The sequence below is a fragment of the Lathamus discolor genome, chromosome 3 (assembly GCF_037157495.1).
Source record: "Lathamus discolor isolate bLatDis1 chromosome 3, bLatDis1.hap1, whole genome shotgun sequence".
Lineage (NCBI taxonomy): Eukaryota > Metazoa > Chordata > Aves > Psittaciformes > Psittacidae > Lathamus > Lathamus discolor.
The window spans coordinates 35,989,789-36,133,967 of record NC_088886.1 but is presented as its reverse complement, the minus strand read 5'-3'; the positions used below and the strand labels follow the sequence as shown (position 1 = coordinate 36,133,967).

At 35.2% G+C, this 144,179-nt stretch overlaps 3 long non-coding RNA genes across 3 annotated transcripts; 2 read left to right on the top strand and 1 right to left on the bottom strand.

Moving 5' to 3' along the window:
* Window positions 1–58,467: 58,467 nt before the first annotated feature.
* Window positions 58,468–71,430, top strand: LOC136010921 (uncharacterized). The gene is made up of 5 exons (XR_010611068.1): window positions 58,468–58,591; window positions 59,856–60,044; window positions 66,583–66,661; window positions 70,574–70,699; window positions 71,292–71,430. It is a non-coding gene; the product is annotated as an uncharacterized LOC136010921 (long non-coding RNA).
* A 4,256-nt stretch (window positions 71,431–75,686) lies between these two features.
* On the top strand, window positions 75,687–82,658 carry LOC136010922 (uncharacterized). The gene is made up of 4 exons (XR_010611069.1): window positions 75,687–75,753; window positions 76,922–77,262; window positions 81,341–81,402; window positions 82,488–82,658. It is a non-coding gene; the product is annotated as an uncharacterized LOC136010922 (long non-coding RNA).
* A 2,175-nt stretch (window positions 82,659–84,833) lies between these two features.
* On the bottom strand, window positions 84,834–105,914 carry LOC136010923 (uncharacterized). The gene is made up of 3 exons (XR_010611070.1): window positions 105,903–105,914; window positions 101,806–101,911; window positions 84,834–84,883 (listed from the first exon to the last, which is right to left on the bottom strand). It is a non-coding gene; the product is annotated as an uncharacterized LOC136010923 (long non-coding RNA).
* Window positions 105,915–144,179: the final 38,265 nt, after the last annotated feature.

The window sequence follows — 144,179 nt, the reverse complement described above, 5'->3', positions numbered from 1 at the left end:
AACATTATATGAAAATATACAAAAATATCCCCTTAAAATAAATTTTCAATAATATTAGCATGCTCTTGTGGACCCTGTTCTGCAACCTTGAAACTGCACTTACATTCATAAAAGACATAGAAGTCGGTTCTTCTTCACCTCTGAAATACCCAGAATGCCTTGGGCAGGAAAAAAAAAAAAAAGTAAGAATAAGATTGTTAAAAGTTGCTGTTCTTTAGTTTACTTCAGAGAGGCCGATTCCGTCAGGGTCTGTGGATGGTTATTTTTATTCATTCATTGCTCATTGACCAGGATAATCAAATAGAATATTCCATTTGCTTCCTGCTGTTTAAGTGCCTAATTCAAAGCTAATTGAAGTCAATGGGCAGACATTTGTAGACTTTAATGGACCAGCTGTAAGCTTATATCTACCCTTGTTGTGTAAGTTATTTTATTTATCCTAATTATTTTCATCTTCACACACACGCATGCATGTTTATTTATTTTACACACATAATCATTAAGTATTTTAAAGTAGTTATTAAAAGGTAATTCAAGAGAAAGATTTACATAGATCTGTGACTATGGCAATAGCATATATATATATCTTAACAGTATTACTTCGATATCCAGTATAACAGTTATCATCATAAAAACATATTTAAATGACAAAGTTTGTTACTTCAGCTACATGGGTAGAACTTGTGCTATTAATGTGATTATATTAACAATGTATACATATTTATGCCTTAATGCATCACTTTACAGCTACTATGAATACAATATACCCTGAACAAGAACCAAAGTACATAAGATTCTTTATCTTCCGTAAAAAATCCTTAAAATAATCTCAATAGTGTTTTCCAGCAAAAAACAAAGAAAAAACCCAAAACCTACAACAAAGCAAAACAAAGAGTGCTCCCCAACAACAACAACAAAAAACAACCAAACCACACAAAATAAGCCACTTATAAAAAATACCCATATATTTGGTTTTCTGTATATTAAAGCATTTCCATTTAAAACATGTTCTTCCTCCCACTTGTATCCAAAGGTATGAACTTATTTCCTTAGAACTTGGTTCTAAGGCAACCAGCCTGCTAATTTTTCAGCTTTTAATCAATCTTATCAAACTGAGATAGGGATTGAAATCAATATATTCTGTCAGGGTTGATGTCTCTGAAGTAGAAAGGATTCTGGAAGCATGATGTGAAACAGTATGTTATGCAATATGCATTAATAATTTGTATTCACTTCTGTTTTCACTGCTACCGATGTTTTCTGGCATTTGTAAAATCCTTATGGTGCTGAAAATTCTAGTGTCCCTTCTTGTGAAGGTTTGACTCTTGTGTGAAAAAATTACAATCTGCCTTTGTACTTTTCTCAGAGGTTTCTTTTCTTATGTTTACATTTTGAGAAACATCTGTATGGACTGTAGAAAGTTACTCTTAGTGAATTCGTTATGGTTTTGGGTCCAAGAATTTGATATGTATTCCTGACGCAAAGTAAAAAAAGACAAATGCTAAAGCATAGTAGATGAGGCTCAGTGACCCTGCTTTGTCCTGTAAAACTTACAATAAGTGGAGAATTTTCTTACTGTAACAGCTTTGCATAGTCGCACACATCCTACTGGAAAGGCCATATTCACAGATGTAAGCAGAAAAGCAATGTTTCGTGGTGAACAGTCGTAACAACCATGACAAAGCACTGTGCCGGTGAGTTCTATTTTGTCATTGACTTCGATTGGTGTAAAGACAGGTCAGTCCCAAGTGTTTGGAAAAATCTTATTTTTCTTGTCATATAATTAGTTTGATTCCAAGCATATAATTACAATTCCATATACACTGTATTTGGATACTTAATAGCACATTACACAAGTTACATTTAATGTTTTGATATAATTTAACCTATGTGTCAATATTTAGCTCCTAATTAATGGCATATTTACCTCTCTTACATACATTAGTGTGCCGATTACGAGCTTAAACACCTGTCCCCAGCTCAATATTCACAGTGGAAATAAAATACACTGAACAGAATTGTCTATGTTGTAACTCTATCAAAAGCAATTAATCTGCTTCAAGAATATGTTTGATCCACTGCATAATGCAATACAGTCTGAAGTTATTTAATGGATATTTTCCTTTTGTGATTTTTATTGCTTCAACAAGTATTGTATATACACAGGGAAGAAGGAAATGCATTAGAGGTACTTTAGTGGTAACCTCTAATTTGCCATAGATGGATTATTTTCAGTTTGTCTAGCTTTTAGGGTTATTTTGGCAACAAATTTACATTTAAAACAAAGCCATCATTACTATAAATACTAAGAGTGTGCCTAACAGAGTGGTTTTTGTAACAGAATTAAGAAGTTGAATTTTAGATTTTTCATCAATCATTTGAGGAAGAATTTTGACATATGTACATTCAACTAACCTGTCTTCTGTCTCATTTCACCTTTCTCCATTTAGAATCATAGAATAGTTAGGGTTGGAAAGGAGCTCAAGATCATCTAGTTCCAACCCCCCTGCCATGGGCAGGGACGCCTCACACTAAACCAATGCTCCCATTTAGCTCTTGTTCTGTGCAGAGTATCTCCATCATCTAGAGTCTGTAAAGAATCTATCAATAATCCATCTTATCTTATTTTCCTGAATCATGACAATAGAGCTTTACTCTTACACACTTTTTCTTTTGGACTTTTAGTTTTAATGAAATCGCTCTGTATTTTCTTCCTCTCTGTGTGTATATGTATGCAATGTTATAGGAATATATTTTTAAAACAATAAATTTAGCACAAGCCCTTACATGGTTTTTATACAGAATCATGTATTATTTTTCATTCTTATACTGTTACACAAATTATTCTTATATTACAATATTGTATTGAATTTTCTATGAGTTTGATGCTTATTTAGGTAAACATATACTGCTGGTAGAGGACCATTTCACGTTATTGCATCATCATGATACTATTGAATTATGCTAAGACTTAATATCAATTATTTAAATATGGTAAGAACAAGCTAAAAAAAAGAGTTGATATATCCACCAAAGGATATTAAACACAGTGTTCTCCTGGACTCCTCAGCACTGCTGGCTTCTGCTGCCCTCAACACATTTAAAACACAGTGCAGCATATGTGCATGGGGAGCTGTGGCTGGCCTGGTCATAATCCTTCTGCTTTTCTCAGGACGTATTTCATAGAGAAGAACCTGCATTTCATTGCAGTACAAGTACAGCTTTAATGGCTAGTCTTCACCCTTGCTCCTCTTTCTCCACATGCTTTATCAAACAATTCTTGAGTCAGAGAACACAAAGGGGAAAAAAGCACACCCACCAATGCAGCAAAATTATGGAGCAGATCACAACAGAGATCATGACTGTTTTGCAATAGAACTGGCACTTCAGAAACCATAACTCTTTTGTTCCCCAGTGTTTCTGTTTCTGAAATGTTTCAGCAATTTTACAGACTTTTTCACACATGAGGAAAGTAACAACAGTAGAATCCGAGAAAGTAATTCACAGCGAAGAAGGAAAATAAATACACTTGAGCCTCAGCAAGTGAAAAGAAATTATTTAGACAGTAGCAGCATGCTTTTTAAAAGGCAACATTTATTTAATGGAATCTGATAAATACAAGCTGTATTATCATGATAGAATTCAGCTGGACATAGGTTGAAGAGAATTCAGCTGAATCCCAAGTGAAAAATAGACCAAATTGTTTCTGGCATACAATTAAAAAATGTTAGTACTGGAAATAAAACATGATGTAATGACTCTAATAGCTGTTTCTGTTAGGACTGGGGAAAGCCTAACCATAGAAGGAGATGCAAAAGAAAGATGTACGATTTAAACATAAGCGCACTACTATAAATATTGTCATAGCAGAAATTTACTTTTGGTTTTCTAAAATAGTAATGGAAATGTTAAAGTGAGGATTGAATTAACTCCCATTATCTCAGAGCCAGTGTGGATTTTGGTAGGACAAAAATGGGTGTGGAAGTTTAGCTTACCTTAGTTTACAGAGTTACTCCTGTTAATTTATGCTATGTTTAAAATGTTTTCCATCAGCACAAGTAAGATACCACCATCTTTTGTTACCAAAGATAGCCTGTCCAGCTCAACTGTACTACTCCTTGCATATCTGCAGATTTCTTGATTTGCTCTGGTGGCTCCTCAGCACTCAATCAACGTTTCTAATAGAAATGTTTCTATTTCTAGTAGAAAACCGTCTTCTTTATTTTGTATGTCTAGATGTCTAGTTCTGCTCTAGTTAAGTGGGAAGTATTTTCTTCTGAAAAAAACGAACCACCACCCAAACCATATTCCTTATTGGCAAAGTCCCATATTTGTTTAATAGAATTTTCTTTTTTCCACGCTGTCTTCTAGCCTATCCCTTTGGAGAAATGCATAAAAGGAAGCATTCAATAAAAGACTATCACCACAAATTAACACACCTCAAACGCTAAATATCAGGAATCAGGCATGCAGTTAATTGCTGACAGTTAATTCACAAAGGAAAACAGCTCACCAAAGTTCAGTCTCATCACAAATACATTCAAGAAATTATAATCTACTCATGATTATTCCATGTTGAGAAACAGACCCTGTACTCACTGAGTGAATTATTTATGGTGGATTGTTTACAAGTGCTACAGCAGTCATATGTTTTTCCTGGAATGTCACTGAAAGAAATGTAATTGAATTTCTCAGGTGCCCAGGGACGCTGTGGCTGCCTCATCCCTTGGCAATGTTCAAGGCCAGGCTGGACAGAGCTTTGAGCAACCTGGTCTAGTGAAAGGTGTCCCTGCCCATGGCAGGGGAATTGGATCTAGGAGATCTTTAAGGTCTCTTCTAAACCAAACTATTCCATGATTCCACAGTTCTATGAGATCAGAATTAGCTGTCATTGTCTCTAAAGTGTAATTGATCACAGTCACTTAAACTGCCTGTCTACAGGATAACATCAGAAAATGTACATTAAAGCTTCAGCCTGTGGCTAAGTATTCGTTGCCAACGAGAAAGATTGTCCCAATGGTGAGAAATGCAGCTCAAATCTTCCCTGATCGATTAATCACAGAGAAACAGGATCAATGTTTCTTCATTTCTCAGACTTTCCCAGAGGAATTCCCAGTGACCAAAAGGATGTACTATTTTCTCTTTTCTTTCTTTTTTTTTTTTTTTAACAGTCAATTTGATATTGGATTCCTAGAAAACTATCACTATCTATCTATTTTCACAAAAAACAGACTCTTCCTTGTGCTTTTAATTTCAGAAAAAGAAATCTTTCTAAACTAAAACTGCTTGAGTGTTGGAGTAATTGCTAAATATGTGGACAACCTCAAGTAACAGCATTCAGGGTGTTTTGAGAAGAAAACTCACTTTCTGGAACATTTTTCTGTCAGGTAAGGATTTCTATCAGGTGCAGTGCTGCTGTCTTACACAGGACATAAAGGAGGGTTTCTAACCATGTACCTCATATGTATCTTCTGTGACAAAAAGAACATTGTACACTGAAATAAATACCTTCCATTTATTAATGACACCTAATATACCACTCACTTATAAAAACAATTTACATACCCTCTGTTTTTTAATCTAAACGACACTGAAGAACACTAGAGAGCTCACAAAATATGTAGAGAAGCACTCTTTCTCTAGTAGGTCCCATTCTCCTTTTATTAGGAAGCAAGGCTGGGGTTAATGTAGCATAGAAGTAACTTTCTGAAAAACAGTATAATGCCCAGCCATTTCCACTAAGGCTTAAATGGTTGTTTTCCTTATTCCAAGAGGAAAACTAGGCTAATGCCACTTGCTTGATAGAAGCCATTTTCATTTCTGGTTAGTCACAGTCACTAGACACAGCTAGTCCAATTTAAAAAAAAAAAAAAAAAAAAGCCAAAGCAAACTGACCCTCACTGGTCTAACTCAAAGGCCTCAAAATGCATACATGTTAAACATCGTTTCAGTGTCTCCTCCTGTTTGTTTATTTGTAACGCTGAGCAAAAACCAAGTTCTAATCTTATGTATGCTTTTCCCAAATTATCTACACTTGCACTGTCGACTTCACCAAGCATACATGAAACATTGATCCATTTTCTTTTGTTCATTTCTTCTAAAACAACATTAAATGCAAATAAGTAATTTAAAACAACATGTTTCAATATTTACCCTTTTAATTGCTGTTCCTATACCTGCACATGACTGTATGGTAAAGTGAGCATGGGCAAAGGGGGTCTAGTCATGTGCTTAGTTATAAATAAAGGTTTGGTGAAAAATGTAGGATGCTTTTTTAAAGATGTGTGATGAGAGTATTTCCAGACCTTTGAGCGCAGCGTCTGGCACATTTCTAGCTGGAAGCATGGGATTTTTCTGACACACTCCTTCTGGTCCCTCGCTAACTACTTTTTAAATGGGATTCTTATCACAGCCACTAAGGACCTTTTCTGTCCTACTTACTTGCAGTAAGTATTTCTTCGCTCATGTGGAATAGTCCTACTGGCTGTAATGGGCTGACTTATCAGAATAGTAGTTACAGTGAACAAGGGAGCAGGATTAAACCATTAATGTTTCCTATCAGCCTCACACAAAAGTATATGCTTAATATTGAGAATGTAAAGAAATCTTGATCTTCCTACTCAGATTTTTTTAAGGTACTTAGAAGTGCCTTCTCAGGCAATTTGGCTTTCCAGAAGTTTTTTTCTTCTTCCTAGAATAAAGTGGTTGAAACCTAGTCTAGGATAGTCCATTCCTAGAAATAAAGTTTAGTGTGGCTGGATACCAAAGACTGTTCCTAAGAAGAAGAGTAGTTGGAAGCAGCCTGATGTACCATAAACTGTATCTATAAGTCAATCTCCCATGTTAAGTATCAGGAGATAAAAAGGAATAGATGCTCTCATAGATACAGTGAGGATTTTGTCTCACCCTTCTTTGGCTTCCATATGGTGTATATTGGATAAAATGACTCCCATGCCTCCCCAGAATATGGGAAAGACCATCGTAAGTATGATTCTGGACATTGGAAATGTTTGTTTAGATATTCCAATTTCGAAATATTTTTAGTATTTTATAATATGGCTGCTATGTATAATACATATAAAATATATATTATAATTTTACATTCTAATAAATATAATACTGGATACAATATAAGCTAAATATTTTATAATAAGCATACATTTTATAATATAGTAGATTTTATATTTATGATATAATTAATTTTATATAGATTGTATAATATAATAAATTATATATGCTTACATATATATAACGATATAAAATTCTGGTTATATGTGAAACCACAATCTGCCATGAAAATATTATTCAGTATCTCTGGCAGCCTTATATCTGGAAGACTCTGTGATTAGACAGTCAACATTAAATACACAAAGCATTTTAAATCAGCAGAAGAAAGTAAATGAGAGACATTGCTAAAACTAAAAATTTTAATTCCAAGGACAAATGTACCATTCCTGCTCTGAAAACTTTTCCCAGAATGTTCAAATATATAGTCCCATGATAATTTTTTTCACAACCCTGCCTTGTTGAAGATGATTGGTAAATGAAGCATAAAACTAAGAAGAGAGAAATACTATTTTTCTGTGAGTAAGCCATTAGAAAGACTGACATAAGCTACAAAAGGTAAACCTCTGATGGCAATATCTCAATATTGGTATTCAATATCTGAAGGGGGCCTATAAGGGTGCCAGAGAGGGGCTTTCATCAGGAACTGTAGCAGTGGGACAAGGGGTAATAGGTTTAAACTTAAACAGTGGAAGGTCAGGTCAGATATAAGGAAGAAGCTCTTCACCATGAGGGTGCTGAGGCCCTGGAACAGGTTGCCCGAGGAAGTGGTAAATGCTCCATCCCTGGCAGTGTTCAAGGCCAGATTGGACAGGACCTTGAGCAATCTGGTCTACTGGAAGGTGTCCCTGCCCATGGCAGGGATTTGGAGTTAGATGACCTTAAGTTCTTTCCAACCTTAATTATTCTATGATTCTGTAACATGTTTCACTCTGGAAGTACTCAAGAGGCTGAATAAACACTAATTCTTTACTCCATTTTTGCCTGTGTAGTACTGAACTTCTTCTTTTTGTCCTAGAAAGTCTGATTCATTCACCTCGTTGTCAGTTTAAATAAAGTTAAATGTCATGACTGTTTCCAGTTTTTAATTAATTTTCCATTCTGTTTAACAAAGCAATCTAGATGAATTAATAAAGTTTTTGTCTCAATGAGTTACCTTCTAGGTACTCCACTATCTATTGTCTCTCACTCAATTGGTTGGCTAATTACTTAATTTGCTTTATATATATGCTGTTTAATGCTTTTTGTCATTTTTCATTTATAAAATACGATTATTGCGGTCACCATTTTCCAGACCCTTTCCCCACTATATTTAGTTTAAAATATTTAACTAAGATGTAGTTTTATCCATTTAGACTAATATTGTCTTACTATGTTTTGAACATAAACAAGTTTAATATTTTAAGGAGAGAACTCCTGCTATTAAAGAAGTACTATTTCAGTGGCAGCTGGAAGATACAGACAAACATAAATGTGCAAAACTTACTTTTGTGTGTTTCATTGCTCTTTTTTGTTAGCATTATCCTTGCAAGATAAATAGTGGAACAGTGATAAACTCAGTAATAATGGCAGCATTAAATTCTTGGGCTCATGTCATGACACATAATTATTAGCAATCTAGCTAAAACAGTTTGTTATTCAGAGCTAAAGGGTGAAGCCTGGACTTTTTCTGTTGCTTCACACAGTGAAGATAAGTTTCTTCCTAAATGTAATAAAATTATAAATAACTTAGAATCTTATTTTGCAATGAATGAATTAAGGCAGTCATGTCAGTCATTACCCATTTTCATGTGTCAGAACTGGAAATTAAGTCCATTTTTAAGCTGTTTGGTGCCTAATTAGAACATTGATAAAGGTGACAAAAGGTGATAAAACTGCAGGTGTTTTTAAGTTGTACTTAACTAGTGAAAAATGTTTCTTAAAATCTTATTCTGATTCTATCAGAAACACAAGTGAATTCTGCATCTTGCTTCTTTGTGCTCTGAAAAAATTTACTTCACACAAGAAGTTTAAGAAAAAGCAAGAACTAAATTAATTATAAAATTCTTGCCTTCAATTTATACAGCTTTTATATACCATCTCTTCCACATAGGCACATGCAGTTCTATTGTACTGAAAAATAGTGCCAGAGTAAGGAAACAACCTCACCAAGCATTCAGCTATGGAAGAATCTGAAAGGATTTTGAATTCATACAGAATTACAATCAAAACTTAAAAAAACCCTTTTGTATAGAACACAGATAACAATATCACTTTATTTCATCCAGCATTATTAATATTATTTAAACTAGCAATGTTAATCAGCTTCAAATTTGCATTAGAATACCAGTATTCATTCTACACTTAATATTATCCTAAATTTTATTATTGTAGTTTGTCATCACTGGATCTTGCCACACACAGAGAGTTTTATGAATCTTCTTTTAAAGTTTATTTGTCTGTATATTCAAATAGCGCTTATGTAAACAAGATTATAATTTTTGGGAAGAATGGAGCTGAAAACATAGCTTGATTTTCCTCTTTTCACTAAACGGTGAACCGAGCTGTGTAAATAGGACTTAAGTAAAGCTGGATAAGAAAAGGTATTGCACACTTTATAACATCAATAAATAGGGGTGCATTTACATTCTGGTGTCTCTTGCTGCTCTGATGGTGCAAAGTGACCTCAGACAGAATTAAGCAACAAAGGAAAAATAATGAGATGCTGTTTTTTTCTGTTCAGGTCACAGGAGCTGAGCAGTATCAGGTAGTCTGGCTTACACCAGTAGTGACTCTCAAAATCCAATAGATGATATGCACACAAAATGGTTTTATCTTCTTCATCTACTAAAGATGTCTAAGCTACATAATACTAAAAATGCAAACATTTATGTTCTTTGGCAAGAAAAAGCAAAACTGGATTTCTTTGTGAATTAAAGAAAGGTTGAAACTATTTCCTTGTCTCACAAACACAGGGACCATATTCATTGGGGGCACAAAGCAAACTGCATTAAAACATTTTCTGGTTGTTAAAAAGATATTCCAAAGATTTATCTTAAAGTTCTTTGCAGAATCTAGTCTTCTTTATGCCAGGTACTGAATGCTTTGGAAAATCTGGGTAATTCAAAGAAAACATTCAGAAGTGCTAGTTCTATTATAACACCTAATCAGAATAAAGATCAAATTGGCAGTCTCTTCTATCTAGTTTCTCTGTCTGAAACTGCAAAAGGTTCTTGAGCTGTTGCTTCTCATGATTTGATTTGTTTTCTGTCATGCAATTATATTTTTAAAATTCTGTTAAGTAAAACGGAACATTACAATAAATTTAACCCAGTGTGACACTAACACATGATTAATATTACCAAATGCCGCTACTGTTGCTGCCTGCCTGTTTACCAGCTTTCAGCTCAAAATGGGGTATGAGCTTGATTCTTTCTTCTCCCCTTCAGAATTACTTCCATCCCTGAACTGTGAAAATAAAACTGCCATAAAGATATATGAAATAAAGATTTCACAGGTAATCTGCTAAACTGTGCCTCATTCATGTTATCAGATGGCTCTTTTGCCATCATTGATATGTTTGACATCTGTCACAAAAGCGCAGTGGCCTTTTCTCCTTTCATCTGTTAAAATCTCCATCACAAGCAGGCTCTGCTGACACTCAGGCTGTTATCTTGAAGACCCATTGACTTTTTAAAGATCCCTTACCCTGCTCTTTTTTTTTCTCACAAGTTGTTCCTACCAAAACCATGCTTCTACCCTTGCAGAGAAGAGCTATGGGAAATACCCCAAATATACACAACAAACCACCTGACAAAACCTGCTGATAGTAGTAAAAACCAAGAACAACGTGAGAGCGCCTGAGCACCTGCTCTGTGTGGTTGAGTGACAAGGATCACACTTACACTCCTCCACCATTTTCTTTGTCTGACATTTTCTGGAGAAAGCAGATGCTCAATTAGAAAAAAAAAAAGATCTTTTATTAATCATCAAGAAAATGTGTGCCTACTGGTTTGAACTGATATTCGTTTTTCCTTCATCTGGTTGAGCCTTTCACACTGTCTGTTAATATGCTGAAGTTAGCTAGTTTCTAATTTTTGCTCATTTAAAATGAAATCGGTTTATCAAAGTCAATGCACCCAACATGCAAAGATATCAGGGGGAATAAGGTCATTCATGAACCCAAGCGGATACCTTAGAAAAAACTTCTGTGAGCAAAACACCGTGGGAAGTAATTTAGTCCGGAGGGTTTGCAGAAGTGCAGGCAAAGGGTCTTTCTCTCTGTGGTTGCTGGAAGATATTAAATTACCCCATGCACCAGAGCAAATATCCACTACAGATTGCAGAGCGTCCATGAGGCAAAGGTGGCCTTGAGATTCCGTATCTTCCCTTCTCATCCACTATTAATTCTATATGTATTTTTTGACCATAGGAAAACTGATTGAAATGTCTTACAGTGCAATAGATCTACATAAAAGTTATCAGACTCCTGGGAGCAAACTGGCGTTTCTTATTCATATTTTTCCATACTTAGTGAGTCACTTTCAGAAGATTATTCTTGACATTTCTACATTTGTAGATTTTCATTCAAAATGAGACTTCAAAATTTAGATTCCCTTTCTAAGTAACCTTTATATCATTTTCTGACTATATAGGTGCATAAAGAAAGTAAATTAAAAACAAACAAACGAAAAGAAAACCTAATACAAGATCTGAATCATGCAACTTATTTTTTCCATAATCTGACTGTTCAGATATTCTATTCCTTCATCATAATAAAAAGAAATGTAAGTCTTTAATTTCTTTAATGAGATTAATCTTAGCAGGGAAAAGAAATAAAAGGAATACAACAACAGATCTGAATTTAAAGTGAAAAAAAAACCTTTTCACTTAAACCAAACCCTGCTGAAAGGACAATGTTTCTTTCCACCTGTCGTGGTTTAAACAAAGTCAGCCGTAAAACACGCAGCTCGTTCACACTCCCCACCCCCTCCAACCCCCCCCCTTCTTGCCCTCCCCTACTCCTGGAGGGATGGAGAGGAGAATCTAAACGAATTCATCTCCCATGGGCTGAGATAAGAACAGTTTAGTAACTAAGGTATAACACAAATCACTACTGCTACCACCAATAATAATAATGATGAAGGAAATAACAAGGGAAGAGAATACAACACCTCATCACCAACTGACCCAAAACTCACCCCATCCCACACGACTGAGCACCGAATGATACCTCGTCTAACCCCGCAGTGCCCTAGCCCTTCCGGGTAACTCTCTGTACATCCTGGGTATGATGTGCTGTGGTATGGAATACCTCTTCAGCTAGTTTGGGTCAGGTGTCCTGTCTCTGCTTCCTCCCGGCTTTCTCTCCTCCCTGGCAGAGCATGAGGCTCAGAAAGTCCTTGGTCAGACTAAAACATTTGTGTTATCAGCCCAGTTCCCAGGCCAAAAGTCAAAACACAGCACTGTACCACCTACCAAGAAGGAGAAAAATGACTTCTACTTCTGAACCCAGGACACCACCCTTGTTAAACTAAGGTATATCTAGTAATATATTAATATTTCATTAAAGAATTGAGGGCTTTGATCTTAAATGAAAGACTGAAAGGTGTTGAATTTTGAAGGAGGGAGTTAGAAACTATTTTCTCTTTTTACTTCTGCATTAGAATCCATCTACCAATGTTTAAAATGTTTTCAGCTATTCTTACTGTATCAAAGCTCACAAAACACGGACAGACAGCAGGTTCTGACACTGCAATGTAATCCAGGCATAATTAGTAACACCATCATTTTCAAAAGAAGTTATCTTGCTGTAGAACTTCGGACAATAACCACATATTCATCATTGTTGAGACCTATAGGAAGATATATCTGCCTTTCAAGGGCAACTTTATATAAACAACATTTATCTATAGACCGAAGAAAGACAATGAGCAAAGTCACTTCAGACCAATAACTTCACATATTACTGATAATTTACAGTAGCATTAATTATTCTCTAAAGTGGCCTGTTACAACATGGCAGTCTTTCACTTCTGCTAATGTACTACGTTTCTTCTTTTCTTATTAAAATCTATCTTTTCTCTCTTGGATGTAAAGCAAAGCATGCTACCAGCTGCCTGAACCAGTAAAGCCCAGTCTATCTCAGTCTTCTCTTGAGTGTTGCAGTTCTGTCCCTCCACTCTTTACAGTCTTTCCCAGTGGTCATAGAAGAGATTAAAAGTTCTAAGGAAAACTACGTGTGGCATGCATCTTCCAGCCACAAACAACTCAGCAGGGAGTTAAGTTGATTTACATTGCATAGTCATCCCCCAAGACCCATAAAGTAGAAAATCTTTGTTTTATTGAAGTGTACAAAGACTGAGGTAAAGATCAGTAGGCAAAAATTGTACCATAGAAAGGAGGGGAAGGGGGGAGGAAGAAAGAATAAGAAACAGTGCTGCTGAGATTCATCATGACCAGCATTACTGTTCTCAGCCCTTGCCATGCATGAAACCCCATGCAAAACTTGAAGGGGAGGGAAGGAACAAATCTTAAAGAAAACAACCAGGTAAAATGTCTGGAAAATGTCAGAAGAATAGTTCAAGTCTTAAGTAGAATACAGTAAATTCATAAGAGTCCTAAGTAGACTACATGTTATGAAAGATGCGGTTCTTTGCAAATGCCATTTTAATAAAAATCTTTTGCAAAACACAGCTGTGGAACATAATCATGTTGTTTCCTGCTGCTAGGGATGAATATGATGTCAATAGGAACTATACTTATTGGTCTAGGGTATAAACTGGCTCTTAACAATTTTTTTATTCAAAATTACTGGGTTCTCTTGACACTATGAGTTGTATTTTCAGTGTATATAATTTCTTCTGAATCCCAAGCACACATGTCTGTGGGAAGCATTCTCCTACAGAGATTGTGGGTGACATTCTGCCTTCATTTAATCCCAACCATTCCTACTGGAGTTTAAGAGCTCCAAATGAAAGAAGAATAGGTTATTTTTCCATTTAGAGGTTGTGTTGTGGTTTGGTTCCTCTCCCCCAGCCCCTCCTTTTATTCACTATCTACATTAACAGTACCTACATGCCCAAGGCCACAGGCACTGCTGCAAGTTAAGGTGCTCAGCTTTCAGGTGGTAATTCCTGCAAAATGTCCATAGGTTGCTCTTGACAACCACTGCTCCCAGGGCCAGAGGCTGGTTTATATTCTGTTTCCTTGCTTATTCTTGCCCAGTCAGACAGTATATCATGAAAAAATAAAAAAAAAGGATGCTGAGGTACACTAAGTGTATGATGGAGGCTCTTCTCACTGCAATGGACATTCTGCCTTTATCATCTGACCAGATTTAAAACAAACAGGGACATGCTTTTCCTTAGCTCTACCAATGAGATTTCATTTTGTAGCTGGACAATCTTCGTCCCTAAGGGAGATCCTCTACATCGGTATAGATTAGCTGTGGTCACTGCATAATTTGAAGCCCTACACATCTTGAAATCAGTTTTCTGCTATATAAACACATAAAAGAGAAAATCTCAGCTCAAGTTTCCTTATGTTTCTAAGCGGGTCTGAAGAGAAGTAGGATCCCCAGAGCAGTTTGGGATCTGCACCCCAACATCTTCTTTCTCCAAGGCCAGAGTGTAGTTTGTCCTGCTAGGACATGGAGTGGTCACACCCTTCAGGCTGTTTCAGCATTGCTAGTAAGATGAAATTTCCAGTTTGCTCTCCTCTTACTATCCTGACAGAATAAGAGGTATGCAGATATCATGAAAACAAAGTGCTTGTATTCTGCTGCCCTGGATGCCAATAGCTAAACTCAATCTAATACCTGTATATAGCCAAAATTTCATCATAAATACACATCATCTTGTTATAATCAGTTTTACAGGATGCTGGTCCTGCTGGAATCTCTTTTGGGAGTGATGACCTTAACACTCTAGTAGCTGCATCAACTGGTGGAAGTGGTGACCAGAACCTCTTTACTTCACTCTTTTACATGCATTTTCACTCCAAGCACTTCAGTATGAAAAAAAAAAAAACCAAACCACCTGCCTGCACCCAACCAAAATCTCTTCTTCATCCCTGTGCTGTAACTTTAGAGCTGTTCTGTAGTCAGCTGGGGCATTCCAACCTTATTTTGGTATCACAGAGATGGGAATTTGTCCTGCTCGTTTTGTAAATTTATTTCCCATGGCCATACAAACTAAATAGCGTGTTGTTTCCAGGAGCCCTGTTGTGTTGATTCCCCTCAGGAGTCAAGATGTGATATGTCAGTTGTTTCTGCCTATTACTTGTGCATTACTTACCTTTTAATGACCTTTCAGAAGTGTAGAACACATAAAGTTTCTTTATCCAATTATTCCTTGAAATATTTGGGTCATTTCTGCATGAACAGTATTACGATAAAGGCATCTGGCCTTTTGTTTTAAGTTAATTTAATCAACACTAGTTCTACTAAAATCAATTTATTTTTTATTAAAGGCAAGATTACTGAAAGTATTTATTTATTTATTTTATATTTTCAGATTATTTACTGTGTAACACAAAAATATATTTTTAATGATGTTAAATAATAAAAGATCATAGATGGAGTGTTTGAAAGAAAAGAGTCGCTTCATGTCCGCACAAAGTTTATTATCATGGTCTATGAAGTTAAGAATTTGATCAAGTGTAAAGATTAGACAGAAATGTGAAGCATCTGAATAAAAAAAGACAAAGGAGATAAGAATAATGCAAACAATACAAATGAAGTTAATTCTAGATGAAATTAATTTTTTTCTCTTTTTTTCAGTGGTCTGATGCATAATGCAATTTGTACCTAAATCAGTAACAACTAATCAAATTTCTGTTGTCCCCACAACCCAACTCTGTTTATGACATACAAAAATTTAAGAGGAAAGAGATTACACACACAGATATTTGAAATTAACTAATCAGATAGAGGAAAACTGGATTTGAAAGAATCAAACCAAAGCACAGATTCCCACAAAACTTCACACAAAATCTTAGTGACAAAGCAGAAAAGTCTATAAGCATTTCCTCATTCCAACATGTAAATCAGAGAAGAAATTGTATTTCCTTTTTCGTGATATGAAAAATGCTACAAATCTTTACCAGACCAGTGGTCAGTCAGGTCAGAAGAGAAAGCAGAGCTAAACAAAAATTCATATAGACATTAATATTTAGATATATTCAAAGAAGAATTAAAATGCTTTAGTGATACAAAATTAGCTTTCCATAGGCTGCTTCCTCAGTTACATAATTCATGGCTGAATTATCTTGAAAACTTTTCAGTTTATGAAATGTGAATAGTCTATCTTCTGAACAATGCTTTTGAACTGCCAATATAACAAATAATCCCAGAGTGGCTTTTGTGGTGAAGAGGAAAGCATGGGCTCTGTTCTGCCCCCACTGCGTTAACAGAAGTTTTGCTCTGGACTTAAAGGAAGATGTGATTTCATGTCTTTAAAGAGGGAAGAGAATCAAAGTGGGCACCACACAATACACAGATGTACTAGAAAGCAATTATGTATTGTAAAGAGTGAAATACAAGCCACTGTTCTTTTGGTGTAATTTCCCATTCCGTTTTATACCTCAGCTTCTCCCAGTTCCTGCATAATGAGTTGATGAAGCTTGTGTTGTCTCCATCGCTTTGTGATCTGCCATTCCGCCTGAGATGTATTATGTATACAAATTATTATACCTATTTAAGAAAACTTTTGTTCTGAAAAAATCTCATCGAAAGAAAGTATTTTTCAAATTAAATAATTAGCAATGCTATTTGATGTATGAGAAAACACACCTCTGCACTGGTGTGGTTACTGTGGTTACTGCCACACTGCAGTGGTTACTGCCACTGTGGTTACTGTGGTTACAGTGGTTACTGCCATTTCTTTCATGCCTAAAGAAACATGTGGGCTTGGAAAAATTTGGCTTTTAAAAGTTGTGACGTTATTAAACTTAATTTTTAACAGCTCCTCATCAAGTTAATTTTTTTCTTCTTCTTTCTTAAGATATCAACAATCAGACCTATTTTCAATCTGTATTTTAGTTTAGGTATTTTCATTAGTCTGGGCATACCTCTTGTCAGAAATCATTAGGAGAAAAAAAGGTGAAACAAACACAAAGTTACAAATAGCCAACATTATAATCAGTAAGTAGTTCTTGTAGCTTTTTCATAATTGCACTTCTGCTCACTTTTTACAGCATCCCATGAATCCCTGAGGCATCTGCCAAGAATTCAGGATTTTATTGAAGCTTAAACGATGCTATAATTTGCGGTTAGTTTATAGTGCATCTTTCATAATTATAAGCCAAATACTTCTATATTGAATATTTTATCATTATTTAGACACACTTCAGGCAATGTAGTATGTCTCTGAAAATGTAGCAGCTACCAAAGCAATGACTAAAATGACCATACTTTGCATAACGCCTGTGGTCAGAAACATTAAAAGCTAAATAATACAAAACATTAATGGTTGGTCTATTTCATGCATCTCAGCTATGTTAGCAGATGTAATAGTAACAGCTTCTTCTGTTCACAGTAAATTAGATACGAAAATAGCCTGTAAAAGATTATTCACAACAGCAATTAGCAGTTGCTGAAACTTGGAGCAGGCAAAGTATTTTGTAAACAGTAAGAATCCTGGTTTATTTCTAGAAGTTAATTCAGGTGAAGTACTATATTTCTGGATTCTGATGTTTTCCATGTTGTGGGTGGAATCACGGCTGTGGTAGTGACTGCAGCAGTTGATTGCTTGTAGCCAAAGGAGTTTTACTGATGTTGCAAGTGATGGCAATCTGTGTTACGTAAAGGATTTATAATTGGCAAGTTTTAGAAACAGTTAAGTGTAAACTGATTCAGCCTGGCAGGGACTTCTCTGCACCATAGTTCCAGCTGGCTATGAACCACTTAAATCAGTCGTGTGGATGCGTGCTTTGGTAATAGCATTTTGTGGTTTTCTCTCCTTAGTTTGGCAGACATATTTAATTCAGCCAGGCTCCATTTTGCTGATGCTTTGAGTTTGCTAACTTAGTTCCAGTCAGTTAAACTTGTTCCTTTGTGTTGCTAGAGACTATTCAGTGCAACATTTGGTCTGCAAATTTTTTGAGGAGAGGATGATGATAATCTCTCTGAACACCTATACCTTTTCTTAGAAATCTATAACTTCTTTGCAAGCTTTTTTTGATTAAATATCATGATATCAGGGAATAAAGGGTTAACATTGTGCTTAGTGAAGCAGAACCGTAGGAGTCAAATGGTGAAGCAGAATTGTAGGAGTTACAGCTGCTAGGCAGACTTGTAGTAGATAAGATTCATAATATTTAAGACATTCTTGTTTAAATAGTATCCATAGAAAGAAAACGAACAAAACATAACCAGAGTAACAAAATTTGCAAACCTGACAAGTTTCTGCTTTAAGACGCATAAAACCGGCTTTTACGGAACCTGGGGTTTGGATATGAGCCGAAACCCAGTCGAGCCTGTGTGAAAACAGGAGGTTACTCGTGGTGATGAAGAGGAACTACAGGCCTTCATCCTCACGACCCCCTAATGACCACCACCAGGAGACACTGAGCAGGTGCACCAAGGGGACGAATGCCAGAAAACTAATTATAATACTAGACGGGAATAGGTTTTGCATATGTATTAGGCGTGAAGCAATCTCATGTTTATATAATCATTGTAATATAAATGAACTGAGTGGCAAAAGAAAGGTGCACATGTTTTCGGAGGAGCAATCCCCATGCGTCTCAGCGCTGAACAAAGCATACCTACTTTACAACTTTAACGAGTTGTGGAGTCTATCCACGTATCAATCAAAGAATTGCTAAAGTCATCATAGGATGTCCTTTTATTTTAAAGCAAAAAAATTAGGTCATGCCGGCAAGCTAATTTTGAATCAGGAACAGAATTTAATATCTTTTGCTTCTCAGGCCTGAATTATAATTATTAAATTGCTACCTGAAATGTTACAGAAATTGAGCGCTAGGTTCTTGACATAAAAAACAACCAGTCTCAGAAACTATTAGGAAGGCTGAAGTCAGAGACACCATAGTGACTTACAGTATCAGAATAGATGGTTCTGACTTCGTTCTTAAAATTCTCTGTTACAGTTTATGGATGGACTGTCTGAACTCAGTATAATTTAAAACAAAAATGGGTAGTTCTACACTGGGCTTTTTTTATTTTCCTCCTTTTATTTTGAGGACAAATTGAAGGAGCAGCATAATTGTATAATGCTGTGATAAATCAGTCAATTTGCATCTGGCAGAATAAAATTAGCATTGCCATTACTTCATAATAGGGCATGGCTATGGCTATGGAATTGATTTCAGAGTAAGGCTGATCCATTACAATTTTGTTAATATACAATTTTAAATAGGATGCTGAATTGCTAATCAATGCAGTTAAAGAAGCAACTTAGAAAAAAAGACCACTATTGTTTACTTTTCTAATTGTGTCATTTCATTGGGCTTCCATATTAGGAATTTCATATAAATAATACCACAATTTCATTGTGGACACTTATGCAATACAAGGAGCAATCTAAGACTAAGAGAGAAAATTTTCATTCATTTTTATTCATTATAAGCTTCCATGATTCTTGGTGAACTGTGGGCTTGCTGTGAAAAGTTTGACAAATGCTGTTGTGATATTTCATACCCTAAATAAAATAAACTAATAACAAATGGAAGGAAACTTTAGTTAATTCCATCTTTGTAAAAAATACCTTTCAATTTGTTTCATTTAGTTGTGCATATTTCTTATTCTAAACTATATATAGAGTTCAGATTTATGAGATTTTCCTAAACCTGTAGTAGGGCTTAGTCAGAGGAATTTTGCTCCTTTTCTTATCCCTACTTCTGTCTCTTCTGGTAGAAAGCCCATACCACAAGAGATACTGCTATTGTGTCTTATCTCAGATACATGTTTAATTCAACAGATAAAGCTAATGTATGTGCATTCTTTGCTAAGAAATCTCTGTGATTATAGAAGTAGAGAAAATATAAAATTGGACTCAAGCTGCCCACAGGCTGGAAACTGAGTTCTTTTATCCTGTGTATAAGTTACTGGAAACCCTTCTCACAAATCTGCACTATCTATCTAGAACAGAAATGGAAACTCAATAATACAATGATGAATTCTTCTGGTTACCAGTGCCTTTCCTTTATGGAAAAAGAGAACAAAAGCTACCTCTTATTAGAGTGAGAAGGAGTTTTAATTAAAAAATAATATTTGGAAAATACTACCTTCTACATCATTTTGTTTTAGCTATTGTTTTCACAACACCTGTATGAAAGACCAAACACAAATAACAACGAAATGTCAGCTTGCAAAATTTCCAGAAAATTGATATTAAATCAATTGCTAAACCAAACAGAATTAAGATGTAACTGTAAGAAGTACATATAACATTTCTCTTCACCTGCAAGGTCCTCTTTAATATAGACAGCATAGTAATTAGTAATCATGTCTCCAACGAATCCCCACAATGAAACACTGCTCCAAAGTGAACAGAATATGTTCAGTCTCTTGGAAAAAATGTTGAATATGACTAAACAAGATTTTTGCTCATGCTGTGCAGTTTCATTAATCTAAGTGGGAGTCTCAAGGATATTCACAGAGAACGGTTGGAGTGCCTCTCTTGGGAAATACCAGCACTCCTCAAAGAAGTGATGTGAAAATCCTTTGCTTGGGCAATTTTCCATAACCACTGGGTTATTCTACAGGCATTCTTCCGAAATTGGTTGAGGCATTCAACTCATGTGAAAATAGACATGCCACCATCCTTTGTCAAATGTTCTTGAACTACACCCAGCAAGCAGGCTTACCAAAATAAGGTATTTCTCAGTGTGAATAAGGATGACAAGGTTTGGCTTCAGTATCATGGAACTATATTTGTCATTCTGATCTGCAATGACATGGGAAAAAGTCTATTGCTGCTAAGGATAATAACTGTTTTACTGTGAAGAACCCTGGCATTTAAACAATTTGCTGTGTTTCCAACCATTTTGTGCAGAGGATTTCCCTTCTCCCATCTCCCCCAAATAATTTCACAAGTTTTCCTTGAAAAGCACTGCGATATAGAAACCTAAAACACTATTTCCCATCACTGGAAATTTTAAAAAGCAAAACCCACTGTTTTTTCAGTCCTGAAAATTACTGCCATTTGCACCATATTTGCAAAACTGTTTCCTACCATCACAACCCCCAACTTGTACAAACACCTATCAGTAGATTTTAATGATCTGCTTCTCATGTCAAAATGTTATGGACCTTCAAAATAATCAGGCATCAGATTCTACTCTGTCTACATGCTGTCTTTCGGTTCCTGCCATTACGTATTTGAATAACTAATATTAGAATCATCCAGACTTTCAGTCAGTTAATATTTAATGTATATATCTCTAGATAGAAAGCTATAAATCTAAACATAAAAGGTACATTTAGAAAATGTTCTGACCAGCAGTTTAGTAGATTATAGGAAAAAGCAAAACTTCTATCTTGCTTCTGTATGCTTATGTAGCTGAAATCCTGATTCATACATTGAGGGGATCACACAAAACTTGCTATCAGGGAAATTCTTAATTCCCCTTTTAAACATGCCAGTTTTTTTCCAGCATTTGCGGTACTGGAAGTATCCTGATTTCCAGGTTTATCTCAGCAAAGAATAAATGTGTGCATGTCCCTTTGTCTGAGAAACTCCAATTAGGCACTGCAAATGGCAGCGGGGTGACAACAGTTCCAGAACTGATGAGTCAGCTCTCCAGTATGGATTTGCAAACCCTTGCTAGGTTACTCAGCCACTCCGTCTCTTCACAACCTGTCTCAAAACATGACTCTCACGTCATCTTCTCATTAGGGCTAAAGTCAGGCAAAGCTTCTGGTAATGTTCATGAAGGTCTATGGTTTGAATTTTTTTCATGCAACTGCAGATAACCTACAGGTACATGGATGAAAAATTACAAATATCTGAAAACTCAGATATAAATTTTTGGAGTTTTACTTAATTAGGAGTGAATTAGCTTTATCCTTTGACACAGTCTATCTTTCTGCTGGCCACTTATCTTTCAGGCATGGTGATATTTCTTCTTTTTTCTTTTTTTTTTTTTTGGAATTAAGCATGGTGATTTTTTTTTCCTGCAATTAAATGTCAGAAACACAGCACTGCACCAGCTACTAAGAAGGATTAAAATGAATGCTACTGCTGAACCCAGGACACTGGGACAGATGTATAGACAGATTTATACACTGTCATATATTCCCATTCTCCTGGTGTCTAAAAAAGAGCCATCCAGTCCCTTTAATAAAATAACTTGAGAACAGTAGATCAACTGGTCTTTCAGATGAACAGGCAGCATTTTGAATGGAAAATCATTATTTCTTCACTGTCAGGAAAGGGTAGACCAGTGCTTCAAGAACAGTATATGAAATAACACATTCTTGGCATATACAAAGAATGGATTAATAGAAGCAACATTTCTATGACTAGAAACTGTAAACAGAGAAACAAATGCTTCTTGACCAGTTTGTATTTATTCATTTGACATTTTTTCTACCTTTGTGTAATCAATTAAAACAGGACCATGCTAACAAATCTATCCCTTTGTGTTACTCTCCAGCAGAGAAATGAAATATCCACTAAATTACTCCAGGAAAGTCAAGCATATGTTTCAGCAAGGTGAAAGCATGCAAATATGAGGAGAGATATTTCTTAGATTTTAGTTAGAGCGGTAAAAATTCTGCTCTCCTAGCCACTTGAAGTCATGCTTGGTGCTATACATGTCACTTTCTGGGATTTTCCTCACAGGAAATCCTGACTTTCAGCATTATCAGGATTAGATTATCAAAAGGTTCTCTACTAGCAGACTCAGGAACTGCACAGCCTGGGACATCAAGTCATTCTAATTCTGCAATGACCTACTAATGAAAATTTTAACATACCTTTTTTATCCAGGGTAAGAGATGAGTGAATTTTGCATGCTCTAATAATGTTTTAGTCTGTCCTCTCTGCTCAGTTTTTAGCTTGCACATGCTTGTGAAGAAAAGGGACAACAGGGTTGTTCCCAGGAATTGGTAGTTTGCCATTTTTGATTCACTATTCAGTAGTCATAGTCTGCATACTGAGACCACATAGCTCTCTAACATCGTGCTATGAAGGAACTGGCTAAAAATATCTGCATAGATGCACACAAAAGAGTGCATCTGAAGTTTATTTTCGTTATGGAATACGGAGTGGGAGATCTGCTGGGGAGAGAGATTTTATTAACCTTTACTATTTGAGGTTGAATGTGGAAATCTGCAGGATCAGCCTGTTTTAGTGGTGTTTTGGTTCTGCACTTGAAATGCAAGACGATGAAAAAAAGGGAGATATTGGTAGGATAATATTCAAAATTTCTCACCTTTTTCTGAGGAACAAACAGTTATTTTAGGAAGTCTTCTTTAAAAAGTGCAGATCATGGAAAATGGACTATTCACTTTGTTGAACATATCTGAAAAACTGATGCCTGTGTGAAGCAAGCGAAGGCTTATATATAGGAATATTTCTTATTCCAGTTTAACGAAGTAATTCCACTTACTAAGTATTTTTCACACTAGTAAAGATGCCCAGAATTACGGAACTGCAGTGAATTATACCAGGAATTTTATAAACTGTAATTTTTGTCAAATGAGAAGCTTAGTACATGTTGTACTGCCCAATGTTTTCTCCAGTGTTTGCAGTAGTATTTCAGATGAGTTTCCAGTGAAACAGAGTAACATCTTTTTGTTCAGAAAGTCATCAAAACCAGTGGTCTTTATCAGCAAATTATTTTCACTTCTTTGGTAGAGTATCAGGGAGGAGAGACAGAGTGAATGAAACAAACAAAAAAGAGCTGTTTGGCAGAGGTTCTAAAGCAAAGCCTGAAGTGTATTTATGGTCATAATTCTGCACAGATCACCTGGTGCTCTAACACCGTGCTGCGGATCACAACATAAATCACACTTTAATTTTAACCTTTGCAATTCATCAATAGTTTCAATATCAAAAATAATTCAGTACTGACACTAATATCTGCAAAGGCAGAGATTCATCAGCATCTACAGGTTTACAGGTAGGTAGAATAAGAATGGAGGAGACGTAGTAACGGATTAGTTGGCCTGTCAAGAGGCAGAAAGATTCATGTTGTCTTCTCTATGTTTCTATCGCATGCAACAGCTATAAATAATGGCAACAGCTAATCAGACACAAGAAAGATATATGCTGCGACTGAAAATCAGTTATTTGTACCATCTAAGCTTTAAAAATCTAGCCACTGAAAGGTAATCCATTTAATTAAACAACATTTTGCTGCTTGTTTTGCATAGCCGTATATTTAAAGGATTTTATTTAAAACATACAAAATTACTTTGTTTGGTCATGGTATCTAAGTGTTTATGCAACTCCAGAGAAGTAGAAGTGTTTTTAGGAAAAGAATATTTTATTTGGCCAAATGTGGTGTGGTTTTGTTTTGTTTTGTTTTTTTCTTTGAACATGGTAAGACTGAAATTTGCCTAATTTTTCTGCTAAAAGTAAAAATTATGAGATTTGTCTGTTGTGAGTTTTCTCAGTTTAAATTTGTTCACTTTGATACTGGAATTTTTAAAAATAACATCTAAGAGTTTCAAGTTTGCAACAGCTCCCTGAATGCTGTCCTCCACCTTTAACCCAGCAATTCAATAAGATGAACGGCAACTAAATCCTCATTGTAGTTGTCACAGTGGCAGTGGTGGTGGTGGTGGTGATGGAACAGGGACCTGTAGATGCTCATGAATCTCTGTCTTTGCAGATATTAAGAATATTACTGGATATGACCACAAGTAAGCTGATTTAACCTTGAAGTAGACCTGCTTTAAGTGAAAGAGTGGATCACAAGACCTGCAGAGGTCCCTTCCTACCTAAATTATTCTATGATTCTACATGGTGACCTGTGGCTCTTGGTAAGATGTTTCATATTATCTCCTCCTTCTTTTTCCTGTTCTTTTTTCCCAAATCTGATTTTTCTGGATTACATCCCACAGAAGCACAATTGCCAGCTTGGGCTGAGAAGTCCTAAATACTTGATTTTACTCTGCCTTGTCCTTATTCATTCTGTTGACTGAATTATTTCCATCATACTTCATCTCTATATGGAGCTACTAATTCAATATTGATTACAGTATTAATCTCCCTTGTGATAAACTTTATACCCAGAATATTGACACATACATTCTAACAAGTTTGCGGTTTGTAGCGTAACGTCAGTATGCTGGAATGAAAGCACCATGACATATTGTTCTGCATCAATGTGTTTGTGAGTAAGCCTTCTTCTCTCTATTTCCTCTTCCCAGGGGCTACAGGGGCTCCTGAGTAAACTCTGAAACTGTTTGCTAGCATACCGACACACGTCCTTCAAAACAGTTGAAGATCTTCAAGAAAAATTTTTGGAAAGCTGAGATTTAAATGTAAAAACATGAAATGTACAGCAATGATTGATAGAATGGTATCTCAGCCACAGGTTTTGTTTTTCCCCTGCGTGGAATGCACCCTGCAGACTCTGCTAACATCTATAGGAGAGGTGAATCCCAGGTACAGATCAGAGCCTTTGTGAAGAAGTGGTAATAGGACAGAATGCTTGGGCACATAGAGGCTACAGCCTCCTTTCCTTTATAACCAACAAATATAGCTGAAATGGACTTTCAGAAAGGACCTAAGCTGTGATTTTTAAACTTTCAGTCCTCTGAATAAAATACTACTTATGATGGGCTTCATTACTTTCTCAAAGCCTGGCCATAATCGGAAGTAGGTAATGGAGGAGTGGGTTTTTATCATTTCTTTGAAGAAACACTGCATACTCACTACGTAAAACAGGAATTGTACACCACTTTTCTCTGATTTGTTACAGAAAAAAAGAAAAAAAGCATTAGAGAGTAAAGAGACTAATCTTGTTGAAACATTACATTGAAGCTAATGGCTTATGTTAGAAGAATATTATATTTTATGTTCAGGAAAGCAGTTTAGTCCATGACTGATATACAAGACCTGGACCTCAGAAATTTGAGTTCAGATTCTCCAATAATACTTTGTGTAGGCAGTTGAGACTGTAGATAATCAAGGACAGTCTCAGCCATAACCCCTGCTTGGATATCAAGGATCTTAACGTGATAGATCTTCGGTATGACCTACTGGTAAAATACAAATAAGAATATATCAGTACAAGAACTTTCAATGTGCAGTCCTCCCCCATGTAAAAAGAGATAAAAGTTATCCTCAGAGCAAATTCTGAATATTCATGGATTGGTATAGGTACTGCAGTGTGAGAAGTCTTCAGAACTGGGACAGATGTCAGTTTTATTGTAAGGTGGTTTGTTTTTTAAAAAAATCTTCTCTAAAGATGGAAAAATGCTGACCCTTCTGAAATTCCTCCAGTACCAGCCACTTCATATTGTTCAACAGCAAGATTACTAACTCCTACGGCTCTCTCTTTTTAAAAAGTCATGGAAATCATCTCTGCTCCAAAAGACTAGACCATAAATACCAGTGCATTAGATAAAGTCAATGCATCATTTCCCCTGTCATGTCCTACATCATTCGCAAGTTTGGCTGGAAACATTGATGGCAAATTCAGACTCTCAGCTCTAAAGCAGAGGTGTAGATCTTGTCAAGGCATTGAAAAGGAATAAGAAGTTGCTGAATGTACAAGAAAAATATGGTTTATTCTTGTGTTGTCTCCTATTATTTCTCCTTGACTTGCAATTTTAGTCTTTTAATTGCTTCTCTTTGGTTTTTTGCTCGCCATTTTTATCTGGAACCGTAATATTTGGTTCATGTTGAGATCAGCCCTCAAGAACACAACTTTTTTTTTTCCTTTACTAGCCACAAGCCACAGTTTTAAAATGTACTGCTCCTGCCATGGTGTATCTCTCCATACACGCCAAGGTAAAGAATTTTCATTGTACTTGAGCAATGACAGCAGATACTAACCTATAATAAGGAAAATACTGATAGCTGTCATTATTCTTTACCTTTTTTTGTTACTGATTGTTATTGAAAGAAATATTGTGTTAAATGCAATGGAAGAGTCTGTTTCCGTGTTCCCTAACATTTTTATCAGCAGTCCCTACCCTAGCTTGTAAAACATTTATTAAATCACACGTGAAAAGTGGAAGAATAATAAAAGGTCTTTTAATATTCTTTTCATTTATTGCAGCACAAACAGGACAATGTTCAAGGGTGAAGGAAGGGAGGAAACAGAAGCTATTTTCTCTTTCATTAGCTGCTTGAAAATCTATTACTCCCTGAAAAGAAACTTCAGTGGTGTCAATGATAGGACCCTGACAAATTCAAATCAGTCACAGGCCACATGTGCATCAATGTACCTCTGAAACTAGCTTTGACATAAATGGCAGCTCCAAGAGTTTTAATGAGTTCCCGCTGAAAAGTGTTCCCAAAGTTCAGTCCCTGCAGAAATCCAGGGAAGTCCATAGCAGTGTGCTAGCTGCCCACATGCATGGAGTGCTTGTGCATATTAATAGCTCACACTGAAGTACTAACACAATCTCTTTCAGCTTGTGCTCTATATGAAATGAATTTGTGTTAGATCCTGAATCAACACACTTGTGTTCAAAGCTCTCCTTAGGCTGTGGAAGAGTGGGTTTAAATATTCCAAGTAGCAAATTTCTCATATTCTGTTTATAAGGCTGGGGACAATCTAGCAATGTGAGAGACTAGTCATTCTAATCTCTTGCATTGTGAATTTTTAATTTCACTTACGGGAGTGGCTTTGCTGCAGACTTACTTGAAGGTGGAGGGGCTATACAGACAAATAGAATAAGCAGCTCAGAGCCCTGAAGCTAAGTCACTTTTGAGCACTGTCTGAAGCTAAGCTGAAGCTCTCTAGCCCATTAGCTTGCAGGAGGCTTCAGTAATGTTGACAGCTTTACCCTGTTTCAGTACTTGCAATCATAGCAGTATCATGTGTATCTTAGGATGGATGGTTTTACAAAGCTCTGCAGAACTTATTTCTCTAACAGAAGAAGGTTGTTCTTTAGCAGCCTTTCTATCATTTACTGTCATCAGAGCAGGGAGCCTTTTTCAGCCCCTTGAAAAATAGTAAACCTTCTTTCTCTACTTCCATCTGCCAGCCTCCTTCTGTTTTCTGTCTTCCCAGGTCTTTCCATAACAGGCAATCACTGCCATTGAGACAAAGCACTCTTTTTCCTTATATTGTAGAGACTGTAAAGAGAAAAAAAGTAAAAAGAAAAGAAAAAAAGAACAGAATATTTCTCTGCAAAGTGCACCTGTCTTTTACAAAGGATAAAATGCTGCTAGATGAGCTTAGTAACATTATTAAACAATCTGCAGAGACATATTTTTTACTTTTCCTCTTTGTTGGAAAAATTCTTAGAAGAAAACAATCCAGGCAGAGGGAGACACATAACCGTGTGCAATCTCAGACAGTGGGGTTACTTCTCCTCCTCACTAAGTTACCCTATTGCCTAAAATAGAATTTTTTTAGGGAAATGATATACCATCTATTTAAGTTTATACCAAAATGAGGGTATTCAGTGTTTGTGGGGTTTTTTTTTTGTTGTTGTTTAACAAAAGTTACTTATTTCTTTGTGGGGCTTCACTAAGCATTGGTGTGACAATCATAGTTAGTTGTCTGTTTCTGTCCAGATTCTTGATTAAAGAGCATCACCTTTACTGAAAAAAAAAAAAAAAAATAAAATACCCAGGCAAGTATCTGTTATAATATTTTATTCTTTGCAGAGATTTACTCAGCTATTGGGAATTTTAGAGAAGTGCATATCTGTATATCAAAGCATTTTACAAATGCTGTAGAGTAGAGAACTAACACTCTATTGATGCTTATTTTAGACTGACAGAAAAACTGAGTGATTCGCCTAGATTCCCACGGCAAAGACTGCCCTACCTCACCTGTACCATTATTATTTGGCTCCTATGCACATGTTCTCAGAAGGCGTATAACTGTAAAGTTCTTCAGAATGAGCAGAAAATGCTTTCACTAGTGTGGGATTTTTCACTTTCTTTAGACTGCATTAATAAAAACTCCCACTGCTGCCAGGGGATTCAGACGGATGGATGCAGAATGGTGTAGCAAAACCCATCCTTTATGGAGATAGATTCAGGATTTTATGTCTAAGAATGCCTTACAAGGGTAGTTAAACTACCTGAATAAACAGAATGAAAATTCAGAGTGAAAACTAACAAAATCCTGAAGTTTTCTTCAGAAATGGAAAATGACAAGGGAAAAAAATCCTCATTATGAAACAAAACTATGTAGACTATGTCAGAGAGAAGAAAACTTTTCTGTAAGAGAAGATGACTCTTTCACAGTCTTATTTTCTGTATCTTTGTTGAAAAGTCTCAGTGATGTTAGTTTAAGAAAAAGTGTTGTATTCTTTTTTATTTCTGTATTGTTTATACATTTTACCAAGAACATCATGAACTCTATTCCTTGACTCTAGTTCATTTGACTGTATCACATTTGAAAGTGAGACTGAGAGTTAATAACTGTATGAGAAGGGTCTTGTTGACCATTCCAGGACATAAAGGGGGCCTACAAGAAATCTTAAGGAGGACTTTTTACAAGAGCATGTAGCAACACGAAAAAGGGGAATGTCTTTAAACTGAAAGAAAGAAGATTTAGATTATATATTAGGAAGAAATACTTCACTATGAGAGTGTTGAGGCATTGGCACAGGTTGCCCAGAGAAGCTGTGGCTGCCCCATCCCTGGAAGTGTTCAAGTCCAGGTTGGATGGGCTTTGAGCAACCTGGTCTAGTGGAAGGTGTCCCTGCCCATGGCAGAGGGGTTGGAAAAAGGTGATCTTTAAGGTTCCCTCCAATCCCAACCATCCTATGATTCTATGTCTCAATGTGTTAATTTCTTTCTTTTCCTACGGGGTTGTACTTCTCAGTATAAGTAGCTCTTTCACAGTCGTTCCTAAAAGCCTGTTTGCATATTATCTATAGATGAGCAAGGAGGGAGAACTAGCTCATTTTCAAACTATATAAGAGAGAGTATAAGATCAGACACTTATAAACATTGATCTAATCCTATTTTTACTTTTCTAATTTTTCTCTCCCTTCATAAGGCTGCTAGATAACAAAAGTGGTCAAGAAATATGCAGTGTGCCCTCTGACTGTGCTGCCGTGAGAAATCCTTGATCAGTCTCTATCTTTTGTCTGGTTTGCCACTGTCCTTGATAACCAGAGAGAAAAGATTTCCAGAAGAAAAGCAAAATCAATAGGAAGCTTATCTGATTTTCAGTCATATGCCTTCCACTGGGCACACAATCATTATCTACCCGTCCTTCCTTCTGATAGGTTAAATTAATGGTTGAGAACCTGAAGTAAAGAAAAAACAAACACATTTTGCACTGTAAAATCCAGCATGGGGCATATTACTGGCGAAGGGTTGAAAAGGAAGGGAGGATAGAAAGATCTGGAGAGTTCAGAACATTGGATTAAGTCCAGGGATTTGTGGTTGAAAGTAGATAAATGCAAGGCATTTCTCTCAAGGGGCAGAGGAAAAGAAAAACAAGCAGAAATAAAATACAGGAGAGTAGGACAGAGAGCAGCAATGCAGAAAAGATTCTGAGAGAGACAGCAGGTAACAAATTAAATATAAGTGAAATGTGAGGCTATTAGGGGAAAATGCCACAGCTATTTTGGAGTGCATTCCTCATGAGGAGAGAATAGTGATAATGCATACTCCCCTAGCCTTACTGTGATTATAACTAGTCTATTGTGTTCACTGGGGGAGAACCACAGTGAATTAATAGTGCTGATAAGCTGGAGGTGTCCAAGCAGGAGGCAACTGTACACTTTCCCTGTTAACTGGGTCCTTGGAAAGTCACTGTGGTTTACCAGTGATCTATGATGGCCAGAAGAGACTTTAAAGGGTGCTGTGATGCCATGAGAGTTTTGAGAGCAAAGATACATTTAGTACCCAGACGGGCCTGTGATAAAGGTCTTTTGCATTGCTGTGTTGTTGCTGTAATTGACTCTTAAATTTGAAAGCCTGTGGAACAACTGTCTGATGAAAAACTGTGTGACCAAAAGATCATCAGAAATTCAAGAAGGAGAGGAATACCGGTGCAAGTAGGTGATATTTTCTGCACTACCCCAGATTTTCTCTCCTCCTCCACAATTCACACAATTTCATGTCACTGTTGTCATATCTAATGAAAGTATGAAACCAAGTTTGAGTTAATCAGGAATGTAAAAGAAATATTTCATTTTTCAGTGTGAATTTTTCCCTTCTTTGCTAATACATGTGGAAGATTTCAATTTAGGAACATGGAAGATACTTTAAGGACTTTCCATAATTCCGTTGGGTGCATCAGAGATGATTTGGTTTGTCAGGCAGATATGCTCTATAAAATCTGTACTATTTCATGACTTTTCAGATTATTTTCTAGTGTAATTCACATATTCATCTCAGATACTTTTAAAAGATTTCAGAAATTATTAATGGATATCAACATAGTATTAATCAATGCAGAGACCAAGTAATGGGTTATTGCAGCTTAATGAGAAACATGCAATCCCTTGCCTAAAATAAACTATTCTTTGAAAAGCTGGAGTACTTGGTATTGTATTCTGTAACAGCGTGCTAAAAACTTTCCTGCTCTCAATTAAGAATTTAGGAAAAAGAATCTCAAATCCTCTAAAATATCCTAATTTAAAATCAAACTAATGTCAAGGCTGTTCTTACATTTTTCATTTTAATTTTCCATGTTCTTTGAGATTTCCTTTCTCTTCCCTTCTTGGTCTATGCCGCTTCTCTCATCAACATCATTCCAACTCAAAGTGCCAGAGTTGGGGATGGAGGGGTTAGGAACCTCAGAAAGAAAAATCTAAGAAAAAAAATATCTTTGTGCTAATAAAAGGAGAAGATTTCTAAATCTTCAGTCATCCTGGAAATCACCTAGTAAGCTACAATATTTTTTTGATTAGAAATTACAATTTTTAAAAGATATTGCACTGATAAGATCAGTCAGTGACTCCAGTTGGTTCAGACATAGGATCATAGAATAAATAGAGTTGGAAAGGAACTTAAGATCATTTAGTTCCAACTCCCCTGCCATGAAGAGCCCCAACTTTCTCAGCCTGTCTTCACACAGGGGGTGGTCCAGCCCCCTTATCATCCTCGTGGCCCTCCTCTGGACTTACTCCAACAGCTCCGTGTCCTTATATTGAAGACACCAGAGCTGTACACAGTACATCTCAATACATTCTTGGTTTCAAGTTTATAATTATACTGAAAAATGCAGTAATATTCTATTGCGTGATAGATTATATTCTTATGTGTTATACATTCAATATTCTTGCATCCAATTTTTACAGTACTTTGAAAAGGATGAGGGTGCTGAAATCTACAATACCCTGCTTTTTCCAGCCTTTTTAGTTCTTAGTCCTTGAGGCAAAATATTTTTTTTTAAATCATCTCTCACATTTGTTTTCCATTTGAATCATGCTTTTATTACCATGAAATAAATGCACTCATATTATTCATATAACTACAATTTCCTTTGAAATATTTCTTGCAACTTAAAAGGCTATGATAGGGGATGTCTAAATTTTAACAGAATTTCTCTAGAGCTACAAAATTACATTATCATATTATTTTCTCATACTGATGTGTTGGGGTTTGGTTTGGGGGTTTTTTGTTTGTTTTGGTTTTTTTTTTTTGGAGGGGGGGGGTGTTTAATAAACATTAATTCTTGGTAATTCAGTCTGTGACATAAGTGAGACAGCATGTTTTACCAGAGCAGTTAATTCATCACTCTTCATTCCAAAGAGAAATTATATAATAAATTATTTAAAAGATTCTGTGCGACTGTGAGTAGGTGCACATTGGAGAGAGAAGAAAACTTTTAAAGTCTTTGCTATTCTTCTGACCAAAGCCTAATTTCATTGTCCATCCACTTATCCTTGAAGACAGTCATCAGTCCTTTGAATTGCTTGCTAGCAATTTTTCCTTCTCTGGAAGCCAAGACATTGTCCAAATATGAAATGGGGGGCCTTATCCCACAGAAGCCTACACCAGAGCTCAGCTATTGCTGCCATCATGGCTGTGAGAACAAGATAAGGACATAAATGTCCAAGCAGGGCTGTTCAGATCAAACTGCGAAATCTCCTGCAAAAGTAGAATAGCTTTGGCTGAAATGAACTCCAGATTGCTACCACCACTGCCTGGGTAGCTTAAAGCAGACTTGAATATTTCTAAATTGTACAGTAGTATTGTATATACGGTCTTCTTGGTATTTTGCTATCTCTTTCCATAATTTCTGTTGGCTTTGATAGGCATTAAATCAGCTTGCTGTTTGCCTTTGTATGCTGACTCATTAAAGATGTTGAGTCAGGATTAGGGAGCTGGTCTTGATGGAGCATTACACCCCACTGGTTTCATCCTCATAATTTGCTAATGTCTTTCTAATAGTTTATTTTTCAAATATTTTCTCTTAGACACTCAATTTTCATAGAATCATAGAATGGTTAGAGTTGGAAAGGACCTTAAGATCATCTAGTTCCAACTTCCCTGCCATGGGCAGGGATGCCTCACACCAGATCATGTCGCCCAATACTCTGTCCAACCTGGCCTTGAACACTGTCAGGGATGGGGCATTTACCACTTATTTGGGGAACCTGTTCAGGTGCCTCACTACCCTCACAGTAAAGAACTTCTTCTTTATATCTAACCAGAACGTCTCCCGTTTTAGTTTGTACCCATTATGCTTTGTCCTATCACTACAGTCCCTGATGAAGAGTCCCACTTCAGCATCCTTGTAGGCCCCCTTCAGATATTTTAAATAAAAATAAACAATATGCACTAAACTCTCCTTTTTGGAAGAAATTTCTGATCAATATTTGTTCTTATTCAGGAGGCGTTTTCTTCATTCAGTCTGTTGACATTTAAAATTCAATCAATTATAATCTCACCTCAGATTTTGTGCTAGAAGAATCAAGAACAACTAGTGTGTAACAGATAATAAAACAATTAGGAATAATAGCTTCTCTAGGTAATATACTGCTAAATAAAATTAAGCTTTGCATTAATTGTTTTGAACCTTTCTTACTGACAACTATTTCAACTCCAATTTCAACATGCAGCTCAAATTTTGCATGTTAGGAACAGGTTGTTTAACATTTTTAGCAAAAAAAACATTCTCTGGATGTTTTATCTACATGATTCACCTACTTGCACTTTTGTGAGCAAAAGATACTCTGACTGAATATGCCAGAAAAGACCTGGCACAATATGAAATATGTAATAATAAAATAATGTGAAATGGAGGAAAGTGAGAAAGAAGTCAATGCCTTATTGTTAAATTTTTTAAATGGGCATGTATTTGTGAGTAGGAAGGAAAGTGTTCCACAGTATATATCTAAATTAGGAGTCCTCAGTGACATAAACTGCTTGATCAAATATGAGATTTCTTTTATTTTTTTCAATAGGCAGTACACACAAAGAAACCAGGGTACTTCACTGAATGTGGTGTTTTTAAAAATCAGTAGTTTTACATTGAAAGAATCTTGAATGTTTTCTCAACAATCTATTGGGAGAAAAAAAAATGAGAGAAGAATATAAGGACATTAAATTGAAGGAGTCCTATAGTCAAAGGTTTTGTAAACTTTCATAATTTCATTATGAGCTCCATTGAGAGTATTACCACCTGAGTCAAGGCAATACATTTTTTTACTGGAAATCATTAATTTCTCCTTTCACAAAAAAAACTATATTCCTTCTGTAAAACTGTTCTTATTTGTCCCCCAAGTATCAATAATTTTTTGTCTTGTTTTTTTAGCTATCTTTTGAATTACAGATTAAATGCAATTTCTATAAATGTCCTCCCTAGCAAATCTCAGTTTTACCTGTTTGCCAGAAGAGCTAATCTCTTTTCCTCCTGTCTTTGCTCTTTACCTTCTACACTTCTTTCAGAGCTGATCAAATTGAATTTGCTTATGCACAATTTTAACCCATAATGTTTATGACATGATTAAGAAAAGTTTAAAAAAAAAATCCCCAACAACCCACAAAATGACACAGTTTAGCAGCCCTATTGCCTTACACTGCAGGTACATTTCAGGAACATTGAATGTAATCCCAATGAGACTGTAAAGGCCTCCTGGAGCTATTGGAATCTGCCTTAATAAAACTGAGTAAATATCTGTGTCTTGAAAATGTTTTACAACAAATTGCATTATAATTTTAAAAGAATTGCCTGTCACTATTGCAGTCTATAATGACAGTTCTCCCTGAAGACCCTTTGTAGTCAGCTTTCTGATTTGTCATACCATCTTCTAACACAGCATTATTGCTGAAGAAGTCATCGCATTATGGTATAATGAGGTGTCATTCTCATCGAGTTAAACTTGTGCATCAACATGTCTGATGAAGGCCTTTTAAAACCTCTTGCTGTGACCTTGGTGAAATTGTCCTGTGCTTCTACATATCCACATTTCTGCAGACCTTTCAGAGAACAGTTTTAACAACTGCTTACATATATTACTGCAACAGGCTAGTCAGAACTGTAAAGGTGTATTATCTTCAGGTTCTAACACAGCAGGTGTCACCTGTAGGAAAGCTCTTAAAAAATAAAACTGCATAATGAAAGAAAGGGGTGGGAGGAGAGGGGGTAGAAGGTTTGCATAATTACACAGGGTGAGACCAATCAGCTAATCTTGCTGATAAGCACAATTTGGATTTAAGCCAAATTGTAGCCTTGAAACAGTTTTAGTGCCCCAGTAGGTCATGGTTTCTGTCAGCAGAGGAGAGGTGAGTATAATCCTGATTTTTTTATGTTAGTTGCAGTCATGCCCAGGGCTAGAAGCAGAGAGGGTGCTAAACTGCTCCAGTTGCAGTGAGATGCAGCCTGATCAGCAGTTTCTGTTTCTGATTTCTGAGGCTTCCTTCTCTCCCACCATTACCCTGCAATCCATGGAGAAATCTGTAAGAGTAGCAGTGATTGAATTAGAGAACTGGAAGTTGAAGGTTTCTTTAAAAAGGGAAAGAGGTACTACAGACCTGTAAATGATCACAGGGTTACCATTCTCCAGCCCTTTTTTTTTTTTTTCTTCCCTTTGAAACAGTTTGACTAGCCAATGTTCTTTTCCTATTTTTCTCAGATCTAAGGTGCCTATTAGTAAATACAAATATACATATGCCTTTGAATAGACCTTGAGCATAAAAGAGAATCTCATCCTTTTTAGATGCTCTTCCCTGCAATAAATTATATGCAGGCCCCAGGCTGGCACTAAAATATGTGTGAGGCATTGGACATGTCTTGTCCAATTTGTTTTAAAATTTACAGACAAAAGCTACCTGAGCAGAGCATCTATTAGACCAGGCTTTAGATGGACTTTAAAGTATTGCTGGAAGCAGGCTTTAACAGAGCATGAGATTTGACACTTACTGCTCTCACATCTCTGTAACTTTGGGTTTTTTTTACTATATATAATCAAAATCCCATGTAGCTATTTTCCTCTATGATTTGACAAGCAGGCTAACATTAAGGTAGAAGTGTTATTTATATATGAGATGAGCTAAATATATTGCAAGCCATTTAAAAGAAAGGGAACAACAACAACAACAACAACAAAAAAGGTGATATTCTGAAAACTGCAAGCACAGTATATTATCATGGCTGCTGAAAAGAAAAAAATCCAGGGAATGGGTGTTGTTCATAAAGCATATTATTAAGAAACAAATCTGATGCTCTTTGAGTACAGCTATTACCACTTGCAGAAAATAGGTGATAAAATGAAATATGAAGAACCATAGACCCATCAGCTCCTGTCTAAAGCACATGAGGTTTCACTTTCATCAAAGTAAATAGCATGACATATTAATGGCATTTAGTCAAACAAAAAAACTAGTGGACTTTCAGCAAGGTTTTTCAGTCGCTTTTATGTGCAGAGTGAAATACTGTTTTCTAAAGTCTGAAAGAGACATATCTTGGCAATCCCTGGAAATCACTTCTGTGTTAAGTTGTGCTGTGATTTATATGCATTAGTATCAGTCCAGTGTCACTATAAATTAAATACTACTAGTCTCAAGATATCTGGGTAACTTTTATTCTTAATTTTCTTTTAATAGGTGTAGTGAGTACATTTATTCCTTTTTTTTCTTTTAACTTTTTTTGCAATAAAAGCTGACTACTTCCTCTTTCCATCAAACTTGCTGTATATCTACCTTTCAGATTAATTGTGCCATGATTATTTAGGCAAATGTGTAGCAAATAACCATCTGCTGTCCTGCTTTTCTATTCACATCTATTCCATGAATCTTGTAAAAAAAAGTTTGTAACAGATACATATTTAATAACAACCTATAATAAGAATTATCATGTCTTAATGTCTGGATGTGGGGGTTGTAGGGGTTTTTTTTATTTGTTTATTTTGTTGTTGGTTTTGGGGGTTTTTTTAATTGTTGGAGATTTTTTATATTGTGTTTGGTTTGCGTCGCGTTTTGTTGGATTTTTTTGGGGGTGTGTATTCAACGAAGAAGCGACTGAAAATTACATCCTTAAGAAATAATGAATTCTCTATAAGGATAACATGCTGCATTTAAATACTGCGTTTTGGTTTTTTAATAGTCTAATCATGTACATGTCTACCACTATGCATTTCTTAAGAGCAGGTAAAAACTATATTTCTATACCGTATTGAAGAGACTGTTGTCATATGTTGACATATTGCTGTGTTGAGATATTGTTCAACAGCAGGATTTAAATTAGAAGCTGGAATGTTTTAAATGTGTGAAAGATTAGTTCTGTGCTAGTGGAATATACATAGGATATTTTATCATTAGCTTATCTCTGACTCTCATGTCCATATACATAACTTATGTGACTATGTAAGACAGCCCCAGTAAAATTCATGTTTGACACAGATAATCTGAGACAAAACAATTAGAAAGCAGCACTCTTCAGATATTTCACAGTGCTTTTGTTTTAATGTCAATATCGTGAACAAATTGTAGAATGTTATATCACACTAAATGATGAAGTCTGACATTCGGAGATATTCTAGTTTTCCAAAGCCATACTTACAGAGGTGGACAGAAACACTCTCATAAGTCCTTCAAGGAATGCTTCTCTTTTCTGGAAGAACAGCCACCAAGAAAGGCGATATCTTTCATTTATACTCTAAATAGTAGATGCAGTTAAAGAGTTTTTCTTGTGGGTTTTCATGCATCATTTTGAAAGCCATTTGTCATTATAAACAGTTTGGGTTTGTTTGGTTTTGTTTGGTTGGTTTTTTTTATAACTAAACTTTGTGTGTAAATCAACAAAGCTGGAGAAAAACAACCTTTAGCTAAATTTCAACACTGTTACTAATTTTGATGGTAAAATGTTGGGCTTGAAGAAGGTACAAGAAGTTAGTGAGATTCTCCTCTTGGTCGAATGCAATAGCAACTTTCCCAACATATGTCTTATGAATGCTTATCAAATCTTAGTCTCTAAATTGTTCCACTGGGATCTCTGCATGTTATAGAGACTGACTCCTCAAGTACCTTACTTACATGCAGTGCAACAAACAGCTGTTATGATTAGCACAGCAATAACCTTGTATCTTCATGAACATCTTATTAATTCATAGAGCTGATCTTTGAATTATACATGATACTCAGAAATGTAGATTACATTGCAATATTCTCAGATATAAATTTGAAAATGTATTTTCTGCCATTCAGCATTATATGCTCAAGTAAAGAAGGAAAATGATGCTGAATGCCTGATTTGACTAGACATAAGACTGCTGACTTTTGCACCTGAAAGTCATCCCACGCCAAACAAAAACCAACAGGAGAGTAGCATTGATGTTGATGTGAAACTTGAATAGCCTAGAGATGTATTAAAACTCCTCATAAAAAGTGCTTCATTTTCTGTATTCTATTTTGAGATGCACCAGGGAAAGAAGCTTTTGTGAAAATGGCAGGTTTCAAATAATCTGTAATTACCTTAAATGTCATGATCTAACACATGTGTTTTCTGCAATTTTCAAAGCAAAGGGCAGACATCTCCACTCAAGATGAACAAACAAAAAAGGTATAGCCAAGAAAAGAATGATATCTGCAAGATATGCCTTAATTATAGTACTCTGTTATAAGAAAGCCTTCCACTGGAAGGGTTTAATTTTTGATACATTTAGCAATATCTTCAGCATTGAGGGCACAACTATATGTATATTTATATGTATATTTATATGTATACTTATATTTATTTCTTTACAGAAAAGTTATCAAAGAACAGGTTAATTTATACTAGAATAATGAACAGTTTGGGGGTTTGATTTTTTTTTTTTTTTAATTGCAGTTTACAGAGACTTTTCTGAACCTTTTACATTACAAACAATAAATAACTAGAAACACTGCACCTCATTATTTAAATTAGTACAGCTTTTAACAGTCTTCCTTATATCCAATCTAAACTTCCCCTGTTTAAGTTTTAACCCGTTACCCCTTGTCCTGTCACTACAGTCCCTGATGAAGAGTCCATCCCCAGCATCCCTATAGGCCCCCTTCAGATACTGGAAGGCTGCTATGAGGTCTCCACGCAGCCTTCTCTTCTCCAGGCAAAACAGCCCCAACTTCCTCAGCCTGTCTTCATACGGGAGGTGCTCCAGTCCCCTGATCATCCTCGTGGCCCTCCTCTGGACTTGTTCCAGCAGTTCCATGTCCTTTTTATGTTGAGGATACCAGAACTGTACACAGTACTTCATAGATAGAGTTAGGATAGAGTCTTACGTTGCTCATGAAGTGATCATTAACATAGGCATATTCACACTCATTTTGCAGTCCTCCAAGATTTGTGAAATATGTTACTTTAAAAATGACTGAAAGGTGATATTTTTCATCTACCTGAAATACAATAGAAGCTTTTCGTATGGCAGAAGCAACTAACATCCATCAGGGTCATAGATGCAGCACTAAATTGTAGGTTATCTAATGAATCATTGTTAATACTTTCTCAAAGGGTTGGTAGCCTTGGAAGGTTTCATTGCAGAAATTGTTCTTTTTGTGAGATACAGTGAGATCACAGCACTGGGTAACATAAATAATTGTATATCAGGTTTGTATCTAGCTCTCTCATAATCCATGACTATTTGACACAGAGGTAGCATACAATTTATAACAATATATCAGCTCTGTTTCTGCAAACAAGTGTGTATTAAGCTCATATTCTGTATTCACTCAATTTACTTGGCTTCAGACTGGAGTAAGGTACCTGTTATAAAACACCTGTAATAGCCACCTGGTAAATAGCATAATTTGTTACATAGCTGATAGAGGAAAAAAGGGGGTTTATGGTGGAGAGCTATATCAATAAGAGTTTTGGTTTCAATCATGAGTGCATCACTTTTATTTCTTCACATAAGGTGATAATGAAGAATGATGACCTCACGTCTAGACTTAAGCTTTTAACTTTGTTGCAGCTCTGGGGGCTTTCATGTTTTTCAGAAAGCAATCAATCAAGTGCCAAAAACTGTCTGGCTAATTACCTCTGAGACTTTCTAAAACTCTCAATTCTTTCCTCATAGAAATGAAGTATTTATAAATTGCTTTGTTGAAGCACAGCTAGGTTATAGCCTTATTCTCCCCTCCATCTTTCTTTGCTTCTGCTCTATGCTTATGAAAGCACTAATGTGAATCTCAGCACAATGTTTCTTTGTGTCTGAGATTACCACCACTGTTTCCTCCTGAACATTTTTGGAAAAACATATTTATCTCATGGCGTAAGACTAACAAGTATATCCAAGTTGTGAGTATCGTGGGGAGGTACCTTAAGAAAGTCTAACTGATGAATACCCAGTCACCCAAAGACCAGGGGTCACTCAGATCCAGTGAGGTGAATAGCATAAATTATTCATTTGACTAAATTTGAGATTTCTTAGAATTCTCTGTTAACCTATAAGTCACAGGTATGTCAAACAGAACAACATATAATCAAGCAAAATAAAAATTGGAAGGGACATCTAGAGGTCTTGTAGTTCAACTGTTGCTTCAAGTAGGCCAAACATCAGTGCTAGATCAGGGAGATCAAGACTTGCTTTGGGCAACCTAGCCCAATGCTCAGTCACTGTCACAGTCAAAAGTTTTTTGTTTATGTCCCTGTCTAACTTCTCAGTATCTATCTGCAATTGAGGCAGCATGGACTTTCTGTGCAAAGATCTCAGTAAGAGGCCAAATACTCAGAGCAGGTTCTTAAGGGTGAGCTACACAAGATGCTGTTTTACACCTTTATTTTAGCCCAGATACTTGAATGTATTGGCTTTTTTTTATTTCCTAGTACCTTCAAGAACTTTTGCATCCCAGAAAGAGAATATTTGTAAATGTCTCTGTCTTGATCAAAATGAAAATGCATATTTTGAAAAAAAAAAAAAAAAAAAGCCCTAAATATATGAGGCCAAACTTCCCCAGCTCATTTTGGGAGCTATTAGCTTTTCTGTAAGCAATATCTTTAGTGGAACAGATAAATTACAAGAGTGAAATTTTAGTCTTGAAGTGGTGTTCACACTTGCAAACTCTGAACAGTACCTCCAGTAACGAGAAATTACTTGAGTAGAAGGTGATCATGCTTCAACAGAGACCACTGTTAAAAGCTTTCATTTCATAGAAAGAACTTACCAAGGCAGAAACAAAACTAAGAACAAAGCATATTATGAGGTAAGGCTCCGCAGGAAAACCCATCTTTCTGCTGAGCTAGACAGACAACAAGCAAGACCCTCACAAGCACTTGAAATGGATGCTGAGACATCAGCATATATCAAAGCAGTCAAAGTATGATTTCCATATCACTGAAATGAATCATTCTGGACTCAAAACCTTCACCTAAAAAGCACAAACACTGTATATCAGCCAAAGAAAGAACTACAGTTATTAGAAGCTTTTGTGAATCATAGAATGATTTGGGTTGGCAGGAACCTTAAAGATCATCTAGTTCCTCTCCCCCTGCCATGGGCAGGTTTACCTTCTACTAGAACAGGTTGATCAAGTCCCCATCCAAACTGGACTTGACCACTTCCAGGGATGGGGCAGCCACAGCTTCTCTGGGCAACCTGTGCCAATGTTTCAGCCACCTGCAGAGTGAAGAACATTTGTGACATACAGGAAGAATGCTCCAAAACTAAAAAAAAACCAATCCAGTTTCTGAAAGGGAAACATCCGCTAGTAGAAATACTTTAGAATGGGTCAAGTGTCTTAGTCTCATTTGATATCAAAATGTACTGACATTACATGTGTTGTGAGTAGAAGAAGGTCCTGACTGATGTGCTCAAGTCTTCCCAAACTGTAGCCCAGCATCTCTATCAGAATGAAATTATATTTTTTTGCTCCATAGTTGGAAAGAAACTGTGTATGTGGAGCAAAAATATTCACATAATATCACAGTAAGGCCATACATTCATCTTAAGCCATTAATATGATCACCTTCTATAGCCAAATAACTAAAGCATGGGTAAGGCAAAGAACGTGTGAACAGTTTATTGCATGCATGTAAAAAAGTCATTATATAAATCATTAAAGGGTATAAGACAGCTTCCATAGTTTTAACATGACATATGTGGACATAAACAATTTCTGATTGTTCCATTTCCAAACCCAGTATTCCAAACCTGTAGGACTTTCAGCTCCCTTCTTAGCAGAAAAATATATTTAAATGTCAGGATATTCTATAGAAGGAAGCAATATGTATATTTTTATACAGAGACTAGCCAATTCTTCTTCTTTGCGTTTCAAATATTCAGCTTTTTGTTAAACTGCTGGGTGTTACAACTGCATCTACTTTCTTTTTTTTTTTTTTTTTTAACCATAAAGATATTTACTGCACTAGGCTCTTAGAGCTGAGTTTTTGTGTAATCCTGCAGAGACTGAACAGTAAACAGGTCATAGGATAATTCAGTTTGGAAGGGACCCAAGGAGCACATTTAATCCAAACTCTTGTTTAGAATAATTACTGTGTATACATTTTCCTCTCAGTCTAAATAATAGTGGGAAAATTCAGATATTTCTGCTTTATATTTTTTCCAAACTCGATGTTGTGCTACACAGTTCCAAAATAAGAACAGTGAGTGGTAACACCACCTCCCCCAAGCTTTCTTTCATGTTAATACATCTAAAGTATGTAATACTTTTTGCAACAGCAAACCTTAAAATGATGAAAAGTTTGAAGTTTATCATTAATTTAGTACAATGAAAATACAGTATGTAATCATATGAGCTTTTTTTTTTTCCCCTGGGTAAATTGAAGTATAACTCCAATGTTCTTAGAGCATCAACAAAATCAGGAAATTATTGCAACTGGCATTTATAATAAGCACCAGTTATGGTTGATGTATGAGATAATTATAATGCTTTGCAGGAAAATCTAATAAATCCCAGTGCAGTTACTCTGTAAAACCTATTTTTATGGAAATTAGTGTATGAATATCGCATCTATTATAGCAAGAGTGCTATGCAGGTAATTCTGACAGCCTCAATCAAAAGCAGTGTCCACTCCTGAAGGGTAATTGTTTCTGAAGTTTTGCACACATAAAATAACAGGTGTTCCATTTTCTGAAATGAATGGTTTAATATTAAAATATAAAAATCTTCATAATTTGCACAGCTTGATGAACTTCCTCAAGAGACAAGCACCGGTTTTGACACAGAGGTTAAAAGACTGAATAAATTGTAGTGGATATAGTTTAATATTTTGGTAATCCATAATGTACCAAGAGTTCTAGGTTGGGTTAAATTTCCGATATACGTAACACTCCAAGACAAGCCAAGGTTTTGGATGAATATGCTAGTATTAGATATAAATCATAATGAGCAGTGCCCTAATTTTAATTCTAGAGTTAAATTAAAAAACCTCTGTGTTTTTTGGAAAAGGCTAGTAAACTGGAGTTCTGACTTACACAGCCCAAGGATGGAAAGCTCAGTCTTCCACTTACAATTTTTTAACTTTATGAATATGAAAAGCAAAAGACAGAATATCCCTTAGAGAGCTGACAGATGATTGTGAGAATAACCTGTCATTCCTAATCTTGGTTTTAAAGAGTATCTTGAATGCTTCAGGTCCTTTTTGCCTGAGAATGCTCTTAAAGATTTCATCTCTAAAAGATGATAGAAGGCTATTAAAATGACTTTATGCTTGTCTGAGCTCCCCAAGGACAAGCTTTCTGTATTAGATATCTAAGATAGACATCTATAATCCATTTTGCATCAACTAGGACTGCATTTGCACATTAGCAAGATTTATAACCAGTAGGTAACTTGATGCAGATATCTAATTTTAAATACAGTAACAAATGGTTCTGGAAATATCCCAGTTTTCAAAAAGTCACATAAACATGTGCTTCACCTCGGACTTAAGGTTCCTCTGAAAGCCATACAACTACTGAAATGCTCACATACTCTTTGGAGTGAGAGTTGATTTAGAAGCTTAGAAGCAGATCGTGTGAATTAAATAAATATCATTCTTGAGAAATGTCAATCTGCCATTTTAGCTACTAGTACTTCAGTTTTAATTTTTGTCACTTATATGTTAGGACTTCTTAAAATAAAGATGTATAGAAAATGCATCTCTTGGAGATCAGATTCTTCGTTGGGGACTGTGGCAGTAGGACAAGGGGTAATGGGTTTAAACTTAAACAGAAGGAGCTGAGATTAGACATAAGGAAGCTCTTTACTGTGAGGGTGGTGAGGTACTGGAACAGGCTGCTCAAAGAAGTGGTAAATCCCTGTCAGTGTTCAAGGCCAGGTTGGACAAAGCCTTGGGTGACATGATCTAGTGTGAGGCATCCTTGCCCACAGCAGGGAGTTTGGAACTTTCCAACTCTTAAGGTCCTTTCCAACTCTAACCATTCTATTATTCTAAAATACTGTGCAAGAAAGAACACTGGCAGACAAACAACTTCTTTGGCAATCTGCTTGCTGTTGTATTAGTAAATGTGCCACTAGAAACAAGTTTCACCTACACTTTCAAATACTGTTTCTGGTTGATCCTAGCTGCTCAACTTGTAACATATTTTCTTCCTGTTTAAAAATTTCTCAGTTTAGCAACTCGTCCAAACTATTTCTTAATCAAAGAGTTGATTCAGGTGTCCTAGTCTCCCTGATATGGTAGCAACATTTTTTTTCCTAGCAAAGAAATAAGTAGAATCATAAAATATAAGTGGAACTTTAATAAGTCTTTGCATAAGATCTTCAGGTTTTAATTCATAGAGTCTGATACACTCTCTTCTCTCAGGTCTTGAAGGTATTAATTCCCTTTGAGTCAATTCCCTAAGCCTTTTGTTAGAGATCCTCTTCTATACCTGCTTCTTTGAGGAAAGCTATTTCCCTATAGAATAAGAAATTTCCAATTGAGAAGTGATATGAATCTTTGAGGAGCCAAGTGACTATCACATGAAACGAAGATAATAGGATGCATTTTATCTGGATTGAGAAGCATCTGCCAAGTGTATCTCAGAGGAGCTGTCTGTTAAGGAGTTTAGAATAGATTGTTTACCCCATAAATATCAGCAGAAACTCTACTTTTGCATTGATTTCTTCCATCTATATTCTCAGCTGAGAAAGCGCAAAAAAAGATTTTAGAGAAAAGCAAGGAAATACTATGGAGTAGTGAAGCAACAAGAGGAAAAATTAGACTTGTGATAGTAAGAGTATCAAATTCTTTTTTTCCTGGTTTTATACTCTCCTGTTATTTTTCCTTCACAGTGTTTATAATTAAAGAGAATGCTTAGTATTTATATACAAATCTTGTTGCAACAACTAGGAATTCTTTCTCAACAAGGTTGAAATAGAGCCCTTGAATATATCTTCACAAAGGGAAACAAAGACCCAGACTGCATTTGAGGTTTGAGTGGGCTTTTTATTTAACTGATTTGGATTTGTTGTGAGAATTTTTGTTTATTTTGTTGATGATGGTTTTTTCCTGTTTTTGTTTTTGCTGGGGGTTGGGGTTTGTTTCTGTTGATTTGGGGGATTGGGGTTTTGTTTGGGGTTTTTTTTTTAGCAGATATAGATTCCCCGTTCCTCAAAAATTTGGGCATCTATGAAGTTGACAGAACAATCAAACTAGAAACATGCTTAACCGCCCTGATAAAATGAGGCTTTACTTGATAGTAGGAACTCCTGAGGGAATGTAAGAAGAAATTAAGGCCGGGGCATTCCAAAGAGCAATATCCTGGTATTAACAAGATGTCTACATAGAAAATATTAATAAGAGCCTAATAAAAGAAACTGGGTTTCTTACGCTTTAATTTCTTCATTAGATTTTTAATTTATTTAAGTTCAATAGGTTTAATTTTTTTTTCTTCAAGAACCTTTTGTAAAGTTCACAGAACCACTCCAGAATTAAAACAGTTTGGTGGGTGCTATAGCATACATTATCTCAAGGATATTATTTTAGCATGAGCAGCTTTTAAAACTTAATTACCTAACCAGCACACATTCTTAACTGATCTCTCCCTCTAGGACTGCTACATTTTCTTGACCTTTTAATAACTAATGTATTTAGATAAAAGATAGTTCAGATAGCTTATTTAAAGTCAGAAGAAGATCTGATGTGTATTCGCAAGATCTGAAGAAGACTTATCTAAAGCAAGTCATGACCTTGTGAAGTTCTGATTTCCTTGTTCTTCCCGCATGTTGCCGTAAATCTTCCAAGAAAAAAAGCTGGAGATTGGGATCAGCTGAATTGTTCTGCATATGAGAAAACTCATTTGGGAAATGTCAGTCACTTACTACTCCCTCTATATCAGAGTGAGAGTTATGTAGTTTAGATAATTTAAAAAAAAAAAAGTCTACATCTATTTCAAGTTCTGGTATCTACAGCTGCTAAACACACATGCAGGAACAAGTAGATGGTAAAGTCTTTTCTGCCTTATGTCCTGTGCTAAACCCCATTAAACTGTTAAGTTTCAGATCTTCCCTGAAGTTTATAAATTGTTTGGTTTTTCTTCAATTTATTCTTTTAGTTTAATCAGCTTCATTCTTTAATTAACTTAATTCTCACATTCTATATAATATCTAGGTTTAACTCTAAATTTATATTGTGTGAGTAATGCTTTTGAAAATTATTTAATTCTTTAAGTCCTAGAAATTATTTCAACAAAGTTCCTGTTGCTTCTGCCGGCAGTGATGAGGCCCCATGAGTGGAGGTTAGAATTGGGTAACATCTGCACTGCCTACTTTATTATTGCTCACGTACCCAAGGACAGCTGTCTCTTATAGCAGTCAGTCATACATGTAATTGTAGTTCCGACTGGTTGAAGCCTCTTACTTAAAGGGTCTTAGTATTGACAACTTTGTGTCCTGCTGTGTGGCAGGCAAAGCTTTTCCATCCTTCTGAGAAACTTGAGAGCACATATTCTACACTTTACTGATTGATCTTTATACTGATAGGATGCTACTATCTTCAGTATCTTTAAGTAGAAGTGGATTGACATGATGTAAAACTGGGCTGAGTTTTCAACTAGGAAAAGATTTTCTAATGACCTCTGTGAGAGATATGCTGCTTCACTTTTGAAATTTGAGCTGTGCTTCCTATATGTTGCTTCTGCTTTCTATGTTTTAGAAAAACCAATTTGTTTATAATACCACTTAGGTTTTGCCTGGTGTATATCTGTCGTGGTTTAAATGGACTGCTAATCCATTGTGCTCTGCACGCGTGGTTGGGTTTAAACCACAACAATGTCCCAGTGAATGCACTTGTCAGAAAAACAATATGAAATATTCTTCATTGTAACAAATGTAAACAAATTTCTGAGGTGTGTATTCTATATCAAATGCCATTTTTTATAGCTGCAAGCTTCTGCATGTGATGTGGGAGCTCAGTGCTTTTGAAGTGAAGACCTGTTTACCAGATCTTGCTTGGATGTCTGTTGTCACAGATCTACCACTCTTGACCGAATTCTGAAACTGATAAAAGCTGGGGGAAACAGCTTATGCTATTGTCTGAGAAGGCAACACTTTGTACTGTGCAAGAGGTAATCTCCTAAAGCTTAGTAAGAAATTGTATGAATGAAGCGGTGAAGTGGCCACAAAGAGGTTTATTCACTTGTCTCCTATTGAAATACACAACAAAACCAAAAGATTGTTAGTAGTTTTAGCAAGCAATTATAAGAGAAAGGTGTACATTGATTTGAGACAGGTTTTGATTAAACATAGGAAAGATAGCATTAAAATACAGACAATGTTTAAACTGAAGTCTGAAGAGGACAGTAACGTTCAACTAGTTCTTATGGCAAAACAAAACAAGTTACCCATGAAAGGATGGTGTTAGATTAAGAGATGTAAATTCAGAAACATGGTGCAGAGTAAAATTTTAATCTCTCAGATATGCACTAGATCTTTAGAGACTCCCACCCGAAAAACTTACTTGTGCAGGTCCTGGGTGATAAGAAGTTTGTCAATGAAACTCCCACAGAAATTATCCTTCTATTCTTACATGAGTCCTTTCAGGCACATTCACTCTAGAAGTGTCTGATAGTTGATATCTTGATATCTCATACAAGTTCTAAAGTCCAAGACAACTTTAGAACAGCACAGAAAAAAGCCTGACTTTGACATCTTTGAACAACAACTAGGTGCACAGGACTGCAAACACTGAGTAATTCTTCCTAGAAAACCTTTGAAAGAGTGTGTGTGTGTTCAGTAAATTTTTAACACCTTTTTTTCCACACTGGAACATTTTTTACTTGTGGAACCTGAAAATAATAAACACAACAAAGAAATGCAGTATACCCTTAAAAAAACACAAGAAAAGATAGCAAAAGGGAACAAAGAAAAAGTATCAGGAAAAGATTCCAAGCTAAATTGGTAATAAAACCAAGAAAAAGAAGGAAAAAAGAAAGTAAACCAGGCTGGATTCTGCATTCTAGTTCAGCATATAGCCCTGGCACCTGCATTGATCCTAGATACCTTTCAAAAACTACATTCTGGAAAACGTATTATTTAAAGAAGGGCCTTCCATTGATTTTTCCCAGTATGTCTGTGCATTAGCAACAACAGAAAGAGGTGATGTTGACTCATCAGTGGGTACACTGACTGCTCTGAAGGACAGACATAACCTGAAGGTTTCCTTACAGCCTGCTGCCTGCTATCCTTCCCTTCTCAAATATTTGAATTCTCTTGAATTCAATATTTGAATACTTGAATATTTGAATACTTCAATATTTGAATTCAATATTTGAATTCAATATTTGAATTCCCTTGAACACTGCCAGGGATGGAGCACTCACAATCTCCCTGGGCAACCAGTTCCGGTGGTGAGACACTGGAATCGGTTGCCCAGGGAGGTTGTGAGTGCTCCATCCCTGGCGGTGTTCAAGGCCAGGTTGGATGAAGCCTTGGGTGGGATGGTTTAGTGTGAGGTGTCCCTGCCCATGGCAGGGGGGTTGGAGCTAGATGATCTTGAGGTCCTTTCCAACCCTAACTATTCTATGATTCTATGATTCTTCAAAAATGACTGACCATACTGGAGGTTTTCAGATACAGGAAACCTTTGCATTCTCTGTATTTACTCTCTGTATACCATTCTTGTGATGGAGAACCAATTTAGTTTTAAAACCACTGAATACATTGTTATCTGCCAACAGTACAGGAAACATGGTGACAGGAGACAATCTGATGAGATTTACAGCAGGAAATGAGAATTTTCCATTAAGCTGACTCTGGTTTATAATATCTTTAGAATTTAGAGCTCATCAGCTATTATTCAATAATTGTCTAAATGAACACTCCATGGTGCCCTGCAGGTCAATGGGGTTAATTTATTTTCTTTTTTTTTTTTTATTTCAAAAATGTAGCATTTCACTGAAGCAAAAGGTGAAGCTGAAGTTACTCTTTACGATGTATTCAATAAAGTTTTGAAGGGTTAATGTAAGCTTTCCGTATTTCTGATGATAAAGTTCTTCCAAAGCTGTGAGGCATAATACACAAAAAAGCCAGCCCTTAATAATTTACAGTGATACTTGTACAGAGGATGTATTCCATCACGTACAAGGCTTGGAACAACGTGCATAAGCACCCAAGGTATGCTAGCACTGTCTCATATTAAAGAAGGAAGGAAAAGGAAGAGGGAGGGAAGGAGGGACATAATTGCGTGAAGATATTTTCCTGTTTTCCTCTCAGATCTATAAATACGGCAACTTTGGAAGTAAATATCCTAAACGAATGCCGCAAGAACTCACCTAGAAAAGCTACCACAAGGCTCTAGATTTATATTTTAAACTCAAATTCATGTGTAGAAAAAATGTGCAGCAGCTGGCCATGTGTGTTACAGCACTGGTAACAGTCAGATGACACGAAGTAACCCAAAAAAGCAGAAATTTTAATACCATGGTGCACAGTGTGTAGATGCAAAGAGTATTGAGATGACAGCCCCACAGAGATTCACTGGCCTGCCAGCTACACGTAAGCTAGGAGGTCCTAAGGAGTTTTCCCAAACAAATCTGAGTGGTAACTCACATCAGAATAAGCCCAGGAGCAACTTTTGGGACAAGAAAGCCAAACCATACAGCGTTCTAAAACCATGCAGTGCATCTTAGAATTCACCTGTTCTACAGTCTAGATACAGTCTCTGGCACTACTGAATCAAGCATAATGTGAACACGATCTTTCCCTAATAGTAAAAAGAGCCTATAGGCAAGTACAGCTCTATGAACTGTCAATGAAGACTGTTCTGCAGCCCAATGGACTATGGGAAATACAGGGTCTGGTATAAGCAGCCTCGAAAATGAACAAATAATAATATAATACAATATAAGGAACCTTGCAAATGAGGTCAGTTTGGAGTATATTCTTTTATTTTCTTTTATACAGGAGCTTACCAATATTCAGCAGAACTCCATTTTCACAGAAAAAATACCCTAAATGGCATGTAGTGCACCTGTTTTCCTGCTCCAACAAATATTCATTCATTCCTTACCATTTCAAATGTTAGCAATAAGGCAACACATTTATTTCCTTCAAGGCATTAGTTACCTATAAAACTATGCTGTTGCTACACTAACTGGGAATGACTGAAGTTACAACTGCTGCATTAATACTTTACCATCGACAAGCTTTGATCCTCAGCAGCTGCAGTCCTCTATAGCCCTACCCACTTCTCTGGGCAGCTGCCAGTTAATGCCAGCTGGGTCCTTGCCTGTAGGCTAAAACCACCTAAGCACAAGTCTAATACACTTTCAAGAGTTCCCTTGAGAGCACACAAGCTGACAGAAACTAGTTTTAAACTAACTCATCTCTTGAGAGGAGAGAAGGCAGAATGCACCATTTTCCCCCTAGGCTATTTAGCCAGATATTTTTCTGGCATCCAGGATGGGTTTTTAGTCAGTCTGCAATGAAGGTTACATGCTGTCACTGTCATACCACTACAGACATGCATTTTATTTAGAGCTTTTCAAATTATATATATATGACTTGAAGTTCTGGATTGCTGTACAGGCACAGTCAAATCTGCTCACAAACTTTTGAAAATTTGACTGCATATATATCCCAACCTACCTGAAAAGCTTAGTGACCTATGGGAAAAACTCTGAAAACATCACATACAGTGAAAATTTCTGCTTCTCAGCCTCATGCATATTTTTTAACCTTCCTAGTACACAGTGGTAGTAATTCACACTTAGCTATTAATTCACTGGAATTGGGCTGGCAAGCAGGCACACTCTATATTTAATCCACAAACTCCTGAATGTTGATTGTGCCAGCAAATCAAATGTAAATACAAGGTAACATGTAATCTGTAAAAGCTAAGGAAAATTACGAAGTGACATACATTACCATGTGAAATAACTAAACCAAGCACGATGCCTTTGAAATGAAAAGAGATGAGCTCACTGCACTGAATTTAAAAGGTCTAGCAATTTAACAAAGACTCTGTGATGAATCAGAAGGCTTATCTGAAGGGATATTGAAATAACCCACATCAGCAGCCTAGGGTTTCTTTTGTTACTTTGTTTACCAACACTAAAACCCACTGAACCGCAAGTCAGCCGCGAAAACTGATTAATGGAGAAATTGAAGGGAAAACAGACCATCTGATTAACAGAATTCCTCTTTTTAAACAAAATTCTTTGCGTTGGAATGAGACTCAGAAATCTTCACTAGCACTGCTCTTGTATTAAATATACCCATCTTAAACCTGGCACCTAATTCTGTGGTAGGCTTCTTCAAAGACTATTCAAGTGTTATTTTTACAGGTTTTTATTAGTGGCTACAGCAATTCAGTTCTCTATTGCTGAACAGAGAATCTAAAAAGAGTAACTCAGGCACAATAAAGGCTCTAAAAAGAGAATTAAGGAAATGTAATATGCACTTCAAAAACCCCACAATCTCACATATCCTGTGATTGTTTCATGCAATGCTGGAAGAGTATGGTGATGCAGCTAGTAGGGCAAAGCATGAGACCTGATTGTTCATGTCCTGTACATAAAAATTTTACTGAACACAAATTACTAGTGGTATGTCTTTCATTTAATAAAATTAGTGTCACAATAATATCTATGTTTCGAGACTCCTTTCCAAATGTCGTGGTTTAAACAAAGCCATAAATCACACAGCTCGTTCACTCACTCCCCCCTTCTTTCCCTCCCTCTACTCCTGGAGGGACGGAGAGGAGAATCGAAAAGAATGCAACTCCCATGGGTTGAGATAAGAACAGTTTAGTAACTAAGGTATAACACAAACCACTGCTGCTACCACCAATAATAATAATGATAAAGGAAATAACAAGGGAAGAGAATACAACACCTCAACACCAGCCGACTGATAACTCGTCCCACCCCCCCTGCCCAAACACCGACTGATAACCCTGCAGAGCCCTAGCCCTTCTGGGTAACTCTCCCCTACATCCTGGGCATGACGTGTTGTGGTATGGAATAGCTCTTTGGCTAGTTTGGGTCAGGTGTCCTGTCCCTGCTTCCTCCCAGCTTTCCCTCCTCCCTGGCAGAGCATGAGGCTCAGAAAGTCCTTGGTTAGACTAAAACATTTGTGTTATCAGCTCTGTTCCTAGGCCAAAAGTCAAAACACAGCACTGCACCAGCTACTAAGAAGGATTAAAATGACTGCTACTGCTGAACCCAGGACAGCAAAGACAGAAAAATTAGAATACTACCTAATCTGTGCACTCATACAGATCATAAACACCAAGAGAATCAGAAATGTCAACAGGTTCATGGTGCACATGCATGCTGAAAGGAAAACAGAAGCAGTGGGGACTTTATTGGCAAAACTTAAATAAAAGACCTTTATTAGCAGTAAGGGTGTCACTGATTTCTAGAATGTGTCAACTGGTACAATCTATATGATAAGACCATCTATACTTTAAAGTATATTGCAATGTCTGCTGCAATCAGGGGCTTCAGAGAGAGCCTTATCTTCTCTGAGTCAGCAAAGAGCTTGTTAATAATTAATAAGACATAACATTTGTGCTCAATAATTCTAATCTGATGGATTCATGAACAGCTTCTTAAGTAATGTCCTTATTTATTGTCAAATAAATGTCAAATAAACCAGCTGCATATTTTGTCTATTTTATGCACTGCCACCAGAGAATACAAAAAAATCCAAGAAATCTGGCATAACTCACATCATCAGGATGGTTTACCAACCACAGAACTGAATTCTACCAATTATTAACTAACAAACTCAACACGTAAGTATGTGTAGGCAATGTAGTAATGTAAAAGCAACCTAAAGGGGAAAATTATTTTGCAATATGAGCAGAAGACTGTAGCGTGCAAAGATACACATCATCTGGAAAACAGTGTTTCCTAACAATGCGTTTCAAAATAGCCCTATGTCTGAGAATAAATTAGACCTTTCTGATTAACTTTGACACATGAAGAGGTTGCAAATGATTCAATCAATTAAAAAATATTTTAATGGAAAAGAGGTGTTTCTCTGCAATTTACCTAATAATTAAGTCAGTGTGATGGTGCACTTCTTAAACACAGGAAGGATCCAGATAGCATAATAACAGTCATTTTAGCTACATCATCTCAGTTTGCAGCCAAATCCTGCAAAACTTGCTTGGGATTTGAACAAAAATTCCAGCTAGCACACCAAACAACCTATTTCTTTCCAATGATAAAAATATTTTTACCTCATGAAAATCAGTGCCCAGGTGTACAGTAGGCAGAGAGATAAAACTGAAAGCTGAATGTTTGCTACCTAGCATTCATGTCAGGGAAAATCTCACCAGCTTGCATTAGGCAGATCTAGAATGCTGGGACTCTGCAGTCATCGTTCTCGTACCTGTTGCCGGAACACTTAATTTTTCTGAGATTCAGTTGTGTTTAACGTATATGGTTTCCCCTCCCTCCTTCACCGAGAATGAATTGTTGCCTTTGAACACATGGGAGAAAAATAAACAAACACCCCTCCCTCCCAACCTCACACAAAAGATACAAGGCATCTGTTAGAAGAAATTATCTTTTAACTAAGTGCTGCACTTCAGCCATCCAGTCAGGCAGGGGGCTTCAAGCCTGTTGTAGAAAGCAGAGTATACCAAATACATTAACAGATGTCTCTGCTATAAAACAGGTTTTACCTGTAAATGTAAACTAAATGCTAAACAACAGTGGATTTTCTATGTAATCAAACTATGCTCTTTTCTTGAAACACATTTTACATTGAATACCATTATGATTTACATATTGCTTACTATGAAGCATGTTAACATTCCTTCTTACAGTTAATTTATCATGTAACTCTTCTCCTCCTCTTTCATAGTAAGCATGGAAGTATCACTAAGTTGTAAATTCCATTTTCGTTTCATCAGCTTATTACATAAATTATTCAGAATTGCTTTATAACATGGGGACCTCAAATTCCTTTATACAAATAAGGAGAAAAGACAGTCCTAAACCAAAAAAAGGTAAAAATTAGGCATTTGATGCAACCTTCAATTATCCTTTTCAATGAACTGCAGCATGTTCACCAATTTATAATTTCAAGAAAATGTCCTTTATACAATAGATGTTACTCAGAAATTTTTATACACTTATCATAATAATTAATATTCCTAGTCTCCTAACAACACATTCCCTGAAGGAAAAGACGAAAGAAAATAACAAAGCAAGTATTCCCAAGGCACAGTATTTCTTACGGCTTTGAACTCTCAGTTTGCATATTCATCTTCACGGAGCAACATCAACTGATCTCCATAGCTACCTTTTTACAGCATAACATCATCCTCCACTGCAAGACAGAAGCCACCACCTTGTATATTGCCAAATAATGTATTCTAATCAAATAATCCTAAACTGTGACACATTTCTTAGTTAGAAAATATTTCCAGTTCCTAAATTTGAAAATAATCAAAGACTTGTAGCACTTACATGAAAAACACTTGCTCCTAGGGACACAGAAAATTTAATACCAAGACCAGGGAAAATTTGTGACCACTTTAAATTTTGTGTTAATATTCACTGGCTGTAGTGTAATTTCAAATACAAAATTCAATATTATGTTAGCAGCAAATCATCGTTGCTTGGCAATCCATGAAAAATTAGTTGATCATTTCAGTTCACTCTCATTAGATGATAGATATCTACACCACGAAAACAAGAATCACAGGTTTTCTTTTTAAATTTCTTTAAATCAAGTATCTACCACTTAGTGAAAGAAAACAGATATGAGAATGAAGTTAGAAAGCATTTTTCCAATCATTGATGCAAAGTTTAGCAGCTACAATTAGTATAGTTATTTCAATAATGCTCATATTTATTATCTAATATAATATTCTTTGGTGTGCACAATGATGTTCACTGTGGACAGTCGGTTGACACTGCCGTACAGCTGTTTTTATTCTTTTCACACGAAAAATATGACTAAGGATACCCAGAAAATAAACAATGTTACATTAAAAAAAAATAAATCTTTTGTTATTTAGAATTCTTCTATATTAACACAAAAGAAATACATACAATGTCACAAGAGCTGAACAGTATTGATGTGGGATGGTATATAAGAAGAAATACTCGAAGCACTTTAAAATACATTCAAAGCACTCAGGAGAAATAGGAGTTCAGCCTCTAGTTTGCATTACTCAAGATCAGATAATATTTTGGGTTTTCCTATTGAACTTATACCAAAGTTTCATTACTTGTTCACAGTCACTGATATTGATTACAAAGTCCAACTGAAGACACGGGGATTTGCACCTTCATGTCTTGCTCTAGAGAAGAGGACTCTTGCAATTTGCACTAAAGTCACCATAAAATAATAAATTTGAAAATTCTTAGACAATGTTTAGGTAAGAGAGGAAATAGTAGAGCAAAATCAAGATAATTTGTTCCAAGAAAACAAATGTCAACAATGCAGGAAACCACTAGGTAAGATACTACAGGAAAGACAAATACATATGCCCTGAAACATGCCTGCAACAAGAAAAGACAAGATACACAGAGAAGAACATATAAAGAATGACATTTTAAAGATAACAGGCAAGATACATCTAAAGGTCTTTTCTAACTCTATTTCCTACTGTTTGACGGAAGTTCTGCTTTTCAACAACAATTCAGCAACACAGAAACTGTTATCCACTACAGGCATACAACTTAAAAATTAAACTCATTTAACTGGTGTATATTCACTCACTCAAGGATCGCGTTTGTTGGGAGGGACATCGAGATCCATATCAGAAAGCATGGAAGTGTCTGGTGAGCCAAGCAGACATTGAAATTCTGGAGCAAAGATGCAGAGCAGAAATAATCCGTGGGAGATGGGCAACAGAAGATGTTGGAAATTATTATAAAATAGAGTTTGGGAACTAGTTGAATATTTTGACCTGTGTAGGTAATAAGAGGAATGCTCCACTACCAAACTTCAGCCTCCAGGCCCTCTGAGCTAATGCAATGTTTGACTGAGGAAACAAGTGTATATAGCAAGAGGAGGAAAAAAAAAGTGACAAGAAAGGGTGAAACCTTGGTAGTTAAGTCAGTATACACCCATTACAAAACAGTAATATTATGCACATCAGTCACTGGAAGTTAACATGTTGCTTACTGAAGACAAGAAACGGGAGTCAAAAAGTCATAAATTTCATCTAGGAATATCAAACAATAAGCCTATTGTCTTTAGATAATAATGTGTTAAAGTCTGGATTATTAATTATGGTGCAGATGATGGCTGACAGCAGACATCAACAGCATATTTAGAAAGGATTCTTCTGACTGAAAACTGAATGTTTTTATCACCCAAAATAAGACACAGTTGTACACATGTCCTGGGTTTACCAGGAGCCGTTTTGCTCCTTCTTAGTAACTGGTGCAAGCTCTGTGTTTTGACTTCCAGCCTGGGCAGAGAGCTGATAACACCGATTGTTTTTAATTGTTGCTAAGTAATGTTTATTCTGGCCAAGGACTTTGTGAGTCTCATGCTCTGCTGGGGACAAGGGGAGGCCGGGAGGAAGCAGAGACAGGACACCTGACCCAAACTAGCCAAAGAGGTATTCCATACCACAGCACGTCATGCCCAGGAAGGTAACTGGGAGTTACCCGGAAGGGCACACTCTCTCTTCGGGGGGGTCAAACTCGTTCGGCGGTGGTATAGTATTCTCTTGTTATTTTCTCTTATCAATACTTTCATTGGCGGTAGCAGTAGTGATCTGTGTTATACCTTAGTTACTGGGCTGTTCTTATCTCAACCCATGGGAGTTACATTCTCCTGATTCTCCTCCCCATCCCTCTGGGAGTGGGGAGGGTCGGGTGGGGGGGGGGGGGGGGGTGAGTGGACGACCTGTGTGGATTGGTTTAAACCACGAAAACACATGAAACAGATTCTCATAGTGTTGCAAGGGAATGAAGCAAATTTCAAAGTCTGTATATTTAAATGGGGTTTTTTTATACTCTACCATAATAAATAATATATGTCCAGCATAAGAATAAGGAAAATATGCCCGAATCCTTTTAGTCAACATCACCCAGTGCTTCTTGAGAATACGATAAAAGCTGCCAGCATAATTGTATCGAGAAGCTGTGGTTAGCGGTGCATTTTAATAAACTGGTAGCAGAGTATCTACTGAACAAAGTTTTCTTCATGGTACTTTCTGTCCATTCTTGCTCAACTTGCTCAACTACTTTCTGTAGTGTAACAAATGATGGAAGAACATCCAAATATATTATTTGCTCTTTGATCTTTTCTCCGGTAAATATTACAGCTTTGTTACTGTTTTGTTTTGAAAGCTTATTTTACTTTGCTTTTAGTTTATTTAGGGGAATAAATCATGCTGTTCAATAAACCCAGAGACTGAAATATTTTAAAGTTGTCATTCATTACTCTGAATTTCAAAACTCTGTGTCACTGCTTTGTCCTTAAAATATCGTCAGCACTCTGTATATTTTTATTAAAATATCTGTGATGTTTTCTTTTAATTTGTCAAACAAGGGACAGCACAGGTGGTAATGTAGAAAAGGAAGATTCATCTGAAAGAGAAATAACCTCTAAGGACATTACCCTGCTGTTAATGTTTATTTAAAACTCCTACTGATTTTTGTGGGAATTCTTCACAGCTACTGACAGTGAGTACCAATTCAGTTTCTATTCACCTCTTCAGCAGGTAAAAAACAATTCTCAGCTGCTTTGATAAACTCACTTTATTTTATTTCCACTTTGCTTAAGGATATCTGGAAGAAATAAAAATATCCAATCAATTAAAATATGACTTAATAAAACAGTACATTACAAATAACCTTGCAAGTTTAAACAGTACCTATTCACGTTGCCACCCATAGCCACCCTCCATAGCTGTAAAGATACCAGCCAAAGGCACGAGTAGCAGGCAGGCCACAATATAGTGACCTAAAACAATAGTCACATGTTTGGGAAGCTGAAGAGCTAACAGAATGGCAGATTTTTCAGGTAAAGAAACACGTTCATACTGACTTGGAAATATATCCAGCTAGAACAGAGAAAAAGTCACCAAAGTTCAAATAAATTACATTTCTCAGAATTCAAATAAAGCTTCATATCATCTTGCAGCCTGAGAAAAACTAACCAAATAAAATAATTTATTGAAGGAATGTCAACTAAAGGATATCATTACACAGTTTCAGAGCTGCTTCAGAGACCAAAGTGCAGCCAGCTGCCACCTTAATTAAGTTAACTCATATTGCCAATCATGGCAATTCATTCCTCTACTGCCCCAAATACATCAACATGTAGTTCTGAGTTATATGCACTTCTTAAAGATAATTCTGCAATCTAAAGCCATGTCTTCCTTCTGTTAATTTAGTTTTGCCCCATAAAAGTCTGTGTTTCTTGTTTAACCAGCGTGCTTGAAAATTATCAAGTCAAACCTGGTAATCTTTAATAGTGCCTCAACAATTTGGTCATTTTTATATGTTCTTAAGATATATTTCAGCTTTAAATGATATTTTTTATTTATTTATAAATGAAAATAAATTCATGAATGCACAAGATGAGAGGACTTTATTGATAATTTGAAAAGTTTATCGTGAAATAGATTAATTCTAATAAAGACGTTGTCATGATAAGAAAGTGTGAAAGCCCATTTAATTACAGTTATTTGTTAATTATTTAGTCTCTTGTACACTTTGGTAACAGCACTTTTTAGTATAGAAATCCTTTGCTGTTATCATCCAAACTATGAATATTAGCATTGGTCTGAGTGTGGCCAAACACTTAACATTTATAGCACATTTACTCTCATCTGGTTTAGTTCTATATACTTATATGAACTTACCATGACTTTTGTTGGATAAAGTTCTGATATCCTTCCATGTAGATTTTATTCCAAAAAACATTGTTAAACTGTTTTCCAAGAATTTCCTCTGGGACCTGGGATTTGTAAAATCTGGTGAAAAGAATCAGGAAGATATGAAGAAAGCTAATCATCAGCATGATTTAAAACATTGTGCTTCACTATATATGTCTAGAAGATGGAGATGATGAAGTTATGCATATTAATGAAACATCATGGAAGAATATAATATTTTATTCAACGTCCCTAAGGTAATGTAAGATGTTAAAACTCTTCCATATTTGAATCTGTAAGTCTTTATGGCCAATATTCGTGAAAGCAAATTGCTATAATAAATACTTATTTCCTAACACCACAGAAGTTAACTCTACAACCTCATCACTGATAGCAGAATGATTTTAATATTCTAGCAGTTATAGGGTAGTAAGTTACTTAAATCTACGTGCTTTTTTAAAATTTCACTTGAATTAATAATAATTATGCTGCACATTCTTATTTTTGAGCAGTTGCATATTATATACTTATGCATGTATGTCATTGTTCTAGACAGGGAAAGCAACGTAACAGTACTTCTGCCTTATCAGAAGTACATCAAAATGTAGGACCTCTTTCTAATGAGGCAACTAATCAAAGTAGTTTAATAATCCTGTGGAAGAAAACAAACACTAATGCTTTGTAAGGTCCCAATTTGAGATGTGTTTATGTACAGTATACTAATCAGGAAGAGAAAAAAAGAATGTATGCTAGACAAAAAAATAGAAAGGGATAGGTACATACTGCAGTGATTTTACCTTTTGTACTTTGTTAAAGCAGAAAAAAAAATCAAGGTGATTAATTATCTGGTAATTTCTTCAACAAATGAAATAAAGTTCCTCTCTTCTTTAAACAAAATGAAAATATCGAGGAGCAGGTTTTAATACTAGACACAATTGTACATCTCCACAGGAAATGTGCTATTAGCATCAAAGGAATTCTGGAGAATTTAGGTGACACAATTGAGATCAGGCTGTGTAAGGATGTATTTTCTTTCACTTTCATCATATTACTATTAATCTGCATACTATCAAAAGAAGCACCTGCTTTCATCAGCCTTAAAATATGTGCTCTTTCAGAATAACTGGTAGCCAACCTTATTTTCAAAGAACAAAGGTACCAAATGGTCAAGATTAAGAGGTTTGTAAAATAATGGATATGTTAAGGGACTTCAGAAAAGGAAAACAGTGACTCAAATACATGAAAGAGCTATACAAACAAACAAATAAACAGAAACCACTAAATGTTTCCAAAACTTGCTCAAACCAATCAGAAATGGCTCCCTCCTAACATAAGCCTGCACAACCCAACCTACAAGAAAACAAGCAGAAAAGAGCTTCAACAGCAAACAGTCCTCTTTTTTGTTCTTTGTTATTTTTCATTTACTTTCTTTGAGAGGACAAATTATGCAAAAGATGCTACCTGTAAATAGTTAATATCTGGAGAAGGCTCCAGGGAGACCTTATAGCAGGCTTTCAATACCTTAAGAGGGCCTACAAGAAATCTGGGGAGGGAGTTTTTACAAGTGCAAGTAAGGGGGTGGGGGAGAAAGGGGGAATGGTTTTAAGCTGAGAGAGGGGAGATTTATATTAAAGATTAGGAAGAAGTTCTTTCTGATGAAGGTGAGGGTGGTGAGGCACTGGTACAGGTTGCCCAGGGAAGCTGTGACTGCCCATCCTTGGAAGTGTTCCAGCCCAGGTCAGATGGGGCTTTTAGCAACCTGGTCGAGTGGAAGGTGTCCCTGCCCATGGCAAGGGGGTTGGAACTAGAGATGATCTTAAGGTTACTTCCAACCCAAACCAGTCTATGATTCCATGATTTGTACTAATTTTCAACAACCGAGTTAATATGTACTACATGTTCTGCCACCTACATATTCAAATATGTATTTTATATGAATAATTTAGGTTGTACATTTTCTAAGCATTCAATCACAAAGATTTTTTTTTTTTTTCCGTAACCTGAATGGGTGAGATTTAACTCATTAGTATTTATATTGATTTTCTTAGCATTGTGGCATGATAAGGAATTTGTAAGGTGACCTCCTTTTCCTAGCCTTAGTCGTGACAATAAATTGCTGAACAAATCTGGCAAAGGATCCAGTCTCTTAGCTCAGGAGTGTTCTATAAATGAAGAAGATTCTTTAAACTGTTTTCCAATATCCTAAGAACAATCTGCTCTGTTGCTAAATCTTCTTCAACCCCAGCTGTAGAATTTCTGGTTTGGAAAATTTCTGGGAATTTCTTCTCAACTTCTGTTTAATGATTACAGTCAGCTCATCCTACTGCTCTGAAGCATCCTTTATTTTTTATTACTTGCTTCCCATGATATTTGCTAAATCTATACAGCTTCTTCTTTTGCTTTTTACCTCATTACTCACTTCAAATTTGTGTGATTTTAGGGATATGCTGCTTTCCTGCTACTATTCAACGGTTCCAATTTTTTTGATGTTTCATAGCATTTTCCTTAATTCTGCTGCTCTGGGTTATTTTCCTCTAGCATGGCTATAAACTTATGTTTTATGGAAAGAAAATAGTTTCTGATTTCAGGCAGTATCAGATGAAATGTCCCTTACCACTGGTCAGCAGAGCAGGGAGTAAAATATTTTGTCATAAAGGTGCCTCTATCCAAAAATCCTGTTGTTCCAAATTTTCTTGTTTGCTGCATCTATTCAATGGCTTTACTGAAATTATCGTAAATTGACATTTTGCATTGTCACGAAAGAGCAACATATTTTTGTACCAGTATTTGAAAGATCAGTAATTTTTTGGGGGGTGAAATTTGGGTATTAAGTAAAGTACAGAAAAGTATGGCTTGAGACAGAAAGGATAAAATAAAGATAAAATACCTGATTTTTCTAAAAATTTATTTTTGAGCTTTAAGTTTACAATATTTGAGACAGGTATTATTGGAATGTTATGTATGTATTCTATTTCCAATATGTTCAAAAGGTGGGTGTCACAAAGTTCAGGAGAGTGGAAGTGAGATTTTTAGCTTTTAATCTGAAAAGCCTTAGAAAAGTTATTTGAAACTTGACAAATGAGGTTCTTGCACAGCAACTTTAAACAAAAACAAGGTTTTCTCCATTTATTTCTTTTTTCTGTATATGGTAAACTTTTTAGATCTATGTTTTTCCATAAGTCCACACAAATGCGTAATGAACTGATTTTAGAGATATTTTGAATATTCTTAGACTGTCTGTATGCTCCAAGAAAGAGCTCTTCAGATGCTGTCATCTTCTGAAGTTTAAGGTTTTCTTGGCTGAACTACCTTCATTCTGGCTGAAAAGGGTTAAACAAAGGGTTAAACATTGGCATAAAATTACTTTTCTGAAGCTAATTAAAAGAGCTGGAAAATCACAAGAAACAAATCACAGAGGTTATAAGGACAGTGCAGTTTTATGAATCTGTCCAGTATAATACATACTCTTAATGTCTGCAGCTCCCTGTTCTCTTCCTGTGGGAATTTAACACTTCACACAGAGATGACAGCCAAGTTAAAGAGGACCATGAATCTCTACTTTGATCTTTCTTACCCTCCAAACTGTTCCTAGGCTCTGCAAAGGTTTGACTTCTGGAGGATTCTCTGTTCTCCACTTTTAACAGGTTGACAGGTTGTACTTTCTTGCTAAGATGAAGGAAAGCTGATGGTATCTTGTTTGCTTGACTTAGTAGAAAGATCAGTACCAAATGAAAAATTTGTAAGGAGTCTAGCATCTCAGCCATTAACTCTTTGACTAATAATGAGATAAAGTGTAATTCTTATGGAGAATAGCAATAAATCAACCTTCAATGCTGAAAATACAATATATGTATTGATCGCTGTTTGCATTTGATTCACATAAGGTTAAACTCTCCTATGGGACAGTCAGGAAATTATATCAGGAGCTGCTTTATCTGCCAGATTCAAAGCCATTTTCAACTCTGTTGAAGTCCATTGCCACTCGTTTGTGTGCTAGAAACTTTGGGGAATTCTATTTTGAATTCCTAACTAAATCTGTATTGTTAGCTAAAAAAGGGATACTCTTAGCTACTCAGAAAAAGTATGTCTGAGATTTTGGAGGACATGCTGTTGGCTGGTTGTAATATAAACCAATACTAATAGAGCATATCTTCTTTCCAAATGATGTCATGAATTATCAGATACAAATGACCTGAAGGCATTACTTGAACTGATTTGGCTGAACTGATTTTGGTGAACTTTCACCACAGTACTAGTATTAAGTGACTCTAAATTTAACATGCCTTAAACAGTTTATTTAAACAGCAGATTGGCAAAGGTGTTCTAGGTTTCTCTTGTATCCTACAAGAAATGGACTGGTAAACCTACATGAAAAAAATTAGGCATAATAGAGCACCAAAAATTCTGTTTTCACTTTGTATTTCAAAATTTCAATATTTTACTTTCTCAAGTGTCTGGAATTGTACACTAGAATAGACTTTCTTCTGCAGAAAAGTAGATAGATCACCCCAGTTGCACCTTGGGAATTTGTAGAAGGGAAAGAGCTTTGACTAATCACCTATCCTACATATTACTTGATACACATTTTTTACTTATGGTAAGCACATGCTGTTTTTTAATTAATTCACATTCCCCTTAGAATTAAAAAATATTGCTTTTTTCACTGGGATGATAAAAGCCAGTTTAACCATTGTTTTAATAAAACTATAATCTGCCAGAGTGAAGAACTGAAAAAGTAATGAGAAATTATAAAGATCAGTTAGATGCTCAACTTTCTGACATCCAGGTGGGAGTGAACAAAGTATCCAATTCAGATTTCTACTTAAGGATAATATTTTTCATTATGGTCAAACATTGTCAATTATATTTTTGAAAAAGCATGGAACATAAACTGGTACTAGTGAAACGGCATCAAAACTCAGTTCCTGTAAATCTCTGAGCAGGAGATGGCTGTAAACTAAGAGCATATATTGGGTACATACTCCGGGCTTTTTTATTTCCTTGGCACCATTGAGATAAAATACCAGACTATTCACACTTCCAGTGTGACCTAATAGACACAGCTTTTCTTACATTACACAGCACACGAAAAAGCATAATGTACATACCAGAGTGAAGCTGAAGACAAGAATGGAAGGGTAATCTCTTTTATAGGTTTTCTGAGTGAGGTTTGCTCACTTTAGAGAGAAATAAGAAAAATTAAATGACTTTTATAAAAGGAATAAGAAAGAACACTCACGACACACTCAAACCACATTGTCTTATTATATTATATAAATCCCAGTATTGGACCCTGTCAAACCCAGCATTTAAAAATTGATAGTTTTCTATTGCTGCAAGGTAACTTCTCTAATGGCTTCCAATAGCATCGAAACCTATAGAAAAGTGCTAAATTTGTAATAAATTATTTGGACAAATGTTCTCCTGACTTTAGCTTATTAACATTCACCAAATCTGATCTGTCAAATTCAAGCTGTTACAAGTTCTAGAACTAACAGCTAATAAGAGAAGTTAATATGATATAATTTCTTGAGACAAGAAATTTAAACATAGTAGATAAACAAAGAAAGAGTAATTACTGAGACAAAGCCTGACTTTCTTTGTATTTTTTCTTTTAAGTGATTAGGCATAAGGGATGAAAATAAATTATGTGATTGATATCTTATGAACTGGAAACAATTTTTACTTGTTTTATTTGCACAATAAAACTAGTAGAAATAAGGATAAAAAATTGATGTGACAAAATCTTGCACTGAAGTTTTTTGTCTAGATAGGGTTGAAAACTAAGGAAGAGGACTTGGGTTTTCAAGTCTGTTATTTTAAACGAAAGTAAGTTTGCTAAGCTTGGTATGATTACTTTTGTTGTTGCAAAATTATCTAAATATGATGGTAGTTATCTTTAAAAATGGGGGGGGATTAATTTTACATGTTTGGAGAGCTAGATGTAGATGTCTTTGTGGGAACTAGGTATTTAAGCTTTCATCATAATCTACAGCATTTGAAGGCCAAGTTTAGATGCCCATAATTAGTTTAGTACCATGTAAAAACCCTAGAGTATCCAGGTCCTGTGCATGGGTCTGACAGCTTTGGCATAGGCCATAAGAAACACCAATATCCTACTTCAGCTGCAGGTGGCCTTTAGACAGGATACCCAGATAATCCAAAGGAAGAGGTATACAGTTAAATTAAAACCAAAGACTGTACAAGGAAAGGAAGCCTGGGACAATTTGACAGGCCAGATGGAACCCCCAGCTTAAGGGTGAGCTGGGTATTTCTCCAGACTTTACTGGCTTAAGAGATGTCCAGGGACCCTTGGGAAAGTTGAGGCATCTCATCCACATGTAGATGTCTACATTAGGCACCCAAATTCAGGTGCTGAAAACGTGAAAATAAATCCCATCCTTTGTATGCTAGAGATTGCTAATTACCATTAATCATCTCAGACAAAACTTTTAATCCTCAATAAATACAGAAATATGCTTTTAAATGAAAGACAAAAGCTCTGGGAACAAGAACATCTTCCTGTCACTAAACCACTTCTAGCTATCTCTGTCTCATTAATGAATGTATTGTATTGCACTCACAAATCCTAAAAGAAAATGAACTTTGTTCTATTTGTGTGCTGCCACATCTGCATCCATGTTAAAGCCAATGGAAAACAGACACTGTGGTATTACTCTGAGAAAAATATCTTTCAATATTTTTTACAGCTTCCTTTTATTTTGTGAACATCTGTGAATGTACGTTTCTTAGAAACTCAGTAAAGGCTATCTCTATCTGAACTTCTCATTACAGGTTTGACTGCTGACATCTGAGATTCACTGTGAAATTCCATTCCAGCAAAAAATGTACTGCAGGAAAAATTAGAGCACTGGTGAGATTATTAGAGGAATATGAGTGCATGTATTACATATCACCCCACCTCAAAACTGAAAATCCATACTTTGAAAAAGCTGCTTCTAATACTACTGATGAACCTTTACCTTTATCTTGATTGTCAAGGTTTAAACCCAGCTGGTAACTAAGTACAATGTAGCCACTTGCTCACGCCCTGTCCCTTTTATCTCTGCCCCACTGGGTGTGATGGGGTGAAGAATCAAAAGAATGCAAACCCCATGGGTTAAGAACAGTTTAATGACTAAAATAAAATAAAATATAGTGATAATAGAAAGAACACTGACAATAACAATAATGATAATAATAGGACGCAAGAAATAAAAGCTCAGAAAACACAAGTGATGCAATTGCTCACCAACCACTGACTGATTCCCATCTCAACCCAAGCAGCGATCAGTCCTTTCCAGATAACTCCCCCCAGTTTACATACTGGGCGTGAGTTGCTGTGGTATGGAATGCCACTTTGGCTGGTTTGGGACATGAGTCCTGTCTCTGCTTCCTCCCAGCTTCTTGTGCCCCCCCTCACTGTCAGAATACGAGAGACTGAAAAGTCCCTGACTTAAAGTATTACTTAGCAAACAACTAAAACATGTGTGTGTTATCAATATTATTCTCAGACTAAGGCCAAAAGACAGCACTGTACCAGGTACTATGAAGAAAAACAACTTACAGCTGAAACAGGACAATGCCTTTAACACGTATTCAGTCCTAGAAATCTAAGAATTAGTGAGGGGTTTTCTGAAGTTGAGCGAATATAACATGTATTGATTTTGCCTCAGCTGGGGCATTATTTCTCATTCATTTTTATACACAACATAAAAATTAGTATTTATTACTTTTATTTACAGTTAACAATGCCAGTAAATAACATATGTTGCTAGAGTAAAAATTATTACTGCCTTCAACATAGATTGCTTTTTAAACTCTGAAAACAAAATCTTTGATCTTAAAACAATATTATATAGCTTTTTCAGGCAAGAGCTCTCTGTTTTTCCAAAGAAGCAAAAATTAAATTCTAGATGAAAGCTACTGAAAGTTAATAATTGAGAATGTTGAAGTATTTTCAGTTCTTGGCACTAATGATGGTTTTTAAACTACTGTGCTCCACAGTTAACACTGTAATATATAAAACAGTAAACACTGTAATAACTCTGTATTATACTTCATTCCTCTTTAGTTATACTGCAAGTGTTTCTTAGCAGTTACTTGTTATTCAAAACTTAAAAAGCAAGATTAAATTTTCCTGGAATCACAGAAATACTCTCCTAGTGTTTTCCTACCAATGCTTTCAAAGGCAAAGTAGCAAACTCCAATCTTGATTTTACCAGTCTTGTCCTGTAACAGTGTTATTTTGATGATTATAACATAGACCATTTGACTTGTACTGGTGGATATTTGGCATCAAACTCCCACAGACACACGTTTGTTTGTAAACTATTGACACTCGCTGATCCTACAGTTTGGGCTGGAGTCAGGGCTCTTGCACTGTTTTATTCTCAGATTTTCCTGGGCTATCACAGCAAGACTGCAAGAATAGACTTCACTTTTTATTATGTAAATACACAAACAATATTTGTTATGATCTCTAAGTTAATTCTTGCCTGGTCTTGTCACAGGAGGCATTTATTTCTTCACTGATGCTCAGACAATTACTTGGTTTGATTCCTGGAAACTCGTATAGGAAACATTAAACTCCCATACAACTGGAAACAGACAGAATACTGTATGAGACTGTCTGTATGAGGGTATTTACACTAGAGGTGGTTATAAATAAAAAGTCAGTATTCTTTAATTCTCATGATTTATACATTCTATAGAATAGAAAGTATCTCTTAACTATAGCTGCTAGCCTGTGATTTCCTTGACTATGCTTTATCAAAGGACACTACAGGAATTGGACTATTTCGGAGCAGGCAGTTACTGTAGAAGCTTAACTCTTTTATTATTTTGTTATTCTGTAACATCAGAAGCATGTGAACTTCCTCTTAAACCATGATTTGTGCTCAGGACTATCTAGTAGCAAACCCAGTCCTTCAGGGTGAGGGAAGAGAGAACAGTTTGCAATTGCTAGCAGCAAGTGTTCATGCTAGCCAGGGAACTAGCTGCACACTGTTGCTCCCTGCAGTTCCCTGTCTTTAGGGCAGAGAAGGAAGCATATATAAGTTCAGCTGAGCAACTTGCTCCCCAGCTCTGAAGGAACCAAAATCCCTCTGAAAGATAAGCTTAAATGGAGCAGAAGGGGACTGCACCCTCAGGAAAAGGCTGAGAAACACAGTCAGTAGTAAAGCCAACCATTAGTTACTAAATGATCTTGCTATTCATTGTACCTTTGTATTATTGGGGTTCAATATTTCTGCTTCAGACACCTAAAAGTTCATTACTGCATAAAGCATGAGACAGAGAAAACACCGGACAGGTGAAGCAGAGGTAGTAGGAGAGACAATCTCTTCCCAGAAATATCTCCAGGGCCACCCTAACTAGGAAGCTGCAGTATAAACTCAAAGACTTGACCAGAGGAATTCCTGAGGCACAGGGTAGGGATGCCAAGACATACGCCAAAAGCTTAATTTCTTTGCAAAGCAGATTTAAGTGATAAAGCATGAATTTTCACATTAAGCAGCATGTTAGAAGACAAACACTTGACCTAAGTATGTATACTGGAAAACTACAGATAGGAGTTAATTAGCTCCCCTGACTGCCACAGGTGCATTCACCAAAGTGATTTTAAGCAAGAGTGGCTATTACCACACTTTCTCCCAGTTACAAAGGATCTGAACAGGTTTTATCCTTTTGATTGAACCAGCTAGAGCTCAAAATGAAACCCAGTTGGCTTATGAAAATATTGATGGATAATAGGAAGAAAGGAAGACTTGTGAAGTTTCTTGAATTAGCCTTTGAAAAAGGACACCAATTTTCATCTTAATTTATTTAGTCAAATATAAACGACTCCACAAGCAAAAAAGCCTCCAAGCTAATCTTGGTTTATTTAGGGTACAAGATCCAAATGAGCTGAGACACAGTGCTCCAAAGTCTGACTCACGAGATATGAAACCTAACTCAATGCTACAGTCTCTAGAAAATTTGTCATATTGGGAAAGCTAATATATTCCAGATGAGCTGTTAAACATAGTGTCCAGTGTTCAGTTAGTACCCAGAAGTGTTTTAATCAAATTATGATTCATTAAATAATATTCCAGTAGATTTTTCTTGTACTGATCTCTTTGCATCAAAAGTAGAGGCACGGATGTGTGTGTGTGTGTTTGCAAGATTGTCTGGTGAGTTTTCTGATACAAAATGTTTTTTATGAAACCAAAGTTCCTATTCCACCAAATAAAATTAATTGAAATTAATTTCTAAAATTTCTTTTATTTACCTCAATGTCACAGGGCAGACTTGCATACTGGGGATTGAAACTTATGGCAAATGAATCTGTCTGAAGTCTGATCTATGCATTTGATGATCCATTGTATGAGGGATGAATTGTATAGCTACTTATCATTTGGGTGTTCCATGAAGTTTTACAATAATTTGATTGCACGGGAACTTTAATGTCTCTTACACATCAAAATATATGGTCTGCAGTAAATATATCTAGATATTAGAGGCAAATATTCAAAACCCTCAAGACTGAGTTAATAAGTTAGAGAAGCCTAATGAAGTGAAAAAGAAAGAACCTACTTAGGCTGTCAATACAATTCACAAAACAAATTTTTGTTCTCTGTCAAGGGAATTTTGGAGTCAATATTTGTTGCACATAAAATGTCAAACACTATAGAAGTAAAAAGCTGTGTTATTTGCACCACTGTTTTAACAGTTTATTCACATTGAAGGCCTGGAAAAGGTATGAATCTTTTCCTCCTCTCCATTTTTTTTTTTTCTTTTTTCAAAGATACTGAGCACATAGCTGAAAATATAAAGGTTTACGGTGGAGCTGTATGAAAAAGACTGAAACACCAAAAGAGATTGAAACACCAAAAGAAGAATTTACCTGAAAATGCAGGATGAATTACCAAAGGTAACTGTATTCTCACATTCCTGATTCATGATAATCTAATGATAGAGGATGGATTATACTGGTATATTAAAAGGAGGTTTTTGATCTAGAAATCAGATCTTTCATAGGTGTATAAGTGTTTGACTCCTACATATTGTACTTGTCAGAGATGAATGAGAAGAATGTTAACTTGGAACAAACAAACAAACAAACAAACAAATAAAACCCAGCTGAAATTGGCTCCTGTCCGTGTATCAAGGCTTTTTACTCATCATTTTCTGAGATGACAAAGATGTGATGACATAGATTAGCTTGCAGACTGGGTGAGCCATTTAACATTGCTTCTTTTCTTAAGCTAGGAGCATAATTGCACTGTATTTGATGTCTATGTCATCTCAAGAAGAAGCATATATACCTAGGATTTTGCAGTCCACAACCCGTTTAGGAAAAAGTTTTCTGACAGCCTAAGTACAATACAAGTGTGACTTGGATGACATGAGCATCTAAGGAAATCTAAGTGGAATACAACTGCTTCTAGTTTCAATGGATAGAAAGACAAGATCTTCCTGATCTGTATCAATATTCCCTCTTTCAAGAGTGCCTTATTCCACAGGGACACCGACTCCAGCAGCAAGTGTAACTCAAGCACAGGTCCAGCCAAGAGGGCTAGGCATGGACAGAGCTGTGGAAAAGCTTGGCAGAGAGTGAAATGCCCAATTTACAACTCTGGAATGTGACCATAAGAAATAAGAACAGAGAGAATTAATACTCTAAGCCCTTATGGTTACTGCATATTCCATATTTTTAGTTTCATTTTTAGATTAAAATCTTTTGTATTTGCACTGGAAATAAATGTAACCATTTAAAATCTCTATTTTCTGCTTCCTTCATACATCTATATTAGAAGCTTCCTTTAGCAGTCTTCATTTCTTTACCTCTTGGCCAACCACCACAATTGAAAACTCAACTCTTACCAAGTCTTTTACCAAGATGTGAGTGTTTTACAAAATTGGTTCTCCAGAGGTCTCCTCTGGGAAAGTGCAGGACTCTGATTTTGTTCCCAAATAGATTTACAGACAAAGGTACAGGTTTTAATGCACTTTGTCTTCCTCCTGGGACTGTTGAATCTGTGAATAAAATTTAAAATAAAAAATACAAAGGCCCAGCTGTTGTGGCATGACTTGGAAAAGCTCATCACAGCCAAGTAAGGCAAAGGTGGCTTCAACATAAAATTGATCACAAGAAATGCTTAAAGATAATTTAATCAGGAAAATATGGTAAGGTGTTATTTCCACCTACAAAATGTTGCTAATACAAAGAAATATGCTGCTAGGTCCCTGGAGTAAACCTGTCATTCACAGGGAGAAGGCCTTAGAACATGACCTCTTATGATCATTTATCTGAATGTGAAATGCACTATAGTTACACTGCTTATATTTCACACTGAACAAATTAGCTGGTAGAAAAATCCCTCTTTATCAGCAGGATTCAGCTATTTGTTGAACATGTAATTATAGGTTCCACCAAGCAAAGCCTGTGAGGAATTGTAAAGTTTCTTTAAGCTTTAATACATTTTCTTTTGAAACCTTCAATTCGGTTATTAGCAAAATCTAGAGTCATCCCTATTAGCATGCCCTGGATTGGCAGACTGTGAATGATTAAGTGTGTATAAGTAATTTTTACCTCAGAAAAATACTCCATGGCATGCTACCAATGCCTATTATGCCTGTTATAGAGGTCTATGTCATTTCTTTCCAAGGTGGATACTGACACTTAATGACAGTTACCCCTGAGATAAATGGCAGTTCTTTAAGTCTGGATAGCTTAGATGATCTATAATTTTCCTTTAAGAAATTCTTGCATATGCTTTATCATACAAAGACTTATCATGTGCTCTGCATGTTCAACACCATGCTCTTAATTCTCATTAGTACTTCTGAATGCTACAGAACATGAATATTAAAGATAGTACTTAAATTAAATTAATCCACATTCAGTTCAGTTTTTTTCTGCAGAACACTTTCTAGAATTGTGTCATTGGAAATTTTCTTTCTTGGAAATCTGGTCTGCAGACTGACAGAGTCAGATATTATGTGAAAGCAAGTTGCTTTCTGTTTTCTTAGAAAGACAGTAAGTTACCTACATTAGTTTCCTGCCTAACACTTTCCAGTTCATTAGATGGGACAAACATCACTTGCTTTTCTTCATCCTTACCTCTTCTCCACAAAAAGATACAAAGGCCAGTCCCTCCAAACAGTTATCTGCCTCACTAAATTATAGTTTGATTAGTTCATTTTGTCCATGTGTGTGCTCATAGTTCACAACAAAAGTGAAGTATTTCAATTTAATTTAAAGCCAGCGACTTTAGGTCACGTTGCATTATCCCATATTTGTCTGAATTTAAGAATATGCACATGAACAGTTATTGCAGGGTAGCTGGCATGTGACATCTGAGTTGAAGTAACCTGCTGTATGTTAGAAGACCACAGTGTCTTTTAATGCCAATCTACACATTTTCCAATTACGACATTAGAAGAGGGAAGGGGCTTAGCATATACTATTATATGCCAGCATATATTTGGTTTAGCATATACTGTTATAACATGCAAACATTCGCTTAAGATTTTCAGCTTTAAGTTTCAGGGAATGAAATAGGAGCAAATATTTTTAATTTTCATCTTTTTGGGTAGAAGCCTGTGAGGCTATGTTAAATTACTGGTCATCTTAGTTCAGTTTAAAATGGTTTGACATCTGTAGCCTCACAAATACGGCTCTCCATAGGCATAACCAAAAGGCAAGGATTTCATTAGCCGGGATGCATTTCATTTTACTTATGTGACACTTGCCTGTCAATCAGTGAGGCGCTTTACTGAATCTGAAATATTTTGATCTGATCTAAATCCCAGCACATAAAACATCCTTAACACAAGTCTTTCTTTAGTTTGAGTAGCAAAATCTTGTGTTTTGTTATTGAAAATTTTGATGTCAAGTTCAGCATTTGTTGAATACGACAAATCCATAACATATTTTGTTGATCAATGTTATATTCCCAAATAATTTATTTTATTTACATCTATAAATTCCCCTTTGAGACAGGACTTCAAACTTTAGCCCATGGCACTTTGCTTACTGTGTAATATTTTATCAGGTTCCAGAAATTTGAATAAAGATATTGTAAAAATAACCCTTAAGGTAACAGGTACCAAGAGAAACATATGTGGTCTGAAACAAACTGAAACTCTGACTTTCTGAGCCATACTCTGTTTGACAGGCTGGTATTTAGTTTTAATTTTCTGCAAGTCAGAAATATGGACTCCAAATGCCACATGAATGAGAGGCCAGAACTTACCAGTGGGTCAAATAGTAGTTGTTTCCTATAGTAAGAATGTTATAATTATTTTCCTTCTTCAGAACTTCCAGGGAAATCTCTTTCCTGTTAAGTCTATTGAAGTTATATAAAGAACATGACTATCACAATGCAGAGAAACAGATTAACATAAAAACATGAGTATCTGTACTTACCCAAGAGATGAGGCAATGATCCTTTGGTTAAAAAATGACATAAAAAGTGCATTTTTTTTAAATATTATAATTACTTCATCTATTTAAAATATTAAGAGGAAAATTTTTACAACTATTACATGAGGAATTTTAATATAATAGACAAACCCAGTAAAATACATTTATGAAATCAGATAAAAAAAAAAAAAAAAAGAAAAGAAAAAAGAAAAAGACCAGTCTCTTACTTTTAAAAATAGTGTTCTGAAGATATTAGAATTATAGAATCACAGAACAGTTAGGATTGGAAAGGATGTTAATACCACCTAGTTTTGACCCCCCTGCCATGGGCAGGGATGCCTCACACTACGCTATCTCACCCAAGGCTCTGTCCCACTTGGCCTTGAGCATTGCCAGGGATGGAGCATTCCCAACTTCCCTGGGAAACCCATTCCAGTGCCTCGTTTTCTTTCTCTTCCCCTGAGTTCCTCAGTATCACACCACTCATTGCAATCATGTGACACCTGCTTCCTCCCTCTCCACTCACTTCTGTATCCCAGATCCTACCACTCTCTACAGCAGAATCACATTCACTCCACAGTGTCTGCAAGTCTCTTTTGTTCTAAGTGGCGGAGGAATTGTCTCAAGCAATTAAAATTATGAAATCAAACGGAACAGTTCTGCAGATAACTTTTACTAGTCTCCACTGGAGAATATGAATGTCAATATTTCTGATGAGGTTTTATTTAGCAAAAAGGAAATTAATTACCAAATCAGAGAAGGCTTGTGATCCTACCACGGTAAAACATTACCTTAACACGCACAGCAGAAGCAAATAAATCATGTGTCATGGCCTTTTAAAGGTCACAAAATAACAAGGAGTTCAGGACTAATTGGTATTGGCACATCTATCGTAAGGAGGAGGGACAAGTGATCAATGATCAAATGACAAAAAGAAATCTAGAAAATACATACATCATAAAATGATGACAAGGTAGCAACCTCTGATGTGAGAGGATGAAAGCAAGAGTGGAGAGTAGTGTCATATTTTTAAGTTGGAAAAGAGATTATGAGTGGGTTTTATAATGAAGATTAAATATTTAACAAATTCAGTTCAGTGGAGAGTTACAATGTTAGTGAAAGGAAAAATTAAAATTTTAAAAGGCCACAAAACCTGAAGTATTAAAAAAAACCTCATTTGGAATGCATGAATGAAGATAAGATACAGTTGAAGAATCATTAGCTCATCAATGAATTCAGAAGTAAGGATATTATGATAAATATGTACTAATGATTGTTCAGATTAAACAGTCAATAGATTGTGTCTCTGCAGTACTTAGGTTTCTTTTTCTTTTGGATCCAATTTGTGTTTAATCAAGATCCTCTGTAGGGCCAGTTAATAGTAGCATCTTAATGGTTGTGAGTGCTTCTTTATGATAGCAAAGTCACAGTTGAATGGTAAAACCACTGTTATCCCCTGGGAATCCACACTTGCTTTTCTTGCCCCTTACACAGAGTTGCAGAACGGCTGAGGTTGGAACAAACGTCTGGAGCTCAACTAGTCCAACCAAATCACGGTGAGATTTCCTTGTAAATAACACAGTGAAAACGTTTCAAGCTTGAAATTCTGCCCTCAGGTACCAAAGTTAGTAAAAACAGAACATGAAAATATGAATATGAAAATATGAATATGAAAATATGAAAAGTATTTTGCTGTGAAGAAGGAAATTTGTACTCTGAAGTTCAGCAAGAAGTTTTCAAAGGGTGGTCTAATTTTGTTTTCCAGATTACACTAGAGTAAATTAAGTCACTCTAGAGCACTCACAGAATTATTATCAATCATTCTTGAACGCATTTTCAAGAACTTCCTATAGGTTTTTAACCACCTTTGTCTGAGCAACTTTTAAAGCAGCCCAAGGTTTTAATTCCACCATTGTAAAAAATAGATTGGAAAGTAGATAGTACCATTAGAATACTTAAACATCCTAAATATATAGCTAATATAAAACTTAGAAAATCTTCATTCACCAGGAAGACTTTGATTAAATATGTTAAAAATAGACATTTCAAACAAAAAAACAAACAACAAACCTCAAAGAAAAAAAATTAAAAGATATTTCTGTGATTTTCCTCTTTACTGAGGTATATATCCAGAAACCTTAAACTTAACTGAGTGTTAAAAAACCCAAATACCTGACATGGGAATGTCTTGATCATTAAGCACCTGTGCAACCTTCTTCAAAATCATTACCTGATTTTGATATGATTTTTAAGGCATGCCTGAAGACATAAATGAAAATATCAAGCTCGGTTTTCCTCACAATACACATAGCTGATTGGGATGGGATCCTCAGGACAAGCATTTACAATTTCTTAAAAAGACTTTTCAGATGATCACACACAGCATATGAATTTATACAAACTGTATTATTAGTATGCAACTCTGATCCATTTTCACAGTAGGAATACAATGAGAGGAGATTGAATAGAATATTCCATCTCCCTTTCATATCAGCTACTTACTTTGTCATATAATACACCACTTTTCATTTCTGTTCATTAACACTTAATTTGCTGCATCCGTATGCACAGAAAGGGACAACTATGCTTTTACATAATTAATACAGGAGAACGCTTGTGTACATAAGCAAGAACATTGACCACAAAATATGTGGAAGTTCCTGTTGAATTATCACACAACTAATCTACAATCCCACAATATGATATTGCATTTGTTTCTTTCAGCTCCCTTTGCATGAGGCAGAAAACATTTGTTTCAGTGGCCACTGCATACATCATAGTCAACACTCTTACTACAGACAATGGAAAATACTTTATGGAATTCAGCATTTTTATTCTGAGGAGAATAAGGCACCACTAGTATCTACATTATCTGCATTATCATGGTGACCATTTTGAAAAACAACAGTCGAAAGAAGCTTGTGAACATAGAAAAGGAAGAAAATAAAATTATTTTTATGAAGCTACAAGTCTTATTTCAAGAGCTAGAAGTCACTGCACTCACATGGCCTGAGGATCTTCTCAGTTACTGTCTCCTCCTCTCACTACACTGGGAAGATTGTAAGGTAATATCTTTCGCACATCTTAGTCAGTAACACATAAGCTAGAAGTGTTTGCTTGTTTTATAGTTAAAACCTCTTTTACAGACTCTAAATCTCCGTGAAAATTCTGCATGGTCCCAGCACAAACATGGTGCACAGCACCCGAGCAGATTGAAGTTGCTGCAGGGTGTATGCAGTTGCTACTATCCTGTTAACCAGCTCCCAGGCAAGAGACTTCTTGAAAGCACCAACACCAATAATAATGGCAGAAATAAACTTTGAGAGATATTGATAGAGTAATACTACTATGGTATAATTAATAAATATTAATTAATAACATACGAATATGTCATTATGTCAAGAATAAGCATTTAAAATAACAACATACTACTTTTATGGAGTAATTTGACTCTTGGTAACAAAAGTACAGTACAGCAAGGCTGTACTATACTTTCCTTAGATAATTGATGCTGGAAGAGTCTGACTAGCCTGATAGGAAGTCCCTTTGACATATAACATAGCACTGGGACTTGTTTAAGGGTTAAAGATTTTTTCAAGAGAGGAGTGGAAGAGCAATGCTTTACGATTAATTTATTTCCAGGCAGCAATAAGATTAATATATCCTTCCTTCCTGCAAGACAAAAATAAATACCCAAGGAGAAAAAGCAATAAAATTATTTCCCCACTCCTCTGTCTTCTCCCTCACCTCCTCTTCCCCCCACCCCCCCGTCAGCTAGTAAGCTTTATTAGCTTTTCAACAGAGGGTTTTTTTTTTAAGGTTTTAAAAATATATTGAGCTAAAAAGTAAACATTTTTCAACTTTATACACTGAAGTTTCCACTCTCAGCTGAGCATCCATTCAAAAAAATGTAGTGATTAGAACTTGATTCAGGAAAATACTTTGGTGCATCTTTACAATTTGTCACATGTAAGGGCCACTGAATTTAGCCACAAATACTTAAATCTTTACCCTTTTATGCGACAGCGATATTAGCCAGCTGAAGCACACTTACACCATTTTCACAGGAGGTAAACCAGCCATTTGCTACCCAAGCAGGCTAGCACTTGTAGGTATACTATTGATATAATATTTTTGATAACTTTTCCATGTTCCACCTTAATTTCAGGGCTCCTCTTAGTTCAGGAAGAAGCTTGAGCACACTCTAGTTCAGGGAGAAGCTCCTCGGAAAAGCTTTGCCTGTAAATTTAGTGTTTGTATAACATATGTTTTCATTGCTTTTCTCTCAGATGATTGAAATATAAAATGTCAGGGATCTGAGTTTCAGTTTTGTTATTGACTTCAGCAACTTTGGCTTATGCTCATTATAACTTTCAATTTGTTTAGTGATGCAGTAGCTGGTTTTAGTTATTTTTGTTATTTAGCTATTTTGGTTTTGAATTCATTTAGATTTCCCCACCTTCAGTTTATAAGACTATTTAGTTGCAATGGTAAGTTTCGTAACTGGTTTTGTTTGGGGTTTTTTTTAGGGTACTTTTTAGGCTAAATTAGAGTTTACAGTATTTCCTTAATTATCAAAATCCTAACAGACTTACAATATTAAAATACATCCAGTAAAATCATACTCAATGGAAGATAATTTTCTTATGAAAATTATTTTAGCTATGACTAGATAATTTCTAATCATAAATACTAAATTCAAACAAGCAAAGCTTGATCATTCTAGCAGTGTAGTGGGAAATGGAAATGGCATATCATTGTGTGTCAAGCTTACAGGAAAAGGTTAGCCACTTTATTGTCTTTCATTTGTGTTTGCATACAAACTAAAACCAAGGAGAATCCAGTGTGTAACAAAGAACATACTACCACACTCAACAGGTATTCTAGAATGAAAACATTTTTGAGCCACAATTTTATTTTCTTTTTTTTTTTTTTTTTTAGTTTTAACTAAAGAAACACAGTTTTGAAGAGAAAATAACAGTGGCAACTCTAAAATTACTCCAGAGTTGTGGATAGCAGATGCATATCAAATGTGGGTTTTTTTCCACATGCATCTAAAAAAATGTCTTTTTTTTTTATTTTTTTGCCATATTTTGTTGCATTTACAAAATGTAGAATTTATAGAAAAAATCTGCTATTTCTGAGAAATGCAAACATCACCTTTCAGATGCCATTAGGGCCATTCTAGTTAACTGCATTATCCCTTGAACCGCACTACCTCATTTTTCTGTAAGAACAATACCAGAAGCCATCAAAGCCCTTGTTTACTGTTAACTGTTCAATTGCAAGCAAGGAGACAAAACACATCCTCATACATACATGTGTACATACGTACATACAAAAGCCACTGCACATATGGTACTGTTTGTAAGCCCAAGGATGGTGGGACACAAGCTGTATTGTTTATCACCTGGAGTTGTCTTTGCTGTAATTCAGATTATATTCATTTCAAAAGCACTTCAAAACCACACACCAGCACTCTTACATAAATCTTATCTTGTAAGTCTAAGATTATGCTATGTTGGTATTTTCACAGCTTTTATTTCCAATACTTTAAACATCATGGGTAGATCTGGTACATTGTACAAGCTTCAAAAATAGGAATCTCAGATAATTTTCATTTCTATGGGAGAAAAAACATAGAAGTTTTTCAAGAATTCACAGAATCACAGAACGGCTGAGGTCGGAAGACACATCTGGATTTCATCTTGTGGAATCCCCCTACTCATGTGGGGCCACCATTTAACTAAAAAACTTGTTTGCTACTCACTCTAATTTCCATATTTCTCAGCCTTAATGTGGGTTTTGCAAGTTGTTCTCTCTCTGAAATACAAGTAACATATCTTGAAATAATGTTATTATACATTGATTTATTCTGAAAAACAAAAATTCCTGTGCAAGAGAAAATAACCAGCTATCATTCTTAGATTTCAGTTTGCTTGCTTAAAAATTAAGAAAAAAGATTGTCACCATACCTATAGACATGGAACACGCCTGCTCTTTGGTACCCAAGTATTTCTACTATCTTCAGAAACAATACTAAATGATGCCAAATTTACCTAAATTTATTTTCCTTTTGTTACTTATGTTGCCTACCATCTCAAACTGAGCAAATAATTTTACTAAATCAATTCAATATGCAAAAAAGGCTATAAATACAAGAATCATAATAATACTGAAAAATACCAAAGGATGTTATCAATCTTCACCTGAAGTGGCTTATACATTGCCTGGAAACTTGTAAATGGGCATCTGCAATGACCAAATATCCATTTCATTTGAAATACGTGCTAATAGTTTATATAGCTGGCTAATAGTCCTCCCTGCTTAGTTTACTGAGAGTGAAAGAAAACAACTCTGAAAATTAACCACTCGTTCAGAGCGACTGAAATCCATCTGCTTCATTCCAGGTCAAGAAGTAGATAAAAAATTAAGGCATTTTGTAAATCGAAAAGGAGCCACAGGGCAATTGATGTAATTGGTTCATGAATCTGCTCTGGTTTTTAGTAGTAAAACCACATAATTAAATTTGTACTTGGCCTTCAAATAGTATCATCTCAATCAAAATATTCTAGAACGAATAAAAACACAAAACCAAAACAAAACCCACTTGTGCTCTGTTAGAAAATTTCTTCCAGTACAAAATACGGTTCCTAGCTCTGGCTAAGCTTGAGGCAAATGAGAAATTTGTTAAATTTTGGAGATTTTGTGAGAAGTGTCTAAATATACTACCAGTAAAAACACGTAAGTCTCTGGCTTCTGACTTTCTGATGTTCATATAACTTTGGACTTGGTAAGTGAAGAAGGAAATGCAAGATATAACTTGAACCAAATAAATAAAAAAACCCAACAACAACAAAATAACAAAACCAACAGCAAATGATCTGTAAAGGGTGCATAAACAAAAGTTTAATCTCTTTGATTATAATAATAAAATTTGCTGAGGCCGTATGAGTGTCTACAAGTATATGTTTAATATTAGTAGATACATTGTGGAATGAGCACTCATGAGCACTCTGGAGCATGAAATAAAGTCGGTGTGAGAATGGGCAGGACAACAGCATAAGTATTAAATACTAGATGAAACTTTATCAACAAATTTATTTTCTTTTTCTTGACATTTTTATACCTTTTATTTTAAAGGAAAAACACAGATACTAGTGTTAATTCAAAAGAAAATCAGAAGGAACTAGATGTTCCCTGAGGTATGTTTTTTCTGCTTCATCTTCACCTTTAAAACAAGAGTGTATTATTTATTCGATTTACATTATTTACATGTGTATATATGTGTATGTGCTGTTAGTCTCATTTTTACTTAATAAATAAGTATTTATTATTAGTAGTACATATCAGATGTAATAAATTGTAAACCTGAAAAGTTTTTATGAGCATTAGTACAAGTGTAACTCACGGCAAAACCGTTTGTGTAATAACTTTAATCAGGCCCCAACAAAGCCTACCGTGGTTTTAAAACCCCAGCTTATTTTCTTTGTTCAATGGATCTGAACTGAGAATTAGAAAACTAAGGAAAGAAAGGAGGTTATTCCAACTATCATCAGGCCATTTCAGTGCATACAATGTGTATTTTAAAAAGTAGGACAATTTTTTAGAAAAGCGCTCTAGCGTGGTGACAATTAGAATTGCTTGGGACTGCTACTCCAGCTGTGGAGTTATTTAAAAGGAGTCTGTGCAAAAGAGGTAGAAGTCTTTTCACCCTAGGCATATGAACATCCAGCATGTATTTTCACAATAATCATTCAGAAACACTTGTGTGGCCTGTGGGCATCACTTCTCCCAGTTCAACAGCCCGCATTTTTTGCACTTATTGGAGATCAGTATCTTTCAGCAGAACAGATTGCACCACCATTTCCTCCATTACTGGAAGTGGCCACTATCAGAAGTATAAAAAGACCTTACTGATCAGTCTAGTCTCTTTAGATCCTGTATGGGGTAGAACTGAAAGAGAATAGAATGTATTGTTTCATAAAAGGATAACTTTTTGAAAAAATATATACCTCATATAATTCTGCTAATACCAAAGGAGAAATATTGCATGCTTGACTGAGTGTTCAGAAGTGACATGAAAGTTATTTCAATTGACTTTTTACTGTGTGAGAATTTATTCTTTTTTTTTTTTTCATCGCTTCATATTACCAGCGTTTACCTCTACTAGGACTGTACACTGTGTACATAGCTAAAAGCTTTGTTTAGTTCTTATATAATGGAATGGCTTCAGGGGTAGAATCCATAGAGATTTTATTTCCCATTATAATGTCTGTCCTGATTCCAGTTCTCCAACTGAATCAAGGAGGAATGGCTCATGACGAAAAACCATAGTCCCACAGGCCACATGGAAGTGCAAGAGAAAATGGCAGCTGTGGCTCGCAGTTTGGAGCTGTATATATCCAAGACATATACACATCCTCCCTGGATATTGAGGCATGCAGAATGAATTACAAATAAAGAGAAACAAATCACTCCAAGCAGTGTGTAATTGTCATAAAGAATTAATAAATAGTGGTAAGCCGCTGGTTAACTAATTGTTAGATTTATCGACATTGTGCACATACAGACATATCCCTAATACATTTATTTTCTTTTTTCTACCAGATGTGCAGATGCTGTTTCACTTGCAATAAAAACCACATTTGCATAGCAACACAAAAAAACACAGTAAATATATTTTTTAGGTGAGAAATATTTTAGATACAGGTCAAAGTCATCATGTTCCTCCCTGAATTTTAGGAGCTGTTCAAGACTCAAGCTTTCAGTGGATATAATTATGTAAACATCATGACAAGAATGGCCTTTTCTAGTCTTTTCTAGTAAATTCATCAGTAAAATAAGATTAATAGCATACATTCATACAAGTTAAAGCCAAAAGGTGTCATAGGTTGTTACTTTGTCATTCCCATGTAATATCAGACATAGTATTTCTTTATATTTGAGTCCAGCCACGGCCAAGACATCTTTCTAAAGAGTCATTCAGCTTACTACCAGTTTAAGCAACACTCAAATTGACATTTTCATTTAAACAAAACTACTCCCTTTTCCTGTGCTAATTGTGCTTTAATTGATCAGAGTTCAGATCCTTGAAATTCTAATGGAATCCATGAGTACTAATGACTCTAAACACAGCTACTTGTTAAATATTTCTTGATTTTATGGCATCAAGTATAAAGATTACCTTTAGTTCCAAAATAATAAACTTCTAACCTGGTCTCTTAATGGTGACTTATGAGGTGAACTATGGTTTTAAGAAAGCACGCACAAAGTGTAACTAATTAATAATTTTTTCTTTCCTAATGGGTTAATTGTGCATTCTGTTGCCTGCAAAATAATTTGAAGGAATTACAGAAATACAAGTGCTGAAACTTACCTTTCATTGGATGTGGGATTTTCGGGTTTGAGTCTGAATGAAAGATTTGGTAGAAGACAAAGGGTAAAGGGTACTCTCTCCCCTGAGATTGCACTTCCTTTGTGGCTATATATCTCACAGACATAACATACTTTGAAAGTAAATCTTGTAATTGTGGCATTCAGCTCTCTTGCACTGAAGATTGCCAGATGAATTTATTTCAGTTGTACATGCCTTTAAAGGAACTTACCTCCAGAAATATTATAAAAATACATTCTCTAAGTTGTGAGTTTCTATTTAACAAGAATTACAGTTTAGATACTCGGAAAAACTCCTTCTGTGTTTATGAGACTTTGGGCCACCTTTGGGAAGCTCACTGTGGGAGAACACGTGCAGACCACAGAGGGGTCTGTGCAGCTGAATCTCAGTGCTCTGGCCAACCACGGATCTCATCAAACTTCACTTGGGTCCAGTCCTCAGAAGTGCATCACTACTTTTAAAATAAGCCCATTTGTTCTTCTGCTAATGAAGCTCACCAGGTCAAATATTGTCTGGAAGTTTTTAATTACTAAATCTTCTAATAAATTTTATGTGCTTCTGGCCTTAAATTTTGAATGTGTTTAATGACATATTTGCCTATAATACTGAAAGACTGATTTCTATATGACAAATTCTCCCAAAGCATTAATGTTCATTAGTAAAAACCTTCCTTCTCCATACCCTCTCTGGGATTATCTGTAGGAAAAAAGCTTTTGACTGTTCAGGCTAACTTTTGTCAATAAAACCAGATGCTTGTTATTTCCTGCTCACTTTGTGTCTTTCCTTGCAAGAGCCAGACAAATGTTGAACTGTAAGAAATTTTATGCATGTGTGAGTGTGGCCTGGAGAGCTGAAAATTAAATCATGAATAAGGTAGCTTACTCCCTGCTTCAGCAACGATACCTCTTGACCTAATCTGCTGCCCTTTTCTTCCCCCCTGAACAAATGTTTTCCCAGTACCTGTGAATCTGTGCTGAGCTATGGTTAAAATGCTGTCTTCACCCCTATGAGAACAAGCAAATCCTGTGATTCTGAATCAGTAATTCTAGTAGGACCACGAGTAGGAGGAAAGTGTAGCAGAAAACAGCAAAAGACACCATTATAGTAGTGTATGAAAGTGATTGTACAGTATGGATGTCTGTGAGAGCACATATGTAAAATTGGGAATCTCCCTTGGACCTGTGCTGCTTTGAAGCCTACCTGCCAATCAGACCAGGGCTGGAGCTTGTGGAGGCAGTCAGTCCTCAAAATATTATTCTGTTCTGTTAGGGTTGGAGATGAACCTTCATCTGTAAAAAAAATCAAAATATTTAAGTTAGAGCATTCAAGTTAAAGTGACGTTATGGTCACACTTCCCAACCCAGATAAGCATATGTTTCAGCTGCCAAGTTAAGGCCAGGTTGAGTTGAAGCTGAAAATGAAGGAGAATGTAAAGAATGCAGTGTTTCTCGCTAAAAATAAAGGTGCACTGTAGTTAAGCATCCCACGCAGAGCCTGCATAAAATACTCAAATTATAGTTGTCATATTAGCATAACGATATAGCTAGAGGTGGACTTAAAAGAAGATTACAGATTCAAGTTAAAGAAGTCATACTAAGATATATTAAGACAAGTTCATTTTAGATATAACAATTACTTTCTACGATGTGGCCATTTGCAAATATCTATGTTTAAAACAATTTGAAAATGGAGAGGAACATGAGATAAGAATATGTACTTTGTGAGCATTTACTGTGAAGCCAGACCTAAATTTCACATGAATCCCTATATATTATAATTAGACTTACTATCCTTGATCTCAACAATCTTCAAGTTCAGTCACAGTTCATTTATAGTCACATTTGTTGTCTTAAACTCATCTTATTACCAAGGTCTTAGGATTTCTGAGAGATCATGATACAAGATTTCTCAAAGCTTTTAAAATGTGAGTTCAGTGACGAAAAATAAAGATTAATTTCGCGATCAGTGTATAAGTAATGTAAAACTCTAGATTCAATTTGTAAAACTTTATGAAAATATGCAACTTCGCTTTTGATTTCACACAATATATTTTAAATCTGATTAAAAAAATAATTAAGGTCTGAATATGCTCAATTCCTGGTATCTGTAGAGCTGAATTTCTATTAGTATCTTTTGGTCAAATTGAAATATTAAGTGCAGCTGTTTTCCCCTGTAGAAATTCCTGAATTTGCATTTTTAAATCAATTTTTCTATGATTAAAATTTTAATTAAAACCTGCACACTTCTAGTAATTAAAAAAAAAAAAAAGACACCAAATAAACAACAAAAACGAACAAAACAAAACCAAACAAAAAAATAACCAAACGTTGACCAACAGGAAGGAAGCTGAACACTGATTATTTTTCCAGTAATAATATTAATTATACATATAATTATAATATATAATATATATTATTATATAATATATATAATATATATAATTAATTATATATATAATATATATTATATATATTATATATATTATAATAATTATATTAATCTAGGTATAAAATCAAACCTTTAAATGAAGTAACCAATGAAGTAACACTGTCCAGATTTATATCATGGAAACTCACACCTTTCCATGTAGCACCCTTCATAAGTTGCTCCTAATTAACTGCTGAGACCTCTACATAGATTACTAGCTATAGACAAGGTGTAAACAACTCAGGTTTGTGGCATATTGTTTTCAAAGGACATACAATTATTTCCTGTGTGAGCTGATATTTGAGAACCTGTCTGGAGAAGTAATAAAAAATTATTTCACAATAACCAAATATGGTAGATAGATAAGATTCTACATGCTTTTCTATTTAATGTCATAGTGAATTAGAATTTGGCTCCTTGTATCCCTAGAGTTCAATTAAACCAGATGTTTGAAAAAAAAGAGTAAAATAATTTTATTCGCATAACATTCAAGAACATTTTCCAAATAAATAAACCAGAAGGCAATTTATCTAAGACTCTGTGCACTGCATACTGAACTTTTTCTATTTGTTTAACATCATTGCCTTGAAAATAGTTTGTATGTGGGGTGCAGTTTCACTATATCAAATACAAGAAAGCCTACAAAATCACATTCTGTTAATGCTAAAAGAGGTGTAGGCTTTCATAGTTGAATATACCTATCAGCTTCACAAAATACAAGGATTTCATCTAATTCTGCATATGGCTTATGGTTTTTATTATGAACATTTGCAATTACCTGAAACTACTGTATACAGCTCTTAAAAGTTTCTTTAAATGTTGGTGCAGTTAAAGAAGCAATTGTTTTCAGAAGACTATAGAGAAAAGATATGCCTTCTCTAAATACATTCAATTACACAAGTACTTTTTTTTTCATTTGTTGCAACACTGGTGGTAACAACCTTGTGCAACTTAGAGCCAAAGAATGGGTTCTATCCATGAATGTTCAGGGAACTAATCTGCAGGACACGAGTAATGCACTCTCTTTTCCCCAGTTAAACAACAAATAGTAGAGAAAAATTGTATCTCACCATGTCAGTGATATGTAATCATCTTCCCTTCATATATGTCATCACTTGTATTCCTTGCTGAATGTAATCATACACCCTTGATCCCACTATATAAAAACAATATATTTCAAAATAAGCATTTGACTTGTGTTTTCCAGCCTACAGCAAATATGCATATTTGCATGATGTGCCAAAAAAATGCCTCTTTTCCCTCCTTTTTTGTCCAATTGAAACTTTTACACAGAACTAAGCAAAAAGGATGAAAGCAAGCTGTTAACCAAAAAGAAACAGGTAGATATACAATCTAGATATTTTCCAGAAAAGTCCAGCATAGAAAGAAGGAACATGGATGGAAAAGGAGGTCTTGCATTTCTTCACTGGATGTCTTTTCACACTGGTGTTAGGCCTTTATGTAATTCCACACTTGCAGTTCACTAGGCTATTGCCTTGGCACGTGTGAAGGGTTAGCACTACTTGCTGTTGTGAATCTTCTTTCAAGATTATACAAGTTTACAGTGGAAATTCATAGTGAAAAGATGGGAAAGGAGATTTTTTTTTTTTTTTTTGCAAAGGACACATATCAAGCAAGCTTTGAAGAACTTCATGTACTACCACTGCATGAATGCAAAATAGAGTATCCAGTGCTTCCAGTATACGCTAATTGTATATATTATTTTATCTTACAGTAAGATTCACTAGCTCTTCTAAAACAATTAAATATGGAGTAATTATAATGGTTTGAGTTAACATATATAATTCTGCAATTGAAATGATCTTAGAGAATCACAGAGTCAGCTACTGATATTCAACTGAGTAACTCAGTAAATTGTAGTAATGTGGTAATTTAGAATAGTTTGTTCCAACTTTCATATTTCCTTACAAGTCAACAACAGCAAAATGCAGGAAATGGAACCACTGAAAATAAAGTAGCTTTTTTCTTAGTTACTCCTTCTTCTATGTTTATCTTCCCATTGTCTTTGTTTTTTCACTGCCATCAATCACTAATTTCTTCTCTCCTTCTCTTCTAGACCAGATTTTAACTATGAATGTTATCTATGTTTTATTTACTGAAGTTAATTAAAATTTTAAACTGCAATGAGAAACAATTTTTTATTCACATATTCAAGAAGCCAGAGCTGTGAGAAGCAGGTGTTTCACTTCAGAAATTGTGTATCAGTAATCTTCTTCTTTTCAGTGATTTATTTTTCTTTAAAACTGTATTAACTTTTTTTTTTTTTTTTTTTGCTTATTCTTTGTATCTGCACTAGCTATTATGGTATGCTACAATAGATCTAGACACTAATATATGGTACTATAAGTTAAAACACCATTTTAAATAGCTGTAGATCTTAAAAGAAAGCCAAGTTCACTTATTTTTAAAGAACTGTAGCAATTTCAGAGTAAACCAGTACAAGTTTCTGATATTATTCCATATTCCTCCATAGTTGCTGGAAAAAAAAGAAAAGACCCTGGAAATGATACAAAACCAATAAATGAAATACTACTAATTCCCTAGTGACAACACTGATTGACCAGACAAAGCTAAGTAGAATTTTTTGTTACACCTTTTAAAAAAATCCGTCAGATAAATGACAAAAATTAATTATCACCATACTTGTCAAAAGAATTCTTTGTTCATATTATCATTTTTGTGCGACAGATAGTTTTATCTATTACACCGACAAATACAGAAAATATCAAAAGAATCTGAGCTAAAAGGGGGAAATGCATTCCAAAGCCGTTTTAATAATTATAATCAATTGTGTATCTAAGAAAACGGAAGAGTTTGTAATAAAATGGTAAATATTTTCTATCTTCATGCTAGCCTAATCATTTTAAAACAATAGTGCTCAAAAAAGAAAAAAGTTAGTTAAACTTCAGCTATGTTCAAAATAGTGTTCTCTTAACTGGAAGAAGTTAAGTAAGTCTTGACTCAGACATAGTCTAACTTCAAACAAGTTTGATGAAGTTAGAAGCAACTGTTTGGTAAATCTTAGGAAGGATGGAAATAATACTCACGAGTCCTTACTTAAGGAAGCTTTTGGAAAAACAAAATCACCACAGCCCAATGTCTAATTACAACTCTACTCTTTTCCATTGGCAGATTTAAGACTATAGATGTTGAGAATTCCATTAAATCAAATTTAGATATGTCACTTTGTATTTTACCAAGAATCACATCTTTGTTAAATAATAATCCTCCTTTCTTTTCTTTTTCTGCATATGCTTTATCCAGACCCTGCAAGAAATGTGCAACTTTTTCTCCTCCTTTCATGGCTCGATCCAGAGACCTCTACGTTTAAGAGCTGGATATAGACAATTCCTGTACTCAGACATGCCACAGCTATAATTTTTCCTTGGCTACTGCCATATTTTATAAAATATACTTTATATTTTGTCTCCTAATAATCATACTAGGCATTCTTACAAAGCTGAAGCAGGATTTTGCACAGTCCACATTTGAAAGCAACATGTGGACAGAAGGTCTAAGGCAGAAGGGAGTTATTTTCTCCCTACTTATGAGTCAAGGGTTCTGACAGCAATCAGTGTGGCAAGCGCCATTGAAATATACTCATGTATGAGAGCCTGTAGGCTTTGGGTATGTCCTCAGGCACCGTCTGTCTTTCTATCCACCTTCATGGCAGCAACTGTTAACATGACAAATCAAATAACAGCCAGATTCTCTGAGAGGTGCTGAATTATTGCTACTCTGCTGGCCTCTCTGGATTTATTCCTATTAGACATGGTCAGTAAGTGACTGAAGTTTTACTCTAAACTGGAATTTATTATTTCAGTCATATCAAATATATTATTATTTTCTCCTGCAAGTTCTCTCACATAAGTTGATATATTGGTGAAGCTTGTGACACACTGATATATTTTAAATTCTCCAATAATATACAAACTAAACTAAATATTTCTGAGTTCCCAGTGAAAAAATAGAAAGGTAATTAATTTAGCAAGTGCATTCAGTATGAGGTAGTTGTTGCGTTTCTGTAGCAGAGCATGTAGCGAAACATTCATTAGGACTGCAAATATTGGTGGCAAAGGGTACAAACAGTGACTCAAAAGAGTTCTAAAATTATACTGAGACTAGAAATGGGGCTAGATTCTGGATTACCATCCCAAGTTGAAGTAAAAAAAAAAAAAAACAAACCAAACAACCCAAACCAAAAAGTTTCTACAAACAGAAATGTCTAAAACATCACCTGTATTGAAAAAAAGACAGTACTATATAAAGTTTAACTTCAAATCTACAAGGAATTGAAAATTAAGAGACAACAGATTTCAAGACTACTGCACTAAATTTCTCTTTAGCATATGTATGTTTTACGAAAAAAGACAGGCTGGAGGGGTTTTTCCCTTTGGAGGAAAATACAATGTCTCACAATAGAAACTGCACACAGGAACTTTGTTTTAATGGGCTAGATTTTAATTCTTTTTACTCTAGTAAAAGATATAGAGATAATATTTTTATGACTTTATAACTACAAAGTTTTACAAATTTTATTAATATAAGAATGAAACAAGCCTGCAAAACTGGCAAATTATCAGTTACATTTCAACAGAGAGAACTTCTGTTCTATGGAGAGATTATATTTTTATATGCATTTCCTATATGGAGAGATTGTATTTTTAGGAAACAGAACACTTATGTAATGGTATTTTTATCAGATATTTGAATTCACATACATACTGATGTGATACACATATTTAGGCATACATCCCCCCAGTGTACATGTAATTAATATGAGCTTATTGGTAAGGAAGGGCTATGGCTTAGTAAGTAAGTAGGTTTAGAAGCATGTACCAAATACCCAGTCTGTACCCACAGCATAAATGTATTGTAAATACAAACTAAACTAAATAAAACTTGTTTTGATATAACAGCAATTGTCATATTGCAAGTTTTTTATTCTTGTGATTCCTAGGAGATGGGTCATCCTCTTCTGCCCTCATGGCAGCCCTTTCCCTGACTCCTTGTTAAATGCTTCAAGCAGCACAGAGATGGAAAACAACTTTACTATCATTTGTCACTGCAGAAGACATTCCTTTCTCGTTCATCATCCAGTTCTGAAAGAGCAGGTTGTCTTTGCCTCTTCTGTTGTTTAGATGAGACAATTATTATTTTGGTTACCTTTGTGAAATTTTGTTCTATTAACATTTTCTGAAGTCTTAAATTTTACTGCTGTTTGTAAACCTCCCTTGTCCCTTTGCTCTAGCGACTCATTGTACATTCATTAAACGGACATTTTGGGGATTAACAATAGAAGGAAAGCGTACCGATGCAGCAAACAAACAGCACTGAACTTCCTAGACCATATGCACACAGAGCAAGGAGAAGCTTCACATTTTAGAATGACAGAAACATCAGTGTTTGGCTAGATGGTTCACTACATGAGAAGCAAGTTTTCCACATTTACTCAAGATATTGATATTTGGCTGCATGAGCACCTTTCATATGAACTTCAGTGAGCAGCTGTCCAGGGTGACTGCCTGGAATTCTGAAAGGAAACATTATCGATTTAGCAACCGAACCTCTTTTCAGTAGTAGCCAAAGAAAAGGTTCAGAGAAAAACACAAGGCTCCTGTAGCATGCATCTGTAATTAGTAAAACATAACCCCTTTCAGCTGTGAGAAACATACCCCAAACAGAAACTCTCTGGGAGCCTTCAATAGTTATCTGGTTATTGACGCACTTCCATAGTGTGATTCTTGCTGGTCAGGATTACTGTCCTTCAGGGGTCACAAAAGGGAACCGTAAGAATCCAAAGAAAAATAAATTCTCACTGGTCCTCAACAATCCTGTCTTTTAAGAAATTAAAAATCCAGTCTATAGTGTACTGAATTTTCATCACACATATTCTCTAGAGATAAGATATATCTTGTGAAGAATATATATTCCCCACTATCCTCCCTAACATCTATTTGTTGGTTTTATTCATTAATTTTTACTTCTAGAGTGGAAATACTAGCACAGAGTACGCATTTTGGCTTAGGATAAACAGTAACTGAGCATAGAAAAGTTAGTGCTGGGTTTTGTCCTATTTCATTGGCTGAGATTGAAACCCTATTCACATTTACGTGATTTTGATATAACATTGATACCTCACTGTTTCATTCTTTCTGCATTGTAATACTGTTTTAAAAATCTGTGAGACTGAAGTGGAGGCATGTCTATAACATTCATGCTATAGGTATTTTTTAAAGGTATTATGTTTTAGCCTAATATCCATGGACATTTTAGTAAAGGAATGAAATTCTGCTGCTGCAATGAGCTTTTGTAGTGGTTATATGTACAAGAGATTTGCAGAAACCTAGACTATCCTGTTACAGAAGCAATTAAAAAAAGTGCTTTTCCAAATTAAATACTATCTAATTCTTTAGTCTAGTTGCACATTTTAATTCTGAATTTAATGAACTGTAAATGTGACATCAGAATTTTTGTCTAATACCAAGAATTTGGATATAATAAAAAAAATAAAATTAAAATAAGCAGATATGTTTAACAATTATAGTGCAATTAAAATATGCAATCAAGCTTGCATAAATTACATACTCAATCTCAAGATATATTTACACAATGTTCTTTTTACTGAAGTAGAAACTATAGTAGTTTGTAACACTACTAGAAAACAAGCTGAGCTCCATAGATTAATTTTCCATAATGACTCTGCTGCAACATCTTGACTGATGTTTCCATGAGCAAAGCAGATTCCAGTTTGGTCTTCTAATTGCATATACCATGACAGTTTCTTTTTTCACATCTTACAACATCCTCTTAGCTTTGCCTTTTTCACAATCAACATCTCCTGCATAACCTATTCAGAAATGATTGACAGTTCAATTTGGCCTGAATTTACACTGCATACAAGGGGAGATTCTGGACCATAAATATTGGGGATAGGAAGAGAAAAAAAAGCCCAGACATTTGCCTTGGACCAATTTAAGCAGGTTTTGCATTGGCAAAAGAAAAAAAAGGAAAAATATTCTAAATAGAAGACTATATGGGTTCTATACATATTGTAAGCAAGGAGAATTTGGCATTGTTTAGTTAAGATTTGGATTTGGGACAGAATGACATTTTCACACATTTTTATAAAAATTGCTGAAGCTACCCTGGAGATGTGAGTGAGGAATAAAACAGTAACATTTCAATGAACAAAACATAGATCTTCATACACTCTACAGGGACTGTATATAAGCTCTAGCAGTGCAAATCACTGTTTCACTTTCTTCCATTTGAGTCCTTTGAAAACAGACCTCTTAACAGTTCATAATTCCTCAAAGGATGATCCTCATTAACTTCAAAAAAGTAGTCAAGATCATAAATGTAGGACAGAAAAGCTGATTAAGATGTAGAGTCAACTACCTCAACCAACCTGCAGAAGAAACAATTGCATTGTACTGCAAGAGGCTTTTTCTTAAAAACTCCTTTCTGTTTAGAGCAAATGCTTTAGAGTATGAAAAAGGTTGGTCAAATATCTCAAGATGCCAACTTATATGGAACTCAAATCACCTATCAACATGGGAAATTCACTCACAGTTGCTTAGGTTCTCGTAATAGTTACAATATTCAACCAAATATAGGGGAGTTCAAGAAAATCCTATCTTCTATTACCATCCAAAACTTGTTTATTCTCTCTTTCTTAATTAAAAATATCTCTGCAACCAAAGGTGCATTCATACCTCGATTTGTACAATGACCTTGAGACCAGTATGATTTTTTGTGCTACGTGCCCCTGAGGGCACACGTTTACTTTTTAGACTTTCAAGGGATCGAACTTTGATAAATTGCAATACTTTAAATATCCCAATATCTGTGAAAGGAAAAACATAGAAAGTTTAGAATTTACACAGATTTGGAGAAAATACTTAGAAGAATATTCATGAGAATTCTGAGTGGTAGGAGACATGTCAATTACTGTATTTCTAAAAATTACAAAGAGGGAAAGATAATTTTGAGAAACCAGTAAAATTTCTTTCATATTTCAAAAGTGTTGGTATCAAACATTAAGCTAAATGGAGTAAAAAGTGATTTTCATTATGTCATTGGATTGTCTACAAGTTGGATTAAATGTATTCTGAAAAAACTGACTGTATTTCTAATATAATTATTTAAATGTATATGTCATAAGATGCACTTGTCCTTTGTTCCTTATTCCTTCAAATAAAGCAAGGGACTATTTAATTTTTCAGAACTGACGGGTGCCTAGAAAGAGCAAAGATTCATTCTGATTCATTCACAAGCAAACTTATATTAGCTTGATTAACAGATATACATAATAACTCCTTAAGAGTTACAGTCATATAGGAAAGAAAAGAAACAGTATTTATAGTACAGCTGGAACAGACACTTCCTTAGAAGAAAAGGATCTCAGTAGAAAGCACAGTCTAATACAGAAATGAAAGGGAATCTTGGACTCTGTAGCTTTAATGTAGCTGTAGACACAGTATACAAAGGTAATTTTTTAAAAAAGACTAACCATGTTCTTGTGCCATATTTTTTCTAGATTACCTTTATTTAGTCTGTGAAATGCAAGTAATTATATTTCCATTGTTTTATAGCATGTAAACCACAATGAATTATGCTCTGAGTGTTTTTAATTTTGTGTGGGTTACTTTGTACTGCTGTAATTGACAGGACTTTTAAGTGAATATCTTATATAATATCAATATTATGTGAATAACCCAGGGTACTGAATCTTCTTTATATAATGGACATGATGTTTTGTAAGAAAATGTTCTCTTTAACACAAAGGGTCACGGTACTCCATACTTTGAGTCATAGGAAGGTCCCTTTGTCTGCATATTTTACATTTAAGAAAAAAATTCAACTTCTGTCTGAACACATAAAAGTCCGTGGAGTGGCTAATTGCCTTATAAATGTTCTGTCCAGCTCTAATCAAAGCCATGTATTATTGAGACTCTCTGCCTGTTCTGAACTGAAGCAGTAGTGGTTCTGAACAGACTATTTGACTAATATTTTAAGTGATATGATAGTGTTATTAATACAAGTATTTTTTATTTTCTTGAGGAAACTCAGTTGGGCTATGTTAGCAAATTACTCTGGGGGGGTGCTTTAAATTTAAGGGTATTAAAGCCTGTCAGCCGAATCACCTTAAACAAAGCAGGTGAGGGTACAATGTAGCTTGTGGTAGAGAAACAGAAAGAAGAAAGGAAGTCAGCTCCTCAAGTACTTGAAGAAAGAAAGTGAAACAACAATTTGAGAACTATGGTAATACTTTAAATGTGGTTTACTATTACAAGGTTAAAAGAAAGAAATCTGACCATAAATACAAGATAATAAAATAGTTAATTAAAATCACAAATTAAAGAGAAAATTAAAATAGGGGGTGAGGGCAGAGGTGTGTAATTTTGATTTTAATAATTAACCTTAGATTTCAAGAACATCAAGAAATTTGTAGCACTTTCGGAAAGACCATCTTCCAAATTGAAATGTACAGTAAAATCAGTCTTTTCACTATGCTATTTTCACTTAGTGTCAGTAAATACAGACACAATAACTGATAGCACTGGCTTAAACAATTTATAAAGACTGGTTGGAAAATGAAATGACTGAAAAATGCAAAGAAATCTATTTTATTCCTAAAGTATTACATCTATTTCTGAATTTGTTAACTTTTTTATGGAAATAATAGAAATTATTAAAAAGCAAAGACTAATTCTTAGCTTAAACAAGTATTTTTCCTGCTTTAAATCACAGGTTTTTATTTTTCTTTTGACAAAGAAAAATATGATAGTAATAAGAAGACAATAAGATTTTGAGTTCACTTGAAATTACAGTAACCTTGGTGAAATATTTTTTTTCTTATTAAGAATTTGAAGAGTTGGCTTTCCATTGTGGATTATTGCAGAACACATATGTTTATTTTTAATCTTCTTTCGATGAAAAAACAGAATTAATGAATATTTGTGTCAGAAGTCTCAATTAAACAAAATAGTAAGCTGGGTTGTTTTCAGTATGTCTTTGAATAAATATTGTAGATTAAGATGTAAATACTAGGAGGAGCACTGACTACAAAGTGTTACCTATTGAAAGACACAGAATATCATGCTCCGATTTTTATACTGACCCTTTCTTCTCTCCAGGACTGAGGTACATTATTGCATCATGAACTTTGTTTTAATATGAAATGAGTTCATAAATACTTTAAAATCTGACCCTTAGAATTCAAAACCATGTGCTTTGAAAGTATAACCCTCCAGCTACATTTAAGAAATGGTTTTCACTTCATTCACATTCAACTTTCATTTATATAAAATATTAGAATAACATTCATTTCACGTCTGCCATATACTTCTATAAAAAGCCAGATTTGGTCTTGGACCTAGCTTTTGGAGATGGTTGCCTTTCTCTACTATTTATCTGGCTGTATAACAACGCAAAGATCAGACTGTAGTAACCAGATCAATAAATTTCACAGAACTAGTAGTAATCTACCTTATTTCTCAAAAAAATAAAACAACATCTGAACGACTCACCATGCATACGTTCAAAATAATCGCTCACAGATTCACATAAATATTATCAGAAGGACTCGGAAAGAAAAGTGAAGAAATGTCACATAAACTCCTTAGAAAAGAAGAACCAGTGTAAAAGGCATTAATCCATGAATCTGCATTCCTAAATGTAAGTCAGGAATAGAAATATCTCCTAATATATTATATATAATGGGGGAACCTGACTAAGATCAGTTTCTTTTTGGGTTTTGGGTTTGTTTTTTTTTTTTTTTGTAATATTAACTCTAATTTTTTTTTTTGTTTGTTTTTTGTTTTATTGTTTTGGTTCAGTTTAGAGTAAAAATATAAGCTGTGCAAAGATTTCCATTTATTTTTCCTGCAACACCTCGGAATAACCCTTTTTGATCAAAGATAAATTACCACAGTGAACATAATTCTATTTTTTTTTTCCAGCTTAAAGGTTAATAAGACTAACAACTTGGCAGTTATAAAAAAAATTGCAAAGGAAAACCCCTAATTTCTACAGATTACAGTTAGATGGAGAAAAAATTGAATCCTTGGGTTGATTCCCAAAGCTGAGATGGGTGGTCACACAACTCATGGGCTACAAAAGGCCCCTGTGGAGTTGCAGCCACCCAGTAGGGGCCATATTGTTCTCAGCATCTATCGAGAACAGCAGGAATTTCCTTCCATGGCTGCAAGTTAAAACAGTGAGCTGAACCTAAATCAGGAAACACAACTGCGCAGGTCAGAAAAATGAAGCTTTAAAATGCCAATCTTTTATATTTAGGGATTAACAGAAGCAAAATAAAACCACCTAAGTATCAAGAAGTTCCATGTCCTCATGGCCCCAATTCTGTCCCTAGACAGAGCTGAATATCCCCACTAATTTGACTGTCATCATTGGCATAGCTGAGAGCAAAGTGCACTCCTTTGCTTTTTTTTTTTTTTTTTTTTGACTCCTAGGGAAAAATTTCTTTGATACATAACTAATTAAAGTGCACAGGGCACTTTTTGCGTAAGTCTTGGAATGGTGGGAGATAACTGGAGACCTGTTCTCTTTGCATGTAGAATAATAGAACTTGCTGGCATTTACTTAAAGCAATAATGAACTCTTTGATCTCTTTAATCACATAATCCAGAGAAAATTATTCTTGACCACTCAAAGAACAAGTTCCAAATGATTAATAGTCAACTGCAAAAGACTTGTTTTAACCTGATTTGCCCTAGAGACACTGTGCTTTTAGCTTGGAAAGCTTTTTCAGCCTAAAAAATTCAACTAATTTTCATTCTAATTTGTTCTATTTCTTCTTCATGAGTTGGTTGCTTGATTTTTATGATGATAAAAGTGACTTCAACAGAGCTTTAACTGAAAACTTAAACAATTGGGATCAATACTTTCAAATGGATTTTAAGCAAATTATGCTTTTCTAATTGTTATATTTTTTTATCCAGTCTCCTAAAGCAATACACATGGACTTAAAGGAAAAGATTTGAAACTATAATTACAGACTGAGGCTTTAAAGTGGAGAGCAGCCACTCAGCAGGAGTATTTAGATGGAAACCATATTTGAGGAAGAACAGTCCGACAGTTTTCTGCCTAACATATGGAAATGTTAAAAATATAATGCAATGGCAGAGACTGATGCAGAGTGAAACAGGAAAAGAGACCTTCTGGTTGAAGAGTAGCAAGGGCAAGTCTTTCTTTTGGCTGTGGCTTTAAGTACTGTCTGCTTCTGCAGTATGTAGGGGACTTATCTTACCAACCCCTGTATATACGGAAATGTAAATTCCATCTCACAGTAACTAGGCTTCAGGCTATTCCTTAATTCCTTACCAGAAAGTAAAGAAACACATTAAAAAAAATAAAAAATAATGCAAAGAAAATTGCATAGAATTGGAATGGATGTTGAAATGGGTACCTCCATGTGAGTAAAACCAGTCAACAATTTCCAGTGCTCATTACTTTATGTAACTATAAAAACTCACATGTTTTTCTTCTCTTGCCCCCACCCCTATCCCCTCTTAATGTTTTGGTAAGAAGCAGGAAAGAAGAAAAGTCAATTAAAAGTGTTGAATGTTCCTGAACTCATGAAATACAGACTTCTGTTTTCCAACATCAAAGCTACGGGTAATTTAATGAATTCAGTACAAATGCTGAAAGAGCCTCTAAGGTTCTTTTCAATGCAGAACATGTACTGAAAGACATGAAAAAAAAATGGTGAAATCCTTATAATAAAAGGATCTGGTTTAGTGCGGTTCAAAAGCATGCCAGACTCCTTGGTACACTCCTGTTAAAGTGTTGATGTAACTAATAAAATTTGTAGAGATTAAGTCACTCTCATGGCCTGAGTTCAGTGGTCCAAATTACTTGGCTTGGTGAGGGCAGACTCCAAGCTGGATAACTGAACACAGTGCAGCTGTGGAGTAGGTCTGAAATAGGCCTGAAATACTGAAACAGTAAAAGGTTTTATTTTCATCAGCCAAAGGTGGGACTTGAATCTGGGTCTTCCACATTCCAGAACTGTACCCTAACATTAACACAAGTCCATTTTCTCTTGCTAATCAACCATGACCAGACAAAATGGTCTACACTGCACAGATGGGCAGTTAATTTCTTTTTCCGTTGTATTAGCAATACTCTCCGTGATGTGGTAGCAGCTGAGATGAGAATGGTAGATGTCTCCAGTCTATGCTCCATTTAGCTCCTGCATTTCAAAGACATTGTCCTGTGTCAGGAGTGAAAAGCTCTGTAAAGAACTGAAGTGTCTTCACTGTTATATTTCAATAATTTTTAGATTTCTGTCTCTCGTATTCTAATTTTCGCTCCCTTCTGTCATTATAACAGGACCTGTTGACTTCTAGAGCTCATAGTATGCTTTATTGGTCACAATTCTTTTCTTAAAAAAAAGGAGAAATAAAGAAAAAGAGAAGAAATAGCAGCAGAAATGAGAGTCAGGCTGCTAAGATGGCAGAGCATACATTTTCACATTAGAACTGTGGCTGGCACAGATGTGACACCATGAAGATCAGAGACTAATCTATGTCTTGCTAGAAGCATATGTAATGGCACAAATTTCTCTGAGAATTAGCACACTACATACACAGTCCCAAGACACCTGTTTGCCTAATAAGTGTCCAGCAGAATAAAATGTGTGAAAGATTCATTAGTTTTGAAGGTGCCATTTAGGAGGCTAAATTCCTTCTTATTTTAAAAAGAAAAGTTACTTGCTACAAAAGGAATGTTCTGTTATTTCTTCTTATCCTAACTAGCTTTGTCTGAGTTTCTGCACAAGTTCTTTGGAAGCCATAGTTACCTGGCTTGCAAAAAGATATAGTATGTTAATAAACATTCCTTATCTTAATTGCATGTGGTCTTTGCTCCTAAAGTCTGTGCAGATATCAAACTGTATTTACCATAAAAGAATATTGATAATATTTTTCTATAGGATGCTGTAAGCACTTACTTACTGAAATTTAAATATAGAACTGCACATGCAACCAATAATTGGATGGCTTCTTATATCTAGAGAATATGTAAGGAAAAGGTGTATACATTGTACCGATGGGATTAAGAAAGTAACGTCCTAGAAGTAAAATGACTGTACATAATACATAGGTTAGCACTGTTGTTTGAGTCAGTTGCTCTGTGGATAGCTTCCTGCAGTTTAAACACTAATAATATATTGCCTTAGTTTAAATAGAGGAAACTATTATCACAGCTGGGAAAACTTGAAGTGCATTTTCAAATGGAAGCTTAGAAACCTCAGGTTTTCTATTTAATAAAAATTATTAAAATTTTAAAAACAGTCTGAAATTACACAGTGAAAATACATTTGGGGAGGATAGGGACAAAGTCTCAAGGCAAAATGAAAGTTTGTCTTGAGTAACATAAAAGGGTTTCCAGCTCTGAATCAACAATTTCAAAAACAAACCATCTGAGCTTTTATGTTACTCTAATCTTTATAAATCTAATTTCATCTTATAAAGAATTTCCCAGTGTTTGGCATATTTTAATGAGGTAAGGTAAAGAATGAAATTCTCATTAAGAAAAAGGAGTAAGCATAGACCCCCTAGAGCCATAAAGTTTTCACATGTCCCACAAAGATATTTCTGCCTTTAAAATACTTCTGCCATAAAGAAAGATTCGCCTAATTAGGCAGCTGAAGAACAAATGGATTTTTAAAGTACAATCTACCCTAGTTCTTATTAACAGCTTTTGTCAAGAAGTGCAGCATCAGGACAAGGAGCTCTCATAAAACATGTCCTGGTTACAAGTATGAATTTTTCTCACTGATATCAAATATTGAAGGGTTTGGAATTCATTTTAGCATTGAAATGGAATTTGAACTTCCCTGAAAAATCTGAGCTTAGTACTTTTTGCTTAAAATTTATGAAAAGACATTTTATTTTTCTATTTGTAATATTTTTTTGTCATTTAGAAGGACATTTTTGAAGTATCTGTTTCAAGATTCACCTTACTTCACTCCATTTCCCCTAGGTTTTAGGAAAATAAAGCTTAAGTCTTGCAACTACCTTTACAAATTTGTTCTAGAATGTATTGACAAATGCTCAGAGAAGTGGAATCTTGTTATCCTTTTTTTGAAAAATATAATGGAGTTGTTTGAAGTTAAAATGAATATAACAAACAACATTGTTCAGGCTGTTAGTCATAAGAAAATGCATGGCTACGCCTGTGTTAGGAACTGGCTAGGTTTTTATCTTGAAGTGGTTGATCTCAAGGAAGCATTCTGCCTTAGTTCAATAAACTCATTAGTTATAAACCAAAATATTTCCTGTAAGATTTAGTTCTACTTTAACTAAAGAAAGTAGACTTTCTCACTTCTGTAGGTGAAAGAAAAAAAAACCCCACACTTTATATGTAAAGCCCTAGCTTTTTGAACTTCTGTTAGGTGGTTTTTTACATATCTGAGGCAGAATGGTTTCCATGAATGACATATAATGGACATCTAGCACATGGATGACCTCTCAAATTCTAACCAGCTACCATCCTTGCTATCAAAGCTTGATATTTTATCATGATAACTTCCAACATCTTTTATGACAGCCTCAAAGACATCATTAGATTTATCAACACAATTTTCCACATTTTGTCTAGTATCTGTGCCAAATATTTCTAAATATCTCATTAACAATTAAAGCTTTATGTTATCTGCACTGAACTTTTCGTTTTAAGGCATTCTCCAGTTCAACAGTGCTACAAACTTAGTAAGCTAATAGAATCTTACCTTCACCTTTGTCACAATCCTTATCTTCTCAACTTCTTTAAGTTTCAGAGTGTGATCTAGTGGCTCATGTATAAACCACCAGAAAAGTGCATTCATTAAAAAGCAACTAGAAAATAAAAAGATAATTATGTTTATGTACTAGTCTTTATTGTATACTGCATGCTGAGATCAAAATAACCTGTATACTGAATATCATTCTGTTATATTTTGAATGATGTTTTGGAAGCACAGTGTTACTATACGAGTATCATAAATTATATATCACTGTCTAGGATCATCCCCAGATATTCCCAGGAGACCCTTATTCTTGTGAAAAAGAGTAGCGTGCAATGTTGACCACTGAAACTGAAAGTAATCAGGCAAGAAATTTCCTGAACAAATGTAAGAAAGTGTGGTTTCACATTATTCTTTTGAGCAGAAGATAAAATTTGTCTGACACTGTCTTTAAACAGTATTCTTTTCAAAATGACATCACGCACTATGACACCATCTTCACTACAAAAAAGACTGTCTAATTTTACTTCAGCTATTTAATGCTTTCATTGCCTTATCCTTAGGTAAAAGCAAAGTGAAAACAGGTATCTAATTATTTTTTGGCACAGAAAACTCATGATAGAGTGAAATCACAAGAGAATTCATGCCTTTTACTGACTTAATGCATGTTCTATAGAATATCTCAACAGTGAAGGGTGATTATTGCATTTCTGAGTATGAAAGTTTCATAACTCATAGGCATCACAAGTGCATTCAGATTTTGAGAGTTATTAAGGTCAGTCACAAGAAAAAAAAGAAATCCCTCTTTACTAGCAAAACATTAATTTATGAGAAATATTTTTTATTGATTACCACTCCAAGAACAGCAGGCAGCTAATAAAGCACTTACTTAGATGCTTTTTGTCCATCCTTCCATCTGCCCATGTTGAAACTAAATCCATTGCTTGAGGGCTTTTATACATTAGCTGGCAAAGCTCAGAAGTCATTTAAGAGAATATTATTTTATTTAAAAGTCTAAATTATTTTACTTCTCATATGTTAAAACCAATTTGCCTTTTTTTCTCTCTGAATTAAACACAAGTGCTTTCTCACAGGTCCTAGCCATTAGAATTCTTTAGCTGCAATAAGCATTTTGCTTTGTAATGTATTAAAATATTCATCCCTAACAAAATGATTACAGAATAGAGCTGACTCTAATAAAATTATCTAAAATACAGTGGGATTGAACTCTTTTTTAGGTCATGGTTCATCAGGGTTTATAAGTCCATGGTTACCTTTTAAGTGAAGAATACAATGCGCTTCATGTGTTTTGTGCAAATGAATAAGTAGTGGATTGAAATGAAAAGTCAGAAAGTTATTACATGAAAATTAAAAGAAATTCATTGGTGTAAAATAAGACATCACTGATGAAAACATGCATTTAGATGAGTAAAATTTCAGAAGAGTCCGTGCTTAAAATAAAGGGAGGATGGAATACTGCCAGATTTTCTCACATTAAAAGGATGTTGTGGTGGGAACTGGGGTGTTTACACGCAATACAAGGTTTTGGAACTTTTATTTCAGTCTACCTTGAAACAATGCTACTCTCTTGCTTTAGAAATTACAAACACGCGTCTTAAGCCAAGATTTTCATGGCATGTTTGTATACAAAATTAATTCTACCACAAGGTAAGATATTGAAGCTTTACAAGGTGACAGCAGATGAGCAAAGTTCTTGTATTTCAAAATTGGATTCCCTAGAAATTAATTGAATTTCTAGATTGAGGATTTAAAACTCCAAGTAATGCATTTTATTAGTACAATCGCTGTGCACAATGGATTTAATGTACTACTCCTGTTAACAATAATGTACCTCTAATCTACAGTGCACTTGTAACTGTTGTGCAAACAGCTTTGACTCAGTTAAGAGTCAGGGATGTGGAATGCTTGATTTCCTTCCAATATAGTCAAACCAGCTGCCTATTAATGCCTCTAAAAGGAAAGAGCTTCCAGATTACGAGGCACACATAAATCAGAGATGGATTCTCAGCAGGGGGTTCAACTTGGTGTGACAAAAACATGGGTTGACCATGAACTATCTTGAAATCACTATAGTAGTATTATTCTGGGCATTGGTAAACTGAAAATCATAACATGTTTCTGCCACACTGGGCAATGAAATGCTTCCTTAGAAGATACTTAAATGCAAGTTACACCTCCTTAATTTTATTTATAAATTGAAATTCTGGTCCAGATTTATAGGAAATTGGCAGTATAACTAAGTCTGCATTTCAGGGAAGAGAGTAACTTATAGCAGATATAGATAGATAGATAGATAGATAGATAGATAGATAGATAGATAGATAGATAGATAGATAGATAGATAGATGATAGACAGATAGATAGATGGATAGATAGATAGAAGATAAATGCAACTATTTAGTCATTCTGAAAAGGCAAACCTTGACACACTAGGAATGGGATTTTCAAAAAGCATTCAACACTATTACCCCTGAAAGTCAGACAAAACTCCTACTCAGCTGATCAGACCATTTCTGCCTACACTAACTACTGTTCATAATTATTAAAGAAAATGTAACACTCTCTCTTGGCCGTAACAGAAAAATAGAATCATCTTTCTTCTCCTGTCGGTTTTTCTGTCTAGTCAGTGATGACACACAGAACTACTGCCTGTACCATGAAGGTCTGTTAAAGCAGGAAGCTTATTCCATTCACCTGGAAGCATACAGTGCCGAATACACTATAGCACATGAAACACAAAATTCAAAGTATATGCTTTTCTCAAAGGCAAATAGACTTGGGTCTTTCCACCTCATCTTTCTTTAACTCTTATTTTTTTCTGGAGCGAGAGTGTCCATACAAATTTTATTAATGTTCATTACCTTTGACATCTCACTAAAATTAACATGAGTTAACTAAGTACTTCCAATCAGACAAGCTCTTAGAGACAGAAGCATCAAGTGTCACAGGTAGCAGCTATAGACAAGATCTACACTTCCTGCAAATCCCTAGATAGAAAAAAGATCTAGCATAAATTATATTATGTGCCTTACCAAGGACATAAAAAATTTACATTGGGACCTGCCAGTAAAACTTTGTCAAACAGTACAAGACAGTGCATGGAAGGCTTAAGTCATGTAAAGAAAAAATATTCATTAATTAAGCTGTCAAGCTCAGTACACTAAATTCTTTTATCCTCTGATTCTGTGCATTCTATTTAGCAGTATTTCAGTATTTAACTGAACTCTGTATTTAATAAAAGCAAAAATATTTGTGTACAAATAATTCATAAATTCATTTGTGTACAAATAATTCATACAAATAATAAGATCCTAAACAAAAACACTACTGGAACATATCTGTAAGTGTATGTGCATATGCCTTAAAACATTTAATGTAACATTAGATTTTCAGCTGATTGGGCGCATGTTGTAATTTTTAATGAATGATGAATGGAAATTTTCTGTTTACATAGATTTTCCTGAATTTTGATGCTACACCAGAAGGAATTAAACCTAAGAGCATATTTAATATGGCAAAATTTCCCATAGGCAGTGTTAATGATACAAATATTTAATCTGCATTTTTGTGAAATAAGATGATCAAGAGTCTTCCATAGTCACACTCTAGAAGCATAGAAACTCAGGATATGCAACAAAGTCTTTCTATAAAATGTAGGCACATTCCAGAGATGCATTTAAGCCTTAGATAGCTTTAGAAGAATTTAAATAATAATAAATTACTGTAATAACAAATAAACTGAAAACATAAAATATTTTTTAAAATATTAATAGTGATCATAAACACAGAAAGATTTCATGGAAATATTAATGGATTATATTTAGAGCGTCCTTTCATTCTGCACCTGAGTTAATGCTGGTCATTTAAAGAAAAGAGTTTCAAAAATTTCTATTCTAAATTCCTCTACACACTCATCATAGAAGGCTTCCAATTCTACTTCAGTATAATAACTTTCAGTGTTAATACAAATTATTTATATGCTCTGATCCAAGGAACAGAAAATGCATGAGAGAGCTCTGAACATCAATCTCAAGGGTTTTGCTTATAACTATTATAAGGACTTACTTAAAAACCTGGATTACCTTCCAAGTTTGTCTCCTGGTAACCAGGATGGACATTACAATGAAAAGTAATGTTCAGTGTTCAGGGCTTTTCAAGAGAGAACGTATGACCTGCTTTGATTGTGCTCAAGTTGAGAATCCTGAAGCCAGAAAAAAAAGAAAAAAAAAAATAGAATCATAGAATGGTTAGGTTTCCAGCCTAGTTCCACCCACCCTGCAATGGGCAGGGACACCTCCCACTAGATCAGGCTGCTCTGGGCCCTGTCCAATCTTTAACAGTGCCAGGGATGGAGCATTCCCAACTTTCTTGGGCAGTCTGTTCCAGTGTCTCATCACTCTCACAGTAAAGAACAACTTCCTTACATCTAACCTGAACTTCCCCTGTTTAAGTTTACAGTCCCTGATGAAAAGTCCACCTTCAGCACCCTTGTAGGCCTCCTTCAGATACCGGAAGGTTGCTATGAGATCTCCAAGCAGCCTTTCCTTCTGCAGGCTGAACAGCCTCAATATTAGCTTTTTCTTAGGTGAAGATGCAAGAGAAGACCTTCACCGGGTTTGGCAGACATAAAACACAGTGCAGCCTTGCTTTGTATGATAATCAGTAGATATTTGCACTGTAGAAAACTTAGGAAAGAGTTAGATTTAATGATTTCATTTGTCTTATGTCTATATTTCAAACATATCATCTGTGGAGAAGCTTGCAGAATTCAAGTTATATATTAAAGTAGGATACATTAACACCTACTGATTGATTACAACAGATGCATGAAACAGAGCCAAAGGAATGTGCATATTTTATACATTTATATAGAAGACGCCAGTTAGGGATGGTTATGCTTCATTCAGTGCCTCTCCATAATGAAGGATTTATTGTTTAAGATTAGCACTCCATTCTGTTTGAAAGGATAAACGTGTTCCTAAATGCCAGATTCTGTCATTAGCATGTTTTTTTCAACTTCAGTGATTTTTCCATTTGTAAATAAAACTCCACTATTTGTACCTCAATTTATCATCAAACAGTAGTTCATTAAGATATAAATACGTTTAACAGTATAAAGATGTTTGATTGCTGATCACTGTCAGTTATTTTAAATTCTTTTAAAAAGCTCTCTGATATGTAAAAAACTTGAGAATGCAATAGTGGCTGCTTTAAAACTTCTAACTATTATTCCTTTTACTACCTTTGGCATTGATAAGGCTGCTAAGGGAGTACACCTGAGACTTTAATCTAACCTGCCTTCATGATAACACACAATATTTGCTAGATCTTGATGGAATTTATATTCACTTCAGTAAATTCCCTCTGATTTATAAGCCTAGATTTATCTCATGTCTCTACTATATCACACATTATTCATCATTTAGAAGGTTAAGAGATATTTATTCCAAAGAACAGGTTTTTAAAAACGCATAGAGTTCTAGATAGAAAGGCACTGGCAAGGAAGAAAAAGTTTTTAGCTTCTCCAACTTCAGGTACATTTTAAAATAAACTATAGCAGCTGTAGACGAAATGTAATTCCTTAAAGTCAATAGAGTTCTATATGGGGTGGGAAGAACCCGCTATCACACTGTAGTATTTTCTAAAGTAATGACTTATAGGAAAGATTTCCAATAAAACTTAAATGATTAAAGACGTAGCAATTGGCTTTTTTGTTTAAAATCAACATGAAGTAGACAACTACCATGTTCTGACACTTCCTTAAAAAGTGAAAAAAAACCCAAACCAAAACGAAACAAAAAAAAAAAACCACCCACCAAAACAAACAAGAAAGAAAAAATCACCACAAACAAAATACTCCTGTGTACCTCAAAACCAATGTCATCAGCAAGACTCAGATCAACTTGATGATTTAAAAAAAAAAATAAAAAAAATCAAAGGTATATATGCAGACATATTTCAAGCACCACACTGATTTTTCATTGATATAAAAGGTATTTGCATGCTAGGATCTTCTGAAAATTCCAATCTCATAATTCCAACTTCAGGTATCCAAATACTTTAACAAACACATTCCTGACTTAAGTCTCCCACCTCAATCAAGGGGTAGGGTTGGTAGCAGTTGGATAGTTTTATACCAGGTAAAGCAGCAGAAATCTTATGAACAGTAACAATTCAACAGTGAATCTGTACAGGCTGGTTACAGCTGATACTTCCCAAGTTCTATCTTTAATGTTCATGTGGCAACCATTTTTATTACTGAATATATTTAATTTGTCAATAGATTAGCTATTTCCCATGGTTATAATTTACAGCTACTATTTAATAGTAATATAATATAGGGAATAGTAATATAGGGATATGTATGTCCTCAGTATTTTTTGTACATAGTTTTCCTTGTGCACAGAAATTTTAATAGATATATTCTGTGCATGCCTTTGTTCTTAAATGCCTGTGGTGGCTAATCTGCCAAAATCAATATCATAAGCTCATCTGCTCTAAGCATTTAGTTTCTTACAGTGAACAGGGGGCAAGGAGGAGTGATATATTTTCTGTTTGGGTTTTTATATTCAGTAATTGTGGTCACCCAATCATAAAGACCAAGATCATCAAGACACGTTCAGATGCGCTAATGTATTTTTGGAAAACAGTGGCTCTTTATTGAAGAAACATTTTTTATTATTAAATAGAAGTGTGGAATCCCCTTGGGTACTCTGATCAAAGTCTACAAAGATGCAAGTCCTCCTGTTCAGCTTTCCTATGTGTAGTAACTTTTAAAAATCAATTCCTCTCCAAAGATACAAGATCTTTATAATTTTGTCTTTTAAGTGAAAATGGGCTAGTTTTGAAGGTTTTGTATTTGAGTTAACAGTTTCAATAATGAAACCAAAAATTAGTCATAACAACCAGTCCTTGGCCAGAGACATTTAAATAATGAGAGTGTGAACTCATAGCACCATGCAATAGTGTTTGTGTAAAACACTTTATATGTTGCAGAGATGATCAACAAAATAATGACTTAGAACAGCAAAGACGTAGAAAGAATTGCATGCATGAATGACAAAATTATTTTTTTAACTTTCATACTGCCTGAGTTTCACTAGCTTTTCTATCTAATGCACTTTTAAAATAAAACAGGTAGGCTTGATATTTTCTGAATCAGAACACATCAGAGAAGTCTCACAATTCCACTCTGTGCCAAGGAGTTTTCCTAGGGGACTTTGTAACTACATATATCTTTCTCAAAAATAAATGATGAGTCATATACTTGCCTAAACAGACTTTAATGATGGGTGCTATTTTGTCTGTTCAAATCAAGCTGATTAATGTATCATACTATATGCACATATCCTGTGTATTCCCTTACTTGTTTGATTATTCCTGCATATTTCTGAATAAGTTGCTGAAGATAGATAATTCTTTCTTGTACTTTTTTGTTTACTCATTCAACTTAAACTGGTAATCACCAAAAAACAAGGTAAGTTGAAAAGTGGCTAAGAAAGGAACACAAATGCCTTTTTCTACCTCACATATGAGAAAGACGAATATTTCCCAGAAAGTAATAAAAAGAAGCCAGGCAAATAGCCAAAAACATGATTGGAAACAGCAGGGAAGATTTCTTCTTCCTGATGCTTTTTTGACTACTGTACTCTTTCATTGTGAACCTGCACATCCCCACTGCATGGAGATGGTGCTCAAGTTTGTGCTGATGGGTCATGCTTTCTGAAAACTTTGGAAATTTGCCTAAGTTTGATAAGAAAATCGGTTCATACCAAAGCTGGTTAATGGAGAAGAAAATTCTTTATATATTGTAAACCGAAATTATTGCTACTGTGAACTCATGTAATTTCACTGGGTTTACTAATTCTGACTGTTTACATGGGTAATGAAGTTGTCTGCAGTTTTTTAATACCATGTGGCTGGCCCTATAAAACCTCAAAAGAACAATTTCATCAGCAGATGGACCTGGACCTCCAAAATACTTTTGTTCTGATCCTTTCTTCGGTATGACAAATTTTATCCTTACAAACTCTAGGGAAGTCCCATTTATTAAAGGAGAGAGGCTTTCTTTCTCAGAAGCATTTAAATTGGTATATTAATGTAATGTCCCAACTGTGCTTATATTTTGGGTTTCATTATATGTTCCTTCTCCTTTTTAGTGTTTATTCTATTTAAGTGAATTCAAAGCCTCTGCTTTCTGTGAAGGTTCAAAACATCCCAGTCCACAAAGTAACAGCCAGAAGAGCATTTTCTGTTTCTCTTCTTTTTGAGGAGCTGAATGTCAAACTTGTCTCACCTCTCTTTAAGCCAGGGGATAATTTGCTGGTCTTAATTTGTGACATTCAGCATTATGCTCTACCTAACTAGGCATTAATCTGTCCTGAAGTTGAGTCTCTGTCTTGTAAAGTCAAAGAAACCCTAGAGTTTGCGTAACTATCTATAGAAGGACTGCAGTAGGGGAGGACTCTTCTGGCAATACTGAACTAAAGCACCTGTACTCCAATATCAGCTTCTTCACTCCTGGCCCAGCAAGTACCTGGGGAAAACAAAACACAGTCAGGATTCCCTGAGGTCCAATGTCCCCAGGCTGCTCCAGAAGCAAGCTAGTACTATTGGCAACTGGCATGCATCATGGTATTTGAACAGCTGTAAGCTAAGGGAAACAAACTAGTTCAAAGAAAAAACATTTCAGGAGAATGGCAACAAATATTTAGACTCCTATTCAAATAGCCGTACCTCAATGAGATGTGGAGTGTATCATCATCCTCTGTGATTAGACATTTATCACAGTCATAAATTTGTGTAAGTTTATATGAAAATGCTATGAAGATTGTGCAAGGGTTGATGCAGTAATTCAAATATGTGTATTTAGAAGAAAAATCCAGTGAGGAGACACCACACACTTGACAACAGAGTTAATAGAAGTCAAGTGGATTCAAGTAAATCTGACATAGGATCTAAAAAACCTGGGAACAAGTAGACACATGCGCACAGCTAACTACTCAAGTCATTGTTTGGAGTAGACTGAAAGGGGATGACATTATAGTAAAAATTATGGGAAGCTTCCTGAAGAGTAAAGATAAGGCTGCTTTTCATAGAGATAATGGATAGGACCAGAGAAAAAAAAGAAAAACAAAAAACACCAAAAAACCAAAAGGATGATATTAGGAAAAAACTTTCTTGTAGAAAAGATGATGAGGTGATAGAGTAAACTGGGGTGTTGCCAGCACCCCTAGTCTTTCAGAACAGATTAGTCATCCATGAGATAACAAAATAGAATTATAGCTATCAAACCTGCCTCAGAACAATGATGTAGACTGAATAATCTCTTCAGGTCTTCAGACTTGGACTTCAGAGTCTAATTTCAGATACTGTCATTGCTAGCATTTTCATGTTCTTGGTTTTTTTAGGAAAATATTTGTTCAAAAGACAAATAAATATGGCTTCTACAGGCATATCTCTGAAGCCTTTATGGTTTGTGCAAATTCCATTATTTCAAGCTAAATATAACTATCACATAAAAAGTCTGGGATAGGAAGCAAAAAAAAATATATAAAAATAATACCAAATTGGATTTCTGGAACAGACACAAAAGGTATTTCTTCATCTTAGTCACAAAAAGAATAATATATTGCAGGAAAAAAACCCAAACTGTAATAAATTCGAAAGGTAGCTGGTTTTCTCCCATAGATTTCAATATATTTCTCCTGAAATCCCAATATTACACAAAATCACTGAGATTTTTAAAGAGAAAACTGCTAGTTTGATGTTGCATTTCAATGCTGCTGCAAAGATCTGTCTACACTTTGTCTACTGGTAAACTAGACGTCAGACACAATGCCTGTCTTGCAGTGGAAGACATGAGCACCTTCGTACTTTCAAACCTTTCTGGCTATAGCTTCCTACATAGCTAGATGGAGATAGGACTGGCACCTGTCTCAGCTTGTGTGCCTGATACTTCTGCAGTCAACAGAACACAAATATACCGATATACCAACAACAGAAATATATCGGCTTAAAGATTTCTGTCATTTCAAAGCCACATCTGGCTCCTGGGGCAGCATGCTAGTAGGTTCTGTCTTGCACACCAGGAGCTTTAGACACAAAAATATTATCTAGAAATTTGCCCAGAATTCATCTGACAACTAATTTCCCAATCTGAACTTTAACAATTTTCTTTCTCTTAGTCAACACAGAAGACCTTATACCTCCTTATACCTCCTTGGCATTTGGCAAGAGACTGGAGAGCGGCAGCCTCACACCAGGCACCCTTATCTTCTTACAGTGCTGTGGATTGTAATGAAGAGCATTAAAATATTGTTTCTGACACCTTTTTTATCAGCCTAGTTTACAGGAGCTCCTATCCAGTCACTCATTCTGTATAGGTATTTGTGACTCTTTCTAAACCCCAATCAGTTTCAATCACACTCACAGATATCACAAATTTAATGAAAAAGTAAAAAATTAAACCATTATTAAGTCAAGTTTAATGAAAGTATGGGTTTGAGAAGAACAGAGAGAACACTGAATATTTGCAAGTTTAACCATGACTTCTGCTTTCAATGGGCAAGTTCTGCAATCATAGTAATCTGTGTTGCAGTTCAAACCCAGCCAGCAACTAAATACCATGCAGCTGCAAGCTCAGCCCCTCTTTTACACCCTCCCTCCCCAGGCTGGATGAGGAGAAAAATTGAAAGAATGTGAAAACACACAGGTTGAGGTAAGAAGAGTTTAACAAATAAAATACAATATAATAATACTACCACTAATAGAAGGGAATAACAAGAAGAGAGATATAAAACTAAAAGTGGCTGTGGGGAGGAAAACAATAATAAACACAAGTGATGCACAATACAGTTGCTTACTGCTCGCTGACCGATACCGAAGCAGCAATCTGCCATTCTGGGTGACTCCTCGCAGTTTATATACTGGGCACTAACTGCTGTGGTATGGAATACCCTTTTGGCTAGTTTGGGTCACGTGTCCTCTCTGCTCCCTCCCAGCTTCTTGTACCCCTTGTCACTGTCAGGGCATGAGACTGAAAAGTCCTAGATCAGGTTGAGTGCTATTTGGTGACTACTAACACATTAGTGTGTTATCAGTACTGCTCTCAGACTAAAGCCAAACCACAGCACTGTACCAGCTAGGAAGAAAATTAACTCTATCCCAGCTGAAACCAGGACAATATATTATTGCCATATTGATGTGGCGTCAACAGCTCTATAGCTCAGTGCTCAAAGTGCAGCCAGTTCTTAGTTTCAATGACCTGATACAATCATTATTAATTTTTAAAAATTTTCTTATTGAGTAAAATCAAGCTACAAATGTTAGTGCTTTTTGTTCTTAATTTAATACAAATATAGTTTAGGGGCTGAGCTATATTTCTAAAAGTGTTTTTAATGGTGTAACTTCAAGGAAGGGACTAGGATATCTTGTAGAAATCTGCTTAAGAGAGATATAACTGCATCTACTGTACTCCTATACTGTTTTACCTCCCAATATAGCATGTTTCTCTTCTAAATATTTCTAGGGAAAAATAAAAGCAGGTGTGAATAGGTGAGAATAAGAATTAATCAAAAAATTCAAACTTATTACCTGAGTTTGATTTGAAAGATGTGATCTTGATTTATACAGTAAAGAACCAAACCCAAATCCAAGATTTGTATTTATCATCACATTCCATAAATCCTTTTAGGAAGTAGCTTATTTAATTCCACAGTTTTCTGGGGCTTGTTTTGGGGTTTTGTTTTGGGGTTTGTTTTTTTTTGTTGTTGTTGTTGTTTGGGTGGGTTTTTTGGTTTTTTTTAGTTTGTTTTTCTTAATTGTTATGAACTTGGCAAATGGATAAGAAAGGTCACTGGTATATTCTGCCTGCTTTGCACAGCTCTGCCTGTGTGACTATATAATTTTAACTGGAAAGAAGTCTAGAAAAAGAATGATACACAACTTCTAGAATAATGCTGTGTTGTCTCACTACATCAGTGAAAAATAAGCAAGCAAAATCAAAATCAAAATCAAAAAAAGCCAAAGAAAGTAGGATCTTTCAGTGAAACTGAAGGGTAAATTGTATTAAGCCATATATAAGGCATTTTTAAAAGTGGATACAGCACAAGTGCTCCATAAACCACAGCTTTGTGCAAATTAGCAAAATAAATAGTAGGAAAAATGGTGATAATCACATTATTTTCAGTACCAGCATCTTTGCAGCTGTATAGAACACTCAGCCTATACTCAAATTCTGAGTAAATCAAAGCAAAGTGAATTTAATAGGTCTATTAAAAGTTTATTGCTAATGTATCTTTATGTAACTTAGGGCAGCAGTACCACTTCTACAGAAATAAGCATAAATATAATGTGTCCTAACAAATAGTGATAACTGATTTTTACAGGTACTTAGAAATAGAATATTTGTTTAGATCAATATCCAATTAAGAGTCTAGCTTTTCAAAGTCTACTCTTTGGGTTTTTTCAAATTACAAAAGCAAAAGCTATTAGTAAATCTTATTAGGTTCATGCTGGTCGCTTGAGATTTTCTTCACCTGACTACTTTGTGTCCCTTGAAAGATGATTTTGAACACAGTGTGATATCGATTGTTTCAAGGCACTAATGTGAACTGATCAAACACAGTGAAAGAAAATTTTACTGTATACATAGGCAAACTGAAGACTAACATCTGTCAACATCAGAGGTTAATAATTTCCACTTTACTAAAAAATTAACATCTAATCAGTGACTCAAGAAGATAATGGAGCCCTACTCATATTTATAATGATATGGACTCTGGGTAATGTTACAGCAAATTAGCCGCAGAAACATCAGGAAAGTATGAACAATGTATGAGCAATGAACAAAAGGTAAATTTTTTGAGGGAAGGAAGAAAGAAACTAAGCTCTCCTTCTGCCTTTTTGCATTCTTTGTGTTTCTTCAGCCTAAATGACTAATAGCAATGCAAGACCATATATGCTGATTTCTTTTACGTACTGAATAATCATACAAGATGAGAAGTAAGACTAGAATTAGTTTTCTTTCCTAAAAGAGCTAGCTACAACCATTTCAAAATTCTGCACACATTATTTAGTGGAAAAGTACTGTAAGTTACAATGTTGAATGAAAATGATGAGATTTTCCCTTTCCAGAACAGGAGGTGAGGTCCTGGAATGTCTCCCTATCTTCCCCTTCACAAAATGAGTCTTTAAGGCATAGATAGCTTCTGTCTCTTCAGTCTTTCAACATCAGTCTTGTCATGCAGAAAAACAGAAGTCCTCCTAGGCTTCAATATTATACCCATAGTTTGAACATTTCAGCTAACGTATTCAAAACTAAGCACTACAACTAACTCCTCCTTTTTAGTCAGTTTTTTCTCTATTTTGCCTAGATAAGAGATGGACTGTGGCTGGCTGATTCCACTAGAGGGATGACAGACTTATAGGTCTCTCAGCTAATAAACGTTGGTTGACATACGTGGCCTCTTGCTGTCTCATTAGACTATCACTTATACAGATTAACTTGATCAGTGTGACAGTGTGAACCTAGTTAGGAAAAGAATCTGAGAATACTATAAAACAAATATTTACAAAAAATGTTTTCTTCATTAAATATATATATATAATACAATTAAAACAAAAACATTTTTCTTTTAAAACAAAGTGAGAGAATTATTTTAATTCAACAGTAAAAAAATCCAGAACATAACATCATGTTTCTCTAGTAAAAATTGTTTTGATGAATGATATGAACAGCACATCGTTTAGTTTCATAACTCCTCCTGACTGTCAGCCCCTTGATATCAGACAATGTTCACTATAGCAACAATATTACATAGTCATGCAATCTCCAAAGTACCAAGACTGAAGAACCAACCAAATAAAAAAAGATGTCACTATCAAGAACTAGGAGACAGACAATTGCAACGACAATACAGAACAGCCTTGGTAGAACTGAGAAAAAACACACTAATTTTTTTTACATATAGATAAAATTGTTTGTCTGCTATCATCCATTCTTTCAGAAATGAGTATTTTAATTTTTTTAACATAATTTAAAGGTTTCTTTAGTTGGGTGTAATTCAAAGCATACCAAAGGAAAAGGAAAGCCGTCTCTGAGGTTTGGGATCAAATGCTAATTTTATAGACAGCAGGAAAAGAAAAAAACTTATTTCAATAGCAAATGCAGTCTTCTCACTTCAGTAACATACTAGCATCAACATAATAATCAGAGAAAAAATTGTGTTCTATTTTTGCAGAACCATTATGTGTTGCATTACTGTCCTATTACGCTATTCATTGAAGTTTCTATTGCATGTGAATGAAATATCTTCTGGTTACAGAATCTTCCAGCTATGAAAAATTACATGTTTTGTGTTATCCATTTGTTTATCCCACACACAATATTTTTTTACACTATCTTTCATAGGCAGTATCACAGGACTGTCAGCAGAAATCCTCACCTTAAAAGCTGTGTGGTTTTCCTGTGCTTTAGCTGTAATGAAATTTAAAAAGACTGTAGGACTTATTGTTGACCAGACTGGATGGGGCTTTGAGCGACCTGGTCTGGTGGAAGTAGCCTTTACTGTGGCAGGTGGGTTGGAACCAGATGATCTTTATGTTCCTTCCTACCCAAATTGTTCTATGACAGCATTCAGCATACCCACAATCTATGTATCAAATGATTTTAAACAAAAAGTGGTCTTTTGCGTACACCAGCAACTTCCACTCTGACAAAACTGAAGTTAACTTCACCTAAATGAAGAAAAGAACTTCCAAGAGTTTCTACTGTTCACACTTGAAGGATGCTTATTACAAGGAAATGTGAAGTGCACTAGTGAAGAGAAATAGCTAATGTGACATAAAAGCAAAACTAGCATGATGACCTACTTTTGTTGTTCTGCTGAATGATGTTTCCTCTTGCCTTGAGAGACTGTGAATATCATTACTTAAAGTACTAAACATATTATTCACTTACCTTCAATGACAGATCAAAGCACAGAGGTAATCCAGGGACAATAGTATTTAGCTTTAGTGACAACTGCACCCAGTGAAACCCTGGGAGGTGTTCACTGCACATACAAGATAAGAAAACAACATAAAACACTGTGGCAGGTGTAGTGGAAGATGTTAAAATCATCACAGATATTAAGCCTGAGGTAGGAAGACTGACTCTTGCAGGTTTTCCACCTTATACCCTGGTGATTACTAAGACCCAATAGCTATCCTGACCTTTACCACTAAGGAGACCAATTGAAGAGGCTAAATTGCTTAGGTAATGCAAGTGAACACAATGACAGGTGTCAGATAATTTGTTGTTAATTGGCTGTGTTAAGAGAAAATAAGGAGCAAAATATTACCTTCTTTTTGAAAACAGATTCAAACAGTTATCATAACTCCTCAATGAGTGCCTATGTAGCCTCCAAACATTCTTACCCATAAAGACTTTTCAGGTGGGGAATTCAGTCTTGGTTCTGCAGTTAGACTATCTTGAGACATTCACAGCTACGAACTTAATTTTTACTAGAGAGATGTTTCTAAAATCAGGTGGGAACTGCATAAGATCATAAAGGATAAAGTTTACTTTATGATGAGCCCAGAGTTCCTGACTCTATGCTTTGTGGACATTGAGGCATTTGTTATTCGATAACCTTTAGTGCACTTTCTAGTGTAAAGGACATAAAATATCAACCAATGCAACATTTTTTTTCTTTTTTTTCTTATCTCATATGATTGCATCTGTCACAAAGGCTAACTTACTGATTAATGGACTCCAAAGACTTTCTGGGAAATTGTGTTCAACTAATTGATCATTTTCTGACATTTATTTTTTTTTTCTTTTACATCTTCTATACACTTGCTGCCTGCAGAAGATGAGAATATATTTCATAAAATGTATAAATATAAAATAATTAAAGCGGTATCTCCAGTTGTTTCAGGAATTAAAATAACATCTTGGTAAATGCTTTATCAGCAGATGCAGGGCTAGTTTCTGCATCATTCAGCTTTGCTTGTAGCAAAGGTATGATGCCTACCTTAAAACAAGTATATACAAAGAAAATTGATTCACTTTTCATTATTTGCATGAATTTGGATTCAGTCTCTAAAATCATTATATTAACTGTTCAAAAATAAACAAGAGTATAATCCCATAACTACTATTTAAATCAGAGTACTTTATATTAGAAGGCAAATGTGCATTCTGACTTTCGATAAAAAACTTGCTTTCTTAAATTAAATTAGAGGCTGGTCAAAAGCTTTTGGACACATTTGTATATGCAGATCAATATGAAGTGTATTTAACCATTCATAAGAAATGGCATCTGACCTTTGAAAAGTAATCATCTATTCATTATTTTCAGTTCTTCCAAGTCTGCTTACTTATATTTAGAATGCCATGTATAAAATACAGTTTATAGCAACTATATAGTATACATATTATTTCCCAAGGTGAAATTTTGACCTATATTTATGGGTTACTACAAAAAAAATGTACAGACAGTTCAACATGGCACATATTTTGTCTTAAGTAACAATGTTCAAGCAAATGAAAAAAGAAACCTCAAATTGTCATATGCCACCTCTTAAAAGGGTAACACAGATAAGCTCCTCAGCAACAGATGCCTTTATATTGTTTTGTTCCATATCAGACCTAATTAAACTTATTCTTCTTCTCAGTGTAGACAAGATGAAGTAGTTGACACCATTTGTCATGGTTTAAACATACACAAAGTTGTTAACATAGCACAGGCTTTGTGACTTCTCATCAACTTGATCTTGAAAATAACCTTAACAAACAGAGGTCTGCAAGTCTTTGTTTTACAGAGATAAGGAACTATTTACTGTCCCAAGATTTTAAAGCCACTTCCTTTACTGCTTTTCTAACAATTATGAGAGTGAAAGCTGAATTCCAAGCAGGAAATTTCTGTTATATATGTTCAAACAGCAAAATATGCTCTCAGATTTTTGTTAACTGCAGGTGTAATTTTTACCTTGTCGAGACACAGCTCAATCTTTGAGCAGTGACTTTACCCACATTCAGCACATTTTTGTCTGTAGTTAGGAATCAGATTCATTTCTAAAGAAATGAACTGACAGCAGGTGGTTTTGATGTACGTACACGATTTGTATAAACTCAGTACAATTAGCTATATAATTTTTACTTCTTATATAATAAAACAAGGATATTTCTGAAACACATTGGTCTCCAGGTCTTTCTTATCCAACAACAGCCATCACTACAACTGATACAAAGTAATTTCAAATTACTTTGAACATGCAAATTCCTGTGTGAAAACTCTTAAATCAAGGTTTTTTCTGAAGTATTGATAACATTTGATTTCTAAGGTGGAAAACTTAGATCTGTTGCTGAAAAAAATTAAAACAACAACAACAAAAGTGATGTTAGAATCCTGAAAATCTTTTTAAAAAGTCAAAATTACAGACATTCAAGACTCTAGATTTCTGAGGAAAGAACTTGACTTGTTTCTATTACTCCAAGGAAATATAAAGAAAAGTATACATAACATTGAAAGTCCAGAGAGGAAAAAGTACATCCCTATGTTTAAGTTAAATCTGTGCAAGGTACACATTTATTATCATATATATGGGGAATTTTTTCCTCATTCTCAGAGTCCCCATAAGCAAAGTAATGAGTTCTTTGAGCATGGGCCTGTATTCAAAGGTCCTCATTCAACTGGATAAGTATGTAAATATTCACAATGAACTTAACATCTTGAGGCCTGAAAGTTAAACAGATTCATAATCAACAGATTATGCTTTACATCTGTATGTATGAATATACTAAATGTTCATGAGACACATAAGCAAACTCAAACCATATCGAGGGCTTCAGCTTCTCTCTTTTTGATAGAACAATGTTTTCCAAGCCCTTTTGTAAGTCTGGCCCTACAGTTTAGATTTCCGAAACATTCAGGAAAGTTCTTTCTACTTATTTTAGCACTGGATTATGACAGTTGTCCCACCAGAAGCGGACTCCTAGCTAATGATTGCGAACTGGACAGGAATGAACCACGACTAATGATATTAGACAATAATTGCCAGAAAAATGCTTGGTGAGCAAGGATAAGCAATATCAGCTCAGAACGGTGCATGATGAGAGGCAAACAACAATGAACAATGCCAGAGATTACCAAAAGGTTAGAATGAGCAATGTTCCATTGTTCAACCAATTTCATTAAATGAAGGTAAATGACACTAGACACTGATTAGTGAGTAAATGGACAAAACATGGGTAAGATATTGACTAGGCAAGATGAATTAAAAAACCTGACTATTATATTCTTTTCTATATGTAACATAGCACACAGCATGACTATACACTACAGCAGAGTTTTTCTTCATATACTTGTTCTGTAATTCTGGGATTGTACAACCCAAGATGTATACATTCTCACATAAATGATTTTCAAATTCACCCAAATGGCCTGTGCTTTCTCCTCATTCTCTACCCCTGAAGACTTGTAATTCCAGTTCATTAGCTAAAGCAAAAACTCTGTGGTGCCTTTATGGATTCTATGGGTTGAGTTTTCTCTCCAAAAACGTTACATATGGGGAGTTAGTCCATAATTTCAATGAACAGTTCTTAGAAACAGCACTTGTAAAAACCAAGAACTGTAGTTATAAGAGTAATGGCTGTGGAATATAAACAAACAGATCTTCTCTAATGCTTGTGTAACTGATTCTCTGCTAGCGATGTTCTCTGAAATGACACCCAAGAACTGCAAGGCAAGTCAAAATCTTTATGACAGAAAGGGAATCCTCATAAGGCTTGTAGCTGGACTGTTTCATATATGACACAGACTACAAGAGAACGATTCATAAAATGCATAGGTATGTGGAGCATTACAGGTCTATGTTACGGAGTCTGGGATTCTTTTAAGGAAAGTCACCCAATCTCACAATTGCAAACTCAGTAACTGGTGATCAAATGGAAACTACAATTCAGAATTAGCAAGGTTTGTGCTAGCTGGATAACTCCATTGCAGTGAATCCTGAGTAGAGCACTGTATGCAAGTATACCACTCCCTAGACACTTCAAAGTTCCATATTTAGTCCACCAAGACAACAGGAGTAGCAATATCAATAACACACAAAAAAGGCTAATTTCACTATATAGATGCCAGCCTACAATGGTATGACACAGAGCTCTAGCACTCTTGAAACAAGTCACAAACAATTTTAACAAGAAAGCACTGAAATAAAGATTCTCTAAAAGGAGACAAAGCAAGAAAAATAACATCCAGCTGTTGGGCTAAGAAAGGACCACAAGTAGGGCACTCTCCTGCCTTAAACTCACTGCTCAACAGTACACTACTATTGAGAGACACTGAGAGGAAAGAATTCAAATAATTCCTTCAATCAAGAATATTGAGAGGGTTATATTTTGTGCTGTTATTTCTCATAAGAGCGAAGACAGGACCTTTGCTTTAGTTAACATTCACTTGACTTGATGCATCATTACAAGCATTAGTATTAATGTATAGTATTAAAAAAAAAATTGTACCAGCCCTTGCCTGGGCTTCTGAATGGCATTTATCTTTATTAGTCAATTCAGCAAGTGGAGATACGGAAGGATGCCACATAAAAAGTCTGACTTTGTGAGAAGTGCTGAGAAACCAGCTTTTACTTTTCTCACCTTGGAAATATAGATGTGCTTGAAAATATTCAGAAACAAAGCAAAAGCTAAGTTCCTCTTCCACAGCTGTGTTGCCGTGGCAGGTTTGTTGTTCTTGTATTTTGTTGTGCTAATATCTTTTAGTGGACAAAGAATTCAATATACATCTTTCAGGTAGCACATAGAGAGCAGTAAAAAAGAAATACAGGATTGTATAGAACCATAATTCTACTAAAGTTATCATAAATAGCTGAAGTCAACATTGTAGCAAATAATTATTTAAATTATAAATAAAAACAATATAAAAATTCAGACTAAAACACAAAACCACAATTTTACAAAAGAGAAGCTGGGGTTCAATTCTGACCTGAGGCATGATTCTTCCCGGGTATCTAAACTGTAGGCACTCACACCTAAACCAGCCTTCCTAGCTCTGCATCTTAGCCAGTAGAGTAAAATAGGCATGTCTGAGGGGAATTGATCTCACATTGATGAGCCCTCTCTATTAGTCAAAGAAAGGAGCTCATGATGTCCAGTCTAGATGTAGATACCAAACTTTTTAATGTCTAGTGAATTAAATTTTCTGTAACACCTTTGTCTTGTCGCTCAAGTACGGCAATTCTCACCTAACCTTTACAAAAAACTTAGACAAAGAAACCACATTGTAAGTTAATGCTCACATTGTGAGCAGTTTGAATGTAGAGTTCATGCTGTCTGCTTGGCTGAGAAGAGTTCCTGCACCTTTTGGCAGGCAGCTCTACAAAAGAGGTTGTGCACAGAGCATCAAATAGTATTCCTAGTGAGAAGTTTATAAAAAGCATCCTAAATGCCAAATGAAAGCTCCTTTCTGTAAATGGACAACTAACACTGCTCTTTAAAATTCATTCAAACAATTCAGCTTTGGTAGCATGAAATGAAAGGAATTTTATGTTCAGTGCTGGCCGCCATGATGCCATTGAACATTTGTAATCTGTCCTTAGTGTCTTAACTACCAAAAAATGCGTTACTATCCAGAATGTGCGGTTAAATACCTTATCCAGATCTGAAAAAAAGAAACTGCTTTTAAACACTAAGTCATAAATTCCCTTCATTCCAAAGCTGTGCAAATCTTTCATGCTCACATATATTCCTCTGAGCACATTTCATACCAAGTGGCGTTTCCTTTTCTGCTTCTTTACACAATATTTGTGGGTAGCCACTTAAGAACACTTGAATGAATCATGCTGAAGTGCTTATGAATATCTCTTTTGCTCTTGATTATTTATGGTGCAAGCCTCTCTTTACTGAGATATTACAACTATCTACCTGAGGTAAGCAGACATTTGTGCACCCAGTCCACAAATTGTAGCTTTTTTTTTTTAATTACTTTTTTCCCTAAAAGTGCCTCACCTCAAACGGGGTGAAGATGTCAGAATGAATCTGAGAGATGATGTTTCGCTGACATAAGACATCCTTATTCCAGTAAATTGAAAAAGTCTTGGGCAATCTGAATTAGCAAAGAGTCTTCCTCTCATGAAGGCTACAGTTTTTATTTCTTCATTGGAACATATCAGATGACACAATACCGTGTTTATCACAGTTCAGGTTAAATTGAAGTGTCATGTTAATCTTCTGTTAGTAGATGCCAAATGTTTACCATAACTTGATCTGTTCTCTTCTGCTACTGAGTTAATTTCTTATCTGCACATATATTTTGTATGTATATATAATTTCTAATGATTACAAATCAGCACACCTTAAAACTTGGAGTCAGATCTTCTGCTGCATCTTCATTGAAATGGATGTTTGAATAAGCTACAGATATGCTATGTGGTGACTGCAATGCGTTTTCTTCTCATGGTTAGACTAGTTAGCTTCTTACTGTGTATTGAAAATCAGGGTGAAATATCTATTTCTTCATAACCTTTGATAACACATTGAAATGTACTTCAGTGATGTGCTACTATAATTGCATGCAAAAACATTAATGATGGGGAATTAAAAATGGCCTTTAGAAAAAAAGGAACTTTAAAAGTTCATTTATAGCATAGCAACTATAATTGGTACAAGTTTACAGACTTATTTTACAGAAGTATGCTGAGTTGCCCATTACAGCTTGCTAAAGCAATATTTTTCTAAAGCAATATTGCACCTCATTCTGGAAGATTCTTTAATTCATTTGAACAATAAATTTTTGTTTTAATTCTTTAATTCCTTTGCAACAATAAAAAAGGAAAAATAAATTTAAGAAAACCCACAACAAAACGAAAAAAAAAACCAACATGTTAGGCAACTGAGCCATACAGCAACATAATTTTTACCAGTTTGTCCATGTTCCCATTGTGTTTAATTCTGTTACTTGTATTAGACTGCAGGTGTCTCTATCTTTTCCCCATAACTAATGTTGTTCCTTCATACAGTGTAATGGCTACAATATAAACCCTCATATCTAAGACAATTCACTTGCTATGTAAGGTTATTAATCTTTTTCACATTTCTCTGGAATACTTACTTTCAAACACATGCTGTTGACTAAGGTTTTAATTCAAAATAGACTTTTGAACAGCTAGTAAGAAAGTGAGAAGTAAAATCTAATTTCAGAAAATATGTAAAACTGCAGAGGAAAAATAATTTCTTAGAGAATTGTCTGCAGGTGGCTGACATTCTCCTTATAGACACATGACAATACTGGGCAGAATGGAACCTCACTGTTTTGTCTAAACACAAAAGTACAGCAGCCAAACAGTCAAAATTTAAGAGAAAAATCTATAGATCAGGTTTGGGTTGTATCTGTTTCAGCTTGGTGGTTTCAAACCAGCCTTTCTGCTAAGACCACTTAAGCCTTAGACAAAGTGTGAACATACCTCCGTTCATGAGTCCTGCCTCTTAGTGAGAATGTTTCTTCTCAAAAAAAAAAAAAAATCATAGAATCATAGAATCATTTGTGTTGGAAGGGACCTTTCAAAGGTCACCTAGTCCAACTCACTGCAATGAGCAGGGACATCTTCAACTAGATCAGGTTTTCCAGAACCACATCCAGCCCAGCCTTGAATGTCTCCCAGGATGGCGCATCCACCACTGCTCTGGGCTATTTGTTCCCATATTTACCACCCTCATTGTAAAGAATTTTTGCTCACCTCCAGCCTGAATCTCCCCTCTTTTAGTTTAAAATTATTACCCCTCATTTTTTTGCAACATGCTCTGCTAAAAAGTTTCTCCTCATCTTTCTTACAGGCCCCCTTTTAAGAACTGAAAGGCCACAATAATGTTTCCCTGGAGTATTCTCTATTCCAGGTAGAACAACCCCAACCAAGTCCCCCTGCTCTGAGACTAGCTAGTCCTGAAATACCAGTAATAATAAAAATCCTTTTGCTTACAACATTTTCGCAAACAAATAAATACTGGATGCTGGGGGAAAGGAAGAATATTTAAAGTCTGCATTCAAATGCAATAACCATGATCATAATTTTCTCAGCTTTGTCTACCAACAAGCATTGTTCAACCCTTTGCCATCAGAAACTATTTTTTAAGACAAGGTACTACTGATATTTATGCTGAGTACAGGATGCCATTCTGCCAGACTATAGAAAGCCTTGTTCTTTCCACTCAGTGCTATAGGTAGCATTTGGGAATAGATGTTTATTCAGAGTGAACAGATAAAGAAATAATAAGTTTATCAGCAGCCAACAAAGCACACATACTGTGATGATTAATATGCATTTGAGTGGAGAGCTTTTTTTCCATTAAATCTTGTATTGCTTAAATCACATCTTTCATCAAAGTCTTCTAATTGCACCACCGTTTATGATCATTTATCTGCATTTTATTTTCAAGATGAAAATATACCATATACATCAGAGCATTTCACCTTAAATTGTAACATAGCAAAATGGGTTTCTCCTAGGGAAAACAATTTTCTTCTTGTCCACTTTAGCCAAAAGGAAGTTAATAAATGCAAAACATCCTCAAGTCTTCATCAAAAAAAGTTACACAGGTAGACATCATCGTTATACATTCCTGCTGCAGTTTAAGGTTCACAGGACAAATTTACAATTGCTTCATTACAAATTCTGTGTGATTTCTTCATACATTTTAAGCACGCGGAATATCTGCATTTCTGATTTTACTGGTGCAGCCTTAACAAGAGAGTTATATCCTTACTCAGTATAAACTGGATGAGGCTCTGACGTAAGAGTTTTGTTGATACTGTGCGTAACTGAAGAGAGATACAAGGAAATAGATATCTAGAAAAAAAAAGAAAATGGATGGCCACTGTACTGTGGCTTACATTATAACGTCCTTGTCCTGGGTTCAGCAGTAGCAGTCATTTTTTGTTCCTTCTTAGTAGCTGGTGCAGCACTGTGTTTTTAACTTTTGGCCTGGGAACAGTGCTGATAACACCGATGGTTTTAGCTACTGCTTAAATATTTAGTCTGACCAAGGACTTTCTGAGCCTCATGCTCTGCCAGGGAGGAGGAGAAGCCAGGAGGAAGCAGAGACAGGACACCTGACCCAAACTAGCCAAAGGGGTATTCCGTACTACAGCACGTAATGCCCAGGATGTAACTGGGAGTTACCTGGAAAGGGCTAGTTCACTGCCGGGGTCAGGCTGAGTATTATCGGTGGGCGGGTGGTGAGCGGTTGTATTCTTCTCCCTTGTTATTTCCCTTATGATTGTTATTGGTGGTAGCAGCAGTGGTTTGTGTTATACCTTATTACTGGGCCGTTCCTATCTCAACCCGTGGGAGTTACGTTCTTGCGATCCTCCTCCCCATCCCTCCCGGAGCGGGGGAAGGATATGGGGGGGAGTGAGAGAGTGACTGCACAATTTACGGCTGAGCTTAATCCACAACAATACCTCAAGAGGCCACCACAGTTCATTTTTCAAACTTTGTATGTCCTGCTCCCAGTGAGATGTTCAGGATTTTGGGGTTCTTGCAGGTCTGTTTTGAAAGAAAAAAACTGAAAAAACAGTTGAGTGCTTATACACTATAGTGTATACTAGGTTTGTTTAGGCTCATCCATATGAATAGTGATTTGCTGCTTTATTAAATGCCACCAGTTTAGTAGGGGTTTCCACTAAGGAAAATCTAAGCACCCTGGGAAATCAAGATTTATCAAAATTGCTCTTTGTCCAATCAAAATGTAATATAGTTATTTAAATATGATGACTATGCACATACTGATTTCTGTCTTTTATGCATGTGTGTATTCATATAAAAATACAATCAAATACAGAAACAATACATTGCAACTAATGTAATTACATGGAAAATAACTCAACATTAAATTAGTGACAATTTTCTTTTTACCTCTGAACTTTTTTTAATATACTTTATGCACCTAACAATATTCAGTATCACATTTGGCTGGATATCAATCTGTCTGCCACACTGTGTGTAGGGCAATAGATCTGATGGTTAGTTTTTTGAGATAAGTGAGGGAAACGCTGTGTGAGATAAATATATATATACATACAACCGAATAAAACAATATAATACAAATATAAGCTGATAAACATAATTCCTAACAACAGAATACATTATCTTCACATTGGTAAATATTAAATGCACGTAAACACAAAACATTCTTCTAGATACTTCTATTCTTATAGCACCATCAGTGCGTGCACCTCTATAATTACAAAATTACTCTTTTGAATATTTTTATAAAGACAAGATTTAATTAAAGAGGCAATTAATAAGTAGTAATACCTTAAATATCCCTGTTTATATGGGGTTTCAGATTTTGTATATATACATTCCAGTCAGTTTTGACAGCAAATCTGTGGCTGATGGTTATGTCAGTCATAATTGAGTCTCTTTCCCATTACACTCTTATTATTGCAACATGTTTTGCTTTTGAGAGTATCAGTTTTATATCACAAGAAAATATTATTTATGCCACTGTCTCCTTTTTGTTTCACACGCTCTCCCCCCCCTTTTTTGTCTTCTTTTCAAAGAAAGGAAGGACTAACTTACTTAAACACAAATAAATTAATATTAATGTAAAGGCATTATAGATACCAGAAATATAATAATGGAATCTGAATGCTAAATATAGGAAGGCATCCTAAATCATGAAAATTACTGCTGTAACATGTATTTATAAATCAATTTTATATCATAAAATCATAAGTATAAACAATCATTACCAGTTGTCTGAGATCACTAGAAGCCAGTCACTTATTTTACTTTTGCCACTGTTCTGAAACCACTGACACAATCTCAGTGTAATAAACAATCATTACCAGTTGTCTGAGATCACTAGAAGCCAGTCACTTATTTTACTTTTGCCACTGTTCTGAAACCACTGACACAATCTCAGTGTAATAAGTCTGATCAAGAAATCAACATCAGTCTTACCTTAGACCTATTAAGTCTTCAGACTTTCAGAAAATAGATTATTAACTCAGTAAATTAACTATCTTCTTCCTTTTGGAGAAAGTAAAAATATCCTCCATGTATAATCAAAGACAAAATAAAGCTCACAAAACATTAATGTAGAATAGTGCTGAGTAACAGAAGTGGTTTGTGTATATTGCCTTTGGAGGCTGACTGCAGCCTTAGAGCTCACATGTTCCTGTGCCCAATATAGAGACTATAAAAAGGATACTTATTGTTAAGAGCAAAAAATCTCAGTGTCTTATACTATACCATATTTGCAATTAAATGAGTAAGGTTTTAACAAGACATAAAAAATTGTTCTGAAGGAACAGGTGGGAAGCCAACCATATTTTTCTTCTAGATTGTATGGAAAACCATTTTACTTAATTATACAATTTCTTAACCACCATTTTTTACTGACTAAAAAGGAACACAGAAATGTCTAAATTAAAAAATTGATGAGATGAACGGTTCATTTGTTCAACATCTTATTTATCAAAATGGCAAATCCTTGGCATTTCAGGCAGACATTCAAAATAAACTGCAGCATGCAGGTGTTGAACAATTTTTGCTTTGGAAAGGTTTACTCCTTACCCTCATATGAAATACACCGTATGCTATACAGAACTGTCCATTCAAGCATTTATAGGCTCTATACCTGTGCTCAGTTGTTCATAACTATTCGTTATTCATCACTTCAAAAAGCCAGCTCAGCATACTTAAGGCATCTGAACTCTTTCTACCACAACACTCCCAGTATGTGAGAACTGGCGGAGAAGAGAAGTCTGCAACTCTCATTTCCAATATTGCTGCTTCCAGGGAAATTTACACCACTAATGTGTTTTTATTCTATTCTATTATTTATTGATTTTTTGACCCATTAGGAGAAAACAGATTTTTAAATACTTCCTAAGTATGTTTACCTTTTAGTTCAAGGTAGGTTAAAGAATTACTATTTTAACAGTGTAACTGCTTGAGGGAGGGGTGGTTGGTGTAAAATGGATACAGAAAAGTTATACTATTTATTGTTAGCTGAAAGTATAGAACTCTTGTTTTCAGTTTCATTTTCTCAACATATATTAATTTTTGTTACATTCATTTACACACAAGTCCAGATTAGTTCCTAAATACTTATTAGTAGGAATAAAAGAGGAGACCTTAAAGAAAAAAAGCACTGTGATGCAGAAGGCAGCTTGTGTATCTGTAAGCTGCACCAGGTGATACACATGATGTCCTGAGAGCTGTTAAATGTAGTGTTCTGGTGGTAGTTAAAATTTCATTTTTAAATCCACCCAAACAAATGTTACCCTTGCTGCTGACATTCGTAATCCTGTAGCTAAAAATTAAAAGTAGGTCATGCTGCAGTATTACCTGTTACGGATTTTCCACCATAGTTGGATAAAGAGTAACTGGCTCAGCAAATTGATAAACTTAATTTTAAATGAACAATCATAAAATGTGAGGCTTTCTTCAGGTCAAAATTAACACTGAAGTCACAGAAGCAATAAATAGAAAAAAAATCCCTAACAGAGAATTTGATAGAACTCAAAAAATTTGCAGATTCTCATTTCTGGGTAAAACCTTGAAATTTAACTTTTCAGAAACTATATTTACAAAGTCTATAGTGTTGAACCTTACCTAGAAAGCACTGATGGCTGATATGAAACCCATCTATATGATTCCAGTAATCTGGGAAGTGACTGATTACAGTAATCTGTAATCTGGACATTTATAGTCATCCATTTTTCCAAGGCTGGCCTCAGGAATATGGACATTAGTTACCACTTCACCTGAGTCTATGGACTCAGGACACAAAGAAATTGTGCTGAAACTCCATGGATTCTTCAAAAATGTGTTGCATCAAAACATATTGTGTGGCACACACTTTTTGATATTTACTAGTCCAGAGACATGTTATACAATGTATTTGGGACAAATCAGTGCAACTGCATGAATACCAGGATTTTTTATTTTTTTTTAACATGTTTACATATCTATATATATATACACACATAAGTATAAGCATATATTACATAGGCTAATGTGCTACGTATTATTGTTTCATGGCAGGATGGGAGAAGCATTATTACTTAAGGCTACAGAGAAGATAGATTACTAATAGATGATCCCCCATTTGGCTAATAAACATAATTTAACACTATATAGCATGATGGAATTCTTTAGAGATATACAATGACTCCATAACTTTTAAAATCTTCCAAAGCTACATGAAGCTTTTTGGCACATAATGGATTACAAAACAACACTTCACTATTAAATCTCATAACATCCTATTTAGTTTCACTACCAGATTCTCCGCAACAAGACACAGGCATCTGTATATTTAGCGTAATATAAACACCTGCCTATATTAGGACTGCAATAGTAAGAATTTAATTATAAGAGTTATAAGTTCTGTTTGGATTTACTCTAAGAAGCAAAGCCAGGTCCCAGTTGCAGCCTGTCAGCTTTCCTTTGAATTGCCACAGTAATATCCTTTTCATCTAACAGTATGCCACCAAGATGGGACAGGTGGTTTAAACGGTTGCTAAAACCTGCTAAATGTCACTGGCAATGGCGCTCTAATGTGACTACAGTGATGGCCTTTTCCTGAAAAACTAAAGTCACAAGCCTAATTTAGTTACTTTAAATGCAGTTCTAACAGTTAGTCTATATTTTCATGTACAGAGGGGTCGGTTTATATTTATATATCTGTGCAAGCAACAAGCATGATTACTGAATGTAAAAGAAACAAAGGAGAAGATTGCTCAATATTTCAATATTTCAAGAATACCAAGGACCTACATTTCAAACTCTGAATCATAGCTCATTGTTCATAATAGAGTTTGAGTGCAGACCCTCTTCAGAACTTGTATGCTGGAAAATGTGAAAAAATGCATCACTGTTCAGAATAATGGAACAGAAAGGAAAGTGAAAAAAACAAAACAAAACAAAACAAAACCAACTCCCACTGGAATCCTAAATGTTAGCATTTAGGATTCTCTAGCACTACCAAAATTTCATAATACAACCACTTATTAGTTCCATGGTGATCTGACAACCACAGAAGTTAAATTAGCCGCAAAATATTACTGAAGTTTTCTGTTAATATAAGCAAAGCTGCTGTGCCACCTGGTGAACATTTTCATAGGCAAGAGTCTCTTTTGCTGCATTTATCAATATAAAAGACTAATTCAAGTACTCTTGACAACTTCTGTCGGTGCTTGCACTAAGATGTGAATAGTTGCAATCAGTGATGAGAGGGAGAGAGAGATTCCTATCACTACAGAGTACTGGTCTTTTGTCAGTACATAATTAATGTGCTCATTATTTTTCAGCAATACATGTTTTAATTTTAGGGAAAGTGAAAAAGCATTTTTTGTGGCATATGGCAAATAATCTACAGGGGTACGATATTTGATGAATATTTCACTGTGTTTTCAGCCCATGAATTGACCACAGTCAATCATGATTGATCATCTAATTATGATCAAACTTGATCATCTAAATGTATGCATTTTCAACATTTTTTCACTGAACACTAAATAATTCTCAGCCCATCAGCTGCACGAATCAATCTGTTGAAAATATTTAATAATACTCTGGTATTTAATGTTAACCAGAGCATTAAATCAAAACTATTGGACACATAAGCACACAAGGTGGCTTATTCTCTCGGCAGATAAACATAGAATAAAATTTCCTGAACAAAATCTTCATTATACATCTGAATTACATTGTGACAAGTATTTAAAAGAAGTTGTTTTGACCCATACCTTTTCCAACAGACAGTATATTTATGAAACTGATCCCAAAAATTCATTAATTCAATCAACGCAAATTCATGTCAAAATTACCACAAACCTAGACTGGACGCAGAGAGGCCCAGCCTAACGCCCATTGTGCTACTCCAGTAAAGCAACAGAGAAAAGTATAGAAGTGTGTGAATCTCAATAATCTTATCTATATGATGTAAACTTTGCTTAGTGGCTATTTACCATTTACATCCCGATCAGATATTATTTACCTAATGGAAAAAACATTTTAATTTTGTGAAAGATTGGATTGAGATCAAATCTTGTCTCCCATTTCATGCTCTAGAAAACCAGCCTTCCCTGAAGGATGAAGAAAATATTTTCAGAATTTTAGAGAAGCTCAATATTTAAAGTATGCCTTTGCCCAATATCTATAAGGGATTTGAGTCTTCTGTTATCTTGAGTGTTCTGTTATCTTGAATTGAGTTTAGGGAAAGTAATTTCCTCCATATACTGTCTCACCACTTTTTGTTGATTCAGTCAATATACTGATCCTCCTTTTAGAATTTTTCAATTTATTATTTCTCTGTAATTTCAACTGTTGGACTTACCCCTGTTTGGTTATTGTTTTCATTCTGAAGGTGGGCACTTTTCTGTATAACTTCTGTATCAGAATAAACTAAATTAACCCCTTCATATAGAGGTCTAAATTATTTGGGCAGGATATTGTGTTTTCTCATAAAAAGTAGCATATAATTTTGGACACCCTAATGAACTTTTAAATAATACTGAAATTTATTTCCTACAGTACTTTCCTTAGGTGAACAACAGCAGTATAATGAGTTACAGTTTTCAACTTTGCTCCCATTAGAAATCATTGTTCATATACTAAATAATACCCATATGAACATAAATCTTTTGTTGGCATATATGTAAAATTACATGAAATGGCAGGTATGCAATTAACTATTATATGCTTATGCAGGCTTTCTGTTTGGAATCTAGGGCATCAACCCTTTACAGAAAGGAAGATAATTAAAGTTCAAAACTTTATGACAGAAAGAAAACCTACATTTTCCTTTCCTAGAAATCAAGAGTTTCTAGATGAAACATTTATCTTATAATAAATTAACATGGCAAACTGAAGGCTTTATTTGGATAACCTAAAAGTGCTTTAGGTTCTTGACAATGTGGATATCTCAAGTTTGTCTTTGATTATATTTGAAAACTTCTCATACAGCTCATATCTTTCAGGATTTTGTAAATCCCACCTTCAGCTAAATGCATCATCTTGAGCATATCATGAATTGAGACATATCACTCGTTCTATTTTTCAGAAAATACTTGCATACAAACTCGTCACACTTTTATTTACATTTCTGCACCTTCCTCATTTATGAATTTCACCAAGACTGGTACAGCATAGATGCCATTCTTTCACAGATTTCTACTCTATCTACCTCTAGGGCCATAGTAAGCTACTTTTGTACTACACTTATTTCTGTGAGTAGGCTGCTAATGACAACAGGGGTTTTTTTAATATCGAAAAGTGATTAATTAGCTGTTTGACTGACTGAGGTTCTATGGATGAAAATCAGTTGTAAATTGCTTTTTTCATCAATTCAGTCTACTAAAATACAGACATTCGTAAACTCATGAAGAAAAAGTGTTTTAGAGAAGAGAGAAACAGAACTTAGATACCATTTTATTGCTACAGTTACAATGCATTCATAAAAGAGTTACCAGAAGTCTGTGCTAATATCCAATTTTGTGTCAGAGTTTCACGTATAACAAAAGAAAAACGTCCCCTTTCTTTTGTGGGTTTTGGTTGTGGTTTTTTGTTGGGTTTTTTCTGGGGGGAGGGGGAGGTTGGCTTGGTTTGGTTTTTTTTTTTTTGAGGGGGGGAGTGTCTGGGGTTTGAGGTTGTTTTTTCTTTTTTCTTCCTTTAATTTTATAGTCATTACAAATAAATAGCATTCATCATACACACACTATTTCTCCAAAACAATTTAATGCATGGAAATCCTTATCATGATTAATCATGAAAGCATCTGGGAATGTGACTTTCAGACCACACAGACTGTGCTCACCTAGCAGAGGTATGGAGTGCAGCAAAATATGTATAGTTCATTTTTCAATGGAAAATACTCATTGGTTTCCAAAGCATACAGGACTACTACAAAGCTAGAATTTTTTTTGTAACAAACTGAAGTGCATTTATGTCTATTGTGCATAAAGGAAAAAATGTTTACCACATTAAGACAGTAAGGCTGGAGATAAGCTTTGTCATTTCCCTGCAAGAAAATCCATGCATCCAGGAAAAAAGAAAGCATTCTGTCAGACAAGATATACAGGAGTTCTGTGCATCAACTGTGGTTGATTCTTTTTTATAACAAGAAGACACAGTTCATTACAGTTAGATCATTATCATACTAGAAAACTGAATATTCCAAGAAATTAATTGTTGTTTACTATGTCTTAGAATTGCTTACGGAACAGTTCTTCGTTTTAAACCAGTTCTACCCCACACTTAAGGGGATTCATCTTATGAACCTACTATACTAAAATATAAGATTACAATTTTCCTTTACCAGACAGGTACCCAGTCAACTTTAAAATGTCACATACGAAAAAAAAGGTTGGAATTATTTTTGGTACGATTATAACACATATTCACCTTTTATATGCTACTCTGTGATGAATCTTCATTTAAAAATGTAATAGGAAGTCATAGAATTGTTTAGGTTGGAAAAGACCCTTAAGGTCATTGAGTGCAACCATCAACCTAATACTGTCAACTCCATCACTAAGCCACATCTAGACATGTTTTTCTATGACAGAGATGAGTTCTTTGGTGAAAGAATAGAACAAAATTCTCTTGGAACTATCAGAAAATGCAATTTGTCAAATTCTTCAATATTGCCATTTAGACAAGTGCAAACTGTTGTAAAACACTTGTCAGGCCATGGGATAGAATTCAGCCCTCTGTCTCCTCTGACTTAGATTTAGAATCAGGCTTTTAGTTAGTGCGCATGCATAAAACTTCACTATAAAGTAATTCAGTGATGAATTTAACAGTTAAAAGGTTTAACATTGTTAGCACAGTCAGACTTCTAGTGAAATTTCCTAAGGTTTCATGGAAGAAAATGCATCATTTAATTTCTGCACAGACAAGCTCCGGTCTCTATTTTCATGTGCAATAACCACAACGGTTTTTTAAATTATAAATGATAAATAGCCAGGCTAGATCTGGACTAGCTCCAAACATGTATGTGAAGGCAGACTCTAACTGGATTTCCCCCACAGTTGCAATCACACATTTATACTAGAAAGATGAGATTCATCTCAAGAAATGCTCACTATCAGTTAAGTACCAAGCTACCTTCTTAGATTTGCTGAATTGTCTCCTGTAACTCTAGCAGGAATACCAGTCAGTAGCCTGGACTACATTACTAAATTTTGGATGACTAAAACTAGACTAAGTTTACCCCATTCTAAATGAATATTTTACATAAAAGAATGGAGCCAGTACTGAGAACAAGGTACATGCCATTACTGTCAAAATATTATTAAGTAGCAGAATACAATTTCACATTTTTATAGCCTCATCTGTATAAGCATTTTTTTAGTTTCTTCCATAAAACTGTCTAAAAGTGCTACATAAATATTAATTAATTAACCTCCCCTGCATCCCCATATGGCAGGTATTTATTTTTACATTGTATAGCTGGAGAAACAACTGCAATAAAGCTAAGCTCTATGCACAAGTCCAGTACCAATTCTGTTAGAAAACCATGAATAAATAATCCTGGACACTTGTAAATAGACTATGATGTACTTCAAAAAGAAGTTATCTATCCAGCCATATGTAGCCTATGACTTCAGAGTAATGTGATTTCCAAGGACTTTTCTCTTACCACAGCTCTCCAAAATCAAACATTTCTAAAAAGCTACATGCCCAGAAAAAACAGTGTATGTTTTGGGGCTAGATTTCCATAGCTGAAACTATTCCTACAGATGTTGAAAATGGTGGGGCACTTTTCCTACTGTACTGCAGAATTGGAATTTGCATGATATTATTTTTAACTGGTCAAATGCACTATATGCTTTACACCTAGAAGTTTAAACATGTGTGCTATCTACAAAGGTAGCATCAATTTCAGAGGGCAGAGAATTTAAAGTAATTTGTAGAAGAGACACTCCTTTTCTTAAAGAGAGTTAAAGAATTGATTGTTCTCTTTTTTCCTGTTAATCCTGTAGGCGTCTGTGCTCAAGGCCAGCTTGAATGGGACCTTGAGCAACCTAGTCTTTTTTTTTTCCCCAAAGTGGCCACAATACCAAGTGCCATTGCAAATAAACGTATTTCACTTGCAACACCAAGCATTTTCTTTATATCGACTTGATAATGACCTGCATGATACTGCTATATAGAGGAACTTCTACTTTGCATCAAGTGTATGTGTTATACACAGAAACATACTCAAGAACAGATTGGGTTTTTTGATATCTAAGAAAATTTCTGACAGAATTGCTGAGTGACATGGGTAGTATACTAACATTTCATACCCTGCTTTCATTTGTATTGACTTTAAACCACCTTATCTTGATCTATGTTCAAAGACTTAGAAACTAAATCTGATGCTGTTGAAAGAAACAAAATTCATTAACTACTTTCAAACACAATCAGAATTACTTTTGGACATATAGTGGTATACTACTGGCAACCATTCCTTTGACTTGTTATGAAGAAAAGACATGGCATACTTTTTATTAAATATAATCATTCAGGTATTATCCAAAAACGAATGCATCTAGCACTGACTAAAATTGGATTTAACAATGGATAAAAATTAGAAGATAAAAATTCAACAATTGGATGATGACATCACTCTATTGCATTTCCACATGCAGATTATGCAACATTAATAAAATAAAAAATGATCTATTGTGTCAGTTAAGTGGGAAATAAGTGTGATTTCTCTTCAGCATTTCATTTATTCAAAATTACTAAACTGGATTTTCCTTTAGAGATAGTATGGGATGGAATTAAATTTTTGTTCTGAAATCTCGATCTATAAAACAAAGTATATTTTTAGCAGAAAAAAATAATCTCTTTATTTGCCAACCGAATATAAAACCAAAATCAGTACTTTATATCTGCATAGGGAAATCCATGCATTCCACAAAGATGTACAACTTGAACTTCATTCCAATTAAAGTTGGAGAAAATTATTTTGCTGACCGCAGTAGAGACAAAATTGGGTAATTAGGCCAAATCCTAAAGTACTTATTTATTATAAAAGCTTATGAGAATACTCTGTAAGTGATTATTATTATGATACAACACAAACCTATTCTTTTCCTAAGTATTTTGCAAATGCATAAGAAGAAACAGCCCATGATTGATTGTTACTCTTAATGGTGGCTTGAAAGGGGTGGGAGGAAGGTGGCATGACTCCACAAAAATCATACATCCCATTACTGGCAGAAACAAGAAAAAGAACTTTCCTTTCTTCCATAAGGACACAGCTGCTAAAGCCAGAAAGGTTTTGTGCAGCATTTGCCTACAAGTGATACCAGCAAGTACTGAAAAGGAATCTGCGGGTCTTGGTGCCTTTCTATTAATGGCAATTGAAGTATATTGCTTGCCTTTCTTGCTATGAATTGCCACAGAATTATCTCAGTCCCAGGGGCAGCAACATTAGTTCACAATTTTAATTTAATTTTATTTACTTATTGTCACTTTGGAAGCAATAATAACTTTCTCAACATGATAACTTGCCTGGATTCTTTTGTTGTTCTTTTGGGGACGTGGCAATTTTTACTGTGCAAATACCATTAGTGCTGTTTATTTCTGATTATTAGATACTGCAGTTTCACTCTGCTCTCTTATGAACTAGATGACAGGGTGGGGAGTAATTACCTGCCATTTTAGCAATCCTTCTTTATAATGCAACAGGAGATTTTTTTGTTTTGTTTGGGTTTTTTGTTTGGTTGGGTTTTGTTGTTGGTTTTGTTGTTTGTTTGTTTGTTTTGTGTTCTTTTTCTTGTTTTTGTGCAGCATTGGGCTTTTAAATTGTGAATCACCACAAGAATCCATCTCAAAAGATTCTTCTTACCTTTTCAGTTGGAAACATCAGGACATCATTGTTCTCCTTCTATCATTTTTAATATAGCATTCCCTCTTATCCATCCTTGAAGACATTTTGGATTATATAGGCTCAGGGAATCTTCTCCTGTGATACCTCATTGAAACATTTACTTTTTCATGCTTTTGCACAATACGAAGCACTTACACTTCATCTTTTTGCAGTGAAATATCTGTTCTTTCTGACTTTAATAAAATATATGTTGGTTTCTCTTTTCTGTTGCAATGTTAATTCTTCTGAATTATATAAGGAACAGCTTATTATAGGGAAGTATGAACTTACTGAGATCAAAGCACTACTTTCAGCTATGTAAATGTCCTTTTATACCAGTCTGACTGTGTAAAGGTACTTTAAAGAAAGTCTCAATGTCTCACACTAAGCACATTCAGGGACACATTTTTTAGATTTTGGCATGAGATTCTCATATTGTGTGACTACTGGGCTAACACTTCAGATTGATTGGTTGATTGATTGATTGATTGATTTAAAGAAAAGGAAAGCCATCTAACCTTGCTATAAAAATATAAAAGGAAAAAAATCTAAATTTGCTCGTGGAGAGTATTCTTCCACATTTTGCATAGCGAATCATTACATGTTTTCATTTTCTCAAAGCAGAAAGAATGTGCTGCATCACAGTTATCCTCTAGTAGCTGCATCTATCTGACAAGTAAAGTAATACCCACTGTCTGGCACATCTAAGAAAAATAGAACTTGAAGATCTTATGGATCATTGTTGCTGGTTTCTAGGTTAAGCATAAGAAATTTCTAAAATAAGGAAAATTCCAACAAAACCTGTTCATTATTTAGCATATATGGACAGAATAAGATTATACTTACAGAGGAAAATATCATTGTAGTATGGCATTTATATTATAATAAAATATTACAATTGTAATCTAACTAAAAGCTGAAGGAGATAAATTTGAACTTTTTCTATAGCACGTTTCTGTATCAATCTCAAAGTGCTTTACAAAGAACTCAGGTATCATCACTGAGGTAACTAAACTGAGATATAGAGTGGAAAACTAAGTCTTAGTTTCATGCCGCCTTTGGATTAATTTGGGCTTCACCATATTGTGGCTGCAGGCAAATGTAGGAGAGAGAGAAGACTAAGTCCATCTAATTTCTAGATAAAATTTGTATATTTATGTAGCACTACAAGCAAACTAAAAAGCGCAGTGAAAACATCCTAGATTTCTAAGATTCTAACATGGATAAGAAAAATAGTTTCCAATGTGAGATAAAGGGGTCATTGGATTATTATAGCAAAGATAACAGAACATACTATTTTCTTATTAAAAGTTATTTCGAAATTGAATGATGATTGTATTTCCATTACGTAATTCAACAGGTTGATTCAAATATTTAACAGAAAGTTTATTTTTCATTAAATCCAAATATTTTCTCAAGCATAGGTTTCATACTTTCAAAATGTCACCTGATGAATTCAATACAGGATAATTTCTGTAATAATAAAAGAAGTCATAACATTAAAAAATGCCTCATTTTGCCTATGAAAAGGGAAAGCAAACAGAGGCTCTTTGAGAATTCCTTTCCTGAGCATTCACAGATGAAAACAAAGGGTTTTTTTAAAAAAAATATTGGTCAAAGGTGGTGAAAGACTATTCTACCAAGATTGTCTATAGACAGATGTTTCACTTTGAATGGATTTGCTGTTTGCATAAACACCAGAAGTGCTATGGTATTTTAAAATTCCTAAGTTCTCATATATTAATATTTCAAGCCTGCAGAATGATACCCAGACACCAGGCTCATTAAAAAAAGTTATTCTATTCTCTCCAGTATGGATTGTGTCTGGCATATCCTTCCTGCTTTAAAAATCTATGAAAAACCAAGATGCTAATCTAGACAACAGACACACTTTCAAATGTGCTTTAACTCATTTGCATTGCATAGCATTAAAGATACAGTCACCAGCAAACTGTTCGGTTTTCAGAATTATGGTGTTTTTTTTTTCCTTTGAAACAGGAAATAAGTAAATTCAAACACTGTAACTAACTACCTAAATAAATAAATAAATAAACAGGTATAAGTACTTCCTCATGTTGTTCACTGATTGCTGGAATTTCCACCCTTGAAAATATTAAACATGTTCTACTTGCAGAAGCATAGGGTAAAACTTGGTGCTGGTACAAGTTTCAACATGCTGCTGTTGCTGTGTTCCTCTGCAAGACAGACATAGGACATGATTCTATTGCTCTCTGTTACTATCTGTTTCTGCCCCATTCAACCACCATTTGATTTGAAAAACACAGTGCTCAAACTTTAACTGTTTCTATTTATCACCTGAAATTATACTATGCTATGTTTTGGAGGGTATTTAATTTAAAATTAAATATCAGTTTGATGTCTAGTCTTCACTAAACACTTTATTTTCTTATGGAATCACTCTCTGTAGATGACACGATCATCTTTCTCTATAAACAGAAATAACTGCTGCAGGCATGGATTGTATCATTTCATTGTTATTATACAGAAAGGGACAGTAGGCCTGATTAAGTCTAGTTAATGTTAACAACCCCTGTCATGTTAATAATCATTCATTTTTGTTTATTTTAAGATCCTAGACACATTTTACATATAATCATAGAACTCAAGGAGGGAAGGTACTTGGAGATCATCTGGTCCATTCCCCATGCCGAAAGCAAGGACCAGCTATTACTTCATCTGTCATCTCAGACATTAGTCTGGGCATCCACCACTGTCTGACCTTCAGTGGCAGTGACTCTATAAGCACCCTAAGCAATCTGTTGCATTGTCTTATTGCCCTTTTTCTCAAGTTTAATCCAAATCTCCCTGGCTGCAATTTAATACCATTACATCCTGTCTATCTAAATATAGAATATTTTATTATTTTCTTTACTGTATCATTATTTTACACAGCTGAAAAGTATTGCTATGTTGCCCTTCAGCCTTTTATTTGGGAAAAAATTCAAACAAACAAATGTGAAATGCAAAATCTTGTCTAGTATCTGATACTCTTGTTTCCCTATGCTACGCTATTTGACTCATCTTTCTTGAAGTGCTCAAAATTGGACACAATCTGAGACGTGTGTTGAACAGAAATAGTTTAATCACATATCTATTTATGCTTATCTACCCCTTCTTCAAAATAAGATTGATTATTACATTCTGAGAACACTATGTTTTCCCTTCTTGCATATTTCGACACAGTCGTCCAAGATTTAGATCACGTGGTTCAGCACGGATATTTTGTATACCGTAGCATCTCTTCTGCAGAGCTGCCGCCTATGTAATGCTTTCCATACTGTAATAGCACAGGTAGTTAATTCTGCCTGGGCACTCCTGCCCTGCTGAGTGGTGTTTTTTATGGCTGGCTAACATTAGTCTGGATTTTCACCCATTTACATTACTCTAGAATGGCTTCTTAATCAATGTTACTTTAGCATTTTTTTAATATCTAATTTCAACTGTATTGAATGATATATAACAAAGATTGTGCTCTACTTACAAAGCCTTCTGTCTTATATAAAGCAATCAATCAGATTGCTCTAGCATGGATAACTGTTTAAAAAAGATATGTTGGCTCTTATCAAGCTGGTACCTTGTAGATACCTATGAGAAATTAAGCTGACTGGTCTGCAAATCATAGCTCCTATACATTTCTTTTTTGAGTAAGACATTAATTTTCCTTTCTCCCAGTAATTCATCTGTCTCTAACCCGTGCACAGTTCTGGTATTTACTATTGAAACACTTCTCAATATTAATTGAGACTTTATATTAATACAAAATTCCAAGTAGTTCTAACTCAGCAGAAAGCTCTGAAAATCAGTGTTATAGTAATTATTATGGCAGCCAGTTATACAATAACTTAAAACATGCTTGTTCAAATAAATCTACATGCAAATTAACTTAGTTCATATAGATAGTAAAAATAACTTCTGTATGCATTAAAAAGATGTCCTGCCACAGTATACAGGGATACGCTCATGGGTCCCTTATTCATCTAACTTGTTTTCTCTTTGGTTGGGGGTTTTTAATATTAGAGCATCAGGTAAATATTTAACTTATTACAAGATACACACATAAATTATTTTATATTCAGAATAAGTCACAGTACAAAAAACTACTAAATCAATTTTTAATAATTGATTATTTTTTAATCCCACAAATTGTTTGAAAGTGAGATGAAGATCTCAAAATTGATTAAAATATTCTTTTTCAAATATAGTGTCAGCATTGCAATACACATCAACCCAAAATTATTTGTTCATAAAAGATTCTCTTTTAATGGTAGCAACAGCTATGCTCTGATCATTACCAAAAGTTTCATTTTTGAAGGACAGTACATGATCTATTCTGCAACATATTTTTCAAGAAATGAGCTCCAAAAGAATTCACTTTGCTAAGCTGTCCTCCATTTGCAAAATATACATTTTTTCTTATTCAAGGACAACCGCTAGTTATATGACCAAAAAATGATGATAAAAAAGGCAATTACAGGTTGTATTGTAAGTGGTTAAACTTTCATAGAGCAAGGTTTGAACTTTGCTAGCAATTATTTTTTCTCCCAGTAGAACATAACAGATAACAGAGTACAAATGACAGGTGTTTTACAGAAAGCAGACAAAATGCAGCCAGGAAAATAGGGTCAGTTTATACTACTGTCCAGAGGAACTAAGCGCATTTATACGAGAGTTCAATTTGGACCATTCTCTTTAAAGACTGATTAAACCTTAATCCAAGGCAGACACATGCAGAATTGCAGATTATTGTGATCCCATATCAAGGTGCAATAATAAGTGGCACAAGGTGGTCCACTTGGCAGAGAAAGAGAATCACAGAATCACAGAATCCCAAGGGTTGGAAGGGACCTCAAAAGATCATCTAGTCCAACCCCCCTGCAAGAGCAGGGTAACCTACAGTACATCACACAGGAACTTGTCCAGGCGGGCCTTGAATATCTCCAGTGTAGGAGACTCCACAACCCCCCTGGGCAACCTGTTCCAGTGCTCTGTCACTCTTACAGTAAAGAAGTTCTTCCTGATGTTAACGTGGAACTTCCTATGCTCCAGTTTACACCCATTGCCCCTTGTCCTATCACTGGATATCACTGAAAAAAGCCTAGCTCCATCATCCTGACACCTACCCTTTACATATTTGTAAACATTGATGAGGTCACCCCTCAGTCTCCTCTTCTCCAAGCTAAAGAGACCCAGCTCCCTCAGCCTCTCCTCATAAGGGAGATGTTCCACTCCCTTAATCATCTTTGTGGCTCTGCGCCGGACTCCTTCAAGCAATTCCCTGTCCTTCTTGAACAGAGGGGCCCAGAACTGGACGCAATATTCCAGATGCGGCCTCACCAAGGCTGAGTAGAGGGGGAGGAGAACCTCTCTTGACCTACTAACCACACCCTTTCTAATGCACCCTAAGATGCCATTTGCCTTCTTGGCCGCAAGAGCACATTGCTGGCTTATGGTCATCCTCCTATCCACCAGGACCCCCAGGTCCCTTTCCCCTTCGCTACTTTCCAGCAGGTCAACCCCCAACCTGTACTGGTACATGGGGTTGTTCTTCCCCAGATGCAAGACTCTACACTTGCCCTTGTTAAATTTCATCAAGTTTCTCCCCGCCCAACTCTCCAGCCTGTCCAGGTCTCGCTGAATGGCAGCACAGTCCTCTGGTGTGTCAGCCACTCCTCCCAGTTTTGTGTCATCAGCGAACTTGCTGAGGGTGCACTCAGTTCCCTCATCCAGGTCATTGATGAAAAAGAAGTAGAAAAGAGTACGTAACATTCGCTTTTGCTTCAAAAAATAGATTTGCACTTTCTTCTTTACATTATACATTAATGGAAAATTAACCTGTTCATAATAATAATTAAAAGCTGCTTGAGCATATTTTAAGGTGTTCTTATTTATGCTCTCGTACTTGAGAAGAACACCGAATACATCACCCATTCTTAACATACTTTAATTTTGACTAGCACAGGGCAGATTCATCACATCAGGTGCTGGCAAACACCACATTTTGCAAGCTGTTGGTGTGGTCTCAGATATTTAAAACTTTCTACAAAACTCAAGAGTCCAGAAGATGAATCCAAAGAAACATCTAATTTAAAGCAACTTTTATCAAAAAGTGGAACACCATGTGGGGCTGCGTTTCCATGCTAAAGTAAGGTTCTAAATTCTTTCATTCATACTGTTTTGATCCAGGAGCTTGGTTTGGATGTTGAACCTCAATCACACCTTTTGTCTTATACTTTGTGTGTAAGTCTTTTCAAGGACAGGCAGTTACCTGTCAGTCAGTCCCCAGGTTTGGGTGTCACTACTAATGACACTTCATATTATTGAATGTTTTTCCCTTGAAACAGAATTCTGTGTGAATCTGACACAGTTTTTGAAAAGAAAATGTGCCTAAAGTATGTTGTGAAAGAGCAAGGCTGAGAGGCACAGATGTTACTACTTCCTGCCATATGCTGTTAAAGCT